Source organism: Moschus berezovskii, chromosome 9, assembly GCF_049115385.1.
Source record: "Moschus berezovskii isolate FMDL1 chromosome 9, NW_MosBer_1.0, whole genome shotgun sequence".
Taxonomy (NCBI): Eukaryota; Metazoa; Chordata; class Mammalia; order Artiodactyla; family Moschidae; genus Moschus; species Moschus berezovskii.
Window position 1 is genome coordinate 69,751,629 of NC_142468.1, and position 144,179 is coordinate 69,895,807.

The following is a 144,179-nucleotide window of genomic DNA, read 5'->3' on the forward strand; positions in this document are numbered from 1 at the left end:
GTTCCAGCAATTGAGCCTGATCCTTAGGAAAGTGGCTATGGACATGGGCTGATGGTGTCTTATTGGCGAGGCAGTGCCCTTTTTGTGAGAGGGACTCAGTAAAGGCAGGTGTCTGTCTTTATATTGCTGCACTGAGGGGGCTCCCCACATACTTGTCCATATCTGTGCCCCAGGACCTTTTTTGCACTCTATGAAGACAATCTTTCCATCAAAGTTCTCTACTTCCGAGCCTCCTCTAAGGCTCACCCAACATAGCACCTGTAGGCAGGAGAGAGTCACCTTCCTTTTTGAGCACAAATTTTGAGCTGCCTTTTAAAACTGTGTTCTGTGTATTGACTTGAGCATTGGTAATAATCTCTTTCCTTGCATATAAAAATCAAGTGTTATGTTTCTATAAAAAGCAGTTGTAATTTTAAGTGCAATTCTTCTCTGGCGTGAGATATATCAGGTTTCGATAAATAATCAGAGACTACTGTTTGAAAATAAGTTGTGTGAAACAGTTTTGGGCCACGGTTGGCAAACTATTACTGGAATCGGCCAGATAGTAAATGTTTGAGGCTTTGCTGGGCCAGTAGAATTTCTGTTGAAACTGTTCAACTCTGAAACCATTGCAGAGTGAAAACAGACACAGGCAATACATATTAATAGGTGCATGGCCAGGGTCCTGCGCCTGAGAAACTTTATTTACAAAAACACATAGCAGCCTGGATGAGGCCGGGGGACAAGAGTTTGCTAACCTTTACTTAGGGACTTTTAAAACTATTCCCTTTTAATGATTTTGCTGTTATATTAGTGTCGGTGTCTACCAACAGGCGAACTCCCCACAAAGGCCCTTTGCTATAGACACTTGCTGATACCAGCAAGAGAAGGGCCGAAGCTTGTACTAAGAGTCTTGGCTCCTGGGTGTTGTGGAAATATTTTGGAGGAAAGTAGGCTTACTTAGGACAACACAATCTGAATTATAAGTTTCTTTGTTTCTTATAGAATGCCATTTAAAAGTTTTAAATCTTACTTCTAGCAGCTCTGTGGAAGATGTGGAGCCTGAGTGTTTGAAGATTTGTACGTTGTCTTTGCATTCAGCATCATAATTTTAACATATGCCTTCCAAGGTGGGAACTCAAGGATTATTTTTTTGGCCCCTTTCCCCACAAGGGAAGAACCAGAGATGGTTTGGCATTTTTCTGCTTTCATTTTTATTTAGCAAATCCTGACAGGAAGTGGCACACCCACTGAGAATTTAGCAAAACCAGAGACCCGTGCCATAATATGGGGGGATTTATGGACGTGCTTTCTGAGGTATTTTTGTAGTACAGTGTCTCTGAGGTTTTGGAATGAGGAATGAGATGTTTATTTTCCTCTTGGCAATGTGTGCCCACACTTTGATTTCAGTTCCTTTAAATTCAACAAGTCTTCACTGAATACTTTCTATGTGTTCATTCCCTATAGGTTGAAAGGGGGAAAATGGGAGATGGATCCAGGCGTTTCCTGGTAAAAGGAGGCTCATGGGTTTTGGCTTGATGTCTTGCTTCCCACTGTTTGCATAGACATAGATCCTAATATAGAATAACCATCATGGGTTTTTTCCCTGTTGTTTTACTTCCACATGAAATGAGAAAGCATGCAACCCTATGTCCCTTCAATACATCCCAATTGGTTGGAACTCTGCAGGGCATACCTCTTCTTTCAGCTGTGCTTTGGGAGCATGTGGTTTTTTTTAAATTCAATTTTGTCTCAGGTCTCCTTAGAGGAACATTACTCTGTGCTAACAAAGGGATTCAGTATCACCACATCAAACTCCTGCTTCAGACCCAGAGAAAGCAGAGCATGTGGACACAAGATGACCCCCTCTACAAACAGGGCACCCTTGGAAAGCCAGCACAGCACACATTCGAGGTGCTTTCTTTCCTACCTTTCCTCTCCCAAGCCATATATGGTAGAGGAGCTGGGCTGCTTTCAATAAAAGGAATTTTTTGATGTAGGAGACTGAACTGGCCTGTTTTTGGCCTGTGGTAGGAGGGAGTTGGGGAAAGGGGAATGAAAGTTCATGGAGGAAGCTGTAGCCTTTAGGTCAAGCTGAGATGTGACCCGCAGAGCTTGCCAAGTCCATGAGGGAACGGCTTCTCCACGGCCCCTCTGTGGTACTGAGTTCCAGGCCTTAGTGAGACACTCTGTGATGTGAACGAGGAGGGTCAGCCCACACAGCAGGGACCTGCCCTATCCACACAGGAGGCTAACCAGTGGCATCTTCCAAGTAGAGACTTGGGGAGTGGAAACATGCGCGAAACTCATCCCAATGCCCTGGCTACCTAGATCTGATAATTTGCCTTATTTTTTTCTACCAGTAAAGAGGAATGCTGACTTATTTTTTGAAGTTCACACTCCTATGGAGTCCACTGGGGCAAATCAAACTATCTTTTCTTACTAATTTTCAAGCTTTCAGACCTCCCTGAATCCTGCTAAAATATCTCAAAATGTTTTTGACTGATCCTGAAACTCTGAACATGACCATTGCTTTCTCTGACCCAAACTCTTGTTTATTTAATCCTCTTAAAAGTCAGAATTATTGCCAAACCATAGTTTTTGTTTGATTTTATGTTTTGTATTCTCCAAGGGACACTAGCAACATCAGTTTTAAAAGGGGCCATGTTTATGGTTATTGTCCAGTCGGCTTACTTTTCTAGTTCTCAGGCAATGACCTAAGACTGTTGTGTTTGGGTTCCCAACACTACCGAGAATGTTGACATTTTAAAGTCCTTCTCAATATTCTCTCTCTCTCTTGCATACACAAACATGCTCACTCCATACTAAAGAAAAATGCTTTTGAGAAAGAGATTTAATTTTTATTTTCCTTTTGTATCACTAGTGCATTTTTAAGGAAATTTTCTCTTTTGAACTTTAAAATTAGTTTCTGGAACCTAGAAATTTGTGGTGACATATTGGTGGCCAGTCAGGATGTTTGGGAGAAGTTTTGGGTCAACAACCAGCATGCTGTTTCAATTTGGTTCTTTCCCAGGCCTCTTGAGTTTGGAACACAGGTTAAAAGTCTTTTGAGTCCTGGTCTCATTTTCTCAGGAAAGTTTCAGGGGGAAAAACAAAGACTTTGGTATCAGAAGGACTCAGGCTAAAATTCTCACTCACATTCTCTTTTGTAGACTTGGAAAAGTTGCTTGATTTCTTTACATCTCAATTTCCTCATGTACAAAATGTAGAAAAAACAAACAAACAAACAAACCTGCTTGAGATCCTGCTGAAGAGTCAATGTAGTCATATTTATGAAGTGCCTGGCCCAGTGTCTGACATTTAAGGGCATGAGAGGTGTTTTCCTTTCTCTTTCTTGCCTCCCTCCTGGTTCCTCTACTTGTTTCTCTGTGGACTGTGAACTGGCTAGTTCACACTCTGTAGTAGCTCATGTGAATGAAGAGAAGATGTTGAGACTTGGCATATGAGGCTGCATGCTCAACCAAGGTAGGGGACAGAATTCTTCCTGGACATGCTGAAGCTCAGGGTTACAGCAAGCATCCTAAGGCCTTTCCTTTGTATATTCATCCATGCCAGGGATCAATAGGGAGACTGTTGACTCATGCATCCAGGAATCAACAAGGAGACGCTACCACATGGGCTTGATTAGCTGGATGGGGCATGGCTGCTGCACACAGAACAAGAATGAAGGGCAATGCCCATCACTGCTGATGTGGTGAACACTATGGAAGGTACATAGCAGGTTACCTATCTGAGAGCCCACCTGTTCTCTTTGGATGTTCCTTACTTGAGGGATAGGAGAAATGCCAGCACAATGTTTTCTGGAGGCAGGAGGTCAGATTATAGCAGCTTTAGCAATTCCCTCAGACCATTTGCTTCCCAGGTGGCTCAGTGATAAAGAATCTGCCTGCCAATGCAAGAGACGCTGGAGACATGAGTTCGATGTCTGGGTCAGGAAGATCCCCTGGAGTAAGAAATGGCAACCCACTCCAGTATTCTTGACTGGAAAAGGAGCCTCGTGGGTGACAGTCCATGGAGTCTTAAAGAGATTTAGTGACTGGACAATAGCAACTAAATACTCAGTGTGGTGTGATCATACTTGAGGGCAGATTTGATGGGTGAGCAGCATTGGGTGTTTTTTTGTTTTCTTAATAGCACTGAACACATTTTTGGCTTTAAAAAGAGTTATGTTGAATGAAGCAAAGAAGATCTCTCTCCCCCAATGCTGGTATCCTCTTCTACCAAAGACCATTTACACCACGTATCTTTTCTTTTCATACTTTTTTCCACTCTTCATCCGTAGGAAGGTATCAGCTAGCAGGCCATCAACCACTGTACTGAGTAGTATTCTGAGAGGAGTTTATACATAGGATCTAGCCCGAATTTATGCAACAAGATGGTTTTTCACTAAGGTTCCATTCATACTTCTTGACCTTTGAACTATAACTCCAGTGGTTGTGACTACCAGCCTAGATTATCTTAACTTGCTTATTTATATGGAAGCATAATTGACAGTCCAACACACCACAGACCTGGCCTTAAAATTAATGGAGACATTCAAGAAAAATTAAGCTGGAATCAAGTGGAGACATTAAAAACTGAAGGCTCTCACCATAGCACCAGGAGCATATTAGTGAAGGTCTCCAATGCTCAAGGCTCTTGGCTACCTCATATTGATGTATAGACTAAGAATGTTGATTAAACTAACAGACTTAAAAATGCATCTTATAATGTAGGATCCTATTAACTAAACTGAGCTTGTGAAAAATCACCAGAGAACTGATTCTGCCCACCTATTCATGAAAATATACACATGAAGTGACTTGATTTCTGTGTATAGATGATTGCCCAAGAAGATGTTGGACATGTGGGACTCTTTGTAACCAAGAAAAGAATGTACTCTGAGAAGACTGTGGCAGAGGGCCCTGTATAGAAGGAGGTGGTGGTCCTCAAAGACACCTCTGAAGAGTCAGAAGGGAGAGGGAGGCTTGAGGAGGGTGGAGCAGGGCAGAGGAGACTTAATGAGCTGGTGCACATCATGGGAGGAAGGCAAGAAGATACCAAGCTGTAGTAAGGAGAATCCTTAAAAGCTATTTTTTCAGGCCCTGTGAGATGGACTAATGGGAGATACTTTCTGTTTAATGGAGAACATTTCAGTGACTTCTTGACTTGCTGCATCTATCTTTCACATCAGCAATTACACTGTGCCCAAGACACCATGATAGGTCCTGAGGTTGTGAAAGGTATGTATTAGACTATCCCTACCTTCATAGAGCCAGTGACATCTCTGAGGAGACCAGACCTACACAGAGACAGGCACAGTCTTATCATCTGCTGAGTGATGGAACATCACAGAAAGATGGTTTGTGCAGCAGCAGGCTATGGAGAAGATGAGTCAGCGTGGGAAAAACCATTGTCTGATTCACTGCTTGACAATCTTTTTCTCTAACAATGAGCAGTTTTTCAAATGTAAACTGCATTTCATGTTTCTATGAAATGACCAAAGACCACATTTTGCTTTCAGAAGGGAAACATACAGTACAGCAGGGAGTGACTTCTAGGTTTCCTTTTTTTCTCTGTTCATAAAGGCAATGGTGGAGTAAGAAAGAAGAGGGCTCTGTGTCCAGAGATGCCACATGATCTGGGTGGCAGAAGCCACACTGAACTCTTGGGCAGCAAAAGCGGAGATTGCCTGGACATTAACTGGTGTGAACACTTCTCTGGGTGCTTTTCCTCTTGAACTTTCCCTCTTGCTATCAAAACCTCTTATGGTCAGTCTTACGAATTTACACATTTTTTATTTATTCAGCACATATTTTGACCTCCAACTATGTGTCAGGGAGACCATAAAGTACTAAGTATCCAAGAATATACAGGCTCAGACAGTCTCTGCCCTCAAGGAACTTAAAATCTAGTGGAGGTATTATTTAAAGTGAAAAGTGAAAGTGAAAGTTGCTCAGTTGTATCCAACTCTTTGTGACCTTATGGACTATACAGTCCATGAAATTCTCCAGGCAAGAATACTGGAGTGAGTAGCTGTTCCCTTCTCCAGCGGATCTTGCCAACCTAAGGATCGAAACCTAGGGCAGATTCTTTACCAACTGAACCACCAGGAAAGCCGAAGAATACTGGAGTGGGAAGCCTATGCCTTCTCCAGCAGATATTTCCAACCCAGGAATCGAACTGGGGTCTCCTACATTGCAGGTGGATTCTTTACCAGTTAAGCGACCCATTAGTTTAAGAATTCACTTTCACTTTTCACTTTCACACATTGGAGAAGGAAATGGCAACCCACTCCAGTGTTCTTGCCTGGAGAATCCCAGGGAAGGGGGAGCCTGGTGGGCTTCCGTCTATGGGGTCACACAGAGTCGGACACGACTGAATTGACTTAGCAGCAGCAGCAGTTTAAGAATAATTACACACATTATTTTTATTGTGCAATATTGCTGCCTAAAAATTATAGCTAGGTCAATTATAAGCTCATTTACTACATCCACAGCTAATGAATCTGGGTAGTTATTTTCCAAGAGCCACAGATACACTGTAATTGTAGCGCTGAGATGACAGCTCCACTGGCCAAGTGCAGAGTGTGATGAGAGGATAACATGGTGACTGTCCTACCAGAGGGGGCTGGGAAAAGCTTTTCTGAGAGAGTGACTTTTAGTAGAAGACTTGAAGAGTGAATAGAAATTGTCCAGTGGGAGGGACTTCTCTGGTGGCCCAGTGGAAAGAATCCACTTTCCAATGCAAGGGGTGCAGGTTCGGTCCCTGGTCAGGGAACTAAGCTCCCACATGCCACAGAGCAACTGAGCCCATGAGCTGCAACTAGAGAATCCACGCCACGACTTGAAAGGAGCCAGTTCACCATAGTAAGAACCCATGTGCTGCAACTATGATGGACACAGCCAAAAATAAATAATAGATTTTTTTTTTTTTTTAGAAATTTGGTGAGGGGAAAGGGAAGTAGAGATGAAGAATAGAAAGTGGTCTAGGCAGAGGGGACAATATGAACAAAGGCCCTGGGGTCTTTGAAGCTAGTACCAGTGTGGATTTGTGAGCCCTTCCAGGGGTGTTCCAGAGTAGTCCCTTATCCCATTCAAACAGAGTTCAAAATGCCTGCAGTTGCCCACTCTATGTGCTGTCAAGCCATTCCCAGCCCTGCTTTTTCCCCATCCCCCATCCTCTCAGCCCTCTGCCTGGAATGTCCAGTCATCCAGGACAGCCTGCATGCAATACTGCCTCTTCCTTGACCTTGGTTAGCGAGCTTTGGTAGGAGACATGTGTGTCTAGACAAAAGATTGGTCTTTGTGAAAGTAAGTGCTCCAGGTCTGACTCAACCTGACCCAAAGCCAAGAAAGATAAGGTTGATGGAAAAGATCTCCTTCGTGAACTTCTGTAAAATAACAGCCCAGAGGCGAAGACGCACAACAGCTTCGGGGTTCCTGAGGCTGCTGCCCCAGACAGGCTCTTGAAAGCACTTGAGGATAAGAGGTAGGAAGGCTATGTCATTTCCTTTCTGCTACGTGTATTTTAATGTTTTCCTGCCTCTCACACTAATCATGATTCCCCACACCCACGCTCCAGCCACCCTATAGCTTTGGGGGATGAATACTATTCCTCTTACATGGGATAAATGTTGAAGTGATATTTATAGGACTGAAGATCAGCTTTCCTGGTGGTACCCTTTTTTAAAAATCCTTTCAATCTCAGAGTGTTCATTTATAAGATGGTTGGAAAGATGAGCCTATGATGTTACCGAGAGGACTTAGAGTATAAACAATGGAATATTAATTATATGGAATGTTATATATTAAAGAAGAAAATTCCCATGTTTCCAAGCATGACAGGTGGCCATTACCCACAGTGGAGGAGTTGTCTTCATATGTGCACTCACAGGATGTGACTTTGGGGGATCACCAATGTAATAGTAAAGAAGTAAATGTAATAGTAAAGAAGTTGGGCTTCCCAGGTGGTGCAGTGGTAAAGAATCCCCCTGCCAATGCGGGAAAGGCAGGAGACATGGCTTCCATCCCTGGGTCAGGAAGATCCCCTGGAGAAGGGAAAGGCTATCCACTCCAGTATTCTTGCCTGGAAAATTCCATGGACAGAGGCGCCTGGCGGGCTATAGTCCATGGGATTGCAAAGAGTCAGCCATGACTGAGCATGTAGGCATGCAATGTAATAGTAATCTTGCAGTTTTTAATTTTCTTCCCAGAAATAGAAGATATAAACAAGATTTAAGTTAGTAGCCAAGAGACATACTTTGGTTTTAATTTGAATGAGAAAAAAATTTTAAAGCAGCATCTAACCTTTTTGTAATGTTTGGAGCATTTTCAGTACATAAGCATACCTCAGAGATGCTGTGCATGCGGTTTCAGGTCACTGCAATAAAGTGAATATCCCGACTTCTTTATATTACATTTACTTCTTTGCTGTTACATTGGTGGTCCCCTAAAGTGAGGTCCTGTAAGTGCAAATATGATGACAACTCCTCCACTGTGGGTAATGGCCACCTGGGATGCTTGGAGAGAGTCACATGAATTTTTGGGGTTCCTAGGGCATCCCGGAGAAGGCAATGGCAAGCCACTCCAGTACTCTTGCCTAGAAAATCCCATGGACGGAGGAGCCTGGTAGGCTGCCGTCCATGGGGTCACTAAGTCAGACACGACTGAGCGACTTCACTTTCACTTTTCACTTTAACGCATTGGAGAAGGAAATGGCAACCCAGTCCAGTGTTCTTGCCTGGAGAATCCCAGGGATGGGGGAGCCTGGTGGGCTGCCCTCTATGGGATCGCACAGGGTTGGACACGACTGAAGTGACTTAGCAGCAGCAGCAGCAGGGCATATAAAAGTTGTGTTTGTATTATACTGTAGTCTATTAAGTGTGTAATAACATTTTATATTAAAAAAAGCAAAAACAGTGGCCACCTTAGTTGAAAAGTAATGGGCTTGGAAAATGGTACCTATAGACTTGCTAAATTCAGGGTTGCTACAAACCTTCACGTTGTGAAAAACAGCATTTGTGAAGTGCAGTAAAACATATCAGAGTTAGTGCTCAAATGTAATTGGTACCCACATCCTGCATACAGGACCACATGACAGACTCTTATTTTAGGGTTATTTGCTTATCTTACTGTCTGATGATTTATGATTTATCATCTGTCCCCTTCTTCCACACTTGAACGTAAGCTCCAGATGGGCATTTATGTTATCTCTGTTGCCTTCAACAGTTCCTGGAACATGGTAGATATAAAGAAATACAGAAATGCTTGTTTAATAAATAGTTTTAATCAAATAAATGTGTTTCTCATAAAGCAGTGAGAGAGAACACTTAGAAAACTAAAAGAAAATTTAGCCTCTCAAAATATGGCCTTTCTGGCCCTATTTTTCCCTATAGGATGTCACCCTGGCCTTGTTAGAGTGACCTAATATGAGAGTCCTTTATTCCTAGCAACAATATGGGAAGCACAGAATCAAGCCACCTGGGAAGAGGGACCTCCCTGGGTGTTGGGTTCAGGATTGTGCCTAGGCCTCTGATCCTCAACCTTAACCATCCCAGGTCTCGTGGCTTCAGTAAATGTGGTGCCAAGAAGCCCTAAAGGCAAGAGGGAAGCACAGAAGGCACTGTCTATCAAGGCCCCAGGCCAGCCAGCCAGGCCAAGAGTAACCTCCAGGCAGGATTGGTGATCCTGCAAGCATGTCCCCTTCAAGCCAGCAGAGTAAAGGCAGATAATATACTTGGTATTTAAAATGCAAAACACTAATGCCAGAATTTTAGGACATTTTGGTGGCACCTGTGAGGCTTCCCTGGTGGCTCAGCAGGTAAAGAATCTGCCTGCAATGTGGGAGTTCTGGGTTTGATCCCTGGGTTGGGAAGATCCCCTGGAGAAGGGAAAGGCTACCCACTCCAGTATTCTCGCCTGGAGAATTCCATGAACTATATAATCCATAGGGTTGCAACAAGTTGGACACGACTGAGCAACTTTCACTTCACTTCACTTGGTGGCACCTGTAACCATAACCCCTTTTTACCCTTATATTTAGAGTGCCATCAAAATTTTGCTTTCTCCACACCAAAGCAAAGCAAAAATATGGAGCATGTCAAAACTGTGAGTGACCCAGGGAAAGACAGGGTGGTCTTGGGTCTCAGTGTTCTGGTCTCTCTTGAAACCCAACCTCTCCACAGCTCCAGAGCTGATCTTGGAGCAGGGACCACAGGAGCTGGGCTGATCACAGAGCAAAGGAAAAGCAGCTTCTGATCCAATATATTGAGGATCTACCTTTTCTCCCCCTGGGTCTCAGAGTCCCGATCTGGATAAACTAGTTTTGATGGTGAAGATGGGTAGCTTCTCTAAGTCTCCCCTCAGCATGAGGTTGGAAACGTGCTTTGCCCCCAGAGCAGAAACTTATCAGAATCCTTAGTTTAGAGCCTGAAAATGTGGATCTGTGTATGTGTGTGTATCTATTCGCTTATGGGAAAGGCCAACTTTGTGTGAGCTTCCAAAATGCCTGCTGACACAGTCTTGTTTGGAGGATAAGCGTCAGTGAAGCAGGACTCACGGACAGCATTTCCCAGAAAACGTGCCACAGATTCATCGCCTTTGTCAAAGGTGGCGGCATGTGTGAAAGCCCTGATGACACATGGGGCAGGCTTTGGTATTTGCTTAAAAATAGCTGAGGGTTTGGTTAACCACAGCAGAGCTGGGGTAAGGGGTGGTCCCTCCCCTCTCATGTTCCCTCCCCAGATGATTCAGGGTGGTCCCAAACTCAGTGTCAGAAAGCCAGATCTCTGCAGGACACCTGTTGTCAAGCAACAAGAATCATTTGATGTCAGTCATGGACAGTGACCAGAGAGGGCAGGGCAGAAAGGTGGAGCTTAAGGCCTCAAGGAAGCTGCCACAGCCCCATGCACACAGCCTTAAGCTAGAGCTCTGTCCCCGATGATACAAAGAGGCGTGTGGTTGACAGATGCTGTTTACAGCCAGGACTGAACCAGCTCAAAGAAGCAAAATTCTGTGTAGCCCAGTCAGAAAGAAAACATTTGAAAACACCAGCAATCACCATGCTCATGCCATTTACATATTTGTGTTTGGGGTTCACTTCTGAAATTCACTTTTCTCTGTGGGCTGGCCTTTTGTTCAGTGTGGCCCAAAGCTTGGCATTAGAAGGCGATTTCAAGAGAGGAATTGTTGCCACCAGCCACGGAGAGGGACATGAACACAGACAGCGGGGCTGGGGTCCTGCTCTCGAGAATGGGGGTCCTGGTCTCCGTGTTGCAGTCCTTCAAGCAGAGGTTCTTCACCGTCGCTCCTCTGACTCCACCCAGGGCTCTGGTGGCCCGGTCAGCCTGCAGGAGTGGAAGGAGCAGGACTGGGACTGGGATACCCAGGGACCGGCTGGAACTCTGCTCTGTGACCACACGAGTCCTGTTACGTCTTTGTGTTTCAATTTCCTCAGCTAAGAAAGAATGGCAGGGGTTGATGACTATGATGGCGCTTGGTAGCTCAGGAAGGAGCCTACCATCCGCCCATCCAATACTTTGTCTCCTCTTTGTGTGAGTGTCTGCCTGCCCAAAGCCCTCTGGGCAGAATGCATGTGTGCCAAGTCCCTTCGTTGCGTCTCACTCTTTGTGACACTGTGGACCATAGCCCATCAGGCTCCTCTATCCATGGGATTCTCTAGGCAAGAATCCTGGAGTGGGTTGCTGTGCCCTCCTCCAGGGTTTCTTCCCAACCCAGGGGTTGAATCCATATATCTTACGTCTACCTGCATTGACAGGTGGGTTCTTTACCACTAGCACCACCTGGGAAGCCCAGGCACAATGACTCCCTGTAAAAACTGTGGTGACTTTTAGAATTGTCTAGCATATGACCTGATTCTCTTCTTCTTGGGTCTCTCGGGAAAGGTCCAAGTATACAAATGTAGGGGCTGGTGGTTGGGAGAGGATCGAGGAGTTGGAAAGAGAGTCTTATACAGCATAATGTGCTCTTCCTGTGGGAAGAGGTGTCGGCTGATTAACCAAAATTATGGAATTTTGCAAACTGATGTGTTTTGACTTTGGTAGATTTCTAGCATTTTGTGTAATGGAGCTGATATGAAGAAGCAAACTTATAATATTTCAGTTTCATAGACTTCCAAATTATCATCTAAACCCACTTACTAATTCCTCTCCATGGTTCTCAAACTTTGAAGGATGTACAAGTGATCTAGGAAACTTCTTTAAAAGTTTGATAAGCAGAACATTTTCCAGAATTCTCAGGGCTGCACTCTTTCACCTTCAGAATCTGGATGTACAGGATCTGACTGGTGCCTGTGGTCCGGCTTGAATCAGATGGAGGTACCTGATGCCAATTCATAGGAATAGTAACATAGCAACTTTGAATCCACATGTGTGTTTCCTCATGTTAGTCTTAGAAAAATAAGTCCAACGGGATGTAAAATAATATAACCTTGAAAATGCAGACTCTAATAATTCTTTGTGTGACCATGATTGGCAGTTTTATGTCAATATGTCCCTTAGAGTCCTCCGCAGTAGGTATTTCCCCAGGGGATTGTAAGTCCACCCCTTGCTCTCCTCCTTCATATCTCTGTATCTTCCTCCATCTGACACATGGAAATGCAGTTAAGGGTGAAGACCCAGAGACTACTAGCTTTCCTTTTTCCTGGACCTTATCCTATTCACCTGCAAATGGGGGTAAATAAAATTCCTTCCCTTCAAGATTCTTGTTGTGAGAAAGTTTATGCATAGCCTACAAGGAAACTGGCTTCAATCCAAGGCTTTAATCTGCCCATTTTGACTGTTAAGGACCATTGCCAAGAAGCATCCATGATTTGAATTATGTCAATGCCAGTGCAGAATGGCTCAACAGAGAGCCCATGTGGGAGGCTGGATCAGGTCCATGTGTGCAGAGAGGCTTAGTGCTCCTCCTCCTTCTCTAGCATCACTTCTGCCTCACCAAAATACAGAATGAGCCGCTGTCATTGAATTATGAGTTAGGGGATGAATGTGCAGTGGTGTTGGGATGGGGGAAGGAGGGCCCTATCCAAAGTGGGGATCATTCCAGGTACCACTTTCTGAATTAAGTACCGCAAATCTTGGCATTTGATTCGATAATTCTCTTTGTTCCATTGGGACACCTGGCAGGGACATAGTGAATGATCATCTTATTTTGAGTTGATTAATTCCACAAGCCTCAATTTATAAATGTCTGCACCAAAGAGCAAGCAGATAAAAGTGAGAATTGACAGATGGAGCATCAATCCTTTGATGTCAAGGACCAAACAGCCAAGTCCTTATAACTGATTTTCCAGTTGGCGCTGCCAGGCCTGGTGGAGCAGGGCGCTGGGACTTTGAGGAGGAAAACTGGCCTGTTTTGCAGGCCCCCACCCAGGCCCGACTCATACCCAATCTCTGGGGATCTGTTGGAAAGGTCAGACTTGGCAACCACTTAGACGTAAGGTTGGGGTCTGTTTTAGACCGTTCTGGATGTGAAGGTGGGTTCCTGGCTGGTTTATAATACGTTAACTTTTTAGAGAGATGAGAAGTTATGCAACTTTAATACACACACACAATCTGGAAACTATATCTAGGTTGGCAGAAGAAATTGCTGTCTCATCTTTGAGGGGTAGTCTGCCTGCACATCTGGAGGTTTTTAATTTCTTGCAAGGAATTCTTATTGGGTGCTTGAAAAAGCCATCTGTTCATTTTGTATGGGCCTTGTCTTCCCACCTAGACAAGAGCCTTCTTGAAGAACAGTGATTTTATCAGATATCAATTTACATCCTCCACTGTACCGAGCACAGTGCTTGCCAAAAATTGGTGCTCTGTGATGTTTGAATTGATGCACAATAAACCTGCTGTCTCTTAGTGTCCCAGTGGGTCCATGCAGATGCACAAAACAGAAGACTAGGAGATGTCTTTGACCCTCTGTGTGAGCTGAATTCCCTGTGAAGCAGGCACTGAGATGGGGTTAGAAGTGCAGGAGGCCTGTGGAGTGGAGGTATAATGCCTGTGAAAGATATAAGGGGGGAGGAACAGGATTGAGCAGGGAAGGAATTCTGAGACCAATGCAGAGCCCACACCTATGAAAGGAAAAGCTGGGGAGGCAGGATGGAGCAATACAATGCAGATGTGACAGTGTCTTGGAAAATCCAAAAAGGAGCTCCTGAGAAAGAGATGGCCATTGCAGGAGTCCTGCCTTGGGCAGAAAGGAGCAGGCGCTAAGATCCCTGCTGTGTGTGGTCAGGACTGAGCTCTGTCTGCGAGATCAGTGTTGCTTCACCACAAAAGCAGAGGAGCAGACCCAGAAGTGCCAATAGTTGGAGGCTGTTAGCTGCCTGCACTTATGGCTGAATCCTTCCTTGAAGAGAGGTCCAGGCATATAGACCTCCACAGCTGCACTTTCTTTCCCTTATTTCTCTATCTTGCCCCGTTCTACCCATCCAGACCAAATTCATCACCAACTGCCATTACATTTATCTTGAAGGTAGTTTTCAGTTTGGTTTATTTTGCTATGTCTCCTCCACTAGCCCAAGTAACATCCTCTCCTTTAAGCTCATGGCCAATTTCATAAGCATGTGACCAGTCACACAGGGACCCACACTCTAAAGGACCCTTCACTTAGGTTTTAATGCCCAACATTATCCATCTTGAAGTTCTTAGCTGTAATTTTACATTTGAATTTGTGTCTTGTAAGTGAAGTCAAATGGTACAGTGGGGCAGGTGCTGGCGGCTTAGAGTCTTGGCTCACACGTAAGCCCAACTCCTGCTGCCTCCCCCGCCTCCTCAAATAATTATTGGCTACTCACTCCCGTGTCCCTGGCACTCCAGACTCTGCCTAGTCTCTTCATCCCTTCTGCCTCTGATGGGGGCCTTTTGGGGAGGTTTGGGGCTGAATGTGAGACCTTGACACAGGAGATGGAGATGCTCATTCCTGTGCAGGACTGGCAGTGCCAAGGTGCATTTGGTAAGTGACTCAGTGATGAGTCCACTCACCCCCAATCCAGGACCTAGTATGTCCTGGCATGGAGGGTGGCGTATTTTTGAAGGTCATCTTTTGCTGAGTTGGGAGGCAGGCCCATGAACAGGGGAGATATCTGGCTCAATCCCCAACTCCTAGCTGGAGCTTAGCACTGTAGTCTAGAAGATGGCAGGACAGGACCCCTAGGTGCCTGTGAGGGTCACTTCATGCTATCCCCATGCCCAAGGGAACATGACAACAAATAAAAACCACCAGCACAGGTTAAGAGAGAGAGAGACTGCAGAAGAAAGGAAACAGCTTTATACCTTTGAAACCATTTTCTGTTGTTGCTGTGGTTGTTATTTAGTCGCTAAGTCACGTTTGACTGTGACCTCACAGACTAAAGCACCCCAGGCCTCCTTGTCTCTCACTGTCTCCTGAAGTTTGCCCAAGTTCATGTTCACTGAGTTGGTGATGTCATCCAACCATCTCATCCTCTGTCATCCCCTTCTCGTCCTGCCCTCAATCTTTCCCAGCATCAGGGTCTTTCCCAATGAGTCAGCTCTTCGCATCAGGTGGCCAAAGTATTGGAGCTTCAGCTTTAGCATCAGTCCTTCCAATGAGTATTCAGGGTTGATATCCCTTTGGATTGACTGGTTTGACCCCTATGCTGTCCAAGGGACTCTCAAGAATCTTCTCTACCACCACAGTTCGAAAGCATCAATTCTTTGGTGCTCAGCCTTCTTTATGGTCCAATTCTCACATCTGCATTTTAAAAAGAGCTCTTTATAAAAACTCTCATATTTTAAAAAGAACTTTTATCCTTCTTTGTGAACAAAGGGATTTACTGTCATTTTGCACTCCTGCCTGGACCACTGCAGTAACGTCCTAGCTGTCCTATGACATCCACCCAGGCTCCCTCCATCCTGTTCTCCACATCAGAGTCAGTGCCTCAAACCCAAATTTGATTAGGTTACCACCTCCCCCAGTCAGGGCCCTTGATTAGCTCCCCAGGGTCACAGGGTGGAGTCTTCTGGGGCCTGCAGTGGATACTAGCTCTGCTTGGCACACTTACTCACTGGGGCTGTTCCTCTCCCCACCAACTGTGCCCAGCTTGCTCCTTCCCAGGGGGTGCTGTTGGATTGCCAGGAGTGCCCTGAACCAGTGGGGGCGAAGAATCAATAGTTCAGCTCCACTCTTTTCCCTGGCAGTGGGGCAGATCTGAAGTATGCTGTATGTCGTCTCTCGGAGGTCCTGGTTGAACTGGGCTCACGTTATTGCTTTCCTTTCTTCCCTCTCTCTTTCCTCCTTCCTCACTGAGTGCTCTGGAATCATTAATTAAAATACCTGAACCCCATGTTTGTCTCAAAAATCAGCTTCTCAGGAACCCGAACTAGACCACTTCGATCTACCCTCTAGTCTCACAGCCCTGCTCTCCTTCTGCCCTTTGAGTTTGATGACCATGCTGTGTTCCTTCCCTCCATGGCCTCTCTGTGGGCTCTTCCTTTTGAAATGCTTGCTGCCCATTTTCTGTTCCAAGGTAGGTTTGATGCTCTGCTTCTTCTTCTTTTTTTTTTTTTTTGACAGCTTAGCTTGGTTTATTAATTTGTATCAATTATAATGATAATTTCATTAATACCTGTCTTTTTTCTTTAGTCTATAATCTTCCTAAGAGGAACGTTCGTGGCCGTTATTACTTTCCATTTTTTTCCTTCAAAGCCTGGCTTATTGTTGGTACCCTGTAAATATTTACTAAGAGCCACATGAGTTCAAAGATATCTTAAAACTGTGACAAGGCCACTCACCTCTGATAAGAATGCTGAATCATTTAAGCTGTGTGACCCTGAGCAAGTTCCTCATATTCCCTGAGCCTCAGTCTCCTCAAGTGAAATTGGAGGTAAGAATAGCCCATTAGGGTTCTTGTAAGAATTAGATGAGGTAATGCAGGTAAAGTGCTTAGGAAGGTGGCTGACACACAATAAGTGCTAAATACAATGTTTGTTTGTTTCTATTTGTACAATTTGTGAGGATTAAGGATTACCTAGAAGGATGGTTTGGAGAAGGCAATGGCAAGCCACTCCAGTACTCTTGCCTAGAAAATCCCATGGATGGAGGAGCCTGGTAGGCTGCAGTCCGTGGGGTCGCTAAGGGTCGGACACGACTGAGCGATTTCACTTTCACTTTTCACTTTCACGCATTGGAGAAGGAAATAGCAACCCACTCCAGTGTTCTTGCCTGGAGAATCCCAGGGATGGGGGAGCCTGGTGGGCTTCCGTCTATGAGGTCGCACAGAGTCGGACACGACTGAAGTGACACAGCAGCAGCAGCAGCAGAAGGATGGTTATGTGGCAGAGAACAGAATCTATGAGAAAAGGTAAAAAGGATGGAATCAGTGTAACTGGGGAAAAGAAAGATGAGGGCTTGTGAAGTACCACATCAAGAATAAATAGGAGTCCACAGGAAATTATGATGGGCTCTAGTTTGCCATCTTCACCCAATATGGGATATGAGGAAATTTTAATAAATAGCAACATGTTAAATATGTCAGTTGTCAGTGACCCAAGTTTCATGCTGTCTCCCACTCGCTTCCTAACTATCGCCTTGACGATTTGGTCATGGTTGCTCTACACATTAGTGTCTCTGTGTTGCAAGAGGTTTATAATGTGTCACTAAAAACTGAAATTGGTTTCTATTCTGGTACAGTCAGCCAATGACACACTCTGTCTTTGCGTGTTTTCTGTCTCATATGTTCTCCAGATGAGCAATTAACATTTCAATGTGCATTTCAGTACTTTTTTAAAGAGGAGGAAATGTAAGACATTGGAACATGCTTGTGACATGAATTTTCTGATATAATTAAAAGTTGAGGTGAGTGAACAGTTGACTAGGCTTAAATTTCTGCAGCCTGAATCTTATTTCGTTTTTACCTGTGTATTTCAGTTTTGCATTTATTTAATATATGTTGTATTTATTTTTTGCATTTGAACATTTAATATTTATATCCTACTATATGTGTACTTATTAATTATTCAGACATTTAGTGAATATTTATTAAGCATCTTCTAGGTGGAAGGAAATGGCAACCCACTCCAGTGTTCTTGCCTGGAGAATCCCAAGGACGGGGGAGCCAGGTGGGCTTCCGTCTATGGGGTCACACAGAGTCAGACATGACTGAAATGACTTAGCAGCAGCAGCAGCAGGTGGAAGGGGTGATGTAAAGATTCAGGGAAGAATTGGAGACGTTCATTCTGATCAGAGTGAAGAATTTAGAGCACAATTTCTCCTTTGATTAAGTGTTATTTAGCATTTGCTCTGTTGCAGATGTCTTCTAGGACTGGTGATATAGTCTTCAAAAAGTATGGTTTTTCTTGGTGCTTGCAGTATATAATTTTAGATTATATATGGGGTGTGTGTATATATGCTCAGTTGCTCAGTCATGTCCAACTCAACAGTTCCCATGGACTGTAACCTGTCAGGCTTCTCTGTCCGTTTGATTCTCCAGGCAGGAATACTGGAGTGGGTTGCCATTTCCTCCTCTGGGGGATCTTCCCTACTCAGGGATAGAACTTTCATCTACTGCATCAGCAGGCAGATTCTGTACCACTGGGGCCACCCACCTCGGAAGACCAGACTACACGTGGTAATTCCATGAAAGAGGATTGCAAAACACTCGTCAAATTTAGAAAGGAAAGAGTACATCCATCCAGGAAACTTTGAAGGAGGAGGTGGGTCTTAGAGAAAAGATAGGAGGCTGCCAGCAGACTGAAAGTCCTGCGCTTTCCAGGTGGAGGGAGAGCACAGAGGGGATAAGATTCTGACTCTCAATTCCACCATGCAATTCTCTAATGCTAGCTGAGGGTCCTACAATTCAATTCAGTGTTGACATTATCAACCCAGAGATAGCATCAGGCCCACAAGTTAAGGGCTCAGTACCACAAGACTGCTGCCACTGCAGATGCCAATAGCAAGTCCAGGCTCTTACCTGTGCTTCTGACCAACCAGCTATAAGTCAAGGGTTCCTCTGAGTTCCTCCTTGGGTTTGATTGCTTTGCTAAATAGGGTCACAGAGCTCAGGGAAGCCCTTGACCCACTAGATTACTGATTTATTACAAAGGATAGTAAAGGATATGAAAAAACAGCCAAATGAAAGGATACATAAATTAAAGTCCAAAGCAGAGGATCTTCTGTCCTGTGGGATTTAGGCCCAGGAAGGTAGCACATGGAGGTGTTCGGTTTCCCCATCTTGGAAGCTCTCTGAACCCCATCCTTTTTTGGGCTTTTATGAAAGCTTCATTACCCAGTCAGGACTGATTTAGTCATTGGCCATTGGCTATTGATTCCAACTCCAGCCAATCAATTCCTAACGTCTCTGCAGGTCACTGGAAAAAGACTGAAACTTCTAATCTTCTCATTGCAAGGTTGGGTCCCCAGGCAATCAGACCCCATCTTAGTTGTTTTCCAAAAGTCACCTCGTTAATATAACAAAAGACAGCTTGATCATTCTTTTCACTTGGAAAATTCCTAGAGTTTTTGGAGCCTGGTGCCAGGAGCAAGATCAAAAACCAAATACATACATACACACACACACACATATATATATATATAGTTATATATCACAGAAAGCTGGAGAGTTTGAACCCATGAGCCACCATCTAGGGCATTGTAAGTCATCTATTGAAGATCTGACTGTAAAAAAAAAAAAGAGAAAGAAAGCATAGTGCAGAGTTTCTCAACCTCTGCTCTATTGACATGGCCTGGATAATTTTTTGTTGTAGGGGGCATTGTAGAGTATTTAGCAGCAGATGCCAGTAAATAGCCTTCTCGCAGTAGTTAAATGTCTGCAGATATGTTCCACTGCCACCCCCGTGGCCCCCAGCTTGAGGATCACCAGAATAGACTGAGATCAGGTTGTGGGGGCCGTTAACTACCACAGTAAGGACTGATTTTAATTGGCTATAAAGGGCCTAACAATATCAACTAAAGAATTGAGTTGTTGGATTTGTGTATCAGATTGAAATTAGGAGACACTGAAAGGGTGATGGGGAGGTTATTGAGAAGAGCTGGTAGGAAGGGATTCACAAAGTCATAAAATAAAGAGAAAAAAAAAGAAGATGGTACAAATTATGTTACTTGTCTACTGTTCCTCCATTGTTTCCAAGTCTTTTGTATCTGTTGTTTATTCTTCTGATTTTTGAATGCTAAAATTTGCTTTTCGAGGAGAAATACTACACAATGTTGTAAAGGTAACCTGAAATCATTTCTTTATTTTAGGTGGAGCAGCTTTCTTTTTTTTTTGTTGTTGTTTTTAAAAAATTATTTATTTTAATTGGAGGCTAATTACTTTACAATATTGTGGTGGGTTTTGCCATACATCAAAATGAATCAGCTATGGTATACATGTGTCCCCTCATCCCGAAACCACCTCCCACTGCCCTTCCCACCCCATCCCTCTGGGTTGTCCCAGAGCATTGACTTTGAGTGCCTTGCTTCATGCATCAAACTTGCACTGGTCATCTGTTTTACATATGGTAACATATGGTGTTTCAATGCTATCCTCTCAAATCATTCCACCCTCTCCTTTTCTCACATAGTCCAAAAGTCTGTTTTTTTACATCTGTGTCTCTTTTGCTGTTTTGCATATAGGGTCGTAGGGACATTTCCTTGGGAAAGTGAGGGACAAAACCTATATAATCATCTGGCTTGTCTTGGGACACTAGGAAATTGAAAAGCAAGTGATTTAGTCCCTTCTGGGCTCCCTGGTGGTAATTTTAGGCTGGTAAGACCTGAAAAGATGTGCCTATCTCTTGAACTGTAAATTCATCCATCTTTATAGAAAACTCAGGAAGTGAAACTGTCCATCCATTCCATGGTATATGGTATCTGTGTGTGTGTTTGCGCAATTCCTTCCTCTAGCCTATACCACTAGGGCTTGAACTGGCTCTGTTTATCCCTGCAGAGTTCTCTCTCTCAGAGGGGTGGTAAGCAGGAAATATGGAAACCTGGTGGTTTCCAAGCCCAGTATTTCTGCTGATACACTGCAGGATATTGGGCAAAACATTTAACCTCTCTGTACCCCTGCTTTAGGTCATTGAGAATGAGGAAGCAAGATTCCATGAAGCATTTAACTTTTAAAATTGGTTGTGGTCAAAGTGATTGAGTATTCTGGCTACTTGACACTCCTTTGGTAGTTCTCCCATTTCTAAGTCATGATCAAACTTTGGATTGTGATGGTATCAACAGTCACGTAGTGCCTATCATCTGTGACTTGACTACAAGTCTGATCTTGAAGCTGGACATGAAGGCCCAAATCTTAGCCTTTCATGAGATTTCTCCAAGTCTTTCCTGAGGCTCTCCTATTGGGGAACAAGGTTCATGATGCCAGAAAAAAAGAAAACACTGAACAATCTGGAGGACAGAGTCAGCTTCTAGAACTTAAAAGCAGCTTGCTTTGTCTTACACTTTGGGGAGGAGTTCCCTGGTGGCTCAGACGGTAAAGCATCTGCCTACAATGTGGGAGACCCAGGTTCAATCCCTGGGTCGGGAAGATGCTCTGGAGAAGGAAATGGCAACCCACTCCAGTACTCTTGCCTGGAAAATTCCATGGATGGAGGAGCGTGGTAGGCTGCAGTCCATGGGGTCTCAAAGAGTTGGACATGACTGAGCAACTTCACTCACTTGGGGAGGGTGGTTAACTCAATATATGTGGGTTAACTCAATATCTGAGGGTGGTTAACTCACATATAATGTTTATGTGTTTCCTAAGTACTAACAACTGAGTAATCCGCAGAACAAAGAAAGCATGTGAAATTTCTATTGTCATGGAAGTTACTTCTAGTGGGAAGAGACAGATAATAAATATTTGTGGGGGTTTTTGGTGGCGATTAATTCAGTTCAGTTCAGTTCAGTCGCTCAGTCGTGTCCGACTCTTTGCGACCCCATGAATCACAGCACACCAGGCCTCCCTGTCCATCACCAACTCCCGGAGTTCACCCAAACTCATGTCAATCGAGTCGGTGATGCCATCCAGCCATCTCATTCTCTGTCGTCCCCTTCTCCTCCTGCCCCCAATACTTCCCAGCATCAGACTCTTTTCCAGTGAGTCAATTCTTTGCATGAGGTGGCCAAAGTATTGGAGTTTCAGCTTTAGCATCAGTCCTTCCAATGAATACCCAGGATCGATCTCCCCCAGAATGGACTGGTTGGATCTCCTTGCAGTCCAAGGGACTCTCAAGAGTCTTCTCCAGCACCACAGTCCAAAAGCATCAATTCTTCGGTGATCAGCATTCTTCACAGTCCAACTCTCACATCCATACATGACCACGGTGATAGATGACAATAAATAAATTATGGTAGAGGAGCAAGGATGATGAGAAGGCTCAATCTTTTAGAAAGGGTGGTCAGAGGAGGCATTTCTTTCTTTCATTTTTTAATGGGCTGTACTGGGTCTTAGTTGTGGCACTTGGGATCTTTGATCTTCATTGCATCATGAGGGCTGTTTTAGTTGTATCATGTGGGATCTAGCTCTCTGACTAGGGATGGAACCTAGACTCCCTGCATTGAGAGCTCAGAGTCTTAGCCTCTGGACCACCAGGACAGTCCCAGAAGAGGCATTTCTGATGAGGTGTTGGTTGAGCAGTGACCTGAAAGCAGTAGAGAAGGAATGCCACAGTCATGGGGGAAGAGCACCCAGGCAGAGAGGCAGAGAAAGCCTGGTGTGTTTACAGAGCACAGGGGGCCTTTGCTTGGGGCTCAGTGGCCATGAACAGGTTGAACAATATCCTGAGATGCTGGGATACAGGCAAAGGAGCCCAGTGATATAGCTGTGCCTTTTTGCTTTTTCCATTCCCTCCTCATAAATGCACAAAAACATCAGTTGTCCTATAGCCCACTGGAAAAAGTTAAGTGGTTCTCTTAGATAGATCAACCAATTTGAAATGAAAAATTAATGGAGGAAATTATGAATGATGTAGCTTTGTACCTACTAGAGTGGGAGCCACTACAAGTGGATTGGGGGTGAAGAACTGGTGATTGAAAGACCTTTGAGATTTGTGGTTACCATCTGTGAATATTAGTGCCAATACTCTGTGAGACTTCAGAGGGCCCACTAGGCCCACAGACTCCAGAGAAGGTTGACAATAGGTAACACGTGTCTCCAAGCCCATGATGTGTAATTTCCTCTTAGAGCAGGGGACCGTATCTTCATTTACTGGCACATCTCAATGCACAATACTAGACAGATCATCAGCACATATTCAGTGTTTATTGAATGAATGTGTTGTAGTAATTGCATCATAGACTCAGGAATCTGGGGAAGCGGGAAGAATCTTTGGGTAGCTTCAGGTTCTGGCTTTTGCTAATTAAAATATGACATTGCTTGAAGGCCAATATGAAAAATATCTTCTAAACTCATGTCAGGATGGACTCAGTAGTCATAAACCAAACATTTACTATAAACTGAGATTTTGTCCTGAAGAGGATTTGTTACCAGAGTTGCAGTAGTCACAGGATTCTGATCTCATATCAACAATGACTTTTTGATGATCACATTCATGGAGCATCTGTATCCTTGCCAAAATTGAGAAACACATTAGAGAAAGTGGTTTACTCCTGTGCTTGTATAGCCTGTAAGATCTCACTGTCTGGTGGAATATTCTAGCTGCCTTTCTTGGGAGATGACTGTGTATTTTACATTTATTAATCTCTCTTGGAAGATCTCAAGTGAAGGGCATTCCACAAAATCACTTGGAAAAAGTCTAAGAAAATAATGAAAAAATTGAAATCGTTAGTCGCTCAGTTGTGTCCAACTCTTTGTGACCCCATGGACTGTAGCCTGCCAGGCTCCTCCATCCATGGAATTTTCCAGGCAAGAATACTGGAGTGGGTTGCCATTCCCTTCTTCAGGGGATCTTCCCAACCTAGGGATCTAACCCAGGTTTCCTGCATTGCAGGCAGATTCTTTACCATCTGAGCCTTCAGAAGGTAAAGGCTTTCCTTTGCCAGGGAAGCCTTCTTTATTTATACTGGCTCTTCGTTATTGTCCTTAATTCCTCCTGCTGTAATTATCCTCTCATCATCATTATTATCACCACTACTATTGTTATTTTGATTTTTTGTTTATAGTAACCTTTAGTTATTTTTCTTCCAGATATATCATTAAATATCCTCTGTCTGGGTAAGTTAATGGATTGCTAGCTTTGTTTCAAGAATTCAAAATTTGAATCCTTGATTTAAATTTTGTCTATAGGAGTAATAGTCCATATGGTCATACAGAACTGATACTACAGTTCTCCACTGTTCTGCAAAAATTACATTGCACTTGCTTGTTATTGTCTGAAATCTCCTACGTGTTTTGTGAACTTGGGCATGTCACTTAGTTTCTCTGAACCTTATTTTTGTCATATGTAAAATGGGGAAAATAACAGTAACCATGTCAGAAATTGTCCTTAAAATTGGCTGAGATGGCATATGCATACCTCCTAGCCCTGTACCTGGCACAAGTAATCTGAGGTTCAGTGATCACGATCTGGAATCATTAACTATGAAAATAAATAGAACTGGAAAAAAGAAAGTAATATACAGTGTGCATATATTATTTACACTTCTTAAATGTGCATGAATTCAAAGAACTCCTAAGTAGATAAGGTCTCCAGAAACAGGATTAATTTACACATTATTCGACCAGGGCAGGAAACTTAGCTTTGTGAATTTTGAAGGCTTCTAAACACCTGCCAGAGAAGGCAATGGCACCCCACTCCAGTACTCTTGCCTGGAAAATTCCATGGATGGAGGAGCCTGGTGGGCTGCAGTCTATGGGGTCGCGACTGAGCGACTTCACTTTCACTTTTAACTCTAATGCATTGGAGAAGTAAATGGCAACCCACTCCAGTGTTCTTGCCTGGAGAATCCCAGGGACGGGGGAGCCTGGTGGGCTGCCATCTATGGGGTCGCACAGAGTTGGACGTGACTGAAGTGATTAGCAGCAGCAGCAGCAGCAAACACCTGCAATGGGGGAGACCTGGGTTCGATTCCTGTGTTGGGAAGATCCCCTGGAGGAGGGCATGGCAACCCACTCCAGTGTTCTTGCCTGGAGAATCCCCGTGGACAGAGGAGCCTGTCAGGCTATAGCCCATGGGGTCACAAAGAGTCGGATACGACTGAGTGACTAAGCACACACAGCACAAACACTCCTCATATCTAATATCCCAGTTACTCGGTTAGTCTTCCCTTAGCATTATCACCCAGGTTTCGGTTTCTAAAGTCTACATAAGACAATCTCTAGGTCCATCCATGTCACTGCAAATGGCATTCAGTTCAGTTCAGTTCAGTCGCTCAGTCATGTCCGACTCTTTACGACCCCATGAATCACAGCACGCCAGGCCTCCCTGTTTATCACCAACTCCCGGAGTTCACTCAAACTCATGTCCATCGAGTCGGTGATGCCATCCAGCCATCTCATTCTCTGTCGTCCCCTTCTCCTCCCAGCCCCAATCCCTCCCAGCATCAAACTCTTTTCCAGTGAGTCAACTCATCGCATGAGGTGGGCAAAGTATTGCAGTTTCAGCTTCAACATCAGTCCTTCCAATGAACACCCAGGATTAGTTTTTCTTTTTCATGGCTGAGTAATATTCCATTATATCATATAGAGTGAAGTTAAGTCAGACAGAGAAAGATAAATATCATATGATATTGCCTATATGTGGAATTCAAAAAATTGTACAAATGAACCTATTTACAAAACATAAATATTCACAGATGTAGAAAACAGACTTGTATTACCAAGGGGGAAAGAGGTGGAAGGATAAATTGGGAGACTGGGATTGACATATACACACTACTATATATAAAATAGGAAACTAATAAGGACCTACTTATAGCTCAGGGAACTCTACCCAATACTCTGTAATGACCTATATGGGAATAGAATCTAAAAAAGAGTGGTTATATGTGTATGTATAACTGACTCACTTTGCTGTACAGCAGAAAGCAACACAACATTGTAAATCAAATGTACTCCAATACAAAGTAATTTTAAGAAGTCATCATAAGGAGAAATCTCTGCAGCTATAATTAGATGGCTGTATTGGATAATTTAAAGACCTCACTTAACTCTGAGATTCCATGACCCTCAACCATTACATGGTACCATTAGTTGGTATAGTGAATCATACCTATCTTTGTAGTCATTTTATAGCAAAGCATATTAACATCCAGAGAGAAAATAGTCTTTCAGTTTAAGTTCACACACTTCATAGGTGGTATTCACACTCAGATTTGCCTGACAGTAATGATGATTTCTATAAATACTATGTTATATTGTCCATAACAGAATAAATTTTAACCCCTCAAAAATATGCAAATTTTATTTTAAACTATCACTCCAACTTAACCCCCAGACCAACAGGCCACTGAAAAGTTCATACAGGAAGTTTAGGTTTTAAGATCCGTTTTAGGGGCAGTAGTGTGAGAGGTATGAAGACCGCCCTGCCTTTCACTGAACCCTCCTGCCAAATATCCTCTCATCTGTTTTCTATTGTTTGAAATTCCTTTAACAGATGTCTTTGAGTGAACAATACGAGATTAAAGGCTTAAACTTGCAATTATGATAAATGATGAGTTTTGTGTTGAATTCGGGGAAGGGGTCAGTAAAGGGACTTTGGAAATACAGAAAAAATGCCTGACCTTCACAATTTTCTTGGGCCAGCCCTGTCTATTTTTATCTTGTTAAGAACCTCTGTGTAACAGTTCTTTTTTTTTAAAGAACAAAATGGTTCTTTAGTTTTTGAACCAAATCACAAGTCGTCACTGCCTATCTCAACAGTCTTTTCCACACACACTGTCATCAGTGGATAAGTCTGACACATTGGATTGTTCACAGATTTTTTTTCTAAAAGTTTTTGTTCAAAGACTTATGTTACCTCTTGTAGGTGGCAGTGATATCCAGTAAGGGTAATTTAGGGTCTCATCTAGAAAACTGAGATAAACACAAAATTTTAATCAAGGGAAAAGAGGGGTGTTTGCCCTGAATTATATGAACCAGAAGCATATTTTGCATTGAACTTAGCATTTTGTGTTCAGTCATTCAGAAAAAATACCCATTCGGCACCTGTCATATTTGAGAAAATACTCAGTGCAGGAGTTCAAGTGATGAACAAGGAAGATGTGGTTCCTTTTTGCACAAAGCCATCATCTAGTGGCTTGAAGTGGAGCCAAAGAAGTCTCTGAGATCATCTGGTCCAAACCTCATTTTACAGATTAGAAATGGAAGCACCAAGATGTCAAGGAAATTGCCCTTTGTCTCAGCTGGTTAGTGGCAGAGCCAGGACTGTAACTGACTCTTACAACTTCCAGACTGATTTTCTCGTGAAACTAACCTGGTGAGTTAGGACAGGCCCACAGGCTGTGGCAGCAATCTGCTCTCACTTCCCTGTGGCCTGAAAGGGACCCTGCACTTCCCTCAGTCTCATGGATGCCCAGAAAGTTGCTTAACTCTTGCGTTCACTTGTTTGTGACAGTAGAGCATGTTGTAGTGTGATGAGGGGGCAGAACCGTGGACCATCATTCATTTGTGGGGAAAGTTGTCTTCCCCCTAACCACTCCCTCCCCCAGTGCATTTCTGGGCCTGCCTGAACAGAGGATCTTGGCCAACTCCTGGATGTTATTAAAATTATAATTAAAGAGGTAACAGGAAAGGAGTATGCTCCAGTACCATACAGAAGAGTCAGCACTTTCACTGGATAATGAATTCTTTATACCTCACATTATTACTCAACTGAAGGGAAACTGTAATACTGTTGTGTCTGAAACCAATAAAAATACGTTGTAGGATGGGGACCACCTTCCAAGGCCCAGGAGTGGGCTCTTGTCTAACACTTGGAAATCAATTGTTAGAAGACACAAGTACTGACAAATCAAAAGACTTTATTGGGAAGGGGCGCCTGGGCAGAGAACAGCAAGGTAAGGGGACCCGGGAGAACTGCTCTGACATGTAGCTTGCAATCTCAGGTTTTATGGCAATATGATTAGTTTCTGTCTTGTCTCTGGCCAGTCATCTTGCTTGGCCCATGTTGGGTGACACAGGGTCATTCCTGGGGGTGTGTTCATCTCTCAGCCAAGATGGAGTTCAGCATGAGGGTTTCTGGGAGGTAGGCAGGACATATGCCTCCTTTTGGCCCCTCTCGAATTCTTCAGGGTTAGTTTTACAAGACATACTTTGGGCTAATGTATCCTCCCTCCTTTTGATCCCTCCTCAAGTCTCCTGGTTAGTTTTTCACTTGCAGCATCATGTTCTTTATCGACCCCCTGTTGTGAGACAACTCAGGCAAGCAGTTATCATCATATCTGGCCAAGGCCAGTGGTTTCAGTCAATGGCTCCCTAACAGATATTCTCATTTAATAACTCATTTGTTGCTTAATCTTAGAACAACAGGAAGGTAGGTGATGGTCTCGTATCATCATACAATACAATCATATTGTATCTGCTGCTGCTCTTTTTCAAGACTTTTGCAGGCAACTTTCAACTTTTTCTAAAAAAAAATTATCTTTCAGAGACATACATATTTCTGGAAAACTGCAGTTTGAAGAATTTATTGGGAATATTCAGACTTGTTTCATGTGGTCACAGGAAATGAATCTTCAAATGGAGGGTTAGGAGTTGTTCCTGTAGGCTACCCAAAGTCACCAGGAGGAAGAGTCCTTCCCTGAGAGGACCTGATGCATTTCACTGATAACCTTTGCCTGTGTGTGCTGCTGCTCCAGGGCTTGAGCCCAGAGTCCATGTTATCACCTGACCGTGGCTGACATTCCCTCCTTTCTCTCCTGCTCAAAGAGGCGTATTCAGACAACTTTCCCAAACTCACTTGACTTCTGAATCCTTGCTTTCAGGAATTTCCAATTAATAATTCATGGAACCACAATTCTTTAGGACAAAACTTGGGAAACCATGACAAATACACCTGAGCCTGGGTGAACGTGATGATGTTGCAGGATTAACTTTGCAATGGTTCAGTTTTTAAATGAAATATGGAATTCACGAAATTATGCACTAAAATGTTTACTGTCAGTCTAGCATTGGTGTTGGCACAGACCTCACAGGGGAATGAAGGTATGAGGTCTACACCCTTTAATTCTGAAGACGCAGAAGCAATGGTGAGCCCACTACTGAGGGCAGCATGTCCATTTCTGTCTCACAAGACTCACCCCAGGGAACATGTCCCTCATATTATCTGGGCTTCCTCAAGCCTGTGCATTTCTTGATGCCTCATTTCCCATCAGCATGTGGGGCAAAGCAGGCAGAAAGATAGTCACTCAATAAGTTAGTCATGTCGGGAAACTTATCTGTTTCAGGCACTAGTTCCTCTCAAGCAAGGGGTGATATATGTGTGGTCCAGCTTACAATCTAAAACTTTCCCAGTACTATCACGAATACTCAGTGTGTGCTATTTCCAGCTTGTCATCTGTCCATTGGCTTGCGAAATTACCATCTTAGAGAGCAAAAGCATTTCTACTCCCTTGGGCCATTTCCTCCTGACATTCTTTGCTGATTACCTCTGAAGCAGCTGTGATCAGTTCTTTGCTTGGTCAAAGCATAAGCTGATTGCTCTTTGTCTTACCAGAAACAGACCAGTCTTGTCTGGTCCCAACATGTCTGTGGGTGAAGTTCAGGGATATAGGGTCACAGTTTGTTAACTGTGCTTAACAAATCAAGTTTCGGCAGCATGATGACCTGGAGGTGTTATGATGGGGTAAACTGGTGAAACTATAAATATTTAATCAATTGCTCAACCTCTGGCAGGAATAAGTCTAAGCCAACCAAGACTTATAACAAGAAGTGAGGTTATTAAAGATTCATTGAGAAGGAAATTCTATAGTCACCCTGTTCACATTTTGGTAGCTACAAACTGATGTTCCCTGGTGATGAAAGGATAACAGTTCACCGTTTTCATAAAATTTTCCTCAGGGTCCACTAAAGTAGTCCACACACATTGTGTGTATGTATGTGTATATACATATGTGATCCACACAGTCAAAGGCTTTGGCATAGTCAATAAAGCAGAAGTAGATGTTTTTCTGGAACTCTCTCTTTGTCGATGATCCAGAGGATGTTGGCAATTTGATCTCTGGTTCCTCTGCCTTTTCTAAAACCAGCTTGAACATCTGGAATTTCCTGGTTCATGTATTGTTGAAGCCTGGCTTGGAAAATCTTGAGCATTACTTTACTAACGTGTGAGATGAGTGCAATTGTGCGGTAGTTTGAGTGTTCTTTGGCATTGTCTTTCTTTGGGATTAGAATGAAAACTGACATTTTCCAGTCCTATGGCCACTGCTGAGTTTTCTAAATTTGCTGGCATATTGAGTGCAGCACTTTCACAGCATCATCTTTCAGGATTTGAAATAGCTCAACTGGAATTATTTCACCTCCACTAGCTTTGTTCGTGGAGAAGGCAATGGCAAGCCACTCCAGTACTCTTGCCTAGAAAATCCCATGGATGGAGAAGCCTGGTAGGCTGCAGTCCATGGGGTCGCGAAGGGTCGGACACGACTGAGCGACTTCACTTTCACACATTGGAGAAGGAAATGGCAACCCACTCCAGTGTTCTTGCCTGGAGAATCCCAGGGACGGGGGAGCCTGGTGGGCTTCCGTCTATGGGGTCACACAGAGTCGGACACGACTGAAGTGACTAAGCAGCAGCAGCAGCAGCAGCAGCTTTGTTCGTAGTGATACTTTCTAAGGCCCACTTGACTTCACATTCCAGGATGTCTGGCTCTAGGTGAGTGATCACACCATCGTGAATATCTGGGTCATGAAGATCTTTTTTGTACAGTTCTTCTATGTATTCTCGCCACCTCTTCTTAATATCTTCTGCTTCTGTTAAGTCCATACCATTTCTGTCCTTTATTGAGCCCATCTTTGCATGAAATATTCCCTTGGTATCTCTAATTTTCTTGAAGAGATCTTTAGTCTTTCCCATTCTGTTATTTTCCTCTTTTTCTTTGCATTGATTGCTGAGGAGGGCTTTCTTATCTCTCCTTGCTATTCTTTGGAACTCTGCATTCAAATGGGAGTATCTTTCCTTTTCTCCTTTGCTTTTCACTTCTCTTCTTTTCACAGCTATTTGTAAAGCCTCCTCAGACAGCCATTTTGCTTTTCTGTATTTCTTTTCTATGGGGATGGTCTTGATCCCTGTCTCCTGTACAATGTCACAAATCTCCATCCATAGTTCATCAGGTACTCTGTCTATCAGATCTAGTCCCTTAAATCTATTTCTCACTTCCACTGTATAATCATAAGGGATTTGATTTAGATCAAAACTGAATGGTCTAGTGGTTTTCCCTACTTTCTTCAATTTAAGTCTGAATTTGGCAATAAGGAGTTCATGATCTGAGCCACAGTCAGCTCCTTGTCTTGTTTTTGCTGACTATATAGAGCTTCTCCATCTTTGGCTGCAAAGAATATAATCAATCTGATTTCAGTGTTGACCATCTGGTGATGTCCATGTGTAGAGTCTTCTCTTGTGTGTTTCTTGACTTCCTACTTCCAGTCCCCTGTAAAGAAAAGGACATCTTTTTTGGATGTTAGCTCTAAAAGGTCTTGTAGGTCTTCATAGAACTGTTCAACTTCAGCTTCTTCAGTGTAACTGGTTGGGGCATAGGCTTGGGTCACTGTGATATTGAATGGTTTGCCTTGGAAACGAACAGAAATCATTCTGTCATTTTTGAGATTGCATCCAAGTACTGTATTTCAGACTCTTTTGTTGACCATGAGGGCTACTCCATTTTTTTGAAGGGATTCCTGCCTGCAGTAGTAGATATAATGGTCATCTGAATTAAATTCACCCATTCCAGTCCCTCTTAGTTCTCTGATTCCTAGAATGTCAACGTTCACTCTTGCCAACTCCTGTTTGACCACTTCCAAATTGCCTTGATTTATGGACCTAACATTCCAGGTTCCTATGCAATATTGTTCTTTATAACCTATATGCAGGTCAGGAAGCAACAGAACTGGACATGGAGCAACAGACTGGTTCTAAATAGGAAAAGGAGTACGTCAAGGCTGTATATTGTCACCCTGCTTATTTAACTTATATGTAGAGTACATCATGAGAAATGCTGGGCTGGAAGAAGCACAAGCTGGAATCAAGATTACCGGGAGAAATATCAATAACCTCAGATATGCAGATGACACCACCCTTATGGCAGAAAGTGAAGAGGAACTCAAAAGCCTCTTGATGAAAGTGAAAGAGGAGAGTGAAAAGGTTGGCTTAAATCTCAACATTCAGAAAACGAAAATCATGGCATCTGGTCCCATCTATTTCATGGGAAATAGATGGGGAAACAGTGGAAACAGTGTCAGACTTTATTTTTTTGGGCTCCAAAATCACTGCAGATGGTGATTGCAGCCATGAAATTAAAAGACACTTACTCCTTGGAAGGAAAGTTATGACCAACCTAGATGGCATATTAAAAAGCTGAGATATTACTTTGCCAACAAAGGTCCGTCTGGTCAAGGCTATGGTTTTTCCAGTGGTCATATATGGATGTGAGATTTGGACTGTGAAGAAAGCTGAGTGGTGAAGAATTGATGCTTTTGAACTGTGGTGCTGGAGAAGACTCTTGAGAGTCCCTTGGACTGCAAAGAGATCCAACCAGTCCATCCTAAAGGAGATCAGTCCTGGGTGTTCTTTGGAAGAACTGATGCTGAGGCTGAAACTCCAATACTTTGGCCACCTCATGCAAAGAGTTGACTCATTGGAAAAGACCCTGATGCTGGGAGGGATTGGGGGCAGGAGGAGACGGGGACGACAGAGGATGAGATGGCTGGATGTCATCACCGACTCAATGCACATTTGTTTGGGTGAACTCCGGGAGTTGGTGATGGACAGGGAGGCCTGGCATGCTGTGATTCATGGGGTCACAAAGAGTTGGACACGACTAAGCAACTGAAATGAACTGACTGATACATATGTGTATACATATTAGATATGCCTGTATTATACACTTGTCTTCCCAAGTGTAAAGAACTCGCCTGTCAATACAGGAGACTTAAAAATCACAGGTTCAATCCCTGAGTCAGGAAGATCCCCTGAAGGAGGGCAAGGCAAACCACTCCAGTATCCTTGTCTAAAGAATCCCATGGACAGAGGATCCTGGTAGGCTACAGTCCATAGGGTCTTAAAGAGTTCGACATGACTGAAGTGACTTAGCATGCATGCACTTATTATATATTATACATATTATGCTGCTGCTGCTAAGTCACTTCAGTCGTGTCCGACTCTGCGTGACCCCATAGACAGAAGCCCACCAGGCTCCCCTGTCCCTGGGATTCTCCAGGCAAGAACACTGGAGTGGGTTGCCATTTCCTTCTCTAATGTGTGAAAGTGGAAAGTGAAAAGTGAAAGTGAAGTCGCTCAGTCGTGTCCGACCCTTAGCGACCACACGGACTGCAGCCTACCAGGCTCCTCCATCCATGGGATTTTCTAGGCAATAGTACTGGAGTGGCTTGCCATTGCCTTCTCCGTATACATATTATAATGTATTTTATATACATATATTTTATATCTATAGGTTATACATATTTATTTATAGATATTGTAGCAGTATAGGTAACATATATAATATGTATATATAGAATAAGTAATATAGGTAACATGGGTAAATATAGGTATATTAACAGATATGCACATAGTATATATCCACATTATAGATAGATGCTGCTGCTACTGCTGCTGCTAAGTCACTTCAGTCGTGTCTGACTCTGTGTGACCCCATAGGTGGAAGCCCACCAGGCTCCCCCGTCCCTGGGATTCTCCAGGCAAGAACACTGGAGTGGGTTGCCATTTCCTTCTCCAATGTGTGAAAGTGGAAAGTGAAAAGTGAAAGTGAAGTCGCTCAGTCGTGTCCGACCCTTAGCGACCCCACGGACTGCAGCCTACCAGGCTCCTCCATCCATGGGATTTTCCAGGCAAGAGTACTTGAGTGGCTTGCCATTGCCTTCTCCGTTATAGATAGATACGTACCTATTTATTCATATATAGATATTATGCATATATATATATATTCTATATATCTCAGTTACTGTTGGGCACTGTAGTACATGTGCTTGCGTGTGTTTGGAGAATATAAAAATGTAACAGTCTGCCTCTAAGGGGCATTCAATTTATTTAAAAATATAAGACATATGCAAGACTGCATTGGAGCCTTGGACATGAGCTGCAATGATCATGGAAAGCATTATAAAGGAGGTACATCTAGGGCTGAGCATTAAACTACTACTCCTGCTGCTACTTCCTTTGAACAGTGATTGAATACCTACCAAATTCCTGGTAGGTTCTAAATACCTTTAAATACCTGCATAGGTGCTTTTTACATGTGTTTGATCATCACAATATAACACTACAAGGATGAAAAAGGAGAAAACTGAGGCATAAAGAGTTTAAAAAATTTGTCCCAGTTCGCACAGCTAGTTTAGTGGTGGAGCTAGATTTAAATGGAAAGCATTTAAAAGCAAACGTGCAGCTTCTAGAGGGATTTTAGTCTGCACAGAGAGGAGCGAGGCATTCCTGCTGGAGGAGCCTGACCAACAGAGCTGCGGTGGCTGCAGTGTTTAACTGGAAAAGGCCTGGTGAGTGTGATGGTGGTGGTGTGACTCAGTGTAATGATTGGCATGATGCCTGGGAGAGAGTTAAGTGTTTGATAAATGTTTGTTGAGTTATTGACTGCATGGTTAGAGAGAGAATGCTGGAGAAAGTAGGCTGTTATCAGATTGTGTAGGGTTTTGAATTACAGTCTAAGTGGTTTAAACTTAGTACTATGGATAATAGCTTCTCTAGAATGCATAAATTTCTTGAAAGGCCAATATGTTAGTTCATAAACATTTTTTAGTGCTTTCTGCAGAATGTCTACAAAAGATAAATTGAAACTATGTTAATGAAACCTATTACAAAATCATGCTTTCTGTGTTTTGTTGAGACTTCACTGCAAAAGTAAGATGCTAGCTCGATTTTCCAGGTCAGTCTTTGCAGTTATGCCCTAAGTCCCTTCTAAATGCATGTCAATGGGCAAATCTTTAGGCAGTCAAATTATAGATATGCTCCCTCCCCCCAACTCCTGCCACTGCCTGTAGATGACTGGACTTCTGATGGGCATTGTGACGTGGCAGTGCATTGTCCTGGGAGATGTCACGAGTACAAAACATTTAGTAGAGGGTGTAGGAACTGAAAGATCATCCTGAAGAGAAGAACCAAAGAGGATGCAACAAATTTCATTGTACTAAAATGATGAGCGAGCAGGAATAAGACATAAGCAGAATGTATGATGCAGAAAGAAATTATTTTATGTGTGCCTTGAACCCAAGTCTTTGGATTTCAAATTCAGTTCTGGATACTTTCTAAAATTCTTTCAGTTCAGTCACTCAGTCCTGTCCGACTCTCCGCGACCTCATGAATCACAGCACGCCAGGCCTCCCTGTCCATCACCAACTCCCGGAGTTCACCCAAACTCATGTCCACAGAGTCGGTGATGCCATCCAGCCATCTCATTCTCGGTCGTCCCCTTCTCCTCCCGCCCCCAACCCTTCCCAGCATCAAAGTCTTTCCAGTGAGTCAACTCGTCGCATGAGGTGGCCAAAGTATTGCAGTTTCAGCTTTAGCATCAGTCCTTCCAAGAACACCTAGGATCGATCTCCCTTAGAATGGACTGGTTGGATCTCCTTGCGGCATAAGGGACTCTCAAGAGTCTTCTCCAACACCACAGTTCAAAAGCATTAATTCTTCGGCGATCAGCTTTCTTCACAGTCCAACTCTCACATCCATACATGACCACCTACCACCCTTTCCAGAATTCTTCCCCTTGGCTTCTCTGCTTCATTTTATGTACATACTCATTCACTTTTTTCTGAAACTCTTTCCACTGAAATGCAGTTCTCTCCTGATCTCTTTTTTCTTCTCCTATGACTCCTTTTCTTTTCTTAAGCTCCTCTTCCTCTATGCCCAAGACTTTTCTGAAGCATGTTTCTCTTCTGTTTTTCTGTCCATGTAATTTTATCCATTCTCAGGGAAGGTTTTAGGCCTTCCCTGGTGGCTCAGATGGTAGAGTCCACCTGCAATGAGGGAGACCTGGGTTCGATCCCTGGGTCAGAAAGTTTCCCTGGAGAAGGGCATGACAGCCCTCTCCAGTATTCTTACCTGGAGAATTCCATGGACAGAGGAGCCTGGTGGGCTCCAGTCCATGGGCTTGCAAAGAGTCAGACATGGCTGCGTGACTCTTTTACTTTCTTTCAGGTTTTAATCTTATATCATTTACATAGGGTGCCCCCACATACACACACAATCTGGACACCCTTTCTGAGCTCTCAGAGGGCTCTCATTTCCAATTGTTTGCCCCATACCTCCAACCAGATGATACTCCACCAATTAGAAAAGGTTCCATGAAATCCCATGGCCATGCCTTTCTTTCAGACTTTATTCCCTCTTCCCTGACATCTGCATGCCCAATGGATTTCACATGCTGCTGCAAAAATAATCCCTAAAGCACAGCTCTGCTTTTATTACTTCCTTGCCCCTAAATCTTAGTGATTCCTCATCTACCAGGAAAAATTCATATTCCTTAGCTTGGTACTTTCATGATTCCAGAATATTTACCTACCTTAGAGGCTTTTGCAAAGTAGAATTCTTTCTATATCTCTTCTAGTTTTCAAAATTGTATCCATTTCTCCTAGATTTCCCAAAGTGCTGCCTCTGTCATAAAGTATCAGAAATTCTAAATTATATTGATGTGTCTATTTATTTATTTTTGACTGTGCTGGGTCTTCACTGTTGCATGGGCTTTCCTCTAGTTGCTGTGAGCATGGGCTGATCTTCATTGCAATGGGTAGACTTCTCATTGAGGTGGCTTCTCTTGTTGTAGAGCATGGGATCTAGGGTGTGTGGGCTTCAGCAGTTGTGGTGTGCAGACTCCAGAATGCAGGCTCTGTAGTTGCAGTGCACGGGCTTAGGTGCTCCGAAGAATGTGTGGGATCTTTCTGGACCAGGGCTCGAACCTGTGTCTCCAGCATTGGCAGGTGGATTCTTTACCACTGAGCCACCAGGGAAGCCCCCCAATCGATACATGTTTTCTCTAAATTATCATTATTTTTTGTGACCATGTTAAGGAAAAATTATTGAACATTTCTTTTACTCTTTCTATATATTCCTGATATTGCTAATTTGAATTTGCTACCACACAGGTGTCAAAGTTTGCTGTATATGGTCTGCTTGCTCTCAGATTCATTCTTTACCTTTTCTTACTCTGACCTTTATCACAGAGGCTGAACCTGTGGGCTGTACAGCCCAGACTCCTGGGTCAACTGGGTGGGTTTCATACTTGGTAGTACTGGCATCAGAAACGGGTCTTCTCCCCACGCTCATGCCCTGGGAGATGCCTCCAGGAGAAATGTATCTTCTTTGAGGTTCCAACGGTCACTCATAGTTTCAGCTTTGATAGGTGGTCCTTACCCCTGAGTTCTGGAAACACAACCTTCTTGTTCTTCCTGCCTAGGGTTGGTGGTGCTACCATCTGTTTTCTATTTCAGTACTGTTTCACCATCCTCTGATGGGCTTCTGGTTCTTCCATCACCTGAGTAACCTAATCCCATATATTAAATTCATTTTATTTGAAATACAATGGTTTCTGTTTTTCCCAGGATGGTAGATAATAGATGGTTCTTCAAACTATTATCCTGGGATAATAGTTTCCCAGCAAACTGTGTCTCATCCTTACATCCTCCATAGTCTAGTTCAGTAACTTGCATACTGTAGGTGCCAAATAAATGTTTACTGAATAAATATGTATAAATTAAAAAAATTTTTGTTTAAAAGTGCCATAGTTAATTTTTAGAGAAATGACAGTACTCAGAAAAATTTAAGAGGCACTAACTGTTAATATCAACTCAACAGACATGAGTTTAAGCAAATCCCAAGAGATAGTGAAGGACAGGGAAGCCTGGCATGCTGCAGTCCACGGGGTCACAAAGAGTCAGACACAACTGAGTGACTGAACAACAACAAATTATTCGTATATTAGCCATCAAGACATACCCAAAATTAAAAGGTAAGGAAAGTATCCTTGTCACTAAGAATTAACAAGGCTACTGGGAGACTTAAAAAGGGGACTGAATTTTGTGTTAGAAAATTTAGTGGACTGGAAAATACCAACTTAAAATATTTCTTTTTTACTTCTGTACTTTGAAATGCTTATAAAGTGAAGGGGCTCAAATTGTTCTTAAAATTAGCTATCCAGTCTCTTTAAACTCCAATATTGGTATTCTCCAACTCAGCCCTCCGTTCCGTTCCGTTCCGTTCAGTCGCTCAGTCGTGTCCGACTCTTTGCGACCCCATGGACTGTAGCCTACCAGGCTTCTCCCTCCATGGGATTCTCCAGGCAAGAATACTGGAGTGGGTTGCCATTTCCTTCTCCAGGGGATCTTCCCGACCCAGGGATCGAACCCAGGTCTCCCTCACTGGAGGCAGACGCTTTAACCTCTGAGCCACCAGGGAAGCCAACTCAGCCCTAGGAGATGTTAAGAAGAAGATATTAAAATAGTTAACATGTTAATTGGAGAAGGCAATGGCTGCCCACTCCAGTACTCTTGCCTGGAAAATCCCATGGACAGAGGAGCCTGGTGGGCTGCAGTCCATGGGGTCACGAAGAGTCGGACACGACTGAGCAACTTCACTTTCGCTTTTCACTTTCACGCATTGGAGAAGGAAATGGTGACCCACTCCAGTGTTCTTGCCTGGAGAATCCCAGGGATGGGGGAGCCTGGTGGGCTGCCATCTATGGGGTCGCACAGAGTCAGACACAACTGAAGTGACTTAGCAGGAGTAGCAGCAGCAGCGTGTTAATTGTTGTGTTGACTTTGAATATTTTCTTCTTTGAGGTCCTTAGACCCAGAAGAACTCATAGGTTCTCTGAGTCACAGTCTCTGTCCTTGTTTGTTAGGGTTCCCTTTCCTGAGTGATACAATTATATGAATGAATATGAAGGAATATAGAGGATACAGCTGGAAGGATGATGATGACCCAGTGCTTCTGGAAGCATGCCCACTGCCAAGGAAAAGTGAACTTGTGGTTTAAATTCTTAATAGAATTCCCTGCTCTGCCTTTGGATTGACCCAGGGGCTTGAACTCTCTCTCCCAGCCTTCATTTCGTCATTCATCAGAAAGCTCAAGTGATAGAATTCTGTTTGAAAATGACTGGATAAAGTAAAGGATGAGTTGGAAGGGCGAGATAATTTAACCACTGCCACACAAAATTGTGAAAACTAACGAATTTCCTTCAATGTATTTTTTATTGGCAATTTTTATTGAAAACATATTATGTTACTGGCACTGTGATCAGCACAATAAGTTGAAAGAATTTGCTGTCAGTCTTTTGCATTTCTTATAGGAAAATAGTACCAAAAATAGTTTCTGAAAAGATACATAAAACAAAGATCGGAATAACCAATTTGTTCATATTCTTGGAGTTGAAAGCAAGGGGAGAAAGCACATATTTTGCCTCCTGAAATTATTATTTCTTATTGCTTTGCCTGCAGAGATGGCCAAATTTTGTCCCTGTAACAATGCATATTGTTTAAGTCTTTTCAAAATGTCTCCCTGAATCAACAGGGAACATAGACATTTACTGGGAAAACTGGACAGCATTGGTGATGGACAGGGAGGCCTGGTGTGCTGTGATTCATGGGGTCTCAAAGAGTTGGACACGACTGAGTGACTGAACAGACAGACTGACTGACTGACAGGTGAAAGAATGAAATTAGAACACTTCCTAACACCATACACAAATATAAACTCAAAATGGATTAAAGGCCTAAATGGAAGACCAGAAACTATAAAACTTTTAGAGGAAAATGTAGGCAGAACACTCGACGTAAATCAAAGCAAGATCCTTTATGACCCACCTCCTAGAGTAATGGAAATAAAAACAAAAGTAAACAAGTGGGACCTGATTAAACTTAAAAGCTTTTGCACAGCAAAGGAAACTATAAGCAAGGTAAAAAGACAACTCTCAGAGTGGGAGAAAATAATGGCAAATGAAACAACTGACAAAGGATTAATTTCCAAAATATACAAGCAGCTCATGCAACTCAACACCAGAAAAACAAACAACCTACTCAAAAAGTGGGAAAAAGACCTAAACAGACATTTCTCCAAAGAAAACATACAGATGGCTAACAAAAAATGAAAAGATGCTCAACATTGTTTATTATTAGAAAAATGCAAATCAAAACCACAATGAGTATCACCTCACACCGGTCAGAATGGGCATCATCAAAAAGTAAATGCTGCAGAGGGTGTGGAGAAAAGAGAATGCTCTTTCACCGTTGGTGGGAATGTAAGTTGATACAGTCACTATGGAAGACAGTATGGAGATTCCTTAAAAAACTAGGAATAAAACCACTGTATGACCCAGCAATCCCACTCCTAGGCATATACCCTGAGGAAACCAAAATCGAAAAAGACATATATATCCCATTATTCTTTGCAGCACTGTTTACAATAGCTAGAACATGGAAGCAACCTAGATGTCCATTGACAGATGAATGGATAAAGAAGTTGTGGTATATATACACAATGGGATATAACTCAGCCCATAAAAGGGAACGCCTTTGAGTCAGTTCTGATGAGGTGGATGAACCTAGAACCTATTATACAGAGTGAAAGTGAAGTGAGTCAGAAAGAGAAAGATGAATATCATATTCTCAGGCTTCAGCAATACGTGAACCGTGAACTTCCAGATGTTCAAGCTGGTTTTAGGAAAGGGAGAGGAACCAGAGATCAAATTGCCAACATCCACTGGATCATGGAAAAAGCAAGAGAGTTCCAGAAAAACATCTATTTCTGCTTTATTGACTATGCCAAAACCTTTGACTGTGTGGATCACAATAAACTGTGGAAAATTCTGAAAGAGAGGAGAATACCAGACCACCTGACCTGCCTCTTGAGAAACCTGTATGCAGGTCAGGAAGCAACAGTTAGAACTGGACATGGAACAACAGACTGGTTCCAAATAGGAAAAGGAGTATGTCAAGGCTGTGTATTGTCACCCTGCTTATTTAATTTATATGCAGAGTACATCATGAGGAACACTGGGCTGGAGGAAGCACAAACTGAAATCAAGATTGCTGGGAGAAATATCAATAACCTCAGATATGCAGATGACACCACCCTTATGGCAGAAAGTAAAGAGGAACTAAAAAGCCTCTTGGTGAAAGTGAAAGAGAAGAGTGAAAAAGTTGGCTTAAAGCTCAACATTCAGAAAACTAAAATCATGGCATCTGATCCATCACTTCGTGGGAAATAGATGGGGAAACAGTGTCATACTTTATTTTTCTGGGCTACAAAATCACTGCAGATGGTGATTGCAGCCATGAAATTAAAAGATGCTTACTGGTGGCTCAGACGTTAAAGAGTCTGCCTGCAATGCGGGAGACCTGGTTTCGATCCCTAGGTCTGGAAGATCCCCTGGAGAAGGAAATGGCAACCCACTCCATTATTCTTGCCTGGAGAATCCCATGGACAGAGAGCCTGGTGGGCTACAGTTCACAGGGTCGCAAAGAGTTGGACAAGACTGAGTGACTTCACTTTCAATTTTTCTTTCACTTTCTACTCCTTGGAAGAAAAATTATGACCAACCTACATAGCATATTAAAAAGCAGAAATATTACTTTGCCAACAAAGGTCTGCCTAGTCAAGGCTATGGTTTTTCCAGTGGTCATGTGTAGATGTGAGAGTTGGACTGTGAAGAAAGCTGAGTGCCGAAGAATTGATTCTTTTGAACTGTGGTGTTGGAGAAGACTCTTGCGAGTCCCTTGGACTGCAAAGAGATTCAACCAGTCCATCCTAAAGGAGGCCAGTCCTGGGTGTTCATTGGAAGGATTGATGTTGAGGCTGAAACTCCAATACTTTGGCCACATCATGTGAAGTGTTGACTCCTAAGAAAAGACCCTGATGCTGGGAGGGATTGGGGGTGGGAGGAGAAGGGGATGACAGAGGATGAGATAGCTGGATGGCACCACTGACTCAATGCACATGAGTTTGGGTGAACCCTGGGAGTTGGTGATGGACAGGGAGGCCTGGCGTGCTGTGATTCATGGGGTTGCAAATGGTCGGACATGACTGAGCAACTGAACTGAACGCATATGTACGGAATCTAGAAAAATGGTACTGAAGAATTCACTTACAGGGCAGCAGTGGAGAAACAGACTAGAGAATAGACTTATGGACACGGGGAGAGGGGAGGAGGGGGTGAGATGTATGGAAAGAGTGACATGGAAACTTACATTGCCATGTGTAAAATAGATAGCCAATGGGAATTTTCTGTATGGCTCAGGAAACTCATGGTCTCTGTGTCAGTCTGGAAAGGTAGGATGGAGGGAATATAGGAGGGGGGTTCAGGAAGTAGGGCATATATGTATACCTATGGCTGCTTCATGTTGAGGTTTGACAGAAAACAGCAAAATTCTGTAGAGAAATTGTCCTTCAATAAAAATATAAATTAGTTTAAAAAAGTGTTTGTTTCATCTGGAGAGACGGTATCTTGGGAGGGAAGTCAAAGTCTCTGCCTAGAGGGCTGGCCCAGGAATAATTTGTTCATTGTTGAGTGCATCTGGAAATCTGCTGAAGCTTCAGCTTTAATAGGATTTTTTTTTTCTTTTTCTCCCTAAAGGAGACTGTGTCCATGGATGTTCACCTAAAAGGCACATGATTTTGATATTAGATATTTGGGGAGGCTTGCTTTCTTTCCTCGAAACTGAGGAACCTCACTGCCTTCATCAAAATGATAACAGTAGGCTCAACCCAGCAGCCTGAGACCACACACCTTGCTTGGCGTCTCTAGTTTCTCCCTAGTGACTTTGGGATGCATCTGATTTCACATCTACAGCATGATACAGCTTGCACACGCTTATGCAGAATTGCTTATATTGAGGTCACTGGATCTTCATGGCACTGAGCTCAAGGGAGAAGACAAAAGGACTCCAGGACACCCAGGCAGGACTTGGCTTTTCCTCTGCCAGATCATGCATTTAATGAACATCTCCTGAGAATCTTCTATATACTAGGCCAGTGCTGCTGTTAAAGACAAATAAGTCAGGGGAGTTAGACTTAAGGAATTGTGACTATAATATTAAATTGTCTTTGAAAGTGAAAGTGGCTCAGTTCAGTTCAGTTCAGTCGCTCAGTTGTGTCCGACTCTTTGCAACCCCATGAATCACAGCACGCCAGGCCTCCCTGTCCATCACCAACTCCCGGAGTTCACTCAAACTCATGCCCATCGAGTCTGTGATGCCATCCATCCATCTTATTCTTTGTCATCCCCATCTCCTCCCACCCTCAATCCCTCCTAGCATCAGACTCTTTTCCAGTGAGTCAACTCATCGCATGAGGTGGCCAAAGTATTGCAGTTTCAGCTTTAGCATCAGTCCTTCCAATGAACACCCAGGATTGATCTCCTCTAGAATGGACTGGTTGGATCTCCTTGCAGTCCAAGGGACTCTCAAGAGTCTTCTCCAACACCACAGTTCAAAAGCATCAATCCTTCGGCGATCAGCTTTCTTCACAGTCCAACTCTCACATCCATGCATGACCACGGGAAAAACCATAGCCTTGACTAGATGGACCTTGGTTGGCAAAGTAACGTCTCTGCTTTTTAATATGTTATCTAGGTTGGTCATAACTTTCCTTCCAAGGAGTAAGCATCTTTTAATTTCCTGACTGAAATCAGCATCTGCAGTGATTTTGGAGCCCCCCAAAATAAAGTCTGACACTGTTTCTACTGTTTCCCCATCTATTTCCCATGAAGTGATGGGACCAGATGCCATGATCTTCGTTTTCTGAATGTTGAACTTCAAGCCAACCTTTTCACTCTCCTCTTTCACTTTCATCAAGAGGCTTTTGAGTTCCTCTTCACTTTCTGCCATAAGGGTGGTGTCATCTGCATATCTGAGGTTATTGATATTTCTCCTGGCAATCTTGATTCCAGCTCATGTTTCTTTCAGCCCAGCATTCCTCATGATGTACTCTGCATATAAGTTAAATAAGCAGGGTGACAATATACAGCCTTGACGTACTCCTTTTCCTATTTGGAACCAGTCTGTTGTTCCATGACCAGTTCTGACTGTTGCTTCCTGACCTGCATACAGGTTACTCAAGAGGCAGGTCAGGTGGTCTGGTATTCCCATGTCTTTCAGAATGTTGCACAGTTTATTGTGATCCACACAGTCAGAGGCTTTGGCATAGTCAATGAAGCAGAAATAGATGTTTTTCTGGAACTCTCTTGCTTTTCCATGATCCAGCAGATGTTGGCTATTTGATCTCTGGTTCCTCTGCCGTTTCTAAAACCAGCTTGAACATCTGGAAGCTCACGGTTCACATATTGCTGAAGCCTTGCTTGGAGAATTTTGAGCATGACTTTACTAGCGTGTGAGATGAGTGCAATTGTGTGGTAGTTAGAGCATTCTTTGGCATTCCCTTTCTTTGGGATTGGAATGAAGACTGAGCTTTTCCAGACTGTGGCCACTGCTGAGTGAGTTTTCCAAATTTGCTGGCATATTGAGTGCAGCACTTTCACAGCATCATCTTTCAGGATTTGAAATAGCTCAATTGGAATTCCATCACCTCCACTAGCTTTGTTCGTAGTGATGCTCTCTAAGGCCCACTTGACTTCATATTCCAAGATGTCTGGCTCCAGGTGAGTGATCATCGTGATTATCTTCATCGTGAAGATCTTTTTTTTTACAGTTCTTCTGTGTATTCTCGCTACCTCTTCTTAATATCTTCTGCTTTTGTTATGTCCATACCATTTCTGTCCTTTATTGAGCCCATCTTTGCATGAAATGTTCCCTTGGTATCTCTAATTTTATTGAAGAGATCTCTTATCTTTCCTGTTCTGTTGTTTTCCTCTATTTCTTTGCATAGTCCCAGAGTGGAGTGGTGGGTGTACAGGAATGGTTGTCAAGTGGGGAGGACCAAGGAGTCTAAGTTTTCCCTGGTAGTGTGGGGAGTGGAGGGTTATATGCAGGATCTGGGCATAATTAACTTTTTGGCTTATTTATGTGTGTTAGTGTGCATAAGCATGTGTGGGCTTTGTCTTTCTTTCAATATTTTAAATGGTCTTTTGCATTAATTCTGCACTTTAGACCATCAGATGCTAGAAAAGGATGAAGATTGGGACATTAGTATCTCTCATCTGCCTAGCTGGGTTACTGTCTTAACTGCTTCACAGGCTTGTCCTTCATGTTCTTGCATTTTTATCCTGTCATTTTACGTCATTTCTTGAACATCTGGCAGTTAACTGCAGTACTTGGAAATACTTCATGATATATACCAAGAAACTGGTAACTTTGCTCTTAATTGCTGTTTTCTTATGTCAGTGCTGTCTCTCCATTGCTATACTGCAATCATCTATATGTGGACTCTGCCATGGTTACCACAAGGTACATGGACTGTGAAGAGGTCTGTGGGCCAGGAGCTTATTTGTAGCACTGCCCATACCTTATAGCGTTCTCTGGGTCTCCAGATTCCTGGGATAGAAATAGACTTTTTGTCCCATACAAAGAGGTTAAACCTCTCAGTGTGCTGTTCTTTTTTTTTTATTTTGGAGAGTATAAGTAGTTCATGGTATTTTCTATTTTCATTGTTATACTTTGCATTTTATTTTTTAAATATTTTCATGGCATTTTCTTAATCAACAAATGAAAAATACTTTTTAAATATACATACCCCTATATGAACAATAGATTTCAAGATTTGAAATCATAAACTAAGCTTTTTAGATATAAAATGTGGGGCTTTTTCATAGGATTTCAGATTCCAATGCAACAAATATTTGTTAAAAGGCTAATTTTGTGTAAAGCAGGGAATTTGCCTCTTATGGTCTGGTGTCATATGCTGAGGACATGAGTTTGGTGCTTACAACCCAGACTGTGGATAGTGCCAGGAGAAGCGTCTTGCAGGTGAGATGCCATGACACCAAACTGGCAGTAGTAAGGAGCATCCACTTGAGTGCAATGTGTCATCCTCTGACCCAGGAGAGGTAATTTGACATGCAGGGACAGACCCTCAGTTTGGAAGGAAATGTGTTTGGTATTGTCCCTAGCTTATTAGAAAACAAAATCTTTCAGGGAAAGGATAACCATGTTCACTCATTCATTTATTCAACAAATATTGAATGAACAACTTAATGAATCAATATAGAAGTCACTTTTTGTTCAGTTGCTAAGTCATGTCCCACTCTTTGCGACCCCATGGACTGCTGAACACCAGGCTCCCCTATCCTTTCACTATCTCCCTTTGCTCAAAATCATGCCCATTGAGTCAGTGATGCTATCTAACCACCTCATCCTAAGAGCCAGCTCACTGGAAAAGACCCCCATGCTGGGAAAGATTTAAGGCAAAAGGGGCAGCAGAGGATGAGAAGGCACTTAGAAGTAGAGAACTGAGTGAGTTATTTTCCTATGCTCTCATGAAGTTTACCTTCTAGTAAGAAAAACAGACTTTAACAAAGACTTTCATACTTAAATGTTACATTCAAATTGTGATTGTTTGGAAAGCAGAAAGTGGGGTGCTATGAGAAAATATGAGGAGACACCTAACTTGGATATTTTGAATATGTGACATTTAGGCAGAAATATGAGGGATGAGATTAGCCTGGTTAAGGTGGTGGGCTGGGGTGGGAAGAAAGTCATGATTCTGGTCAGATCTTGGCATGTGATAAGGTCCTGAAGCAGGCAGGTGTGGTTAGGAAACTAAAAAAAGGACAAAATAGACCTTGGTGAGTGTGAATTAAGTAGCTTTATGCTAAGAACAATGGAAAGATTTTTAGCTGAAACTCAACACAGATAGATCTATGTGTTTCAAGAAGAGGGTCTGTCTGCTAGTGGGAAGTGGGTTGACATGTGTTGAGGAATGTGAGGATAGCAGGAACGAGGCAGTTCTGTGGTTCAAGATATTTTTGTCAAAGGCCTCTTTGCAATGAATATCTTTGCCACAAGAATTTTTGCCTGAATATACTCGCTGCATAATTAATTGGCCAGAAGGCAATATTGCCATAAAAGATAAAATAATAAAACAAAAAAGGGACGAATGAAAAGGACATAAGCATAAAAAATGAATAACAAACATAAAGTCATCGTTGCAAAATACAAACTATTTGAATACATTTAAAATGTGTGTAGATCCATTGCAATACTACACAAATACCTGATTTCATTTTATGATTGTATCTAAACACTTGTCTTCAAAGATTTTCATTCATAATATTATACTTTTTTTTTGCTTGTTAATTTGTCTCTTTGGTATTGCACATTTTATTTTTCACTAAAATTTCTCTTATCATTAACAGAGGTAACAACTCCAAAGAAGACATACAGATGGCCAACAGCCACATGAAAAGATGTTCGATATCACTGATTATTAGAGAAATGCAAATCAAAATTACAATGAGGTATTGCCTCACACCAATCAGAATGGCCCTTATTAAAAAGTCTACAAATAATAAATATTTGAGACCCTCAGGTTTTTTTCAGATTCATGCAGTATAAACATGGGAGTACTGAATCAATCAAGAAATGGAACCAAACTGTCAAACAGTTATTTTTTGCAGCAACAGTGCCTTATGGCCAATGAAGTTACACAGCAAAAATGTTTGCAGCAGAGTTCTCAGCAAAGAGGCTTATGGCAAAGTTACCATCCATACATTTCATTAGTATAAGCTAGGGATGATGCTGATGCTTTATGTGCCTACTGTGTTTGGCATGCTCCATCAGGATTAATTGGTACTAACCAAGATGTATGTTTCATGGATGGCTTCTCAATAAGTGAGAATAAATTCTGGCACCTAGTCCTTTGAATCATCTACTTATCTCTCATTTGGGTTGTATTTAAGGATGGGATGTATAATTCTATATGTTTCCTTAGCACTTGTGTGTGCTAATGTGCTTTAGTCGTGTCCAAGTCTTTGTGACCCCAAGGACTACAGCTCTCCAGGCTTCTCTGGCATGGGATTCTCCACTGGAGTGGAGTGGGTTGCCATGCCCTCCTCTAGGGGACCTTCTCCACCCAGGATGGAGCTTGTGTCTCTTATGTCTCCTGCATTGGCAGGCAGATTCTTTAGCACTAGCACCACCTGGGAAGCCCCTCCTTAGAGCTTGTGCTGTGCTGTGCTTAGTTGCTCAGTTGTGTCCAATTCTGTGCAACCCCACCAGGCTCCTCTGTCCATGGGGATTCTCCAGGCAAGAATACTGGAGTGGGTTGCCATGCTCTCTTCCAGAGGATCTTCCCAACCCAGGGATCCTACATTGCAGGTGGATTATTTACCTTCTGAGCCACCAGCGAAGTCCAAGAATACTGGAGTGGGTAGCCTATCCCTTCTCCAGGGGATCTTCCCAACCCAGGAATCAAACTAGGGTCTCCTGCATTAAAGGCGGAGTCTCTACCAGCTGAGCTACCAGGGAAGCCCGCTTAAAGCTTAGGACTCTGCAAAATTTAAGGCAGCAGCTTCTATGAGCGCCAGCTTTTGTAATAGGCAGTGAAATTTTAATTATTTAACAGCCATCCGACTGCCAACATTTTTGCTCTTACAATTTTTTTTTTTTGACAGTTAGCGTGCCATGCTTTGGAAATGCCATATCTGTTATGCAACATCAGAGTGACTATTTGAATCAGGACTCCCCACACAGGGTAACACCCCTAGTTTGGATGAACACATGAGGGTAAAGATCAGATGCCCCCTGACGCTGCAGGGTCGGGTGTCCTGTCTTTCTGCCTGTGCTCTGAGTGCTGCTGCCAATGATGTAAGCCACACAGCTCTGCAGTCACTCAGGTGCCCGCCGTAAAGACAGAGGCATCTAATTATGTTACACCAGGTTTTCTTGTACTTGGATTGGCTGAGAAAAACATAATATAGTGGAAAGACTACAAGCTTTGGAGGTAGATATAGCTCAGTTCTGCTGTGTGGAGCTCTGTAACATTAAGCGTGTTATTGAACTTCTCTGAGCCTGACCACCCTGACCTGGGGAAAGGGCCTAATGATACCACTATCCTTTGGGGATTCCCATGAGGACCAATTGTGATGGCGCAGGCAGTGTCTCCCACAGGGTTTTCCTACTGCAGGCATCCGATAACTGTGAGTTTCCTTCCCCATATTAGTCATGTAATAACTAGCTTGCCTGATGTCACCAGGGGCCCCAGGCCTTTTGTGGTAATGGGGCCATCACCACATCCTCATTTTTTTGTAGCTGATTTGTGTGAATTTTACTTATCTGTGCTGTTCCTTCCCTTTGAGGGCACAGATAATCAAATTTTCAGTAGAAGGTTGAGGTGGATAAGACTGTAAGCTCTGAGAATATCTAACTATAATTTGTAGACTGTTGGTAACATTAATGCAACCAGCTTGGCCTTTAGACTTTGACAAATGTGTAAGAGTATTGCTCTCAAATAGTTAAAAGAGTGTGCTGTGCTGTGCTGTGCTGTGCTGTGCTAAGTCCCTTCAGTTGTGTCTGACTCTTCAAACCCCATGGACTGTAGTCCACCAGGCTCCTCTGTCCGTGGGATCCTCCAGGCAAGAATACTGAAGTGGGTTGCCATGTCCTCCTCCAGGGTATCTTCCCGACCCAGGGATCAAACCCAAATCTATTAAATCTCCTGCATTTGCAGGTGGGTTCTTTACCACTAGCACCCCCTGGGAAGCCCAAAAGAGTGTATCCTTCATCTATCAATGTATTGAAATCTCCTCCAAACAACCATCACCTTGCATGTCTTCAGGTTAATAGGTCCATGAATGTGTCAACTACATTCAAAGAATCACCTTTTCATTGAACTTAAATGTACCCTTTGCTACCCTCAAGTCATGCTTTTTGGTTCCCATATTTTCTTGTATTAGGGGAGAAATTCCTACTCATTTATCCCTGTTTTCATTTTAGGTGACTGAGCTACAATAAAAGAGCACAAAACCTGGGTTCAGCCGATTGGCTTAGAGTCTCAATTCTCCTACTCATCATTTGGATAAAGGTGATTTCTTTGAGACTCTATTTTTGCCCATGTGAAATGGTGATAATTCTGTTTACTCTGCTCCTTATCTATGCTGGCTGTGAGGATGAAAGGATAACATTGAAAGGTGTGTGAATTGTCAAGCATTACACACATGATTTTCATCACACACCTGAATCACCACAGAGATTAAAAAAAAAAATTCTGATGTCTACTGAGTCAGAGTCTCTGGCTGGGGTGGGGGCTGGTGGGCAGCAGGCACTTCTATTTGAAAAAAACGTATCAGTATGTGCACCAAGGAATGATATTCACTGCCCTTTTAACATATAGGATGACATCACTATTCACAATGTTATAGACTTCATTGGTCTTAACAGATGAGCTGGCATCCTTCAGGCTCATTTTCAGCAGCAGCTCTTTACCTCTCTCACTTTAAGTGATTATTCTCAGACCCTGGCTCATCCGTTTCCTCCATGTACATCACCTGCATCTTCTTCCTATAGCCCAGTTCTCCAGTCACATCAGACTAGCTGCTGAACACTCCATTCACTTTCCTGGCTTTGATTCTGCTCAGTGATTCCCGGAGAGGATGTCTTACTGGGTGTGGGGACCTGGTCTTCTTGTAGCACTAATGGAGACATACATGCTTCAAATAGGAAATGATATTGTAAGTTTTCTATTTATCTTCTGCTTTATAGAGGAATACTTTATGACCAAAGAAGCTAAGTGACACATCTAGTTAATGAGAGGGTCAGGATTAGAATTCAGGTCTCCAGACCAGTACTCTTTATATGACTTGCTGTTAGTTGCTCAGTTGTGTCTGACTCTTTGCAAACCGCCACAGACTGTAGCCCTCCAGGCTTCTCTGTCCATGGGATTCTGCAGGCAAGAATACTGCAGTGGGTAGCCACTCCCTTCTCCAGGGGATCTTCCTGATCCAGGATTCAAACCCAGGTCTTCTGCACTGCAGGCAGATTTTTTTTTTTTTTTAACCATCTGAGCCACCAGGAAAGACCCTTCTAAAAATATTAACTGAACACCTATTAGGTTCCAGGCACTAGCTTGGAGTTGTACTATAAATATTTATCAACCATGCCAAATACTGAGCATTTGTCTCTTGCACTTATAATTTAAGCACAACCATTTTTAGTATACATAAATACACAGTCAATCTTTAAGTCTTTTCAGGATGCTGTCTCCTATACTATATTCTTCTCCTTCCCATAGCCCAATCACATCTGCCTTGTATTACACATTTGACCTGAGTTCCTTGAGGTCACAGTCTCTCTTCAGGGATTTCAATTAACTCTTCTCTGCCAAATTCAGATTATTAACAGAGGTGGGGCTGCTTCTGGCCCCTTTTCCTCAATCTCAGTACTCATGAACTGCTGCCTAACTTCCATTCACTTAAACAGCTGGAAATAGTAGTTTCTAGCTACATCTTTGGGCTTCAAGTATTGTGTCCTGACCCCATAACTACAGGATTCACTTACCTAAAGTTTGTTCTCAGTATTTCACTTTGGGAGAAATTTGTCAAATATATCAAAAGAAGAATTTGTTTAAGGATTTTATTAGGATTTAGAGAGCCTTGTTTGGACCAGTACATACTCAATCTAATCTCCAAAGGTATCCTATTTACAGCTATGGAGTCATGCAGTTAATCTGACTCTCAGTTCAGGTTCCAGCAGAAAACTACTAAGTGTATGGATTAAAGGGGTAGAGGAGTAAGTGTAGGAAACTGATTTCTCTTCTTGGCCCTCCTGATTCAGTTTGGTTTAGGAACAGAGGTGCAGGGGTAGGAATTGCTAATCACTAGAGTTCTTCCTGAAAACTGAAAAAGTGGCCCACACTTTCCTGTTTGACAACCCAGTATTTGAAGGACTCCGTTGAATAATGTGTGCCAAGTTCATTCTTTTCAGCATTTTCTCTGTGTCTTTGCCTTTATGAGGCCCCTTTACTTCCAGCAAGTCAGCAACATCACTTAGAAGATGAGCAATAGTGATGGATCAGTAGTACTACATGTTACAGGATCATATGTTGATTAATGTTTATGGTAGTGAAGATAAATGAGGAAATTCATGGTCTCTGTGTTTCTAATGCCAGAACCTATCAATTGTTGTATAAAACAGGCCTGCTTTCATTAAAACCACTGGAACTAGATTGTGAGTTTTAAATCTTGAAAGATCTGTAATTCCATCTAAGGGTTCAAAATGAGGCAAATACTGAAAAACAGTGGACATACTAACTTTTAAGCTGTTATTTATTTTTTCTTCTTGAGAGAAAGATCTGTGTATTTGTTGCTATTGTTTTCTGCCTTGGAAGTTAGTTAAATCTTGATCTATAGCCACATTGTTTCATGCTTTTCCCATGCATTTTTAAAACTCAGCCAGTACTTATTGGATACTTTGAGTGCTCTAAGCATAATTCTAGGTGCTGAGGAAACCACAGTGGACAAGTGGGTTCTAGCCAGTGCAGGAGGGTTATATAGAAGACTTCATTCAGTTCAGTTCAGTTCAGTTCATTTGCTCAGTCGTGTCCAACTCTTTGCGACCACATGAATCACAGCACACCAAGCCTCCCTGTCTATCACCAACTCCCGGAGTTCACTCAAACCCACCACAACAAGTCGGTGATGCCATCCGGCCATCTATTCTCTGTCGTCCCGTTCTCCTCCTGCCCGCAATTCCTCCCAGCATCAGAGTCTTTCCAGTGAGTCAACTCTTTGCACGAGGTGGCCAAAGTATTGGAGCTTCAGCTTCAGCATTAGTCCTTCCAATGAACACCCAGGACTGATCTCCTTTAGAATGGACTGGTTGGATCTCCTTGCAGTCCAAGGGACTCTCAAGAGTCTTCTCCAACACCACAGTTCAAAAGCATCAATTCTTCGGCGATCAACTTTCTTCACAGTCCAACTCTCACATCCATACATGACCACGGGAAATAGCTTTGACTAGACGGACCTGGGTTGGCAAAGTAATGTCTCTGCTTTTATTTTTTATTGGAGCCTAATTATTTTACAATATTATATTGGTTGGTTTTGCCATACATTGACATGAATCCGCCCTGGGTGTACATAAGTTCCCCCTCCTGAACCCCCCTCCCACCTCCCTCCTTCCCTTATCCTCCCTCTGGGTCATCCCTGCATACCTGCCCTGAGCAGGTAACATGCATCGACCCTGAACTGGTGATTTGTTTCACATATGATAATATACATGTTTCAATGCCATTCTCCCAAAACATCCCACCCTCACCCTCCCCCACAGAGTCCCAAAGACTGTTCTATACATCTGCTTTTTAATATGCTATCTAGGTTGGTCATAACTTTCCTTCCAAGGAGTAAGTGTCTTTTAATTTCATGGCTGCAATCAGCATCTGCAGTGATTTTGGAGACCAAAAAAATAAAGTCTGACACTGTTTCCACTGTTTCCCCATCTATTTCCCATGAAGTGATGGGACCGGATGCCATGATCTTTGTTTTCTGAATGTTGAACTTCAGCCAACATTTTCACTCTGCTCTTTCACTTTCATCAAGAGGCTTTTGAGTTCCTCTTCACTTTCTGCCATAAGGGTGGTGTCATCTGCATATCTGAGGTTATTGATATTTCTCCTGGCAATCTTGATTCCAGCTTGTGCTTCTTCCAGCCCAGCGTTCCTCATGATGTACTCTGCATAAAAGTTAAATAAGCAGGGTGACAATCTACAGCCTTGATGTACTCCTTTTCCTATTTGGAACCAGTGTGTTGTTCCATGTCCAGTTCTAACTGTTGCTTCCTGACCTGCATACAGGTTTCTCAAGAGGCAGATCAGGTGGTCTGGTATTCCCATCTCTTTAAGAATTTTCCACAGTTTGTTGTGATCCACACAGTCGAAGGCTTTGATAATCAATGAAGCAGAAATAGATGTTTTTCTGGAACTCTCTTGCTTTTTCCATGCTCCAGCAGATGTTGGCAATTTGATCTCTGGTTCCTCTGCCTTTCCTAAAACCAGCTTGAACATCTAGAAGTTCACGGTTCACATACTTTACTAGCGTGTGAGATGAGTGCAATTGTGCGGTAGTTTGAGCATTCTTTAGCATTGCCTTTCTTTGGGATTGGAACGAAGACTGACCTTTTCCAGTCCTGTGGCCACTGCTGAGTTTTCCAAATTTGCTGGCATATTGAGTGCAGCACTTTCACAGCATCATCTTTTAGGATTTGAAATAGCTCAACTGGAATTCCATCACCTCCACTAGCTTTGTTTGTAGTGATGCTTTCGAAGGCCCACTTGACTTCACATTCCAGGATGTCTGTCTCTAGGTGAGTGATCACACCATCGTGATTATCTGGTTTGTGAAGATATTTTTTGTACAGTTCTTCTGTGTATTCTTGCCACCTCTTCTTAATATCTTCTGCTTCTGTTAGGTCCATACCATTTCTGTCCTTTATTGAGCCCATCTTTGAATGAAATGTTCCCTTGGTATCTCTAATTTTATTGAAGAGATCTCTAGTCTTTCCTATTCTGTTTTCCTCTATTACTTTGCATTGATTGCTGAGGAAGGCTTTCTTATCTCTCTTTGTTCTTCTTTGGAACTCTGCATTCAGATGCTTATGTCTTTCCTTTTCTCCTTGTTAGTAACCTTGAAAAACTCATGACAGAATTGATGAGTGGAAAACAGAGAGAAAGAAAAAAATGGAATGAAAGGGAAATATAACCACAGATTGTGTATTTATTAAAAAGATAATATGACATTTTATAGACCTTTATGCCATCAGATTAGGAAAAACTAGATGGGTATATGATATTTCAGAGAAAAGTATATGAAAGTTGACTTCAGAAGAGATTTAAAAGTCTAAATGATTCTATAACTAGTAAAGGAATGTAACCAATTATTTAAAGTCTTCCTGCAAAGAAAATACTAGCCCCAATAATTTTAAAGGTGAGTTCTAATAATCTGAGGAACAGGTAATTCTAAACTTTGAGATAATAAAAAAGAGGAAATATTTTCTCCGTTGATCTCATGAGGTGACTAAAAACTTGGTTCTAAAACTAGACAAAGACATACAAGAAGGGAAAATTACATGGCAATTTCAATCATCAACATAGATAAATGAATGAAAGTGCTAAATGAAAATATTAGCAAACTGAATATGGTGACATATTAATAAAATAAAATAAAGCAAATTAGCTGTTTTTCAAAATGCAAAGTGAATTAAACGTTAGAAATTATATTATTGTGATCACCATCTTAAAGTTTGAAGTGAATAAAAATATGGTAACCTTAATAAATGCAGGAAAAGCATTTGATAAAATTCAACAACCATTCATTATAAAAATGTATAGCTAACTAAGAAAGCAACATTTCTGAAGCTATTTAAAAGTAGTCACAAAAAGACTTCCAGCAAACTTAATACATATTGCAAAATGTTAAAAATGTCATTCTTTTTAAAATCAGGAACAAGACAAACAATGCTAAGTATCACTTTTTCAAACAAATAGTAAAGCATGAAAAATAAAAACATGTAAAAAGATTAGGAAAGAGACAAAGTGTGTCAGTAATTGTAGATGAAGGAAATTTTTGAATAAAAATATGAAGACTCTATAGGCACACTTCAGAGGTATTGAGGATTCAATTCCAGATCAACACAGTAAAGCAAATATTGCAATAAAATGAGTTGCACAATTTTTTTGTTTTTCCAGTGCCTATAAAAGTTATGTTTACACTATACTTCTGTTAACTATGCAATAGCATTTTCTCTAAAAATATAATTTATATAATACAATTAAAAATACTTTATTGTACTAGTTTGCATTCCCACCAACAGTGTAAGAGGGTTCCTTTCTCTCCACACCCTCTCCAGCATTTATTGCATGTGGACTTTTGAATAGCAGCCATTCTGACTGGTGTGAAATGGTATCTCATTGTGGTTTTGATTTGCATTTCTATGATTATGAGGGATGTTGAGCATTTTTTCATGTGTTTGTTAGCCATCTTTATGTCTTCTTTGGAGAAATGTCTGTTTAGTTCTTTGGCCCATTTTTTGATTGGGTCACTTACTTTTCTGGAATTGAGCTGCAGGAGCTGCTTGTATATTTTGGAGATTAATCCTTTATCAGTTGCTTCATTTGCTATTATTTTCTCCCATTCTGAAGGCTGTCTTTTCACCTTACTTATAGTTTCCTTTGCTGTGCAGAAGCTTTTGATTTTAATTAGGTCCCATTTGTTTATTTTTGCTTTACTTCCAATATTCTGGGAGGTGGGTCTTGGAGGATCCTGCTGTGATTTATGTCAGAGAGTGTTTTGCCTATGTTCTCCTCTAGGAGTTTTATAGAATCTGGTCTTACATTTAGCTCTCTAATCCATTTTGAGTTTATTTTGTTGTATGGTGTTAGGAAGTGTTCTAGTTTCATTCTTTTACAAGTGGCTGACCAGTTTTCCCAGCACCACTTGTTAAAGAGACTGTCTTTTCTCCATTTTATATTCTTGCCTCCTTTGTCAAAGATAAGGTGTCCATAGGTGCATGGATTTACCTCTGGGCTTTCTATTTTGTTCCATTGATCTATATTTCTGTCTTTATGCCAGTACCATACTGTCTTGATGACTGTGGCTTTGTAGTAGAGCCTGAAGTCCGGCAGTTTAATTCCCCCAGTTCCATTCTTCTTCCTCAAGATTGCTTTGGCTATTCGAGATTTCTTGTATTTCCATACAAATTGTGAGATTATATGTTCTAGTTCTGTGAAAAATATCGTTGGTAGCTTGATAGGGATTGCATTGAATGTATAAATTACTTTGGGTAGTATACTCATTTTTACAATATTTATTCTTCCAATCCACGAGCACGGTATATTTCTCCATCTATTAGTGTCCTCTTTGATTACTTTCACTAATGTTTTATAGTTTTCTATGTACAAGTCTTTTGTTTCCTTAGGTAGATATATTCCTAAGTATTTAATTCTTTTCGTTGCAACAGTGAATGGAATAGTTTCCTTAATTTCTCTTTCTATTTTCTCATTATTAGTGTATAGGAATGCAAGGGATTTCTGTGTGTTGATTTTATATCCTGCAACTTTACTGTAATCATTGATTAGCTCTAGTAGTTTTCTGGTAGAGTCTTTATGGTTTTCTGTGTAGAGGATCATGTCGTCAGCGAACAGTGAAAGTTTTACTTCTTCTTTTCCAATTTGTATTCCTTTTATGTCTTTTTCTGCTCTGATTGCTGTAGCCAAAACTTCCAGAACTATGTTGAATAGTAGTGGTGAGAGTGGGCACCCTTGTCTTGTTCCTGACTTTAAGGGAAATGCTTTCAGTTTTTCATCATTGAGGATAATGTTTGCTGTGGGTTTGTCATATATAGCTTTTATTATGTTGAGATATGTCCCTTCTTTTTATTTATTTATTTATTTATTTTTGCATTACAATAGTTTAATATGAACAATCACAACTAATTAACAGTATAACAATATTTTACAACTGAAATAATTAAAATAAACTATGAAATTACTACATAAAACAGGTCTGATCTAGCTTATTTACTTTCTATAATCTCTTCAGTGCTGCAAAACCATTTATTTATTTATTTATTTTCATGTTTTAATAAACACTTCGTCTTTTTGTATTGCTTTCTTTTTCATCACAATAATAGAAATATAACACCATATATCACTGTAAAACACATTTCCACATAAATGTTGATAAGCACAAAATATTTTTCATCATTTACATTTTAACTGTAATAATATATGGCAGGATTAAAGCTGCATCCATCATGTGTCTAACTAACCTTGCTGTAATGAATTTTTAAATGTAATGGTTTCTGTCGCAAAGTAAAATCGTACAAAATGTCTAGTGACACAGTACGCTGGTGGATGGGTGGTTTTGGAAAATGGAAATGCAACTTCATTTTTAATCAGATTTATAAACTTCACCACCTCCACCTCCAGCCAGCTTCCCAACCCTCCCTCCCACCACCATTATTTATTTATTTATTTATTAAATGAGGCTTTTAATTAATGTTTGACAGAGCTGATTCAGGTTGAATAGACTAAATTTCTTTAAACAAACTTACTTATACTCCAGAGTCCTTTAAAAACTTAATAGCATTTATACATTGAAGGTATTTGATTTTCTTGTAACTAGCACTTCAAATGCAACAAGCATTTGAAGCAACAAGCATTTGACCCAACAAGTAAAACTTTCTACAGTTCATAACTTTTATAAATAAAATAAATTAAATGTACAGAGAATAAGTTCTCTGAAATATTTCAATATTTCTGCAGGTTTAGTAACATCATAAAATACATTTCAACTAAAATGCACAAATCTAAAAACTTGTTAGGCATTTTTAGGCGTTTTAAGTTGGAAATGAAGACCAATGTTACATTGTAATATGCCAATTACAAATAGTACTTCAAATAGCAAATACTACAGTTTGTCCCAAACTTTAAAAACTATTCATGAACTCAACACTGAACTATTGATGGCTATGAGAATTGTTTCCTAGCCTTTTTGAAAATTTCAACCCATTTACGTTTAAGGTAATTATTGATAAGTACGATCTCGTAGCCATTTTCTTTATTGCTTTGGGTTCAAGTTTATACACTCTTTCTGTGTTTCCTGTCTATAGAAGATCCTTTAGCATTTGTTGGAGAGCTGGTTTGGTGATGCTGAATTCCCTCAGCTTTTGCTTATCTGTAAAGCTTTTGATTTCTCCTTCATATTTGAATGAGATCCTTGCTGGGTATAGTAATCTGGGCTGTAGGGTATTTTCTTTCATCACTTTAAGAATGTCTTGCCACTCCCTTCTGGCCTGAAGAGTTTCTGTTGAAAGATCAGCTGTTATCCTTATGGGAATCCCCTTGTGTGTTATTTGCTGCTTTTTCCTTGCTGCTTTTAAGATTTGTTCTTTGTGTTTGATCTTTGTTAATTTGATTAATATGTGTCTTGGAGTATTTCGCCTTGGGTTTATCCTGTTGGGGACTCTCTGGGTTTCTTGGACTTGGGTGATTATTTCTTTCCCCATTTTAGGGAAGTTTTCAACTATTATCTCCTCAAGTATTCTCTCATGGTCTTTCTTTTTGTCTTCTTCTTCTGGGACTCCTATGATTCGAATGTTGGAGCGTTTAACATTGTCCCAGAGGGCTCTAATATTGTCCTCATTTCTTTTAATTTGTTTTTCTTTTTTCCTCTCTGTTTCATTTATTTCTACAATTCTATCTTCTAGTTCGCTAATCCTGTCTTCTGCCTCTGTTATTCTATTGTTTGTTCCCTCCAGAGTGTTTCTGATCTCATCTATTGCATTATTCATTGTATATTGACTCTTTTTTATTTCCTCTAAGTCCTTATTAAATCTTTCTTCCATCTTCTCAATCCTTTTCTCCAGGTTATTTATCTGTAACTCCATTTTGCTTTCAAGATTTTGAATCATTTTCACCATCAAAATTTGAAATTCTTTATCAGGTAAATTCCCTATATCTTCTTCTTTTGTTTGTGTTGGTGGGCAATTATCTTGTTCCTTTACTTGCTGGGTATTTCTCTGCCTCCTCATCTTGCTTATATTGCTTTGCTTGGGGTGGCCTTTCCCTCTTCTTGCAGTTTGTGGAGTTCTCTTTATTATGTAGTTTCTTCGCTGTGTGTGGGGTTGGACGGGTGACTTGTCCGGGTTCCCTGGTTAGGGAAGCATGTGTCGATGTTCTGGTGGGTGAAGCTGGATTTCTTCTCTCTCCTTTAGAAGACAATGGGCTGCTTTTCTGGGAGCCTGATGTCCTCTGCCAGTATTCAGAAGTTGTTTTGTGGACTTTACTCCGCGTTCAAATGTTCTTTTGATGAATTTGTGGGGGAGAAAGTGGTCTCGCCGTCTTACCCCTCCGCCATCTTGTTCCTTCCTCCCCAGAACACTGGATTCTTATATTCCACTTGGTCGTGGAGTATTTCTTCCCAGCTGCTCCAGCAAGGTGCAGCCGCTGTACCTTACCTTGGACGAGGGGTATCTCCTCAAGGCCGCCCCTCCTGCTTTGAATGTGGATCAGCTCCTCTCAGCCCTCCGGTGCCCAAGCAGCCACCGCCTCCTGGACGTGGTACAGCTCCTCTCGGCCACCGCCCTAACCCTGGGCGCGGGGTAGCTCATCTCAGCCACGATTCTGCACGTGGTCGGTTGCGCCGGAGCCGGGCGTCTCCCCGAGATATGTCCCTTCTATTCCCACTTTCTGGAGGGTTTTTATCATAAATGGATGTTGAATTTTGTTGAAGGCTTTCTCTGCATCTATTGAGATAATCATATGATTTTTATTTTTCAGTTTGTTAATGTGGTGTATTACATTGATTGATTTGCGGATATTGAAGAATCCTTGCATTCCTGGGATAACGCCCACTTGGTCTATGGAGAACAGTGTGGAGATTCCTCAAAAAACTGGAAATAGAACTGCCATATGATCCAGCAATCGCACTCCTGGGCATACACACCGAGGAAACCAGAATTGAAAGAGACACATGTACTCCAATGTTCATTGCTGCACTGTTTATAAAGCCAGGACATGGAAACAACCTAGATGTCCATCTGCAGATGAATGGATAAGAAAGCTTTGGTACATATACACAATGGAGTATTACTCAGCCATTAAAAAGAATGCATTTGAACCAGTTCTAATGAGGTGGATGAAACTAGAGCCTATTAACCAAAGTTACTCCATGTTAAGATAAGTTTGTTTTTAAGTAAGGATTCCTGAAATTGTTTTTGAGAAAATAAAAAAAAATTAAAAAAAATATATATTATACATATTTATATATGTATACAAAAGTTGTGTAGTACAAAAGGTAAGTTTAAATGAAAAATTATTACTTAACAAAATTCATGGAATAAGAGATAAAAATGGCAGGCCAAGAAAGTAGGTCTTTGAAAAGACTACTACAATAGGAATATGTGTAACAAACATAACACCAAGAAAGAGATAAGACACGAATAATAAAAAGATAAAGAGATGCAATCATGTGACGGGGTTATTTTTATAAGAGAGTATTGTGTTTCAACTTCTTAACCAATAAAACTGAAACTATAAGAAGTGAAAGTGGAAAAAAAATACTTTATTGTTAAAAATTGCTAGCCATCATCTGAGCCTCCAGCAATTTGTAATCTTTTTGTTCTGGTGGAGAGGCTTGCCTTGATATTGATAACTACTGACTGATCTGGGTGGTAGCATGCAACATTGTTTGATAGCTGCTGCTGCTAAGTCGTTTCAGTCATGTCGGACCCTGTGCAACCCCATAGAAGGCAGCCCAGCAGGCTCCCCTGTCCCTGGGATTCTCCAGGCAAGAACGCTGGAGTGGGTTGCCATTTCTGTCTCCAATGCATGAAAGTGAAAAGTGAAAGTGAAGTTGCTCAGTTGTGTCTGACTCTTCACGACCCAATGGACTGCAGCCTACCAGGCTCCTCCATCCATGGGAGTTTCCAGGCAAGAGTACTGGAGTGGGTTGCCATTGCCTTCTCCATGTGGGTTTCCTACTCATTGTTTGATAGCATTTTTACTCCAAGAACTTTTTTCAAAACTGAATTCAATCCTCTCAAACCCTGCCATTGCCTTACTAAGTTTATGACGTATTCTAAATCTTTTGTTGTCCTTTCTACAATATTCCCAGCATCTTCACCAGGAGTAGATTCGATCTTAAGAAATTAGTATCATCATTGCTCATCCTAAAGAAGCATCTCCTCATACGTTTTGATCATGAGATTGCAATAATTCAGTAACATCTCTGGGTTTCACTTCTAACTCTTGTTCTCTTGCTCTTTCCATCACATCTGCAGTTATTTCTTCCACTGAAGTCATGAACCCCTCGAAGTTACACAGGGTTACTGGATATTTGAGGGTTGGAATCAACTTCTCCCAAACTCATATTAATGTTGATAGTTTGACCTCTTCTCATGAATCATAAGTGTTTTTAATGGCATCAGAATAATGAATCTTTTCCAGAAAGTTTTCAATTGACTTTTCCCAAATCCATCAGAAGAATCACTGACTAGAGCAGCTGTAGCCTTACAAAATGTATTTCTCAAATAATAAGACTCAAAAGTGAGAATTACTCTTTGATTCATGGCCTGCAGAATGGATGTTGTGTTAACAGTCATGTTTTCAACATGAATCTTGTACATCTTCATCAGAGCTCTTGGGTGACCAAGTACATTGCCAGTGAATAGTAATTCTAAACAGTGGGCTTAAAATACTCAGTAAACCATGTTGTAAACAGATGTAAACAACATCCAGACACTTTTGTTCCATTTGTAGAGCACCGGTAGAATAGAGTTACAATAATTATTGAGAGCCCTAGGATTTTCAGAATGGTAAGTATGCGTTAGTTTCAACTTCAAGTCATCAGCTGCACTGGCTCCTAACAAGAAATTCAGCCTATCATTTGAAGCTTTAAAGCCAGGCCTTGACTTCTCTCCAGCCATGGAAATCCTGGATGGCATCTTCTTGCAGTGTTTTGTCTACATTGAAAATCTCTTGATTAGAGTAGCCATCTTCATTATCTTAGCTAGACATTGCACTTTTATCTTATAGAGATGGCTTTTTTCCTTAAACCTCATGAGTCAACCTCTGCTAGCTTCACACTTTTTCCTTTTTTTGTTTTTTTTCACTGCCTTTCTGCATTTTATCTTTATTTTAAAATGTATTTATTTTAATTGGAGGCTAATTGCTTTATAATATTGTGGTGGTTTTTCCCATACATTCACATGAATCAACCATGGGTCTACATGTGTTCCCCATCCTGAACCTCCCTCCCACCTCCTTCTCTATTCCATCCCTCAGGGTCATCCCAGTACACCAGCCCTGAGCACCCTGTCTCATGCATCGAACCTGGACTGGCAATCTATTTAACATATGATAATATACATATTTCAATGCTATTCTCTCATCATCCCACCCTCACCTTCTCCCACAGAGTCCAAAAGTCTGTTCTTTACATCTGTGTCTCTTTCGCTGTCTTGCACATAGGGTCATTGTTACCATCTTTCTAAATTCCATATATATACAATAATATACTGTATTGGTGTTTTACTTTCTGATTTACTTCACTCTGTATAATAGGCTCCAGTTTCATCCACCTCATTAGAGCTAATTCAAATGCATTCTTTTTAATAGCTGAGTAATATTCCATTGTGTATATGTACCACAGCTTTCTTATCCATTCATCTGTCGATGGACATCTAGGTTGCTTCCGTGTCCTGGCTATTAAACAGTGCTGTGATGAACATTGGGGTACATGTGTCTCTTTCAATTCTGGTTTCTTCGCTGTGTATGCCCAGCAGTGGGCTTGCTGGGTTGTATGGCAGTTCTATTTCCAGTTTTTTAAGGAATCTCCACACTGTTCTCCATAGTGGCTGTACTAGTTCGCATTCCCACCAACAGTGTAAGAGGGTTCCCTTTTCTCCACACCCTCTCCAGCATTTATTGTTTGTAGACATTTTGATAGCAGTCATTCTGACCATCGTGAGATGGTACCTCATTGTGGTTTTGATTTGCATTTCTCTGATAATGAGTGATGTTGAGCATCTTTTCATGTGTTTGTTAGCCATCTGTATGTCTTCTTTGGAGAAATGTCTGTTTAGTTCTTTGGCCCATTTTTTGATTGGGTTGTTTATTTTTCTGGAATTGAGCTGCAGGAGTTGCTTGTATATTTTTGAGATTAATTCTCAGTTGCTTCATTTGCTGTTATTTTCTCCCATTCTGAAGGCTGTCTTTTCACCTTTCTTATAGTTTCCTTCGTTGTGGAAAAGCTTTTAATTTTAATTAGGTCCCATCTGGGAGGTGGGTCATAGAGGATCCTGCTATGATTTATGTCAGAGAGTGTTTCGCCTATGTTTTCCTCTAGGAGTTTTATAGTTTCTGGTCTTATGTGTAGATTTTTAATCCATTTTGAGTTTATTTTTGTGTATGGTGCTAGAAAGTGTTCTAGTTTCATTCTTTTACAAGTGGTTGACAGGTTTTTCCAGCACCACTTGTTAAAGAGATTGTCCTTTCTCCATTGTATATTCTTGCCTCCTTTGTCAAAGGTAAGTTGTCCATAGGTGTGTGGGTTTATCTCTGGGCTTTCTATTTTGTTCCATTGATCTATGTTTCTGTCTTTGTGTCAGTACCATACTGTCTTGATGATTGCAGCTTTGTAGTATAACCTGAAGTCAGGTTGATTCCTCCAGTTCCATTCTTCTTTCTTAAGGTTGTTTTGGCTATTTGAGTTTTTTTGTATTTCCATGCAAACTGTGAAATTATTTGTTCTAGTTCTGTGAAAAATACTGTTGGTAGCTTGATAGGGATTGCATTGAATCTATAGATTGCTTTGGGTAGTATACTCATTTTCACTATATTGATTCTTCCAATCCATGAACATGGTATATTTCTCCATCTATTTGTGTCATCTTCGATTTCTTTCATCAGTGTTTTATAGTTTTCTATATATATATCTTTTGTTTCTTTTGGTAGATTTATTCCTAAGTATTTTATTCTTTTTGTTACGATGGTGAATGGAATTGTTTCCTTAATTTCTCTTTCTGTTTTCTCATTGTTAGTGTATAGGAATGCGAGGGATTTCTGTGTGTTAATTTTATATCCTGCAACTTTACTATATTCATTGATTCAGTCAGTTCAGTTCAGTCGCTCAGTCGTGTCCGACTCTCCGCGACCCCATGAATCACAGCACGCCAGGCCTCCCTGTCCATCACCAACTCCCGGAGTTCACTCAAACTCATGTCCACAGAGTCGGTGATGCCATCCAGCCATCTCATTCTCCGTCGTCCCCTTCTCCTCCCGCCCCCAACCTTTCCCAGCATCAGAGTCTTTTCCAGTGAGTCAACTCGTCTCATGAGGTGGCCAAAGTATTGGAGTTTCAGCTTTAGCATCAGTCCCTCCAATGAACATCCAGGATTGATCTCCTTTAGAATGGACTGGTTGGATCTCCTTGCAGTATAAGGGACTCTCAAGAGTCTTCTCCAACACCACAGTTCAAAAGCATCGATTCTTCGGCGATCAGCCTTCTTCACAGTCCAACTCTCACATCCATACATGACCACGGGAAAAACCATTGCCTTGACTAGACGGACCTTGGTCGGCAAAGTAATGTCTCTGCTTTTTAATATACTATCAAGGTTGGTCATAACTTTCCTTCCAAGGAGCAAGCGTCTTTTAATTTCATGGCTGCAATCAGCATCTGCAGTGATTTTGGAGCCCAAAAAAACAAAGTCTGACACTGTTTCCACTGTTTTTCCATCTATTTCCCATGAAGTGATGGGACCAGATGCCATGATCTTTGTTTTCTGAATGTTGAGCTTCAAGCCAACCTTTTCACTCTCCTCTTTCACTTTCATCAAGAGGCTTTTGAGTTCCTCTTCACTTTCTGCCATAAGGGTAGTGTCATCTGCATATCTGAGGTTATTGATATTTCTCCCAGCAATCTTGATTCCAGCTTGTGCTTCTTCCAGCCCAGCGTTCCTCATGATGTACTCTGCATATAAGTTAAATAAGCAAGGTGACAATATACAACCTTGACGCACTCCTTTTCCTATTTGGAACCAGTCTGTTGTTCCATGACCGGTTCTAACTGTTGCTTCCTGACCTGCATACAGGTTTCTCAAGAGGCAGGTCAGGTGGTCTGGGATTCCCATCTCTTTCAGAATGTTCCACAGTTTATTGTGATCCACACAGTCAAAGGCTTTGGCATAGTCAATGAAGCAGAAATAGATGTTTTTCTGAAACTCTCTTGCTTTCTCCATGATCCAGCGGATGTTGGCAATTTGATCTCTGGTGCCTCTGCCTTTTCTAAAACCTGCTTGAACATCTGGGAGTTCACGGTTTACATACTGCTGAAGCCTGGCTTGGAGAATTTTGAGCATGACTTTACTAGCGTGTGAGATGAGTGCAATTGTGCGGTAGTTTGAGCATTCTTTGGCATTGCCTTTCTTTGGGATTGGAATGAAGACTGACCTCTTCCAGTCCTGTGGCCACTGCTGAGTTTTCCAAATCTGCTGGCATATTGAGTGCAGCACTTTCACAGCATCATCTTTCAAGACTTGAAATAGCTCAACTGGAATTCCATCACCACCACTAGCTTTGTTCGTAGTGATGCTTTCTAAGGCCCACTTGACTTCACATTCCAAGATGTCTGGCTCTAGGTCAGTGATCACATTATCGTGACTATCTTGGTCGTGAAGATCTTTTTTGTACAGTTCTTCTGTGTATTCCTGCCACCTCTTCTTAATATCTTCTGCTTCTGTTAGGTCCATACCATTTCTGTCCTTTATCGAGCCCATCTTTGCATGAAAAGTTCCCTTGGAATCTCTAATTTTCTTGAAGAGGTCTCTTGTTTTTCCTATTCTGTTGTTTTCCTCTATTTCTTTGCATTGATCACTGAGGAAGGCTTTCTTATCTCTCCTTGCTATTCTTTGGAACTCTGCATTCAGATGCTTATATCTTTCCTTTTCTCCTTTGCTTTTCGCCTCTCTTCTTTTTACAGCTATTTGTAAGGCCTCCTCAGACAGCCATTTCGCTCTTTTGCATTTCTTTTCCATGGGGATGGTCTTGGTCCCTGTCTCCTGTACAATGTCACGAACCTCCGTCCAGAGTTCATCAGGCACTCGATCAATCAGATCTAGTCCCTTAAATCTATTTCTCACTTCCACTGCATAATCATAAGGGATTTGATTGAGGTCATATCTGAATGGTCTAGTGGTTTTCCCTACTTTCTTCAATTTAAGTCTGAACTTCGCAATAAGGAGTTCATGATCTGAGCCACAGTCAGCTCCTGGTCTTGTTTTCGCTAACTGTATACAGCTTCTCCATCTTTAGCTCTAGTAATTTGCTGGTGGAGTCTTTAGGGTTTTCTCTGTAGAGGATCATGTCATCTGCAAACAGTGAGAGTTTTACTTCTTCTTTTCCAATTTGGATTCCTTTTATTTCTTTTTCTTCTCTGAGTGCTGTGTCTAAAACTTCCAAAACTGTTCAATAGTAGTGGTGAGAGGGGACACCCTTGTCTTGCTCCTGACTTTAGGGGAAATGCTTTCAATTTTTCATCATTGACGATAATGTTTGTTGTGGGTTTATCATATATGGCTTTTATTATGTTGAGGTATATTCCTTCTATGCCTGCTTTCTGGAGGTTTTTTTTTTTTATCATAAATGGATGTTGAATTTTGTCAAAGACTTTCTTTGCATCTATAGAGATAATTATGTGGTTTTTATCTTTCAATTTGTTAATGTGATGTATCACACTGATTGATTTGCGAATATTGAAGAATCCTTGCATCCCTGGGATAAAGCCCATTTGGTCATGATGTATGATCTTTTTAATATATCGTTGGATTCTGTTTGCTAGAATTTTGTTAAGGATTTTTGCATCTATGTTCATCAATGATATTGGCCTGTAGTTTTCTTTTTTGGTGGCATCTTTGTCTGGTTTTGGTATTAGGTGATGGTATGAAGAAAGCTGATTGCTGAAGAATTGATGCTTTTGAACTGTGGTGCTAGAGAAGACTCTTAAGAGTCCTTTGGACTGCAAGGAGATCCAACCAGTCCATCCTAAAGGAGATCGGTCCTGGGTGTTCTTTGGAAGAACTGATGCTGAGGCTGAAACTCCAATACTTTGGCCACCTCATGCGACGAGTTGACTCACTGGAAAAGACTCTGATGCTGGGAGGGATTGGGGGCGGGAGGAGAAGGGGACAACAGAGAATGAGATGGCTGGATGGCATCACCAACTCGATGGACATGAGTTTGAGTGAACTCCGGGAGTTGGTGATGGACAGGGAGGCCCGGCGTGCTGTGATTCATGGGGTCGCAAAGAGTCGGTCACGACTGAGTGACTGAACTGAACCGAACTGAACTGATGGTGGCCTCATAGAATGAGTTTGGAAGTTTACCTTCCTCTGCAATTTTCTGGAAGAGTTTGTGCAGGATAGGTGTTAGCTCTTCTCTAAATTTTTGGTAGAATTCAGCTGTGAAGCCATCTGTTCCTGGGCTTTTGTTTGTTGGAAGATTTCTGATTACAGTTTCAATTTTTGCGCTTTTGATGGGTCTGTTAAGATTTTCTTTTTCTTCCTGGTCCAGTTTTGGAAAGTTATACTTTTCTAAGAATTTTTCCATTTCTTCCATGTTGTCCATTTTATTGGCATATAGTTGCTGATAGTAGTCTCTTATGATCCTTTGTATTTCTGTGTTGTCTGTTGTGATTTCTCCATTTTCATTTCTAATTTTGTTGATTTGATTCTTCTCCCTTTTTTTCTTGATGAGTCTGGCTAATTGTTTGTCTATTTTATTTATCTTCTCAAAGAACCAGCTTTTAGCTTTGTTGATTTTGGCTATGGTCTCTTTTGTTTCTTTTGCATTTATTTCTGCCCTAATTTTTATGATTTCTTTCCTTCTACTAACCCTGGGGTGCTTCATTTCTTCTTTTTCTAGTTGTTTACATGTAATGTTAGGTTATTTATTTGATTTTTCTCCTGTTTCTTGAGGTAGTGTTGTATTGCTATGAACCTTCCCCTTAGCACTGCTTTTACTGTATCTCATAGGTTTTTGGGTTGTTGTGTTTTCATTTTCATTCATTTCTATGCATATTTTGATTTCTTTTTTGATATCTTCTGTGATTTTTTGGTTATTCAGAAGTGTGTTGTTTAGCCTCCATATGTTTGTATTTTTAATAGTTTTTTCTGTAGTTGACATCTAACCTCACCACATTGTAATCAGAAAAGATGCCTGAGATGATTCAATTTTTTTGAATTTACTAAGGCTAGATTTATGGCCCAGGATGTGATCTATCCTGGAGAAGGTTCCTTGTCTCCTGCAGCTTCCCCACCTCTCTTAGCCTTCATGGAATTGAAGAGAGGTAAGGCTTTGCTCTGTATTAGGCTTTGGCTTAAGGGAATGTTGCGGCTGGTTTGATCTTCTTTTCAAACCACTAAAACTTTCTCCATATCAGCAATAAGGCTGTTTTGGTTTCTTATCATTCATATGTTCACTGGAATAGCACTTTTAATTTCTTTCACATTCATAACTGACTGGTGAAAGAGGCTTGGCTTTTAGCCTATCTTGGTTTTTGGCATGCCTTCCTCGCCAAACTTAATCATTTCTAGGTTTTGATTTAAAGTGAGAGACATGCAACTTTTCCTTTCACTTGAATGTGCAGAGGCCATTGTAGGGTTATTAATTAGCCTAATTTCAATATTGTGTCTTAGGGAATAGGGAGACTTAAAGAGAGGGGAGAAATGGGAATGTAGTTGGTAGAGCAGTCAGGACACACACATGTTAAGTTCACTGTCTTATATGGGTGTTGTTTATTTCTCTCCCTCCATCTCCAATGACAATATCAAAGATCACTGATCACCACAATAAATATAATAACAAAGAAAAAGCTTGAAATACTGTGGGAATTACCAAAATGTGATGTAGAAACATGAAGTAAGGAAATGCTGTTGAAAAAGGGTGTCGATAGACTTGTTCCATGCTGGGTTGCCACAAACCTTTAATTTGTAAAAAATGCAGTATCTGTGAAATGCCATAAAGTAAAGCACAATAAGATGAGATATGTGCAATGTTTATGGTTGTATCTCTGGTATGTTAAGGTCCTTGGACTCTGAAATGTAGCTTACTTTAAGGGAAAGAGAAGTTTCAGGGTTCATATATGTTGGATCTTAGCAGTTGTCAGGCTCAGGGCTATATTGTTTATTTACAATTAATTAATATTAATAAATATTATTATTGTTATTATTGTAGCCACCATTTATTGAGCACTAATTCTCCAGCCAAGAACAGACTAAATTTTCATGGTTAATACTTCTAATTCTGATACAAACTGCAAAGTATTATTCAAGGTATGCGTATCCTTATTTTACAGATGAGAAAACAAATTCTGAGAAATAAGGTAACTTACTTAAGTTCACACAGCTAGAAATTTGCAGAACTGACATTTCAGAAAGGATCTTTTGGACTTTGAGCCTGTGTGCAATAAAACAGGCAGCTTCCCCAAGGTACTGAGCTTGTGTCCTTGATGCTCAAGAAAATAAATTTCATTTGGAGCCCAGGTCAAATACTTGTCTCACAAAAGGATCAACTCTTCTTTTTTCATTTTTTCACTTTCTTAGGTACCTGTTGGGCTTCCCTAGAGGCTCAGATGGTAAAGAATCTGCCTGCAATACAGGAGACCGAGGTTTGATCCCTGGGTCAGGAAGATCCCCTGGAAAAGGGAAAGGCTACCCACTCCAGTATTCTTTCCTGGAGGATTCCATGGACAGAGGAGTCTGGTGGACTACAGTCCATGGGGGTGCAAAGAGTCAGGCATGACTGAGCTACTAACACCACACACATACACAGTACCTGTTTATTTATTTGGCTGAGCTGGGTCTTAGTTGTGGCATGTGGGATCTTTGATCCTTGTTGCGGCATGTGAACTCTTAGTTGTGGCATGTGGGATCTAGTTCCCTGACCAGGGATCAAACCCAGGCCTCCTGCATTGGAAGTGGAGAGTCTTAGCCAATGGACCATCAGGGAGTACCAAGGATCAACTCTCGTTGAAAATCAGGAATATTGGCATGATTAAAGTAGCTATCACTTTCCAGGGTTTTGGGTTTATTATGCTCGTCCTTCTGCGACCATAAGGAACTTTCTAGGGAGTTTATGCTGTCTGGGTGTTAGAAAGCATAGAGGACATCAGTAGTAGTTTTCTAGGACTTCCATAACAAAATAGACAGACTAACGATTTAAAGAACGGAAACTTATTTTCTCATCATTCAGGGGCCAAAAAATCCAAGATCAAGGAATTTGTAGGTTTAGTTTCTTTTGAGGTCTCCCTTGGTTTGTAGAGCGTTGCCTTCTCATTGTACCTCTCACGTGGTAGTTTCTCTGTGTTGTCAGTCTCCTGAACTCCTCTTCTTAGAAGGACACCAGGCGTACTGGATTAGGGCCCACCATACCAACCCAGTTTAACTTAGGTATCTCTTTGAAGGCCCTGTATCCAGATACAGTCACATTCTGTTGTGGTACTAGAGTTTAGGATTTTCACATAAAGAATTTTGGGTAGGACAAAATTCAGCCTATACCACCATCTAAGGGGAATAGTAGGGTGGATTTGCAGTCTTAGACTGGATGCTTTTAGGGTACATGTGGTAATGAGTCCTTAAGGACATTCCTCTCTGGACAAAGAACAACAGCAGGCAGCCCTCCAGGTTCCTGGGCAGTTAACAAGAGCATGGTGGCTCACACTTCAGGCCCAGAAAACTACTCTCACTGGAGTCACTGATGAAAAGGCAAATGCAAGGTCAGCTCCCCACTGAGAACAGAAGCCATCAACAGGATATCCTTTCCTTCTTGTTTTCCCTTCATCTTTTAGGAACCTGCCAAAACTTGGTGAGTGGGAGCTTCAAAACACCCACCCAGTCAGCCATGCATTCATCAATTCACCAACTCCAATAGGACAACAGGAACTTAAAAGCAGTCCCAAATTCCCAGATGGGTTTAGAAAATAATAAATCTTTGACATTTCATGAAGCCTTCTTTAAGGTCATGTTTTGGCATCAGAAGCCATACAGGGGCCAGGCAGAGGAGCGCCTGGGAAGAAACCTGCATAATAGTTACACTTGACATCACTGATTCTGCCTCTCCCCTATTCTTAGCTTCTCCCCATGTTGCTTATAAAACAGAAACAGAAACTTCTCTTTGGAAGATAAATCTGGAGGCATCCTTGAACCCAACCCAAGTGGAATTTCCATCAGAGCCAGGACAATTTAACTATTGCTCAGCCTTCAGTTTGCTCAGGAAATATAGAAACTGTCTTTTCCTGCTCAATGGAGACCATGGGTATCTAGGGAACTGTAGTCACCATTTGAGTTGATATTGATCATCAGTCTCAAATTGATTAACTTATATATGGTTGTATATATATATATATAGATTGATTGATTACAGTTTTTTTAATTGAAGCATAGTTGATTTACAATGTTGTATTAGTTTCAAGTGTAAAGTGATTCACTTGTACATATACATATATATTCTTTCTTACATGTTCTTCTGTTATAGATTATTGTAAGATATTGAATATATTTCCATATGTTATACATATGGTTTATATTTTATTTTGTTGTCATTGTTATTTATTTCACTGTGCTGGGTCTTCAATGTGTCATGCTGGATCTTGAGTTGTGGCGTGAGAACCCTTAGTTGTGGCATGTGGAATCTAGTTCCTTGAGTGTTTTATGAAGCAGCATTTTCATTATAATTTAGTTTTATGTTTTGTCTCCAAACTTTCACACTGTTTTCTTTGACATATGGATTATTTAAACATTTTTTTTCCAAAGTAGAGTTATCCTTTGGTTTTGATTTCTAACTTTATCATATAGTAGTAAAATATGTTGTCTAACATTGATTTTTTTGACCTGAGACTTGCTTTATGAAGCAGTATTTTCGTTATAATTTAGTTTTATGCTTCATCCCCAAAGTTTCATTCTGTGTTCTTTGACATATGGATTATTTAAACATTTTTTTTAATAGTGCTATCCTTTGGTTTTGATGTCTAACTTTATCATATAGTAGTAAAGTTCAGTTCAGTTCAGTTGCTCAGTCATGTCACTCTTTGAGACCCCATGGACTGCAGCACGCCAGGCCTTGTCCATCACCAACTCCTGGCATTTACTCAAACTCACGGCCATTGAGTGGATGGTTCCATCCAGCCATCTCATCCTCTGTCATCCCCTTCTCCTCCTGCCCGCAATCTTTCCCAGCATCAGGGTCTTTTCAAATGAGTTAGTTCTGTGCATCAGGTGGCCAAAGTATTGGAGTTTCCGCTTCAACATCACTCCTTCCAATGAACACTCAGGACTGATTTCCTTTAGGGTTGACTGGTTGGATCTCCTTGTAGTCCAAGGGACTCTCAAGAGTCTTCTCTAACATCACAGTTCAAATATATCAATTCTTCAGCGCTCAGCTTTCTTTATAGTCCAACTCTCACATCCATACATGACCACTGGAAAAACAATAGCCTTGACTAGATGGACCTTTTTTGGCAAAGTAATGTCTCTGCTTTTTAATAAGCTGTCTAGATTGGTCATAACTTTTCTGCCATGGAGCAAGTGTCTTTTAATTTCATGGCTGTAGTCACCATCTGCAGTGATTTTGGAGCCCAAAATATAAAGTCTGTCACTGTTTCCACTGTTTCCCCATCTATTTCCCATGAAGTGATGGGACCAAATGCCATGATCTTCGTTTTCTGAATGTTGAGTTTTAAACCGACTCTTTCACTCTCCTCTTTCACTTTCATCAAGAGGCTCTTTAGTTCTTATCCACTTTCTGCCATAAGAGTGGTGTCATCTGAATAGCTGAGGTTATTGATATTTCTCCTGGCAATCTTGATTCCAGCTTGTGCTTCCTCCAGCCCAGCGTTCCTCATGATGTACTCTGCATATAAGTTAAATGAGCAGAGTGACAATATACAGCCTTGATGTACTCCTTTCCCTATTTGGAACCAGTCTATTGTCCCATGTCCAGTTCTAACTGTTGCTTCTTGACCTGAATACAGATTGCTCAGGAGACAGGTGAGGTGGTCTGGTATTCCCATCTCTTTAAATATTTTCCACAGTTTATTGTGATCCACACAGTCAAAGGCTTTGGCATAGTCAATAAAGCAGAAGTAGGTGTTTTCCTGGAGCTCTCTTGCTTTTTCAATGATCTGATGGATGTTGGCAATTTGATCTCTGGTTCCTCGGCCTTTTCCAAAACGAGCTTGAACATCTGAAAGTGCACGGCTCACGTACTGTTGAAGCCTGGTTTGGAGAATTGTGAGCATTACTTTGCTAGTGTGTGAGATGAATGCAATTGTGTGGTAGTTTGAGCATTCTTTGGCATTGCCTTTCTTTAGGATTGGAATGAAAACTGACCATTTCCAGTCCTGTGGCCACTGCTGAGTTTTCCAAATTGTTGGCATATTGTGGCACTTTCACAGCATCATCTTTTAGGATTTGAAATAGTTCAACTAGAATTCCATCGCCTCCACTAGCTTTGTTCTTAGTAATGCTTCCTAAGGTCCACTTGACTTCACATTCCAGGATGTCTGATTCTAGGTGACTGATTACACCATAGTGGTTATCTGGGTCATGAAGATCATTTTTGTATAGTTCTTCTGTGTATTCTTGCCACCCCTTCTTATTATCTGTTGTGTCTTATCAACTTCTGTCAGGTCCATACCATTTCTATCTGTTATTGTGCCCATCTTTGCATGAAATGTTCCTTTGGTATCTCTAATTTTCTTGAAGAGATCTCTTGTCTTTCCCATTCTATTGTTTTTTTCTTTTTCTTTGTACTGATCACAGAGGAAAGCTTTCTAGTCTCTCCTTGCTATTCTTTGTCACTCTGTATTCAAATAGGTATATCTTTCCTTTTCTCCTTTGCCTTTCACTTTTCTTTTTTTCACAGCTGTTTGTAAGTCCTCCTCAGACAACCATTTTGCCTTTTTGTATTTCTTTTTCTTTGGGATGGCCTTGATTGCTGCCTCCTGTACAGTGTCATAAACCTCAGTCCATAGTTCATCAGGCACTCTGTCTATCAGATCTAACACCTTAAATCTATTTGTCACTTCCAGTGTATAGTCGTAAGGGATTTGATTTAGGTCATAACTGAATGATCAAGTGGTTTTCCCTACTTTCTTCAATTTAAGTCTGAATTTAGCAATAAGTTCATGATCTGAGTCACAGTCAGTTCCCTGTCTTGTTTTTGCTGAGTGTATAGAGCTTCTCCATCTTTGACTGCAAAGAATATAATCAATCTGATTTTGGTATTGACCATCTGGTGATGTCCATGTGTAGTCTTCTCTTGTGTTTTTGGAAGAGGGTGTTTGCTATGACCAGTGCGTTCTCTCGGCAAAACTTTGTTCACCTTTACTCTGCTTCATTCTGTACTCCAAGGCCAAATTTGCCCATTACTCCAGGTATTTCTTGACTTCCTACTTTTGCATTCCAGTCCCCTATAATGAAAAGGACATCTTTTTGGGGTGTTAGTTCTAGAAGATCTTGTAAGTCTTCATAGAACCATTCAACCTCAGCTTCCTCAGCATTACTGGTCAGGGCATAGACTTGGATTACTGTGATATTGAATGGTTTGCCTTGGAAATGAGCAGAGATCATTCTGTCGTTTTTGAGACTGCATCCATGTACTGCATTTCAGACTCTTTTGTTGACTATGTTGGCTACTCCATTTCTTCTAAGGGATTCTTGCCCACAGTAGTAGATACTATCATCATCTGAGTTAAATTCACCCATTCCATTCCATTTTAGTTCACTGATTCCTAGAATGTCGACGTTCACTCTTGCCATCTCCTGTTTGACCACTTCCAATTTGTCTTGGTTCATGGACCTAACATTCCAGGTTCCTATGCAAAATTGCTCTTTACAGCATCAAACTTTACTTCCATCACCAGTCATATCCACAGCTGGGTATTGTTTTTGCTTTGTCTCCATCTCTTCATTCTTTCTTGAGTTAGTTCTCCACTATTGGCACCTGCCGACCTGGGGAGTTTATCTTTCAGCGTCCTATCTTTTTACCTTTTCACACTGTTCTTGGGATTCCAAGGCAAGAATACTGAAGTGGTTTGCCATTTCCTTTCCTAAAGGAAATGGAGGTTTCCATTCCTGCAATGGTCCACGTTTTGTCAGAACTCTCCCTCGTGACCTGTCTATCTAGGGTGGCCCTACATAGTGTGGCTCATAGTTTCATTGATTTATTTATTTTTTTATTGGAGGCTAATTACTTTACAATATTATATTGGTTGGTTTTGCCATACATTGACATGAATCCGCCCCAGGTGTACATGTGTTCCCCTTCTTGAACCCCCCTCCCACCTCCCTCCTCCCTATTTGGGAGTTTCATTGATTTAGACAATGCTTTGGTCCACGTGATCAGATTGGTTAGTTTTCTGTGATTGTTGTTTTCAGTAGTAAAACATGTGGTCTAACACTGATTTTTTTTTAACCTTAAATTTGCTTTCAAGAAGCACTGTTTTCATTATAATTTAGTTTTTGCTTTGTTCCCCCAATTTCACTCTGTGTTCTTTGACATATGGATTATTTTTTATATGGATTATTTAGATATCTTTTTCCAAAATAGAGTTATCCTTTGGTTTTGATTTCTAACTTTATTGTATAGTAGAAAATATGTGGTCTAACACTGATTTTTTTGACCTGAGACTTGTTTTGTGATCTAGAATATATTTGATTTTTATAAACATTTTATGCATACACGAAAGCCTATATATTTTCCAAATATTGGGTGCCTATTCTAAATATCTGCACTAATTTAACTTTTTAATTTTGTTACTTGATTCTTTTCTATCCTTACTGTAATGGTAAGACGGGTTAGGTTGTAATGAACTGCCCTGCAGTTAAAGTTTACTTCTGACTCATACTCACATGATCTTTATTGAGGAATCAGGCTGACAGGATCCAACTCTGTGCTTCCATGATTGACACAGCAGGGAAGAGGCTTCTGTAGTGTCACATTGACCACTAAATGCTTTTGCGTAGAAGTAATGCACATAATTCTGTACACATATTTCTGGCCAAAGCAAGTCATCTGACCAAAAAGGCCACACCTTACTTTAAGGGGTGGAAGTATATTCCTACCCTGTAGCATGAGGGAGGAGAATTGGAATTTTGGTGAAACAGCACTAATGATTGCCACACTTTTTGATTTATTTTGTCTGTTTTATTGACTACTGGAGAATAGGGTTTAAATCGCCTGTCACAATGCTGAAGTAATGAAGATATCCTTGTATATTCTGCTCATTTTTTCTTCATATGGTATAATCCTATCTTCTGAGATGGCTATATGTTAACTTTCTAATGTCAAGAGAATTGTGCAGTGATAATTTTTGCCTTTAAATTTTTTTTTGTCTTAATCCCATACTCTTTTTTATTAAAAGAGATTCACAACCTAGTGTATTTAGAGAGCCTTATAGATAATCTCCCTCTTTATATTGTCAACATTTTAAATTCCTTTTGTCTTAGGCATGTCTCTTATGAAAAAAATTAATATGTATACATATGAATATTTATGGAATATATATTGATATATATTCAATTATATACATGTATATAAAAGACATTAACCCTAAGGTTCAAGAAGCTTAATAAACTGTGTGCTGATTACATATTAGTTAGGATTCTTGATCCTAGGCTTTGGTATCTTTCATCAGTTCTGAAAAGCTATTAGTCATTATATCTTTGAACACTTTTTTGCCTCCATTTTTCTCTTTTTTTTCTGAAACTCTCATTATGTGTATATTGAATCTTATACTCTACCGTATCTCTTAAACTTTTATATTTCCCATCTCTTTGTTTGTGTGCACATGCCTTCTAGGTTTTTTCTCATATCCTTCTTCTAATTCACTAATACTCTCATCACCTGTATCTCCTGAAAGGAATCTGTGATTCATTCAGATATACAGATACTCTCAGAGAAAATATTAGCTAAAGCACTGGCTTATTCTTCTGTAATCATGTTTTCATATTATTTCTGGGCTATATTTCTATTTTATGTGCCAATTAGCTATAATTAGAAATATTTTTAACTTTTATCCAGTATTTTTACATATTCTATCCCAGGATGTATTCTGGATATAAAATAACACTGCATAAAATTCTAAAAATCTGTTTCACCATATTGCCAGAAATGGAATCTGAATTTCTCTTAAACTTATACTGTTTTGCCTAGCAATTTGGTTATGTTTATAATGTGATCTATTATTGTTAGATTTCATTCTTTGTCAGCAGAAGTTCACGATCTGATTCATTTGGAAGTCCCCAGATTAACTAGTGTACTTGAACCATATTTGTTGAATGTATGATTTCAGTAGTTAATGGAACCTTCTCACATTACCCAAGACCTGATTGTGGGGAAATACCCAGAAGAGGCACTGCCACAGATTTAACCATTAAGAACTCAAACACACAGCTAGTTAATTGGGAGAAAATACCTGTAAAATTCACAGTCTTTCTTTCATCTTCTCGTAGACAGCATCTTAGGGTTGAAGAAAGCAAAATATTTTCTCTAGATGCTGACGGAGTTGTACAAAAATTTGTTTTCCATGAGTTGTTTAACATTTAAAATGATTTTTAAAAGACTATTAAGATTGTTTTCAAGAACCAGACCAAAAAATTTAAAATGCAAATAAATCATACAGTAAAGGAAGACACTGAAAGTGAGATGGCAAACAATCTTAGAAAATTGTCCTCCCTCTCCTCTTCTATCTCATCTCATCACAAGGCAGCTGTTTCTTGGTCATATAAATTCCAGTTGAATGTGGGCTTTCCAATTTTTCCAGATTTAGTCAATTAAAGAGTGAAATTCCAACATCTACATAATATTTGTTCCAAATATGAAGATTTATTATGGTTAAGAAAGGGCAACATATTAGCAGCAACTTCTAAAGATGGCCAAGATACTCAGAGACTAGATTAGATGTACTCAGTTCAGTTCAGTTCAGTTCAGTTGCTCAGTTGTGTCCGACTCTTTGTGACCCCATGAATCACAGCACACCAGGCCTCCCTGTCCATCACCAACTCCCGGAGTCCACTCAAACTCATGTCCATCGAGTCGGTGATGCCATCCAGCCATCTCATTCTCTGTCGTCCATGTTTCCTCCCGCCCCCAATCCCTCCCAGCATCAGAGTCTTTTCCAGTGAGTCAACTCGTTGCATGAGGTGGCCAAAGTATTGGAGTTTCAGCTTTAGCATCAGTCTAGTTCCCTCATTATATGATTTTCAGACCTAGAATAAGGTTTACCTCAAAATGACTGTCCCCTCACTTTCATAAAACTGCCAAACTTGGAGCTCTTTTCCATGTATGACAGAGCAAAAAATGTTCAAGACTACAGGTATGGCAAAAAGATAAACTTTCCCTGAGTGGGAAATGTTGCTGCCCAGTTTAAGGATCAGTTTTTGACCTGAATGAACCCAGAGTAAGATATTCATTAGGACTTCAGTTCAGTTGCTCAGTCATGTCTGACTCTTTGCAACCACATGGACTGTAGCATGCCACGCCTCCCTGTCCATCACCAACTCCTGGAGTTTACACAAACTCATGCCCATTGAGTTGGTGATGTCATCCAACCATCTCATCCTCTGTTGTCCCCTTCTCCTCCTGCCCCCAATCCCTCCCAGCATCAGAGTCTTTTCCAGTGAGTCAACTCTTCTCATGAGGTGACCAGAGTATTGGAGTTTTAGCTTCAACATCAGTCCTTCCAATGAACACCCAGGACTGATCTCCTTTAGGATGAACTGGTTGGATCTCCTTGCAGTCCAAGGGACTCTTAAGAGTCTTTTCCAACACCACAGTTCAAAAGCATCAATTCTTTTTCACTAAGCTTTCTTTATAGTCCAATTCTCACATCCATACACGAGTACTGGAAAAACAATAGCCTTGACTAGACGGACCTTTGTTGTCAAAGTAATGTCTCTGCTTTTTAATATGCTGTTTAGGTTGGTCATAACTTTTCTTCCAAGGAGTAAGTATCTTTTAATTTCATGGCTGCAATCACCAGCTGCAGTGATTTTAGAGACCCCCGAAACAAAATCTGTCACTGTTCCCACTGTTTCCTCATCTATTTGCCATGAAGTGATGGGACCGGATGCCATGATCTTAGTTTTCTGAATGTTGAGTTTTAAGCCGACTCTTTCACTCTCCTCTTTCACTTTCATCAAGAGACTCTTTAGTTCTTCTTCACTTTCTGCCATAAGGGTGATGTCATTTGCATATCTGAGGTTATTGATATTTCTCCCGGCAATCTTGATTCCAGCTTGTGCTTCATCCAGCTCAGCGTTTCTCATGATGTACTCTGTATATGAGTTAAATAAGCAGGGTGACAATATAAAGCCTTGACGTACTCCTTTTCCTATTTGGAACAAGTCTGTTGTTCCATGTCCAATTCTAACTGTTGCTTCCTGACCTGCATGCAGATTTCTCAAGAGGCAGGTCAGGTGGTCTGGTATTCCCATCTCTTTCAGAATGTTGCACAGTTTATTGTGATCCACACAGTCAAAGGCTTTGGCATAGTCAGTAAAGCAGAAGTAGGTGTTTTCCTGGAACTCTCTTGCTTTCTCCATGATCCAGTGGATGTTGGCAATTTGATCTCTTGTTTCTCTGCCTTTTCTAAAACCAGCTTGAACATCTGGAAGTTCATGGTTCACATATTGTTGAAGCCTTTAATGGCTTGTAAAAGAGTCCTCAGGGTTTCTTCTAGGATGTTTGTTCTCTTTGCAAGAACTAATGAGCTAATTTCTATCAGATAAAGATTTATTTGTTTCAACTTGTCCTTGTATGCCTGGCTCCCAACGTCAGTCACAGGAATCCATCCTTGAGGTGAAGCACTCCTATTTTACCAATTCTCATGCTTAGCTTTTTCTCTTTTATGATGTGATATCATCTTTCTTCTAAATAGGTAATTTTTCTAAAGTTCTATCTTTTAATATCAAATTTAATATTTCAGTAAGTTCCCATCAACAATGTTTGAACTTTTGGCCTTGTGCTCATGATCTGCAAATCTGAGCCTAAACTTCTGGTCATTCTTCCTCATACTATCCCTCATGTTCTCTGTTTTCCAATTATTTACTCTTCCCAATAGATGCCCCATATTTTCTTTTCTTTGTGCCTATGTTTATGCTGCTATCACTATTTGGAGGATTTGGAGAAAGTTTATTAATGTCTATGGGGAGGAGTGGAGTAAGGAGTTAATGGAGGGAGAATAAAAGATTGTCCGCCTGTTGGAAGAGAAGTTGTGCAAAATCCTGAGCCCTTCTTCAGTGCTTATGCCCTGGCCTGATACCATTATTCTTTCCATACAGGAAGCCTCTTGTCCTGTAAATTCACCTCATGAGTGAACAGAGACTCATTTTTAATGTTTTTCCCTTGGTTTGGGGAAAAGTGAGTGGCATGGAGATGACACAGATCATGTACTGGCACAGGCCTGTTAAAGCCATCTGCTTCTCTTTGGATAGTCATTCAAACCTCTTAGGCATTTGCCATTCCACCCTCCATCCCTAAAGTCAGAAGCCAGGGCATAGGCCCCAAGGAATAGGAGCACAGGAATTTGCCCCATGTTTATAATCTTATAATCTTCTTGGGTGGGAGGAGAGAATGGGAGGCCCTTGGGGTCATTCCTGCATATAACTGTGTGTTCAGGGTCTAGAGATTTTTATAAAGATGTAAAAAGAAAGTGTGATGTATAGGCAATATTCACAAGCCCTATTTTTTCCCTATGGCTGCTGATTTACTTATTTCCTACATTTTTTTTTTTTTTTCCTTCTTCTTCATATTGTAGGATGGGTTCTTGGCTGTAGTTCAAGCACATTGCAGAGGAATGGTGGAGAGGGATTGTGGTTAGCTAGGTTTTACTGAAAGACAACAAAGAAATCAAATCCCTAACTTGGCACTGGCCCAGACCCCTTCCATCGGATACTGGTTTCCTAGTAGCACAAAAGACCCATGCACAGGGGCTTGAAAATGTGGTCAAACCTATTTACTTTTCAGCAGAGAAGGAAATTGGAAACAGAAGTCTGGCTTGCCATTGAGAGGCAATTTTGAGTTAATTAATCAAGTGAGGGAATCCACTGGCCAGAAAATGGCAGCAATGGAGCCAATTTTGCATGGGGCTAACACACAGGGCCTCAGGAAAGCTTAGTAATTTGACTTTTGTGGGGTCCCAGAGGGAGCTGTTTACCATCTCAGCATACCTGGTTGAAAGGCTGTAGAATGAGGATTTTTTTTTTAAACTTGTTTTTATCCTGTGCTATCACTAGTGGTTAAAAAATATGCAAAGGTAGCTGTATAGTGACAGCGGTACTAGGATAGAAATACATGTGTATTAATGATAACGACAACAATTAGGACAGCAATTAGGATGATAATGACATGTTAGGAAAACATTGTAAAGCCTGAGAATGTGAAATAAGGTGCTAAGGTTTTATTATAATGAGAAATGATAATCGTAAACTAATCTTTCTACCAGTCGGCATGTTCTTTAAAGGCAGAGGGCATGCTTTACTCAAGTTTGAGGGCATGCTGAGAGCATCAATAAATGAATGAAAGGCTCTTCTAATACATCTTCTTGCCCTTTGTTATGCTCTGAATTTGTCCCCCCAATACTGATTCCTAAAATGAAAGTGTTGGGAGGTGGGAACTTAAGAGGTATTTAGATCATGAGGGTGAGCCCATTATAAAGGACTCCAGAGGTTCAGCTTATCTCTCTACCTGTGAGGACACAATGAAAAGTTACCACTGATGAACTAGGAGGTGGGTGCTCACTAGACACTGAACTGGTTGTCACCTTGATCTTGGCCTTCCCAGACTCTAGGACTGTGAGGAGTAAATTTCTGTGTTTTAAACCCCCTAGCCTATGTATTTTGGAGAAGGTAATGGCAAGCCACTCCAGTACTCTTGCCTGGAAAATCCCATGGATGGAGGAGCCTGGTAGGCTACATTCCGTGGGGTCGCTAAGGGTCGGACACGACTTCACTTTCACTTTCACTTTTCACTTTCCACTTTCACACATTGGAGAAGGAAATGGCAACCCACTCCAGTGTTCTTGCCTGGAGAATCCCAGGGACGGGGGAGCCTGGTGGGCTTCCATCTATGGAGTCACACAGAGTTGGACACGACTGAAGTGACTTAGCAGCAGCAGCAGTAGCAGCAGTAGTAGCAGCAGCCTATGTATTTTGTTATAGCAGCTTGAATGGACTAAGTCATCCTTGAGCTGTCCTTTAACAGATGTGTGCCTGATAATATTCTTAAATATTACTCATCTTTTAAAGGTCTTTGTGAGAGAATATTCCATAACCAACTCAGTAATTTGTATTCCCAACTATTTTATTTTTAAAGCTTTTTTCTCATTCTAACCTAGATCTTATCTGCTATTTTTAAAAACCTTTGTTTTGTGCTGTCCTTCATGAAGCTGGAACATGTCACCTTCTGTCACATAGAATGCTCTCCTTAAAAAGTGAATGGCCCTACTGAGCCAGTACTGTCCTCAGGCAGGGAGATGACTAGACCACCATCCATAAAATAGTCAAGCGTGCCAACATGAATATCATGTATGCAGCGGGTGGTAGAGAAGCAGCAATAAAAGCCATTCAAGTGACTATGTACATGGATCTTTCCTTGGACCAGAGTGCTATTTCTACTGTTGTTGATGCTTTACCTCTAAATATGTATGTTTTATTCTTGCAACTTTTTAATTTGAAAATTTTCACACTTAAAGACCAAGACCAAGAAAGGCATGCATGCATGCCTAGTTGCTTAGTCGTGTCCAACTCTTTGTGACCCCGTGGACTGTAGCCTGCCGGGTTCCTTTGATCCTGGGATTTCACAGGCAAGAATACTAGGAAATTTCTTTCTCCAGGGGATCTTCCTGACCCAGGGATTGAATCCTGTGTCTCCTATATTGCAAGTGGATTCTTTACCTGCTGAGCCATTGGGGAAGACACAGGCTAAACGTAAAGAGGGTTCCTATATTTTCTTTCTTTACATGAGTTCAGTTTGATTTTGTTTTCTTCCTCCCTCACCTCTCTTTTTCTTTTTCAATTTTTTTCATTACTTATTCTTTCAGGAGACATTTTAAACAATTATTGAAGTCATTTACTCCATGAAAATTTAATACCACAGCTAAACAAACTGTGCACCTGTTTGTACCGTTGTAATATCTAAGAACTTTCTGGCCCCACCCAGTGCTTACCTCTTGTTTTTCTGTACTGTTGGCAAATAAGTTGGACACATTGCACACTTACCCCTAAATATTTCAATACTTTTTTTCCTAAGAAGGGCTTCCTTTTACATAATCAAAATATAAATATCAAGATCTGAATTTATCATGGACACAATATTATAATCTAAAATCTGCAGCCCATATTCAGGTTTGTCAATCATTTTTTTTTTCCTGCCAGGTGTATGTATGGTGATTTATGTTTCACTGTATTAGAAGCAATGTATTATGGTGATTTATATTTCAGTGTATTAGAAGCAATGTATTATTGAAACAATGTTTCAGTGTGTTATTATTCCAATGATCTTCTTTGTAGCTTTTTTTTCCCCAGCCTGGCCAGTGTTCAAACCAGGAGTCCACGTGGCATTTGATTGTTATGTCCCTTTAGTCACTCTGACTCTGGAACATTTCCTCAGCCATTTTTGACCTTGACATTTAAAACAGTACAGACTATTTTGTAGAATGCCATTCAATTTGGGTTTTCTGATGTTTTGTCCAGATTAGTTCAGACCGCCATCCATAAAATAGTCACAAGTTTTACACTTTTGACCAAAATGCCAGAAAAGTGATGTTATGTCTTCCTCAGTAGAACCATAAGGAGACACATGATGTCAGCGACTCCTAGCACTTGGTGTTTCAGGGAATGCCTGCCAGTTTCTCCACTGTAAAGCTACTATTTTCCTCTTGTATTCAATCCTAAATAATTAATGGGGAAATACTTTGATACTATGTAAATACTTTGTTTCTCATAAGACTTTCACCGGATAGACTGAACTGAACTGAACTGAATTGAACTGAATGCTATTTTAACCATGCCATCTCTTCTATAGTTTTTACTTGGAATTCTACTGTCAAGAGTTACTTTCTCTTCATCTTTGTTTATCCATTTTATTTATTTATATTAGCATAGACTTATAGGTTCTAATTTTATTCACTAAGTCCATTTCTATCCTTGCTTATTTCAGTGCTCAAACTGTGCCAACTTTGGCCTGTGGGAACCAGTTCAAGCTGGCTCCTGTGGTCTCTGACTCTTGATTTTGAATAGTAGCCATTCTTTTCAGTACTTGAGATAGCTCTTCCACATCTTTCCCCCTTTGTGGAATTTTCCCACAGTGGTAGACTAACAGAAAGGGGACACTGAGTCTGTAACTGGACTTCCCTGATAGCTCAGTTGGTGAAGAATCTGCTTGCAATGCAGGAGACCCCAGTTCAATTCCTGGGTCAGGAAGATCTGCTGGAGAAGGGGTAGGCTACCTACTCCAGTATCCTTGGGCTTCCCTTGTGGCTCAGCAGGTAAAGAATCCACCCACAATTCAGGAGACCTGAGTACGATCCCTGGGTCGGGAAGATCCCCTGGAGGAGGGAAAGGCTACCCACTCTAGGATTCTGGCCTGGAGAATTCCATGGTAGGTCAGGTTCTGTCATTGACACATAGGTGGCCTTCAGTTTTTGAGCCTCAGTTTACTCATTTGCAAAATGCAGCTAATGATAGTGTCCTGGGTGGTTGGGTGGTATCAAATAAAATATTGAATAAGAAACGCCAGAGAAGCTTCAAAACTTCAATTTTATGTGAGATTTATAATTGTTCTTGTTATGCTTTTCTGATGAACATTATATAAACCTTATGTTAGCAATAAAACACTTTGCATGATATTCTAGGCAGTGGCCCAGAAACAGGCATACTTTTGATAGATACTGAGAGTCTGGATATTATAATGAAGTCTTTCAGATCAGTTCCATATTTGAGAGGACTTCATATGCACTATTTTCATTCCTTTGATGAAATTTCACATCTTGAGGCATGGAATAGACTTTGTAGACTATTACTCTCTTAATAGATCCCTGCCTTTCATTTAAGCATTGGCTCTGCCTGGTGTACAGTTCACTAGAAAGGCATCCACACACACACACACACAAACACAGTACATTAGTCTTGTTTATCCTGTCCTGTCTGGAAGCCCAAGAGATTGCAGTGCGTGTGGGGCTGCTTGGAGTAGCCTCATCTCCTGAGAGAAGAACCATTTTTGTTGCTTTTCTGTTTGTTTGTTTGCTTGTTTTCAGTGTGGCCCTTATCTTGTAGTCTCAGAAAACCCTTGGGAAATTTGCTACACTGGGGAAGAGGCCTTTGTGTCTTAGAAGTTAAGCTTTTCCTTGAAGAATTTTGGACTAACTTACTATCCAGTGAATAAAACTGTCTATTACTTGGGTGCAAACATATACACCATTATGAGGAAAGGGGGATTAGATTTGATAAGTGTGCATCACAACCAGAAACTTTTCTCTACTTGGGGAGTCCTAGTAGGACTGAGAGTTTGTTCCACATCACCTGAGTTGTACTTTGAGTTCTGGCAAAAACCTAAGAACCCAAGGGCGAGTGCTCCTCGGTATCTCCAGGGCTTATTGGCTGTCAGATTAGTCTCTTGCCAGATCTCTAGCTTCTGGGCTCAAGTTGGAGAGGTCTGAGCAAAATTTAGGTCAGGTCCTTCACTTTCACAATTTGCCTAAGCCTAGTAATTATTTTTGCAACTACTTTGAAAGTGTATGTGTTAGAGAAGTTTAAATTAGGAAAAGCCTAAACATTTCCAACCTGGAAAAGATTCCTAATTTTCAACCTACCTACCTACAAATTCCATGCACTAATTAATCTGTTAGAGGGTCAGTGATAATCAGGCCAGGTCTGTGGTGAAGTTTCTACATTTAATAACCATATTGACTGATCATGAACTGTGTATGTAGTGCTTGTGAGGGATACACCAATAGATGTCAGATGTAGTCCAATCCCCGAGGGAGCTTTGTGTTTAATCTCTTACTCTTCCACATAATCACTTTGATTAGGCTTGAGCAAGACAATTCTAATCTTTGGACCTTTTGAATCTATTGGTCAAGTCCCTGAGGATGGGAAATTTTCTGCTACCATCTTTGCATGCTTTAAGAAAATATTTCTTTTTATTTATTTATTTTAACTAGAAGAAAACTACTTTACAATATTGTGATGGTTTTAGCCATACACCAGTATGAATGGCCATAGGTATACATGTGTCCCCTCTATCCTGAACTGCCCTCCCACCTCCCTCTGCATCTATCCTTCCAGGTTGTCACAGAGCATGGCTTTGGGTGCCCTGCTTCATACATCAAACTTGTACCACTTATACATTTTACATATGGTAATACATATGTTTCATTGCTTTTCTCTCAAATTGTCCCACTGAGTCCAAAAGTCTGTTCTTTACCTCTGTGGCTCCTTTGCTGCCCAGTACATAGGATCATTGGTACCATCTTTCTATATTCCATATATATGCATGAATATACAGTATTAGTCTTTCTCTTTCTGACTAATTTCACCATGTATGATAGGCTCTAGGTTCATCCGCCTCAATAGGACTGACTCAAATGTGTTCCCTTTTGTAGCTGAGTCATATTCTACTGTGTATATGTACCACAACTTCATTATCCATTCATCTTCTGATGTACATCCAGGTTGCTTCTGTGTCCTACTTATTGTAAAGAGTGTTACAATGAACACTGGGGTACATGTATCTTTTTCAGTCTGCCCAGTAGTGGGAGTGCTAGGGCATAAGGTAGTTTTACTTCTAAGAAAACATTTCTGTTCCCTTCTTTTCTCCATGTACTTACTGTCATTCAGGACAGGGAATGTATGAGAAACGATCACTAGCAAATTAGAGAAAATGTAATCTTGAACTTCCAAATCAGTTTCTTTCTCCATTACCCAGAAGTGCACTGACTGTGATAGGTTGAAAAACAATAGCCACACATTTTGCAGCTCCTCCCACCGTAGCTGAGTCTATTTCCCCACCCTTGGAATTTAGGTTGGATTTGTTTTGCAGAGTAGGACTCTTAGCAACTTGATACAAAGAGAGATTTATGATGAGCTTGTGCACTGGACCTTACTCTCTTGCTGCCTTTGGAACCCTGTAGCTGCCACCTACAGGGTGGTGGGGCTAGTCTGCTGAACAGGAGAGATGTGTGGCCTAGCAGTCCTCATCATCCCAACCAGCAAAGTCCCAGAAGCAGAGACAACTTAGCAGACTAGTGAAAGTGTTAGTTACTCAGTCGTATCCGATTCTTTGTGACCCCATGGACTGTAGCCCACCAGGCTCCTGTGTCCATGGAATTCTCCAGGCAAGAACACTGGACTGGGTTGTCATTTCCTACTCCAGGGGAACTTCCCAACTCAAGGATCGAACCTGCATCTCCATGTCTGGTTGCAAAGGCATGAGTTATCCATACTGAGACTGGCTGAAGAACTGCTCGGTTGATCCCAGCCAGAAGTGCCAACTCTTAAGAGTGGTAGCTTCTTAGGTGGTGCTAGTGGTAAAGAATCCACCTGCCAATGCAGAAGACAGAAGACATGCGGGTTTGATCCCTGGTTTGGGAAGATCCGACTGCAGTATTCTTCCCTGAGAAATCCCATGGATGGAGGAGCCTGGCAGGCTACAGTTCATGGGGTCGCATAGAGTTGGACATGACTGAAGTGACTTAGCACGCAGGCAGAGAGTGGTGTGCTATTTAAACAATTGTTGCTTTAAGCCACAATTGTCTTAAACTTTTTATTTTGACTTGAAAAAACTGAAGAGTCTGGTATATTCTTCACCCAACTTTCCATAATGATGGCATCTTTTATAGTTGTAGTATAATATCAAAAGCAGGAAATCCACCTAAGTACAGTGCTGTGAAGTAGAGTAAGCTTAGTTTTCACCATGTGTTTAAAATATCAGCATTCATTTCTGTGTGTGTGTGTAATTCAGTGCAGTTTTCTTCCACATATAGATTTGTATAACTGTCAGCATCTCCACAAAAGCTCTTTTTCCTGCTTTCTCTTTGTACTGGTATATACCCCCACCACACTCCTACCTGTGTCCCTGGGCAACCACTCATGTGTTTATCATTTCTATTGTTCTGTTATTTCAAGCATGTTATATAAATTGAATCATATAGTATGTGTACCCTTTTGAGGTCCATCCAAGTTATTGTATGAATCAGAAGTTCATTCTTTTTTAACTGATGAGTGGTAGTTCATTGTATGAATGTACCAAGTTTCTTCTAGGAACTTGTTCTTTGATAGATCTATGGTTTACAAATATGTTCTTCCAGTCTTGAGCTTATCTTTCCATTCACTTAACAGGATCTTTTGTGGTACAACTGTTTTTAAAGTTGATAGCATCCAATTCATTAATTTTTCTTATATGTATTGTGCTTTTAGTATCATATCTAAGAACTTCTCACCTAGCCCAAGGTCCTGAAGACTTCATTGTTTTCCTCAAAAGCTCTTATAGTTTTACATTTTACACTTAAGTCTAGGATCCATTTGAATTAAGTTTTAAATGTGGTGTGAGTTTTAGGTTGATGTTCATTCTTAGTTTACATTTGTCTCAACACAGTTTATTGGGAAAACAATATGGCATCCATTGAACTGCTTTTACACAATTGTAAAAAGAATCCAAATTATTATAAATGAAATTATTCAAATTTCTTGGTTCTCTATATTGTTCTATTGATCTGTCTGCTAATTTACCAATACCACACAGTTATTATGTGACTGTTATTATTGTTAAGATGACTATGTGCTAAGTCACTTCAGTCATGTCCAACTATTTGCAACTCTACAGACTGTAGTCCACCAGGCTCCTCTGTCCACAGAATTCTCCAGGCAAGAATATTGCAGTGGGTTGCGACGCCCTCCTCCAGGCGATCTTCCCGACTCAGGAATGGGACCCAAGTCTCCTACATTGGCAAGCGGGTTCTTTACCACTAGCACCACCTGGGAAGCTCACAATATGGTAAGTCAGATGGTAAAGAATCTGCTGCTCCTCTACCCATGGGATCACAAAGAGTCCTATACAACTGAGTAACTAACACTTTCATTTTCAATGATTTTTCTTACTCAATTCTTTTTTTTCCAAAATTGGTTTAGCCATTCTAGTTCCTTTTCCTTCCCATATAAATTTTGGAATGTGTTTTTCTTGCTTACATGGGATTTTGATAGGAATTGCTTTAAATCTAAGGAACAATTTGGGGAGAATTGACCTCTTTACTACACTGAGACTTCTAACCTGTGATCACAGTACAGTAGTCATTCTGTATCCATGGGGTTTGATTATAGGACTCCCACAGGTAGCAGAATCTGTAGATGCTCAAGTCCTTTATATAAAATGGTATAGTATTTGCATATGTCCTGTGCACATCATCCTGGTTATTTTAAATAAGTAATCTCTAGATTACTTACAGGGCTTCCCCAATAGCTCAGCAAATAAAGAATATGCCTACAATGCAGGAGACACAGGTTCAATTTTTGGGTCAGGGAGGATCCCTTGGAGGAGGGCATGGCAACCCACTCCAGTATTCTTGCCTGGAGAATCCCATGGATAGAGGAGCCTGGAGGGCTACGGTCCAAAGTGTTGCAAAGAGTCAGACATGACAGTGACTAAGTCCACACACAGATTACTTACAATACCTAATACAAGATAGATGTTACTTAAATAGTATAAATACGATGAAAATAGTTTGTGTAAATAGTGGCAAATTCAATTTTTGCTCTTTTAATTTCCTGCCTTACTTTTTTTGAATATTTTCAATCTGCAGTTGGTTTAATCCATGGGTGTGGAACTGATGGAGGGGTAACTATATATATCTGTCTAGTTGTTTATAGTTTTGCTTTCAGCAGAATTTTATACATTTTAGTTTATGGAAACTGTACATGTTTTGTTAGATAAGCTACTAATTTTTACAATAGTTTTCATACAAAAATAGATGACTGACAGTAAAAGTAGGAAATTAGCATAGGCATATTGTGGCTTTGACAAGATAGATTGTTTAAGTCAAATATCTTTTAGCTCTGTGGGCCATTATACCACTCATATAAGTAATTAAAAAGTTAACACGTGATAAATTATGTTTTTCCTGATCATGTTGATATAGCTGATTTATCCCCTGCTTTCACCTTGTATCTATCTCATTTTTTAAAAAGAGAGGGGAAAAACAAGCAAAAAATGCTTAATTATTTTTAAAATACAATCAAACTCAAAAAAAGAGGCTAAGATCCAATGATCTGGAGCTAACAGAAACCTATATTGGGAAACAGAGGGTAAAGGTGATTGGTTCATAGGCAGCAGATTCTTTACACAAACAGTGGAGGCTGAGCTTCAAAGGCCATTTGGTGATGAAGGCATTGCTCATTCCACAAAAGGCAGAAAGAAACTTGAGTTGGGCTTCCCAGATGAAGCTGAGATCAGTGTTTATAGCATCTGGCAGTCAGTAGACATGAAAAAATTCCACTAACTACCCATCATTGAATCCTGCTTTCCTGTGGTTCTGGGATGGAGAAGAGACATCTGGGTTAGAATGGGAACCAGGCCCTGTTGCACATAGCCATGATGTTGATGTGACATTACTGGTGGTGGCTGGTAATGAGATACATTTCAACTTGGTGATGCATATCTGGAGTGCCAGGGTGATATTACCAACCATAAAACCACTTGACAGGGAGGGGAGTTAACCAGAAGCAAATCTCCCAAGCAAGATGAGTTTTCAGACAAAAATGACAAAATACACAAGGATGCTTTCTGTCATGATGCTAGTTAGCAGACTCAATAATCTACAGACGCTACACATAAGAAACCAGAAACCTATAAATTTGCCTATAGATTTTATGGTGAAGAACTAGAAATAATGGTGCAATATGAAAATATGTTAACAATCATCAAATAAGTCAGAGAGGGAGTGAGAATGAAGGATTATTAATCAAAAACAGTAAGGAATTTAAAAATTCATCTAGAAACCTTAGGAGTGGAAAGTGTATTCATTGAAATAAACATTGTGGCTGATAAGGTAAACTAGAGTCTAGTCACCTGGGTCAAGACCAGCGTTGAGACAAGGGAGGCAGCCAGGATGCATAATTTAAGGAGGCCAACACTGACAGGTGAAAGCCTTGAACTTGCAAGACTCTGCAAGTGAGTGCTTCTTTTAAAGGTGCACTGTGGGACCAAGGTTTCTTCACCCTTGTCCCATGTCTGGTAGATTTGGTTGAAGAGAAAGTTAAGAGTGAGATGGTAAAACTAAAGGAATGACCTGGAAGGCAGATGAAGAGGTTTAACATATGAAAAGAGAAATTGAGAGACATAGAGGAAAGCTCCAAAGGTGTCTTTAAGTGTTTCAGAACTAGAGAATAGAAAGATCAGCAAAGAAGAAATCCTACAAGAGATAACCCAAACTTTCCCCATAACTAAAGATATTAATCCTTCAATTGAAATAACTTTGTCTTTATAAATGAGACTTTAAACTATTTATTATTCATTGATGAAACTAAGAAGAGCCCAGACTTCTGACTGTCCCCTGATCCAGTTTAGTTGGACTGAGAAAATTCTATTTAATCTCGAGGTATTGCCCATTGAAGAGGATTGTGGATGGCTCTGAGGGATTATGCCCTGAGTTTCACTTGTCTGACTGGTAAACATTCCACAGATTCTAGTATTCAGTTGCTTCTGAGCAGCAGTGGCTCAGCAGTGAGTTGACTGTCTCATCACTCCTTGGGGAGATTCAAGTCTAGTTTGCAGCTAGTAGTTTGAAGTTAGGCTGAAGCATGTTTGGGAACCATTCCATCTATAGGTCTTTCTTACTTAGAATTGTATACAAATGTATTTAGCCCCGTGTCCCTCCTTGCTGTCATCTGCCTCCTATGACAAGGGAAATCTGTGTTTCTCATTAGACTACAACACTAAATAGCATAAATTGCTCAATAAGGAGAATAACACTCTAGTCCTTAAAACTCTATGCTTTTCTTTGCTTCTTATCTCATCTAAATATGTAACTAGAGGCAGGAAGTCTGACCATTTTGGTCCAATGCACAATTAAAGAGATGGGTCACTGATAACTTCTGTGCTCACATTAGCTCTCATGCAAATTTAGGACTAAATTACTTCCCTTGTTTAATGGGTTCGTTACCACTGCAGGGGTAGAATAAACAAAGGTTCAAGCCATGAACTACACTGGGGCAGGTAGAAATCCTTAGCATATAGGAGACAGGGAATTTTGAAAAAATGGTATGATTAACCTGGCCAAGGCTCTTTGTTTATTTCAAGGTAATTAAAATGTTCTGAGTTTGAAGGAGAAATAATGCTTTGGGACTTACTCATTTGGTATTTATTTTTAAATTAAGGGTTTGGCATCTCTTTCCAGGAGTAAGTAATTTCTTTTGTGGTGTCTGTATACAGATAACTGTAAAGTCGGACCTCGGTGGCCATTGTGGCCTCTTCTCCTTCCTCCCCTTCCTTTTTCCCGCTGGCAGAAAAAAACGCTGACTGTTGTGCTCTGTTCCCTCATTCCCTCCCCCACTGCTAGAGTGTCCTTGATACAGCGGTTCCTGGTAGAAATCAACCCTCTCCTAACCTCCGCCTCCTAACCTCCGCCTCCTAACCTCCTGTCCAGAAACAGCATTCTGCCCAGAAACAGCAAGAACTATTCCACTGCATCAGCATAACCTTGAGCAGACCGGGCAACCAACCCAATCTTGCCCCCTGGCTAACTGACCTATGAGGGACCACCACTCCAAATCTTGCCTTATTTGGGAAAAATTTCGCTGTTTTTTACTGTAAAGCTATATAAGCTGCCTCTTGCCTTTGTTCGGGCGTGGACTTCCTCGACCTCACTTGCTTGGGTCCGGGAACCCCGCCCAGGAGTGCTGAGCCATTAAAGCTTGTTATATCACCTATTTGGTGTCTGAGTTATTTTATCTAACATCATTGGGCCATTTTGACCTTACAATAACAACAATCAAAATAATCCAGAGTCTTCCATAGATATGTGCCTGAGAAGAACTGAAGACTGTCACTCTGTACCCTGGGGCTCAGCAGATGCTCAGTGAAACATCTTACATGGAAAACAGAGTCTAAATTAGGACACTGTAGGATTGGGTGTGTGCACATGTGTGTGTGTGTGTGTGTGTTTGCAGGAAAGACGGAGATACAGAGGGACAAAGTAACAGAGGCAAAGGGTAGGGAGACCAAAAGACCAAGAGAAAGAGACAAAAGCAGATAATTCATGAGAATTCACTTAAAAATCAGGAAGCTGAACTAGGTGAGAGAAAAATTGCCTGGTGATCATTAAAGTTCAAATATAAGACATAAAATAAAGATTGTTTGCCAGGTACCAAACATAGTGTATGTGTATGTTAGTCGCTCAGTTGTGTCTGACTATAATCCCATGGATGTTAGCCAGCCAGGCTCCTCTGTCCATGGGATTCTCCAAGCAAGAATACTGGAGTGGGTTGCCATTCCCTTCTCCAGGGACTCTTCCTGACCCAGGGATCAAACCCAGGTTTCCTTCATTGCAGGCAGATTCTTTACTGTCTGAGCCACCAGGGAAGCCCACTGAACAGTAGCCTACCCAGGCTCCTCTGTCCATGGGATTTTCCAGGCAAGAGTACTGGAGTGGGGTTGCCATTTCCTTCTCCAGAATATAGTACAGAGTTTGTAAAAAGTATACAAATGCATGTCTCCTTTCTAAGTAGCAAGAGTGGGAAATGGAGAGAAGTAAGTTTGGTTGTGGTCATGTAATATGATTATACAGGATTAAAGGACAGCACATTGCAAGGTCAACCAAGATCAACTAATTTTTCCCCATTATATCCCAAGACCTTTCTTTGGCTGCCTAGGATGCTTGCCATTCTGGGTTGCAGCAGGAATCACCAGCGGAGCCTCACACAAACTTAAAGATAAACATCTATCTAAAAGTTCATCTTCCCAATTCACGCCATCTCTAATAGAAATAGATTGTGGGCCAACTAAAGAGTATACTCATTTTGGACTCAGTTAATAGGATAATATTTATATTAGGATCAAGTTTTATATCTCACAAATCGCTTTCAGTTATAGCATCTAGTTACATCTTTGGCATGTCTGTGTGTTTGGCATGTTTGACAAGCAAGGAGACTGAAACACAGACATATTGAAGTATTTGCCCAAGGTCACAGAGCTAGGAAATGGCCAAGCAGGGCTTGAAGTTCAAGATTCCTCCACTGTGCCATGTGTCTGATTGCCTGACATATGAAAAGCTATTTATGATTCTGCATTGTGTTTAATTTCTGATTACAACCGGGTTAAGAAAGCTGTGCCAGAGACCAGGTTTATAGAAAATTACCATATCCACACTCTGTTGGAAAGTAATTGTTCAGTTGTGTCTGACCCTTTGCGACCCCATGGACTGTACCCCGCCAGGCTTCTCTGTCCAAGGAATTCTCCAGCTAAGAATACTGGAGTGTGTTGCCAGTCCCTTCATTTTCCCCACCCAGGGATCGAACCCAGATTTCCTATATTGCAGGTAGATTCTTTACCATCTGAGCCGTCGGGGAAGCCCACTCATAGCAACACATAGTAAGTGGTTTTCTGTGTTCTTTTTCCCAGTCACAACTTATTCAGAGGGCCAAGAGGTTTTGTGACCTTATGCTGCAGTCCATGGGGTTGCAGCGAGTCACACATGACTTAGCAACTGAACAACAATGTGTTAAAAATCATTGCTGCATAATCGTTTCAACGTAACAACTTTCAGGGAGGCTGTTCTGAGTTCCATTTAAGATTCTTTCAGTGCTGAGTGAAGTCCATGGGTTGCCGTCCTGTCACACTTTGTACAACCAGAAGCAGAATGAGTTCCCTGGCCAAACGTAGAGCAGTGAGGCTGGGCTGGGCTTGGCTTTTCTGTGCCTTGTTTCTATGTTTGGAGGAAAATGACTCAGAAGACAATACAAGAGTGTGATGCATGTTTTCACCTCAACAGGGTGGTTTGGGAATTAGAACCTCACTCTATTTGAAACTTTCAGCTCCATAACTTCAAATTTTCTGTTTGAGACCCAGTAGCTGATCGCCGAAGAATTGATGCTTTTGAACTGTGGTGCTGGAGAAGACTCTTAAGAGTCCCTTGGACTGCAAGGAGATCCAACCAGTCCATTCTAGAGGAGATCAATCCTGGTGTTCATTGGAAGGACTGATGCTAAAGCTGAAACTCCAATATTTTGGCCACCTCATGCGACGAGTTGACTCACTGGAAAAGACTCTGATGCTAGGAGGGATTGGGGGTGGGAGGAGACGGGGACGACAGAGAATGAGATGGCTGGATGGCATCACCGACTCGATGGACATGACTTTGAGTGAACTCCAGGCGTTGGTGATGGACAGGGAGGCCTGGCGTGCTGTGATTCATGGGGTCGTGGAGAGTCGGACGCGACTGAGTGACTGAACTGAACTGAATAGACTCAGAGGGTTTCCCTGATAGCTTAGTTGGTAAAGAATCTGCCTGCAATTCAGGAGACCCCAGTTTGATTCCAGGGTAGGGAAGATCTTCTGGAGAAGGGAAAGGCTACCCACTCCAGTGTTCTTGGGCTTGCCTGGTGGCTCAGCTGGCAAAGAATCCACGGGCAATGTGGGAGACCTGGGTTCGATCCCTGTGTTGGGAAGGTCCCCTGGAGAAGGGAATGGCTACCTACTCCAGTATTCTAGCCTGGAGAATTCCATGGACTGTATAGTCCATGCAGTCGCAAAGAGTCTGACATGACTGAGACACTTTCATTTTTACTTTCAATAAACTCAGAAGCTTTAAGAGCCAGAGAAAATTTAAGGGAGGCATAGTCACTTTAACTTGGACTTATATTTCACATATTAAAGATGGAAATAATGACTGAATAAGTGATTAAAGATAACATTTGGTCTCTTTCTTGACATTGCAAATTAAATTGCCTGTGTGTTAGTATTTATCCCATGGTTGTTTCTTTCATTTCGATGGACATTTATGATAAAGAAGATTGGACAGTTGGTTTTCTCTTTGATTCAGGTGTATATTCTTGGATAAATGACTTTCAAATAAATAATTTTACCTATTTGAATCTCCTATGGGTAAGGCTTTGGCAGAGCTATCACTAACCCTGGCACTTAAGTCCTTCTAAACCACTGTGCTTGCTGCTGGATACTTCTTAGATCAGATTTCAGAAGGGCGGCAAGTTACCTATGTCTGAGGAGTCTGAATCCATTTTCTTAAGAGGGCTACATGAATGCTAAGGCATCTCAGGTTTGTCTTGCCAGAAATCTGAATCAGAAGAAACAAGTTCATGCTTTTCAATTCTGTTGTCAGTTGTGTATCTAGATCTCCACTAAGTGATTTAACATTACCGTAAAGGCAATGTAAGGAGATCAAACCAGTCAATCCTAAAGGAAATCAACCCTGAATATTCCCTGGAAGCACAAATGCTGAAGCTGAAAGTTCCAATACTTTGGCCACCTGATGTGAAGAGCTGACTCATTGGAAAAGACCCTGATGCTAGGAAAAATTGAGGGCAAAATGAGAAGAAGCTGGCAGAGGATGAGATGATTGGATGGCATCACTGACTCAATGGACAAGAATTTGAGCAAACTATGGGAGATAGTGAAGGTAAGGGAAGCCTAGTATGCTGCAGTACATGGGGTTGCAAAGAGTCGGATATGACTTAGTGACTGAACAACAAAATATGTGTTATTGCCTGCATTGCCCAGACTGAGGCTAAGGACACTCAAAAACATGTCCTCTGTGTCAGCTTACAGGCAACAGAGGCCCGATTCCTTCAGACATGAAGACTTCACTCTCTGCTTCCCCTGTGGTGTCAGGGAAGCTGCATGTGGTCTGTGGACAAATGAGCTCTAAGACACTAGAGAAACTTTGGTTCTTCCAACATTATTTTTCTAGAAGGCTGGAGAAAAATTATCCCTAGAACTTGAGCATCACACCATTGGTTTTTCTGAAAAGCAGGCTTCTGATGCAGGAGCTGGGGGAGAGGTTCACAGGGCCTTACCTTTCTTACCAGAGAGGAATTTAAGTCATTATAAAGTGTGATGGAAAATATTCCCCAAGGGATGCCTCTGGAGGGGAAATGGAATTGGTAGTTTATCTGACTGACTTACCGAAGCAGACAACTGAACCGAGAAGCATTTTACAGAGCTGTTTCAGGGTACAAAAAGGTTTTCTTAGCTGGTCAACTGAATAGCCAAAGAGGAAGGGGAAAAAAGAGTCAACTCTGGGGGGAAATGTTCAAGAAACAACAAAAGCAATCACAACATGCTACTGGGCTTGGCAATGAACTACATTTCCATAGTCATAATAATAATCATGATAAAACCACAGGGAGGCTAGGGGGAGGAAGAAAGGTGTAGTCATGGAGAGGAGATGGTGATGTTTTGGTCTCTGACACCCTCACTCTTATCCAAAATTTCTTTACTGTGAATACAGTTTCTGGGTAAAATGTCACCCCTAGAGAGCAAACAGCCCAATTTCTAGATGATTCAGGAAAGTTGTTCTATTTTGATTTTTAAAACTTGAGGCCATTCAGTCCTTATAAAGGAAACTGTAATTTTCAGCATATATTCTGAAACTAGAAAAATGCTTCTAATACAGTTTCTCCACAGCTTTAATTTAGAAAACTAACCAAAGGACTCTTACTATAAAATTTTTTGCTTCTCTGTCAAAGAATATTAAGTCTTTAGTTTTTAATTGTAGTATAGTTGATCACAATGTTGTGTTAGTCAGGTATATATATATATATATAAAACAATATAGAACAGAATATATATGTATATATACCTTTTCAAATTATTTCCCCTTAAAAATTATTATAAAATATTGAATACAGCTCCCTATACTTTGCAGGAGTTCCTTGTTGCTTTTCTATTTTCCGTGAAGTAGCATGAATCTATCAATTCCGTTCTCCTAATTTATCCCTTTTCCTCTTCCCCTTTGTTAATAAGTTTGTTTTCTGTGTCTCTGAGTCTATTTCTGTTTTGCAAGTTAGTTCATTTGTATCATTATTTTAGATTCTGCATAAAAGTGATATCATAGGATATTTGTCTTTCTCTGATCAACATAATTTGGATCTCTAATTATTGACATGGATAAAAACAAATCTGCTTTTACAAATGCATAGGTTGCGGTAAACTTTTTCGGATGGAAATTTGAGTCAAGAAGTGATCAGCTATGAAACAAGTTGGCTGTATACTGGCAGGTCACTTTCTCTCCCTGGCTCAGTTTCCTCTTTGGTGGGATGAAGTGATTGACCTCTAAAATCCTGACAGTTTCTTCCAGCCCTACAGTAAACGGTGGCAAACATGGAGACCTCCACGTGTCTATAGGCCTGGACCCCTGACCTCAGTTCGGATGGGGTCTCCGGGACTCCTGGTCCCCTGGGGTAGCCCCTCTGGCCCAGCCCTGTGGTAGTACCTTCCAGAGCTGGTTGTTACCAGCCAGAGGACAGGGACTCCACAGCAGGCTTCTGAAGGAGAACAAGAGGCTCCAAGAAGCTGAAGCCGGGTCTCTACCACAGACATGAGTGTTGTGTAAGGGATGCTTGCGTCCCAGCAGGCTGACTTCCAGCAGCACTTTTCTGGGGAAGCAGTCTTTGTTGTTATCAGGAAAAACAGGCCAACGATATTCTTGCATGTTCACACTTGGCCCTCCATCTGGACAAGGGAGCAATTTGAACTTGCAGAGGGAGTGTTTATAGAAAACAGCCAATGAGGAGGGTCCTTGGAACCAGAGATAAACACAAAATGGCAAAAGGCAAAGCTTTTCAGAATTCCACTGTCAAGCTACGGGCCAACTGAAGCTTCTGGGAATGCTTTCACCTACCAAACCGAGTGCCTGCTGGTTTCTCAGCCAGACTTTTTAACTGCCTGCATTCCCCTCGGGGCCTGAAGAAGCAGTGTGGTCAATGGGTGTCTACAGCCTATGCTGTGCTGATAGAAGCCTGCTAGTTGCTCATCATTTGAGCACCATGGCTAATTGTAGTGCTGCTTCCACACTGTTTAACACAGGGGAGGGCTCCTCTAGCCCTGGAACTTGAGGTCTTGGAGGGCCAAGTCCCTCTAAGTGGGTGGCATTGCCATGATGCAGATGCTTGCGGGCTGATGGTTTGGTGTGTACAGTCATCCATGGTGATGGTAGGAGACAGGTGAGGGGCTGAGAGACAGGGGGTGGAATATTCCTACCCACTGTTCTAGGACCAACCGCCCTGGCTCAAGATTTTGAAAGAAGCCTCTATTTATACTTTTCCCTTTTACCTTTCATACTGAGCCTCATTTTCCTGCATTATCCTCTCTGTACTTCACCAAAACAGACCACTTCCCATCGCCAAAGGCCCCCAGGGTTTCCTCATGTCTGTACCTTAGCTTAGGATTTTTTATTTCCCCTGAAATACCTGTTTTTTCCTTCTTCAGTCATGAGTCTCTGATTCCCTCCAAATATTAACTTTATGTTTTTGTTTTTAAACAACTTATCTTTCCCCCCATTCAGAAGACATTGCCTCCGTCCTCTGAATGTCTTTGAATAGCCTTTAGTTTTAGGGCTTCTAGCAGTTGGAGCTTATGTGAGGCAACTAGCCTCTCTCCCCTCACTGCCTACACTGGCTTCTGGCAGACCTTCAAAGGGATCATGTCCCTGTTGATCTTTTGGTAGAAGTCTTGCGTTACTCCTATGGTTCCCCCACTTAGAATGTTCTGCCCCCTAACCATCCCATCACACCCCTTTGCCTGGGTAAAGTCTACTCATCTTGTAAGTGTCATCTTTAACATCACTGTATCAGAGAAGCCTTCTAGAACCCCCAGGCCAGCTCATATCTGCCTGTTAGGTACTCTCAGAAGACCCTGCAGATCCCTTCATAGTGTTTATCATTGTCTTAATGAATTTTTTAATTCTATGGCTATTTGCTTGATGACTATTCCCAAGGCTAAATTAAAACCTTTATAAAGATAGTATGGTCTTTGAATTCTTAGTTCTCAGTGCAGGGTTTAGCATGTAGTAGATTGTTTACTGAATTAATGTTTGTGTGGATTGTGTCTCCTCTACTTGACTCTGAGTTTCATCACAACAGATGACTGATCTTTGTTTCCAGGGTCAGAACTGGGGGCTTATGGTTGGACCTGGGATTTTTTTCATGGTGGTAAAATATGCATAGCATTTATCATTTTAACTATTTTAAAGTGAACAATTCAGTGGCATTCAAGACATTTAGATCTGAAGCCATCACCAGTCTTGGGATTTTTGTAACCAGAGCTGAGTGTGAGAAAAGCTGGAGGCAAAGGAGAATCAGAATGCAAGGTCAAAGAGAGCTTTGGAAGTTAAGGGAAAAAAGAGAAATGCAATAGGTCAAGTCTATGAGGCAGGTCTTACATAGGAAAATCTAGATGCCTGGGGAAGGGATTTGAAGTGAGGTCAGGGTGCTAGTGGGTGCCAAAGAGACCCACGAGGCACATGTGGCTTGTTGTGGAGGTATTGGGATACTGAAGTGGTGGGACACCAGAAACCATGTCTCACTCATCCCTCTGTACCTAGAATCTCCCATAGTGTTTGGCATATAGTGAACATTTTAATTTGCAATGAACTTGGGCTTGATGGTAATGGGGCGGGATAGTCAGGATAGAATGGATGTTAGGATGTGACTGCTGTCTTCTTGGTCCATAGGTAAAGGATGTTTAGAATCATCTGTTGCCTCTAGCATATCCTTTCAATCACCTCAAAAACTTTGGCTCTGCCATTCTTGAAGGGCTGTTTCAGATTCTTTGTTTTTCAGATAATAACAACACAGAGGGAAGTAGAAGGGTATTGAGATGAGAAATCAGGTTTGCAAAGTGCCCGATTTTTACCCAAGCAGTGGGTGAGCTACGGAAACAGGAGGCAGATGAGCACCTGTGTCTTGCTGCTGACCTCTGGCAAACCTGACAGGCTGTGACCTGCCAGGCCCCCTTCCTCTAACCACCCTGCTGAACTTGGTTTTGCAGGAGTGGTGCTAAACTAAGCATCTCTTGTGGCCTCTGACAGATTTTACTTTCTGCCCTTTGACTCCACTCACATCAACTTGGACTCAACTTGCCAAAACCTTAGGATGGAAAGAACATGTCCTTTCACTGACACTGGAAGTGCAGAGGGGCCAGAGAATACTTCCTGGGGAAGGAACAGAGAGGAATGGCCATCGTTCCTCAGCCTCCTCCCCTCTGGAGTTGGAACACTGCCACAGCTGCGTGCTGAGTCAAGATCCCCTGAATGAGAGAGGAAAAGGGGATATTCCAGGCAAGAAACACTAGAGATAAATGTGTGAAGGTGATATTAGCACAAGAATTATAGGGGTAGGAGGAAATGGGCTTGAGGTGTGCAGAGGAAACAGTTAGTGGGGAATAGGGTTAAGTATTAATAACAAATTTTGACCAGACACTGAAGGACTTTGAAAGCTAAGCAAAGACATAGAGGTTTGATGCAACCAGTTGTAAGGGGCCTTGGAAAGCCTTTGAGAATTTATTTTTAAAAATTTAAATTTATTTAAAAATTTTCTTGGATACTATTATATTTCAGACACTAATGTAGGCTTTGAGGATACAACTAGAGGTGAACCTACCCTTAAAGAGTTTATTGTCTAGAGAGAGGGAGACTGTTAAACACTGGATAATTATAATTCAGGGCCTACTTGAAAGTGATAGGTTAAAATTAGTCTAGGGACTAATGGTTAGGACTGTGCTTTCAATGCAGTGGGCACGAGTTTGATCCCTGATCAGGGAACAAAGATCCCACACGCCAAAAGGCATGGCAAAAAAATAAAAGTAAATAACAATAAGAATTAAAACATAATTTAGAAAATTAATCTAAAGATGTGAATGGATTAGAAGGAGTAAAGTCAGAATCATGAAGGCCTTTTATGAAGCTTTTGAAGTACCTGAATACCTAAGTTAGGTTATCTTAGATGCGTGGTGGTGGAAAACAGGAGAGAATGTGAGATTCTTACAAGAAATATATACAAGGGAGAAAATATACAGGAGAGAAACTGTATTTTGAAGGAGGGTTGACAGTACCTGCAGCATAGTTTAGCACTAGTTTGCATTCAGTATTATATTTAAATGAACAAATGCAGATGTTTGTAATTCTGGATTTCTAAGGAGGTGGCAGAGGAAAATAGCTAAAATTTGAACTCAAGTGGTACAGAGGATGTGGATACCAATGACTGAACAAAGAAGTTGGGGACAAGGGAAAGATGGGGGATGATGGAAAGGAAGGGAAAGGAAGAGGTTGCATTTGGCTTATGAAGATGTGTTGAGTTTATAATGATGGTGAGGCATCCCATAGGAAATGTCTAGTTTGTAGATAGAGAATAAAGTGAGCAAGCAAGGAGACAAACAACCCTAGAGGGAAGTCTTGGAGATGCATGTTAGAACAGGCATGTAGATCCTCATTTGGAGTAATTAGTCTAGTAATAATAATGGAATATATCAAATTGAATTCTCTGAGAGAGAAAAATAAAACTATAAAAAAGGAGTGAGAGCTAAGGACCATGACTTGGAAATTACTCACACTTCTTTCCTAATGACTGATGTCTGTCTTGCTGCTGGACTTCTTGGTTTGATGAAGCAGGAGTGGATTTTTCCCCTGGTTGCTCCCAAGATCATCCTTCTCCCCTGTACCTGCTAAGGTTGCCTGCTCTGTTGCTGGGGCTGCGTCTCAACCCAGATTTGTACCCAAGTGTCTGAACCTCAGTGATTTCCAGCCTCTTCTTTCCAGCATCTGGACCCTGTTCCAGGGTCACTGAGCTATTGGTAGGATCCTAATTTACATTCAGTTGAAACCCTCTGCTCAAAAATGGCCTCTGACCATACCCCTTCCAGAAACCTGTATTTCACCACTCCTTAGAGATTTCTGCTGCTATTCTTTGCACATCAGGCCAGATGGCCTGGACCCAAAGGCTGGGACACAGAGACATGCTCTGCCTGCCTTGGAACCCTGTCCCTCACGCCACTCATGTTCACATCTCAAACTCTGACCTGCCCTGCGATTGTCTTCTGCCTCTTTCCCCACTGGCCTCCAACTAAAATGCTGGCATACCTCCAAGGCTGGGGCAAAAGTGAGGGTATGTAATTCTTGCCATGACCTTCCTCTGGGTCCAAGAGAGAACTGAGTCTTAACCAAGGATGACATAAGTTCATCTAAATTATTTTACCTCATTTTGTTTTCTGTAGTCATCTCAGCAGACTTTAAGGAGAGCAACCTTTACTGTGATGTCCCCACCCAGCCTGGAACTAGTGCAGGCCTTTGTGAAATATTGTCCACTTCTTTTTGACTCTTTATGACTATTGGAAAATTCATGACGGCCTGTCACAAATGAGGTGACAATCTAATTTGAAGCTTAACTGTTCAAAAGAAGTCAGCATTCCAGAATGGAAACAAAGGAGATCATCATGGAAACTAAGAACTGTTTTAGATTTTCTGAAAGAGAAAATGTAATAGCATTTTTTATTAGTTGTGAAATTTTCCAAGTGTTCTGATTATTCACGGTCTGTAAGGTAACCTGAAATTGTAATAGGAAAACATTTGCCAATTTTGTTTGCATAAAATTATTTTTTTTGTAATATATATTTCTGAACCAAAATTCAGAATGAATAAAAGAATATATAGTAAAATACAATCTTCTCACATCCCATCCCCCAGTTTCCCAGTTTCCTGACTCATGCTAACCATCTCATAGCTATATAATTATATATATATATATTTGCCTCATATAATTTTTCCAGAGGTGGTCTGAATGTGAAAGCACATACATGTGCACAAATAAATGTACACTTATCATCTCTTTTTACCACAAATAGTGGTACATTGTGCAATCTGCATTGTGCAATGTTCTGTATTGCTATTTATTTATTAAATTTTAATTGATGTATAGTTGATTTACAATATTAGTTTCAGAGCCAGTTCAGTTCAGTTCAGTCGCTTAGTCGTGTCCGACTCTCCACGACCCCATGAATCACAGCACGCCAGGCCTCCCTGTCCATCACCAGCTCCCGGAGTTCACTCAACCTCATGTCCATCGAGTCGGTGATGCCATCCAGCCATCTCATTCTCTGTCGTGCCCTTCTCCTCCCACCCCCAATGTGATTTAATATTTACTCCATTTAAAGTTGCTAAAAAATAATCACTACATTTCCCTCAGCTGTGTAAGATATGCATGTTGCTTATTTATTTTATACATAGTAGTTAGTATATCTTGCCTGGAAAATCCCAAGGACGGAGGAGCCTGGTGGGCTGCAGTCCATGGGGTCGCTAAGAGTCAGACACGACTGAGTGACTTCACTTTCACTTTTCACTTTCATGCATTGGAGAAGGAAATGGCAACCCACTCCAGTATTCTTGCCTGGAGAATCCCAGGGACTGGGGAGCCTGGTGGGCTGCCGTCTATGGGGTCGCACAAAGTCGGACACGACTGAAGTGACTTAGCAGCAGCAGCAGTAGTTAGTATCTCTTAATCTTCTACCCCTAACTTGGTTCTTTCCCTTCTCTCTGCCCACTGGTAACCAATAGGTTTCTCTATATCTGTGAGTCTGTTTCTATTTTGTTATATTCATTCTTTTTTTGAAACAGTTTTTAGATTCCACAAATAAGTAATAACGTACAGTATTTGTCTTTCTCCATCAGACTTAAGCATAATATCCTCCAAGTCCATCCATTTGTTGCAAATGGAATAATTTCATTATTTTTAATGGATGGCTTTTATTTTATATATTCATATGTGTGTGTTGTGCTGTCTTCAGTTGCTCAGTCATGTTAGACTCTTTGTGACCCCATGGACTGTAGCCCGCCAGGCTCCTCTGTCCATGGGGATTCTCCAGGCAAGAATACTGGAGTGGGTTGCCATGCCCTCCTCCAGGGAATCTTCCCAACCCAGGGATTGAACCCAGGTCTCCCGCATTGCGTGGATTCTTTACTGTCTGAGCTACCGGGGAAGCGCATACATACACACATGCATATATATATACATATACATAACCTATTTCTTCTTTATCACTCATCAGTTGATGGACACTTCCATATCTTGGCTATTGTAAATAATGCAGCTTTAAGCATTTCATGTGTCTTTTCAAATTAGCATTTTCATTTTTTTTCTGAGTATATATCCAAGGGTAGTATTTCTAGATCATATGGTAGTTCTAGTTTTAGTTTTTAAAGGATGCTTTCCATCCTGGCTCTGTCAATTTACATTCCCATCAACAATGTACTACAGCTACCTTTATTCCACATCCAAAATTTGTTATCTGTAGACTTTTTGATGGTAGCCTTTCTGATAGATGGTTGATAATACCTCATTGTGGTTTTTATTTGCATTTCTCTGATGATTAGTGATGCTGAGTATCTTTTCATGTGCCTGTTGGTGAACTGTGTGTCTTCTTGAGAAAAGTATCTATTCAGGTCTTCTACCCATTTTTAAAATCAGATTGTTTGTTGTTTTTAAATATTGAGTTGTGTGAGCTCATTATTTATTTTGGCTATTAACCCCTTATTAGTCATATCATTTGAAAATATTTTCTCCATTCCATACGTTGTCTTTCTTTTTTCATCAATGGTTTCCTTTGCTGTGTAAAATGCTTCTAAGTTTGTTTCCCATTTGTTTATTTTTGCTTTTGTTTCTTATGCCTTAGGAGATAGATCCAAAAAAAATATTGCTATGATTTATGTCAAAGAGTGTTTTTATATTGTCCTCTAGGAGATTTATGGTTTCACATCTTACATTCAGGGCTTTAATCCATTTTGAATTTATTTTTGAAAATAAACTTGTGTGAGAAAATGTTCAAATTTTATTCTTTTACATGTAGCCATTCAGTTTCCCCAATATCACTTATTGGAGAGACTGTCTTTTTTATCCTGTAAATTCTTGCTTCTTTTGTGGTAGATGAGTGGTGGCTCAGACAATAAAGCATCTGCCTGCAATGCTGGAGACCCGGGTTCTATCCCTGGGTGGGAAAGAGCCCCCGGAGAAGTAAATGACAACCCACTCCAGTACTCTTGCCTGGGAAATCCCATGGACAGAAGAGCCTGGTAGGCTACAGCCCAAGGGATCGCAGAGAGTTGGATATGACTTTACAGGCTTGGAGCCATAAGTGCGGCTTATGCAGTGGCGGCTTCGTGGTGCTGGAGCGGCTGTGTGGAGATACACCACTTCCAAGGGCAAAGGAGAAGCCCTGGCAAGACAGACAGTAGGAGGGGCGAACTCGCGTTTAGAATCAAACCCTGTTCCCGCGACGCTCAGAGACGCTCAGAGGGCTCAAACAGACCTTGTGTGCACAGGACTCGGGGACCCCACAGAGACTGACACAGAAGTGTGTTTGAGCATCTCCTGTGGAGGTATGGATGGGCTGTGGTCTGCCTTAGGGACAGGGGCTCTGGGTGTGGGTATGGTATAAGTCCTTTTGGAGGAGGTTGCCATTAACCCCGCTATAGAGCTGCCAGAACTTACAGAGGACTGGGAAATAGACTCTTGGAGGCCACAACAGAACCTTGTACCCCAGGACCCAGGAGAAAGAAACAGTGACCCCACAGGAGATTTGCTTGTGGTGTCCGGGAGTCTCCAGCAAAGGAGTGGGTCGGTGGTGGCCTGCTGCAGGATTGGAGGCATGGACTGTAGCAGTACATGCCTGGGATCTTTTGAGGGAGGTCACCATTATCTTCATTACCTCCACCATAGTTTGGCCCCAGGTAAATAGTAGGGAGGGAACACAGCTCCACCCATCAACAGAAAATTGGATTAAAGATTTACTGAGCGTGGCCCCGCCCATCACAACAAGACCCAGTATCCTCCTCAGTCTGTCTATCCTTTCAGGAAGCTTTCATAAGCCTTTTATTCTTCTCTATCAGAGGGCAGACAGACTGAAAACCACCATCACAGAAAACTAACCAATCTAATCACATGGACCACAGCCTTGTCTAATGCAGTGAAACTATGAGCCATGCCGTGTAGGGCCACTGAGATGGACAGGTCATGGTGTAGAGTTCTGACAAAACGTGGTCCACTGAACAGTTCAGTTCAGTTCAGTTCAGTCGCTCAGTCGTGTCCGACTCTCCGCGACCCCATGAATCACAGCACGCCAGGCCTCCCTGTCCATCACCAACTCCCGGAGTACACTCAAACTCATGTCCACAGAGTCGGTGATGCCATCCAGCCATCTCATTCTCTGTCGTCCCCTTCTCCTCCCGCCCCCAACCTTTCCCAGCATCAGAGTCTTTTCCAGTGAGTCAACTCGTCTCATGAGGTGGCCAAAGTATTGGAGTTTCAGCTTTAGCATCAGTCCCTCCAATGAACATCCAGGATTGATCTCCTTTAGAATGGACTGGTTGGATCTCCTTGCAGTATAAGGGACTCTCAAGAGTCTTCTCCAACACCACAGTTCAAAAGCATCGATTCTTCGGCGATCAGCCTTCTTCACAGTCCAACTCTCACATCCATACATGACCACGGGAAAAACCATTGCCTTGACTAGACGGACCTTGGTCGGCAAAGTAATGTCTCTGCTTTTTAATATACTATCAAGGTTGGTCATAACTTTCCTTCCAAGGAGCAAGCGTCTTTTAATTTCATGGCTGCAATCAGCATCTGCAGTGATTTTGGAGCCCAAAAAAACAAAGTCTGACACTGTTTCCACTGTTTTTCCATCTATTTCCCATGAAGTGATGGGACCAGATGCCATGATCTTTGTTTTCTGAATGTTGAGCTTCAAGCCAACCTTTTCACTCTCCTCTTTCACTTTCATCAAGAGGCTTTTGAGTTCCTCTTCACTTTCTGCCATAAGGGTAGTGTCATCTGCATATCTGAGGTTATTGATATTTCTCCCAGCAATCTTGATTCCAGCTTGTGCTTCTTCCAGCCCAGCGTTCCTCATGATGTACTCTGCATATAAGTTAAATAAGCAAGGTGACAATATACAACCTTGACGTACACCTTTTCCTATTTGGAACCAGTCTGTTGTTCCATGACCGGTTCTAACTGTTGCTTCCTGACCTGCATACAGGTTTCTCAAGAGGCAGGTCAGGTGGTCTGGGATTCCCATCTCTTTCAGAATGTTCCACAGTTTATTGTGATCCACACAGTCAAAGGCTTTGGCATAGTCAATGAAGCAGAAATAGATGTTTTTCTGAAACTCTCTTGCTTTCTCCATGATCCAGCGGATGTTGGCAATTTGATCTCTGGTGCCTCTGCCTTTTCTAAAACCTGCTTGAACATCTGGGAGTTCACGGTTTACATACTGCTGAAGCCTGGCTTGGAGAATTTTGAGCATGACTTTACTAGCGTGTGAGATGAGTGCAATTGTGCGGTAGTTTGAGCATTCTTTGGCATTGCCTTTCTTTGGGATTGACAAGGGAATGGCAAACCACTTCAGTATTCTTGCCTTGAGAACCTCATGAACAGTATGAAAAAGCAAAAAGATAGGACACTGAAAGATGAACTCCCCAGGTTGGTAGGTGCCCAAAATGCTACTGGAGAAGGGTGGAGAAATAAATCCAGAAAGAATGAAGAGACGGAGCTAAAGCAAAAACAACACCCAGTTGTGGATGTGACTGGTGATGGATGTAAGGTCTGATGCTATGAAGAGCAATATTGCATAGGAACTGGGAATGTTAGGTCCATGAATCAAGGCAAATTGGAAGTGATCAAACAGGAGATGGCAAGAGTGAACGCTGACATTTTAGGAATCAGTGAACTAAAATGGACAGGAATGGGTGAATTTAACTCAGATGACCACTATATCTACTACTGTGGGCAAGAATCCCTTAGAAGAAATGGAGTAGCCAAGTAGTCAACAAAAGAGTCTGAAATGCAGTACTTGGACGCAGTCTCAAAAACAACAAAATGATCTCTGTTCATTTCCAAGGCAAACCATTCAATATCATGGTAATTCGAGTCTATGCCCAGACCAGTAATGCTGAAGAAGCAGAATTTGAATGGCTCAATGAAGACCTACAAGACCTTCTAGAATTAACACCCTCAAATAATGTCCTTTTCATTATAGGGCACTGGAATGCAAAAGTAGGAAGTCAAGAAACACCTGGAGTAACAGGCAAATTTGGCCTTGGAGTACAGAATGAAGCAGGGCAAAGGCTAGTAGAGTTCTGCCAAGAGAATGCACTGGAAATAGCAAACACCCTCTTCCAAAACAACAAGAGAAGACTGCACATGGACGTTACCAGAGGGTCAACAACAAAATCAGATTGATTACATTCTTTGCAGCCAAAGATGGAAAAGCTCTATACAGTCAGCAAAAATAAGACCAGGAGCTGACTGTGACTCAGAACATGAACTCCTTATTGCCAAAATCAGACTTGAATTGAAGAAAGCAGGGAAAACCATTTGACCATTCAGGTATGACCTAAATTAAATCCCTAATGATTATACAGTGGAAGTGAGAAATAGATTCATGGGACTAGATCTGATAGATAGAGTGCCTGATGAGCTATGGACAGAGGTTCGTAACATTGTACAGGAGACAGTGAGCAAGACCATCCCCAAGAAAAAGAGATGCAAAAAAACAAAATGGCTGTCTGAGGAGGCCTTACAAATAGCTGTGAAAAGAAGAGAAGCAAAAAGCAAAGAAGAAAAAGAAAGATATACCCATTTGAATGCAGAGTTCCAAAGAATAACAAGGAGAGAGAAGAAAGCCTTCCTCAGTGATCAGTGCAAAGAAATAGAGGAAAACGTTAGAATGGGAAAGACTAGGGATCTCTTCAAGAAAATTAGAGATACCAAGGGAACATTTCATGCAAAGATGGGCTCGATAAAGGACAGAAATGGTATGGACCTGACAGAAGCAGAAGATATTAAGAAGAGGTGGCAAGAATACACAGAAGAACTGTACAAAAAATATCTTCACAACCCAGATAATCACAATGGTGTGATCACTCACTTAGAGTCAGACATCCTGGAATGTGAAGTCAAGTGGGCCTTAGGAAGTATCACGACGAACAAAGCTAGTGGAGGTGATGGAATTCTGGTTGAGATCTTTCAAATCCTAAAAGATGATGCTGTAAAAGTGCTGCACTCAATATGCCAGCAAATTTGGAAAACTCAGCAGTGGCCACAGGACTGGAAAAGGTCAGTTTTCTTTCCAATCCCTAAGAAAGGCAATGCGAAAGAATGCTCAAACTACTGCACAATTGCATTCATTTCACACGCTAGCAAAGTCATGCTCAAAATTCTCCAAGCCAGGTTTTAGCAATACGTGAACTGTGAACTTCCAGATGTTCAAGCTGGTTTCAGAAAAGGCAGAGAAACCAGAGATCAAATTGCCAACATCCGTTGGATCATTGAAAAAGCAAGAGTTCCAGAAAAATATCTATTTCTGCTTTATTGACTATGCCAAAGCCTTTGACTGTGTGGATCGCAATAAACTGTGGAAAATTCTGAAAGAGATGCGAAAACCAGACCACCTGACCTGCCTCTTGAGAAATCTGTATGCAGGTCAGGAAGCAACAGTTAGAACTGGACATGGAAAAACAGAATGGTTCCAAATAGGGAAAGGAATACATCAAGGCTGCATATTTTCACCATGCTTATTTAACTTATATGCAGAGTACATCATGAGAAATGCTTTTCTGGATGAAGCACAAGTTGGAATCAACATTGCCAGGAGAAATATCAATAACCTCATATATGCTTATGACATCATCCTTATGGCAGAAAGTGAAGAAGAACTAAAGAGGCTCTTGATGAAAGTGAAAGAGGAGAGTGGAAAAGTTGGCTTAAAACTCAGCATTCAGAAAACAAAGATCATGGCATCCAGTCCCATCACTTCATGGGAAATAGATGGAGAAACAGTGGATACAGTGGCAGACTATTTTTTGGGCTTCAGAATCACTACAGATGGTGACTTCAGCCTTGAAATAAAAAGACATTTATTCTTTGGAAGAAAAGTTATGACCAGCCTAGACAACATATTAAAAAGCCGAGACATTACTTTGCCAACAAAGGTCCATCTAATCAAGGCTATGGTTTTTCCAGTAGTCATGTATGGATGTAAAAGTTGGACTATAAGGAAAGCTGAGCACCGAAGAATTTATGCTTTTGAACTGTGGTGCTGGAGAAGACTCTTGAGAGTCCCTTGGACTGCAAGGAGATCCAACCAGTCCATCCTAAAGGAAATCAGTCCTGAATGTTCATTGGAAGGACTGATGTTGAAGCTGAAACTCCAATACTTTGGCCACCTGATGCGAAGAGACCCCAGTGCTGGGAAAGATTGAAGTCAGGAGGGGAAGGGGATGACAGAGGATGAGATGGTTGGATGGCATCACCAACTCAATGGACATGAGTTTGAGTAAACTCCAGGAGTTGGTGTTGGACAGGGAGGCCTGGCATGCCACAGTCCATGGGGTCACAAATAGTGGGACCTGACTTAGAGACTGAACTGAGCCATAAATGCATGGGTTTATTTCTGGGCTCTCTATTCTCTTCCATGGATCTATGTATCTGGTTGTGTGTCTGTGTGTGTGTGTGTGTGTGCCAGTGCCATACTATTTTGATTGGTAAACTTTGTCATATAGTCTGAAGCCAGCAGTATGATATCACTGGCTTTGTTCTTTTTTTTCCCCTCAAGACTTTTTTTCTCAAGGAAATTTGGTATTTTTGTTCTCATTATGTGAAAAACATCATTGGTGTTTTGATAGGGATTGCATTGAATCTATAGATTGCTTAGGGTAATATAGTCATATTGACAATATTTTAAAGTACACTTTTCTTGATGCATAAAATATTCTAAAAAGTCAACAATAAAAGCTTACTGAATGGAGTCAAAAAGTAATGTAGTAGGATAGGTCTTTTTTAAAAACAATGGCAAGGAATATATTAAATCCTCCAAAAAAATGCTTTTTGAAGAAAAAATAAAGCTTGCTATTTTATCTGTAGTAACATCTGAATTATGATACATATTTGCTTAAAATGAAATAAGCTGGCTAGTCTTTGTGCTTTTTTCCCTAACATCACCAATATAGCATTCAGAAAGCAACAGTTACTTAGTATGTAATACTATCTGACTCTGTGTATTACTTTATGGTGGATTATTCTCTATTCATTTGCCTAATAGTTTTCTGTCCCTGTGCTCATACATATAGTTGGATTTGGGGACAATATAGTGCATTACTAAAAATCTGTTATTCAGTTTAACAGGATGACTAGGAAAACATCACATGAACAATCCAGGAAAAAAGCCAAACAACCCACACCATTTGCCACAAAAAATAGGATTAATTAATTGCTTAGCTTTCTGGCTACCAGAAAACTGATATGGAATCACTTGTGATGCCATATCTTGATTTTTATTTTCCAGAATAGATTCTGATTTTACCATTTGTTTCTTGTGATATCTTGATACTTTATGTGTACCATGTCATGTGCTGAGAATGAATATCATTATTTCACTTTTATGTTTAAATAGTAAGTTTTGGGTTCCTGCAAGTTACTTTATATTTTATGAAAACATAGACACTAGAATTCTTATTCAAAGGGTTTGCTTCTTAATGGAGAAGAAGGGGTAATGGAAATTGAAAACAAATGTTACTTAGGCATTTTACTGCATTGTAGAATTTCCATTTGGCTACATGTTGAATTGTTGACCAATTTGGCTCATGAGTCAGGGATTCTTCATTTTAATAAGAAAGACTTATATGAGAAGCTCTTTCTTATAGTGCAGACATCTGCTGAATTGCCACAGTCATCTTAGCATTCCACATTCCTTGCCTGGGTCACTGTTTTATTTTAGTTCAGTGAAATCCTGTTATTTAAAAAATAGGCAATGAAAATCCTGAAATTCAGAAAAAAACAAAAACTTAACCAAAGTCTCTGAGAAGGAGAAAAGCTGGACAACAATGTGATACAGAAATGAGTGTTGGTTAAAGGGATGAAGCCCTCACATTGTGACCTTTGACAAATACACTTGACCATCCTGCCTCAAGAAAAAATTCAGAATCTTTATTTGTCACTAGCATCTTCACCTCTGATATTCTCCTTTATTCTTTTAACAATAAACTGGAAGATTATATTTGCATAGACCTCCCTGTGGTAGATGCATTCTGGCCATTCTCCTATTATGTAGAGAATACTGTTTTAGAGCAGAGGTTGGAACACTTTTTCTGTAAGACCAGATAGTAAATATTTTGCATTGTTTACTATTATAGATAGTAAATATTTAGACCATATTTAGGAGCCATGTGGTCTCTGTTGCAACTATTCAAGTCTAAAAAGAGAAGAAATTCAATTCCAAAAGAGAATGTATATAAAAAATTAATGGGGCTGTGTCTAATCCACATTTTTTTTTTTAACAGTCAGAGAGCGAGTGAACTTGGTTCACAAACTGGTTTTCTAACTCTTGACTTTTAAGGATGGGGAACTTTCTAGTCATTCATTATTGCTGTTGTTCAGTCACTCATTTGTGCCTGATTCTTTGCGACCCCACGGACTCAGCATGCCAGGCTTCCCTGTCCTTCACCATATCATGGAGCTTTCTCAAACTCATGTCCATTGAGTCAGTGATGCCATCCAAGCATTTCATCCTCTGTTGTTTCCTTCTCCTCCTGCCTTCAATCTTCCCCAGCATCAGGGTCTTTTCCAGTGAGTCAGTTCTTGGTATCAGGTGGCCAAAGTATTGGAGTTTCAACTTCAGCATCAGTCTTTCCAATGAATATCCAGGGTTGATTTCCTTTAGGATTGACTGGTTTGAACTCCTTGCAGTCATTCATTATTAATTCATTAATCAATTCAATAAGAAAGAGTCTGTTGATTACTATTTCATTGCCAGGGACTATGAATAACTGTATTCTAAAATTTTACTTTGCACTAACAGAAGAGAAGCAGCAAAGCATACTTACCAAGCAAATAGCAATGGCAACAATATCTGAAAGAATTAATGTTCATTAAAAACTAAGTATTAGTCTGCATTTATACTGAAATCAGTTGATTCAAAGCATAAAGTAATTCTATATATGGTCAGAACACCATTAGCCTATATTGAAGGTCTGCTTGAATATAGTAGAGCAGGATTAAATATTGTGTGTCCATCTCACGTTACTCAAGGGTTTGTGTACTTGTCAAAAGTGATAATGAGTATGATGACTTGATGTAAGAATATTTATAATAAAATATAGTGATAGATTTGAAGTCTATTTACACATTATATTAAGGATAAAGTCCATTCTAAAGGAGATCAGTCCTGGGTGTTCACTGGAAGGACTGATGCTAAAGCTGAAGCTCCAATACTTTGGCCACCTCATGTGAAGAGTTGACTCACTGGAAAAGACTCTGATGCTGGGAGGGATTGGGGGCAGGAGGAGAAGGGGATGACAGAGAATGAGACGGCTGGATGGCGTCACCGACTCGATGGAGGTGAGTTTGAGTGAACTCTGGGAGTTGGTGATGGACAGGGAGGCCTGGCGTGCTGTGATTCATGGGGTCGCAAACTTTAGAATACTGAACTGAACTGAACTGAATACTTATGGAAATAATTTGTGTAGATTACAGTGCAGAGGTGGTACTGAGTCAAGTTTTTAAGAGTGTTCCAGGTCCTTGAAGTTGGTATTATTTAAGCCAACTTACCTTTTTATCGTTCAATATGTTTTCCCCTCAAAGATAGTGTTTGTAGAAAAAAAGGGGAGAAATTTCCATTTCTGGTTAAAATGAAGAGGGCTGGATCACAGACTTTCCAGAGAAGAAAAGGCAGAACATTTATGAACCTTTTCCATGAGTCCAGAAAAATTTGGTATCAAATCTTGACAAAGATACTATAAGAAAATCAATTTCACAGGCTAACTCTCTCATGCCCATGGATATAAAAATGATAAGTAGTAGAATGAATCTGGTGATCTATGAAAATAATTTTGTATCATGACCAACTTAAGTTTATTTTAGGAGTGGCTTAATACTTGAAATTGACATATTTACCACGTAAACATTACAAAGGAGAAAAAACTATATAATAATATCAGTGGATACAGATAAAATTATATAAAATTCAACCCCCATTCATGGCTAACATAAGTTTAAAAAGACTCAGGTTTTTCATAGTGATGGGAAATATTATTATAATTATGAAATATTAAGGCATAGTCTACGTAGCACGGGGAATAAAATAATGATATCAGTGATCACCGTTTTGGTTCAACATTGTACTAGAAGTCAGTGCAATGAATCAAGAAAAATAAAAGTATAAGAACTGGAAAAGAAATAAACTGGTATTCATGGGGTCGCGGAGAGTCAGACACGACTCAGCAACTGAACTGAACTGAAATGAACTGAATTTTGTATATACAGGATTTAATAAATCTACAGAAAAGCTATTAAAACTAATATTAAAATTCAGTGACTGAATACAAGGGCAATATACAAAAATTAGTTCATTTCTGTATGTCTTAAAATATAAAAAACAGTTAAAAAATATCAAAAACGTTGAATACCTAAAAGTGGATGTAAGAAAAGAGATACAAAACCTCTAACCAGAGTATTTAAAATCTTGCTGAGAGAAATTAAAGAAGACTTAAGTAGGTGGAGTTAAATAAATTCTTTGCTCATGGATGGGAAGATTTAGTTCCATATGACTTCCTCAGAGGGGAGAGGAAGAAGTAAATGTTTTTTTAAAAGTTAGCTATGTGTAAGGAAAGATGTTACATGTTTCATCTGTAAAATTTGAATAGGCTCAGTTCAATATAATATTTTTTGAGCAGTTAAGTGTTGGGCACTTGGAATTTAGAGATGGATAAGGAACGGTCCATACCTCCCAAAACCTCAAGAAGTAAATGCACGTGGGTATATGAACAGGGAGAGCAGCCGCTTGACACAAATTCAATAGTACAATACATGGGATTAGTGAAGGAAAACAGAAAGCGTATGGTGCTGTGGAAACACAGTAAGACAACAGTGCATTTTACAAGAAGTTGAAGGGGTCCATAAGATAACAAGATAGTGATATTCTGGTTTTTAAATATTTACTTATTTATTTGTCTGTGCTGGATCTTAGTTGCAGCATGTGGGATCCTTGATCTTCACCAAGGCATGCAGGATCTTTAGTTGTGACATCTTTGAACTTTTAGTTGCAGCATGTGGGATCCTGTTCCCAAAGCAAGACTCGAAACCAGGCCCCCTGCACTGAAAGCACAGAGTCTTAGCCACTGGACCACCAGAAGTTCCTGTTCTTGTTTTTAATTGGTGAATAAGAGTTTTCTAAGTGGAATGTGTGTGTGTATGTGTGTGTATGTGCATGCACGCGTACGCACCCATGCACACAGACTAATAGGGATTTGACTGGGAGAGGAGGGTTGGGAATTCCAGGCAGAAGGATTTGCATGAAAATGGCACAGCAGAAGGAAAATTTCTAGCTTGTTCAGGGAGTATATCTATGTTACTATGACATAAAGCATGGGGTATTATAATGGCCTCAAATGAAATTGGAAAGGTAGGCTAGGATCCTTTATGAAGGGCATCCAGCCCCGTCAATCAACTTTTCTATCCATGGGCTAGCTTTCAAACTGGAAATTAGAATTACTAATGGATAAGTGTGAATGAGAATTATTCTAATATGTGTTTAATGTGCAGTGTCCAAGGCCCTACGTATAGAAATCCTGATTTGGTAAATATGGAGGCTCAGAATGACCTCCAGGTCTCTTGAATGGTAGTTTGAGAACTACCTTTGCAGGCAGTTTTCCAGGGAGGTGTTTTATAAATAATCCTATCCAGGATGTGGAGAATGAATTAGAGTTGGGGGAGGCCAGAGTGGGCAGCAAGGGGGATCTGAGGCAAGAAGGGAAATGAGAAAATTATTGCAGTGAGTCAAGTGAGATGACTTTAATGAATCACTTGTTCTGTAATTCAAATTTTCGTGCATCTGTGGCTCCCTTTGTGGTAAGTGGCCTGAGGGTGGGAAACTAACCTTTGGGTGTTTTGTAGCCTCTGGTACCCAGCATGATACCGTATCATTCCACAGCTGGTGCTTTTGAGTGAGTGAGGATGTGGCCTACCCATTACAGCAGAGTTTGGTGGGGCATTTGTGTTTTATTTTCTGGGTTTCTGTTTTCTCATCTTGGGTCTGTTGACACCACCTTCCAGGTGACAGTACCCCCAGGAGTCCCTGAGTCTTCCCAGGCTTGCTTTTCTGCAAGAATTCTGCCCCCAAAAAACTGGACAGCCAGTGAGTGTTTCCAGGGCACTGATACAGCAATCGGTGCTGATGTAATGATGTATTCTAATCAGTCTTCTGCTGGGCAGCATGTCAAGATGCAATCATGATGAAAAGTTGAATAAATCTGAAGGCTAAAATTCTGGTGACTGCTTGCTCGTTGATGTACTATCAGTGTGTCTAGCTCCATGCCTGGCACATAAGCATTCGAAGAATAGCTGATAAATTCACAGTGAGATATATGAATGAATAAATTAATTCAAAGGTAGGCAAGCCTTTGAGCATATTGAGAATGTTGAGCATTCACCCAGGAAACCAGCAGAAAGTCTGCTCTGAAGGCAGTGAATAAGAGGGTGAATTTCAGCTGTGAGGCTACCAGTACCTCTAGTGCAAAGAAGTGGAAAGAGCTCCAATGAGCAACATAGATCTGAAAGCCAGAGCAGAGGGTGTTCATTCTAGACTGTTCCTTGACATACACACCCTCTAGGCTTTTGGAAATGACAGCTTATATTTGAGGCTGGACATTATTTAATTTATGGATATCTGCTGGGTTGGGTTTCAGATATTTCCTAGGATTTGGGAGCCCAACATTTGTTCTTTACACTTAAGGGTAAAATAATGAAGATATAATCCAGGGCAAAGCTATGCCTCTGGGAAAAGATATATGCATAGGATCCCTAAGTAACTGCTGGAGACAGCCAGGGTTGGTGTACTGACAGTTGGCAAAGCTGGCTTGGCTCTGGTTAGGTGAACAGATAGCCAGGGAGACCTGTGTAGGGTCTCATTATCCATGGACCCCAGCTTCTACAGGAGGGGCTTGAAACCTCCTTGGGTCACTGCTGAGCATTCTCTGTGGCCAATTCAGGAAAGGGATTAAATAAGAGTTTCTTCCTCTTCTCCCTGCTCCCCAATTTAGACATCGATATGGTAAAACAATCATTTGAAATGAAAACCCCTTAATGAATGTTTAACTTTGTCTGTTTTGCCACAAATTATTTTAACATTCCTTGGAGTCTCTACCCTCCACCTTATTTTAAGAACTTTCACATTTTAATGTCAAAACAACTCCAAGAAGTAGGAACAGTTTGCCCATAGAGCCTGGCTCTGGGAAGCTAACCTGTTTTGCAGTCAGACTCCTGTGGTTGGGGTGTTTAGGGTCAGTTTTAATGCTCTGGGTCTTACATCAGCACAGAGTTTGGTTTTCCATTTTAGAATCTATCTCCAGTTTCCTGTAGATTGAAAGCCAGCCATCATCAGTATTAGTTTACTCTCCCTTCTCAAGTTATTTATTCTGGTGATTCTTACTTGTGATCCTGGGGATTCTTTTTTTTTTCTGACTGAGATAAGCCCCACTTTCTCCATCTGCAAAATGTAGACAATAGTGTTGCCTTCCTGGTGAACTTGCTATGAGGATTTCATTGAGTTAACATGCTGACAGCACTTAGCTCAATACCTGGCACACAACTGTCACTCAGTAAAGTTGGCTTTCAACTTGGTTCATTCCTTCTTCATAGAGATGCTGAGCCAAATGCAATACTACTAAATATAGACAGTCATCACTCTTTCATGAGGAACATTCCGTATGATTTTAATTGTGTTATATTTAGTTGCCTAAATGTATGTATGTGCTTGTGATCCCCTTCCATCAGACTGCACTTTTTATGGGGAAGATAGTATCTTTCGAAGCATAGCACACATCATGGAACCAACCATATATTCACAGTTAATAGCCAATATTAGGTTAAAAACAAAAGAGCAAGAATCAGAAAGACCTGAGTGTTGACTCCTTGGCAAATTAACTCCCTGAGTGTGAATGCCCACCTTGTAAAATGGAGTTGATAATGCCTATCTTGCTGGATCAGCCTGAACATTCAGAAGGCAATGGGCAGCAATGATTAGTCAGGCACTTGGCCCTTGGGGTGTGGGCTAAATAAATGATAGTTTATAACAATTAAGGAAAAGGTTGAGAGCATATCATTCTTTAAATTGCTATATGTTTTGGCTCTGTTTTCACTGATAGGAGGAAGCTATCAGAGACTCGTCTTATGAAGGGAGCTCTTCCCTCCCAGGATGAGATCAGAGCCCTGAGGAACACACTGCATATGTATTGATAGGATCTTAGGGGGTCCCTGGTGTTGGCCAGTGAAGTGTCCACCCTCAGCCTCCTACTCCAGGCACAGCCATTTCCAAGGTGACTAGGAAAACAGGCTTTTCACAATGTTAATCTGATAATGCCACTCAACTGCTTTTTAAGAAGTACTTATTTATTTATTTGACTGCACTGGGCCTTATTTGCAGCATGTGGGATCTTTGTGGCGTGTGAGCTCTTAGTTGCATCATGTGGGATCTGGTTCCCTGAACAAGGATTGAATCTGGAGCCCCTGCATTGGGAGCGTGGAGTCTTAGTCATTGGATCACCAGAGAAGTCCCTGCCCCAGTGCTTTGAAGCATTTAGTGCTAGGTCATTGTTCTTAGGATAGACAGAACTCAAGGCCCACTACTGGTCCCTGTACACTTCCTTCCTTCCTCTTAGCTTTCTCTTCTCCTCTCTCAGTGCTCTGTGCCCCAGGACTTTTGAACGTGCTGTTCCCTCTGTTTTGAATGCTCCTCTGTCCCCTCATTGACTTGCTAACTCCTGTTCTTCCTTCAGATCTTAACTGAAAACTTGCTTCCTTGGGAGGCCTCCTGTATCCATCTGAAATGGTCAGATCCCAGCGTCGTAGCATTCCAGCTTTGTTCTTCTCGCCTTAGATTCCGATCTTTGTAACAGTGTTCACAGACACTGTTTTTATATGGTAGTCTCTAACCAACAGGGCCGTCTAGTCAAGGCTATGGCTTTTCCCGTGGTCATGTATGGATGTGAGAGTTGGACTGTGAAGAAAGCTGATTGCCGAAGAATCGATGCTTTTGAACTGTGGTGTTGGAGAAGACTCTTGAGAGTCCCTTATACTGCAAGGAGATCCAACCAGTCCATTCTAAAGGAGATCAATCCTGGATGTTCATTGGAGGGACTGATGCTAAAGCTGAAACTGCAATACTTTGGCCACCTCATGCGACGAGCTGACTCACTGGAAAAGACTCTGATGCTGGGAAAGGTTGGGGGCGGGAGGAGAAGGGGACGACGGAGAATGAGATGGCTGGATGGCATCACCGACTCTGTGGACATGAGTTTGAGTGTACTCCGGGAGTTGGTGATGGACAGGGAGGCCTGGCGTGCTGTGATTCATGGGGTCGCGGAGAGTCGGACACGACTGAGCGACTGAACTGAACTGAACTGAACCAACAGGAGATCAGTCCTGGGTGTTCATTGGAAGGACTGATGGTAAAGCTGAAACTCCAATACTTTGGCCACCTCATGCGACGAGTTGACTCACTGGAAAAGAGTCTGATGCTGGAAAAGGTTGGGGGCGGGAGGAGAAGGGGACGACAGAGAATGAGATGGCTGGATGACATCACCGACTCTGTGGACATGAGTTTGAGTGAACTCCGGGAGTTGGTGATGGACAGGGAGGCCTGGCATGCTGTGATTCATGGGGTCCCGGAGAGTCGGAAACGACTGAGTGACTGAACTGAACTGAACTGAACTGAACCCTACTGGGGTCTTATATTTGTTTGTATGATTATCTGCTTGCTGTCTGTTTTAGTCCATTCAGCTACTATAACTAAATATCACAGACTGTGTTTTTATAAACAACAAACATGTATTACTCACAGTTGTGAAGCCTGGAGGTCCAAGGTCAGAGTGCCAGGACAATCAGGTTGTAAAAAAGATGAGAAAAGATCCTCTCTAGTTGAACACGTCTCACATTGTTCTCACATGGTGGAAAGGACTAGGGAACTCAGTGGCTTCTCTTTTATATGAGCACCAACTCTATCCAGAAAAGCCCTACCCTAATCACCTCCCCAAAGTCCCACCTACTAATACCAGTACCATCACCTTTGGGGGTTAGTATCTATCACAGGATATGTTCAGAGCATGCCACTGTGTATCTCCTACATTGAACTGTGGGATCCATGGGTGGAAGACCCCTTTGTCTATTGCACATTATTGTATCAAATGCTCCTGTCCAGTGGGCTAGCCCTGATATGGCCCTGTCAGTTACTAAACTGCTATCTGTGTACTGGCATGAAAGCAATTCCTTCCATACCAGCAGGCAAGTATCTGACCTCTGAAGGCCCTGGGTGTCCCTTCTGCTATCCAGCTGCTCTGTTCATTCATCTGAAAACCCTGGACCTCCCTACAGTCTGGCAATAAAAGCAGTGAATCCTGGCACAGTGAAGCCCTTCAAATCCTGCCCCAGGATGCTGACGGTCATTCACATCATGTCTGTGTCATGTTCATTCTCTACTATCTGTAATGACGCTGTGTATCGCTCCTAGTAACCATAGAGCAGCTACATGCGAAGTGCTTGATGAACATTTATTGCATGAAGTGGATGGTTGCTGAGAGGAGACACAGACAAGGCTACAGAGTGGGACTCAGCTTGTCCTGCAGCTGTGGCTTGAGCTGCACCGACTTGCTCCTTTGTTTCAAAGGGTCCCGGTGCTTCCCCACCAGAGGCCTTTCTTCTGACTGTGTTCACCATTTCCATAATGACTGGGTTTTGAGCTTGGTATTGGTACAGCTGTGAAGAATCTACTTGCAGTGAAACAGATGCAGGAGACACGGGTTCGATCCCTCGATCAGGAAGATCCCATGGAGGAGGAAATGGCATCCCCCTCCAATATCCTTATGTGGGAAATTCCATGCACAAAGGAGCCTGGTGGGCTATAGTCCATAGGGTTGCAAAGTCAGACACAACTGAGTGACTAGCACAGCACAACATTCAAACCAGGAAATGCTACAATTGTGGAGGGGGGAAACAAAGAGGAACTGAGAAAAGAACAACTTAAGACAAGTTCAAATTCTCTTCTTCTGTAAACTCTTGAATGTTTGCTCCATGATGGAAGAGTTGACAGGGATAAGGAGAAATGCCTCCTCCAGACATCTCTGCTTTAAGTCAGCCCTTTTATTTCCATATATTAAAATAATTAAATGCTGAAACAGTTTAATACATTTCTTTATTTCTTGGGTCAGGAAGCAGGACAAACTCAGAGCTATAGTGTCCTGGGGGATGTGGAGGAGAGGACAAAGTGAAGTATAGTTTTGTGCCTGTGTCAGCAAAGTGCACTAATTATGAAGGTGAAGACAGAGGACAGGGAAAAAATTCAGGCTCTACCTCAAAGGAATCTCTATTTCACAGTTCTATAGGACAAAGTCCCTTTAGTTGAGCCCTGCTGGCCTGCCATGGCATCTGGGAATCCTACAGCAACAAGACTTGCATCAAGGCAAGGGAGTGGCTGCTCCCAAATCAGGTTTTGACTGTGGTTGACCAAGATGGGGAGGAAGGGTTGGAAGACATAGGGATATAGAAAAAACTTTCAAAAGTCAAGCAACAGCATCCATGCAAGGGAGTATGCCTCAGGTTAAACCTTACTTGAATTTTATTCATTGATTTTTTTATTATTTTCAGTGGTGGTAAAAAGGTGGATGACATACCATTCTTGCTCTCAAGGACTTTGGTTTATAAAGAAAGATAAAACACAAATAATAACATTAAGTAAAGTAGGGGAGAGTCAAGGACCCAAGGCATTTAGAAGAAGGGATTATTGAATATAGAAAAAGACAATGCTTCATGGGGAAGGTACCATTTGGGGTATGAAGGGTATGTAGGACTTGGATATAGTACAATGGAGAAGTGACTATTGTGAGTGTTTTTAGCAAACAAGTGATCTGACCAGAGCTATGACAGTGGAATACTGGAGGGGTTTAGGTGGAATGAGAGAGAAAGGGTAGGCAAGAGGAGACAATGCTATTGATCAGGGCCAAGATCAATATTGCGTGGGAACTTGGAATTTTAGGTCCATGAATCAAGGTAAATTGGAAGTGGTCAAACAGGAGATGGCAAGAGTGAACATCAACATTTTAGGAATCAGTGAACTAAAATGGACTGGAATGAGTGAATTTCACTCAGATGACTGTTATATCTACTACTATAGGCAAGAATCCCTTAGAAGAATTGGAGTAGCCATCATAATCAACAAAAGAGTCTGAAATGCAGTACTTGGATGCAGTCTCAAAAATGACAGAATGATCTCTGTTCGTTTCCAAGGAAAACCATTCAATATCACAGTAATCCAAGTCTATGCCCCCAACCAAAATGCTGAAGAAGTGAAAGTTGAATGGTTCTATGAAGATCTACAAGGGCTTCTAGAACTAACACCCCCAAAAGATGTCCTTTTCATTATAGGGTACTGGAATGCAAAAGCAGGAAGTCAAGAGATACCTGGAGTAACAAGCAAATTTGGCCTTGGAGTACAAAATGAAGCAGGTCAAAGGCTAACAGAGTTTTGCCAAGAGAAAGCACTGGTCACTTCAAACACCCCTCTTCCAACAACACAAGATTCTAAACATGGACATCACCAGATGGTCAATACTGAAATCAGCTTGATTATATTCTTTGCAGCCAGTGATGGAGAAGCTCCATACCGTCAGCAAAAACAAGACTGGGAGCTGACGGTGGCTCAGGTCATGAACCCCTTATTGCAAAATTCAGACTTAAATTGAAGAAGTAGGGAAAACCACTAGAACATTCGGGGATGATCTAAATCAAATCCCTTATGATTATACAGTGGAAGCGACAAATAGATTCATGGGATTAGATCTGATAGAGTGCCTGAAGAACTGCGGACAGAAGTTCGTGACATTGTACAGGAGGCAGTGATCAAGACCATCCCCAAGAAAAAGAAGTGAAAAAAGGCAAAATGGTTGTCTGAGGAGGCCTTACAAATAGCTGTGAAAAGAAGGAAAATGAAAGGCAAAGGAGAAAAGGAAAGATATACCCATCTGAATGCAGAGTTCCAAAGAATAGCAAGAAAGGAAAAGAAAGCCTTCCTCGGTGATCAATGCAAAGAAATAGAGGAAAACAATAGAATGGGAAAGACAAGAGATCCCTTCAAGAAAATCAGAGATACCAAGGGAACACTTCATTCAAAGATGAGCACAATATAGGACAGAAATGGTTTGGACCTAACAGAAGCAGAAGATATTAAGAAGAGGTGGCAAGAATACACAGAACTACACACACACACACACAAAAATCATGACCCAGATAACCACAGTGGTGTGATCACTCACCTAGAGCCAGACATACTGGAATGTGAAGTCAAGTGGGCTTTAGGAAGCATCATTATGAACAAAGTTAGTGGAGGTGATGGAATTCCAGTTGAGCTATTTCAAATCCTAAAAGATGATGCTGTGAAAACCTGCACTCAATAGGCCAGCAAATATGGAAAACTCAGCAGTGACCACAGGCCTGGAAAAGGTCAGTTTTCTTTCCAATCCCAAAGAAAGGCAATGCCAAAGAATGCTCAAACAACTGCACAATTGCACTCATCTCACACGCTAGCAAAGTAATGCTCAAAATTCTCCAAGCCAGGCTTCAACAGTACGTGAACCATGAACTTCCAGATATTCAAGCTGTATTTAGAAAAGGCAGAGGAACCGGAGATCAAATTGTGATCATTCTTTGGATTATAGAAAAAGCAAGAGAATTCCAGAAAAACATCTACTTCTGCTTTATTGACTACGCCAAAGCCTTTGACTATGTGGATCATGACAAACTGTGGAAAATTCTAAAAGACATGGGAATACCAGACCACCTGACCTGTCTCCTGAGAAATCTATATGCAGGTCAAGAAGCAACAGATAGAAGTGCACGTGGAACAACACTGTTTCCAAATTAGGAAAGGAGTAGGTCAAGGCAGGAAATGGCAGCCCACTCTAGTGTTCTTGCCTGGAGAATCCCAGGGATGGGGGAGCCTGGTGGGCTGCCCTCTATGGGGTTGCACAGAGTCGGACACGACTAAAACAACTTAGCAGCAGCAGCAGCAGGTCAAGGCTGTATATTGTCACCCTCCTTATTTAACTTCTATGCATAGTACATTATGTGGAACACTGGGCTGGATGAAGCACAAGCTGGAATCAAGATTCCCAGGAGGAATATTAATAACCTCAGATATGCCATAACCACCCTTATGGCAGAAAGTGAAGAAGAACTAAAGAGCCTCTTGATGAAAGTGAAAGAGGAGAGTGAAAAATCTGGCTTAAAACTCAACATTCAGAAAACTAAGATCATGGCATCTCATCCCATCCCTCCATTGCAAACAGATGGGAAAGCAATGAAAACAGTGAGAGGCTTTATTTTCTTGGGTTCAAAATCACTGCACCCATGAAATAAAAAGACACTCCTTGGATGAAAAGCTATGACCAACTTAGACAGCATATTAAAAATCAGAGACATTCAGTTCAGTTCAGTTCAGTCTCTCAGTTGTGTCCGACTCTTTGCGACCCCATGAATCACAGCATGCCAGGCCTCCCTGTCCATCACCAACTCCCGGAGTTCACTCAAACCCACCTCCATAGAGTTGGTGATGCCATCCAGCCATCTCATTCTCTGTCGTCCCCTTCTCCTCCTGCCCCCAATCCTTCCCAGCATCAGTCTTTTCCAGTGAGTCAACTCTTCGCATGAGGTGGCCAAAGTATTGGAGCTTCAGCGTTAGCATCACTTAGACAGCATATTAAAAATCAGAGACATTACTGTGCCATAAAAGGTCCATCTAGTCAAAGCTATGACTAGACAGACCAAAAGCCATAACTAATGGTTTTTCCAGTAGTCAAGTATGGATGTGATCGTTGGACTATAAAGGAAGCTGAGAACTTGATGCTTTTGAACTGTGGTGTTGGCAAAGACTCTTGAGAGTCCCTTGGACAGCAAGGAGATCCAACCAGTCAATTCTAAAGGAAATCAACCCTGTATATTCATTGGAAAGGCTGCTGCTGAAGCTGAAACTCCAATAGTTTGGCCACCTGATGCAAAGTGCTGACTCACTGGAAAGACTGTGATGCTGGGAAAGACTGAGGGCAAGAGGAGAAGGGGGTGGAAGAGGATGAGCTGGTTGGATGGCCTCACTGATTCAATGGGCATGAGTTGTAGCAAACTCCAGGAGATAGTGAAGGACAGAGAAGCCTGGCATGCTGCAGTTCATGGGGTTGCAAAAAGTCGGATACAACTTAGCGACTGAACAACAACATGCTCTGCTGAAGGTCTGAAGGCTGACTCTCGGAATCAAGGACATGACTGGTCCCAGTTTGTCAAGAACTTTTCTGGTTTTAGCATTAAAAGTCTCATGTCTCAGGACACCACATCAGTCCTAGTGAATTAGGACAGTTGCTCATTCTGCATATGTCAAACCTCACTGATTAGAACGCCTTCCATAAACTTTTTGCATATATAACTTTTCTTGCCTTTTTTTTAACTAAAGGATCAAACTTTTCAGCTGAGGCAAATGTGTGTGAGAAAAGCAACATTATCCACAGTCCAGAGGATGAAATTCTATTTGGATGCGGCTGATCAAATTTGCCACCCTCTGCATCCCTCCACTTGAGGGCCAATGTTCATACCTGAAAGGAGCAAAGTGGGCTCCAGCTTTGATTAAAAAATGAACAAAGCATTCATGTCCGGATGTTTGCAGCTATTAGCTTGTCACTATTAGGTGTTCTTTGACTGTGTTGTTCCCCTGCTCAGAATATGGGCCTTGGTTATGGGTGACTAACAGAAGAAACCCCAAGGAATGCCAGGTCTGATGTGTTATTCAAAACTTCAACTTGAAAGTTAATGACAAACAGGTGGCCCACAGTCCAAGTGAACGTGCTCAACCAAGTTGTCCCCCCCGCCCCCCACCCCCCGCTGCTGCTGCTAAGTCGCTTCAGTTGTGTCTGACTCTGTGTGACCCCATAGATGGCAGTCCACTAGGCTCCTTTGTCCCTGGGATTCTCCAGGCAAGAATACTGGAGTGGGTTGCCATTTCCTTTTCCAATGCATGAAAGTGAAGTCACTCAGTCATGCATGACTCTTAGCAAACCCATGGACCAGGCTCCTCCGTCCATGGGATTTTCCAGGCAAGAGTACTGGAGTGGGTTGCCACTGCCTTCTCCAAGTCCCCCCCTAAGTTAATATAATTAGGCTGTCAATTCTCCTTGTTCTTCCATGGGTGGTGACTCTTAGGAAAACTTGTCAGAATCATCTAGAGAGATACACATTAGAGGCTTTTGATACGTTCAGTTCCAAACCAGGCTGTGTAGGAGAGCCAAAAGAAAAATAAAAGAATAAAACTAAGCTCTTATTCCAAGAGAATCAGAATTCAGTCACGAGATTAGAGGTGAAAACACGTGAATCAACTAGAGAACAAAGTCAAGGAAAATCTGAAAAATCTCCGTATTGCAAAGCATGAAAGTAGCTGCTCCAGGAGGGTGAGATGAACTAGGAGAGCAGCACTGACATATACACATTTCCGTGTGTGAAATAGATAGCTAGTAGAAAGCTGCTGTATAGCACAGGAGCTCAGTTCTGTGCTCTGTGATGGCCTAGGCATGGTGGGGTAGGAGGGAGTCTCAACAGGGAGGGGATCTATGTATACATATAGCTGATTCCCACTGTTGTAGAGCAGGAACTAACACAACATCGTAAAGCAATTATACTATTATTTAAAAATTAAAGAGTAGCTGCTCCAGGAATTCATAAGACAGGGTGCGTATATGTGCAGATGAAACCCATGAAGTCTTCAAGGGGGAGGTGGACTTTTGCTGGACCTTAGAGAAGAGAGAGAAAGTAGTGCCTTGGCAGAGTCAGCATCAGTGAGGGCTCAAACCTCATTCTCTGCTGGAGCCTAGCTTCATTGCTATCACTGTGCTTTGCTTTATCACTAACAACTTTGTTTAAAACATGATCGCTCCCAAGCTAAGCAGAACAGAAGATTCAGTTTGCTTCTCTCCCTGCAGTCACTCCTAGACTGATAGCACCTCCAGTTTGTTTCTCTCTCGATTTCCAAGCTTTCAGTCCAGCCATATGCCATTGGGAAGATATTCATGTCATGAGTTTTTGTGTTGTGTTAAAGATGACAAGAGTTGTGAATGTTTATCTTTGTTTCTTTTCTCTCTCTCTTGTATGTTTGCTGAAGCAGAGGAGTTGGAATAATTTCTCTAACAATTGTTTACTTTCCAACTACACTCAAATGAAACACAATAGACATTACTCTTCACCCTGTCAGTATTCATTTTCTCAGATTATAACAACAAGAAACATGGGATTCAGGCTGACCCTGTTTGGCTATTTCTTCATAATCTGCTGTTTAGGGAGTGACGCTCTTAGGCCTCAGCTGAGCCAAATGGACTTGCATGGGGAGCCTTATGGCTTGCATTTTACAGCCTGAAAAGCAGAAGCAAAGAGTCCTGAGTGAGTCACTCTGATTTCGTTGTGGGGGCCAAGTTTGCAGCACTTTCTTGGTAAAGCAAACCTCTTTAGATCATGTCACAATCACTACATACATAATTTTTTCAGAAAGGGGGAAATGCAATTGGAAATGTAGCTAATTGGAGAAGGGCTTGGAAACAGGGAATGTCTTTGCCAAGGTGAGTCGTAAGAGCTTGCTTAGAGAGAGGGGGCTGGAGATGCAACTCTGAGGGAAACAGGTAGGCCAGGCAGCATCCCTCTTTCAAGGAACTGGAAAGAGGCAAGCTGAAGACTCCAGGACACTTTGAGTGTAGTGATGAAATGCCATCTGCTACTTGTGTGTATCTTTCACTAAACTTGCACAGTTGGGTGTCTATTGTAGGTTCCTCCCTGAAGCCAGATGTTGCAACTTTTGTGTTGGTTTAGTTTGACTGACATGGAAAAATATCAGAGGTAAAAGATCTCTGAAGGGTCTGGACTCTTGCTTTTGTGTTGGTTTAGTTTGACTGACATGGAAAAAGATCAGAGGTAAAAGATCTCTGAAGGGTCTGGACTCTTGCTTGGAAATCACCAGGGCTGATGTCCCTAGTTTTCACTTAGGGTATCTCTTCCTATTCATGCTCAGCACCTGGTGTGTAATGAATGTTTGCTGATCGAATGAATGACTGCATGGGATTCAGTAAAGAAATGTTCCTTGAGGGAAAGGAGATGAATAACAGACTTGCTCTGGTCTTGATAGTTCTTGCCATGAAACATTTCAAACAAAAAAGTCAAATCCTTTAGCTGCCAGTTACTACCTTCCCCATACCCCCTTTCTCGGTCTCCAATGTTAAGCATGGTTGGGTAACTGAGGATAATTTGCAATGTCTCAAAACATGACAGAGTGGGTCGGTCATCAGTGTAAATGTTTTTGCTGAGCCACTTTTTTTTTTTTAGTGAGTTCAGTGAATGTAGCTCCGGCCACAATGCATGGAGTCAAGCCTCGCCTTCTCTTTCAATTATCATTAATTAATTAATTTTTAATTGGAGGATAATTACTTTAAAATATTGTGTTGGTTTCTTCCATGCATCAACATGAATCAGTCACAGGTATACGAGGGAGGTCCAAGCTGCTCCTTCTCCATCTGATTTCTGTATTGCCGCCTGCTGAGGAAGGAGGGCATTAAACATTCACTGCCCCCTTGTTTACTGCAGGCGCCATCCTGCTGCTTCATTATACTCCTGTCTAGAACTGCAGAGAGGAGATGCTGGGACTTGAAAAGTTGCATATGCTGACGTGTTTGGAGTAATGTTATTGCTTTGTAGACAGTCTTGTGCTGCTCTGTAAGTTTGTGAAAAATCCAAGAAAAACATTTGGTAACTTTCTGCCTGAGTCTGGAGGCTTCTTAAGAATGAAAGATGCATGCTTCTCAAAAGCATTACTGCTAAACCTGGGTGGTAAGGTTTTCTTTAGCTTAAACATAGGCAGACAGACAGACACACACATGTGAGGAAAGTTGGGGGAACCCCTGACTGAGATATAAAAATATGGTCAAAATGGGTTTTCTTATTGAAAAAGTGATGCTTTCTAACTGTAATGCTAGAGAAGACTCTTGAGAGTCCCTTGGACTGCAAGGAGATCAAAGCAATCAATCCTAAAAGAAATCAGCCCTGGATATTCATTGGAAGGACTGGTGCTGAAGCTGAAACTCCAATACTTTGGCCACCTGATGCAAAGAGCTGACTCATTTTAAAAGACTGTGATGCTGGGAAAGATTGAGGGCAAGAGGAGAAAAGGGTGGCAGAGGATGAGATGGTTGGATGGCATCACTGACTCAATGAACATGAATTTGAGCGAACTCTGAGAGATAGTGAAGGACAGAGAAGCCTGGTGTGCTGCAGTTCATTGGGTTGCAAGGATTCATACATGACTTAACTGACTGAACAGAAACATCGAGATGTAACTCCTAAAAATAATGAAAGAAAGAAATATGTAGCTTCAAGCCAGTTGGGGATGTAACCTTGAACAAGTCAGTTCTGACCTATTTATCAAGGGCTTCCATTTAATCCTGGCTGGATTTAACTCACCTTTGTGATGACATGGAGTGGATGTAAGTATGTAGCCTGGCTCAAGGTAGGAACCTTATCTTCTGCATCAAAAACTGAACGGGAAGAATTGAAAGCTCACGGCCAAAGTTTAATGCTTGGGCTCAGGCTCAATCTATGAATAACGCTGAATTTGTGTCCACATTTTGCCAGAGAAAGTCAATGCTTTTTCAGTAATTGCCAAACAAAACCAGCTTACGATTTAGGGTTTGTCAAGGTGCCCCTGCCCCGCTCTACCTCTTCAGAAAGATCTTCCTAGGTACTTGTTTGAACTAGGTCCCATCTTGTTCGCCTGAAGTTATCACATAGGTATTATGGCAAGATTATATTATCCTTCAGGAAATTTATTTACTTCTAAAGAATAAAATGAAGCATACATCCAGTGCCTGAAGGCATCCACTTAGCAAGTAACCACTGCAATGAAAATTAATCTTTACCTTTAGCAACCTTGGACTATAAAGGAAATGGCAAGAACAATGCCTCTGAAGGCTGCCAGACCAAAAGGATGAGTCTTGTTCATTGTGAAAAGAACATCCTCCCTGTCTGGATGTCTGTTTTGATTAGGAATCATAGATTTTTCTTCTGTGAACTGTGATCTGGCTATTAAATCATTTCTGTCCTGAACCTTTGGCCTAGGTCAGCTGTCAGGAGGCATACCTCTGCCAGGGGCTAAGCCTGCTCCTACTCTGGCCATGAGCGCCTGTTCTAGAGCACTGCAAGCACCCTTCTGATGCCATTTCTGAACCTGTGTGGCTGTTTGGCATGTGGATGGTAAAGAACAGAGAAAACTCTCCTCTAAGCTGCTTCTAGCAGGGCTTGTTCTGTCCCATGTTTAATCTTTGGCTCATGGAGGAAGGATGCTTCATGAGTCTAGCAGAGCCTTTCCGTGGATCCTGGTTTGCTCTGTGCCATTCACTGGATGGGTTTCCTGTGTTGTGAGAGTCACAGAAGCCCATGTGGACCCTAACACATGGGAGCTACAAAAAGGGTGCACATGCATTATCTTTCTATATATTTCTTTCAGACCAGTCTGTGAACCTCTTAGCGGCACACATGTGACCCAGAATCCCGGTAACCTCCTGTTGGCCTCTCAGAGACCTGAGGGTTTCTCATGCTGTTTCCTCTACCCGAAGCAGTCTTTGCTAGCTACTTTTCTCTTGGTTGGATCCTTCTTTTCCTTCAGGTCTCAGTTTCTTCTGAAAGACTTTCTCTTCAAAGTCACCACCACAATGTTTGTAATTTTCCTATCAGGGCACTATGCTTATTTTCTTTGAAACTTTTATCATGGTTAGTTATGATGCTTGTGTTTACTGGTTCAGTGCCTTTCTCTCCAGATAGAAAATATACTACCAAATCTCTATTTATTCATTGCTTTCCATCTAGCACTTAGTATATGGTAGGCTGTCAATAACAAAAAAAAACGTTGATTGGATGGGCCAGTGTTGGCCCATGGCTACTTTAGTTTTCCCAGAAAAGATTAGGAAACAGCTTTGCTTTTTTTCCCCTTGGCAAATTAGGAGAGTAGAGAGTAGAGTTAGCAAAAGAGGGAATAGAAAGATACTTCCATCAAGACTTTCATTGTTGTCCAAGAAAAATATTAGGAGGCTAAGCTAACACTTTTGTGCCCAGACATGCCTGCCCCCACCAGTCACCTTGCCAACATTTCTCACTCTGCCTGGCTGTGCTGATGCCAGAGCCCCTGTCTCCCTGTATGTGTAACTCTCAGAGTTGACTAGAGAATTGTTGGTGCCTCACTTACCCCCTGGCCTCTTCACAGCAAGGATTAATCATTCCTGAGAGACTTGTTTATGTGCTTGATTGGTTTTGATAATTCTTGGTGCCTTCAGCAGGGGCAGGCCCTTTGCACAGAGCTCATGGAGGGTCAAGTTGCTTTCCTGTCATGTAACCTAAGTTGTTCTCAGTAACATCAATTCAGGTCCTTTAAGTTCCATTCAGCCCAATCCAATCTTTTCTGAGCTCCTACTGTGGTGATAAATGGTGGTTGATGGTAGTTGTTCCCTGAGCCATGTTAAGGTTATCTTCCAACAGGTGGCAGTGAGCTTGGCTGGTCTCCCTGGGAACCTCTGGTTGCTACTGCACAGCTCTGTAGATCCCAGGGTGTTCCAGGCAGGGATAGTGATGCTCAGATAGCTTGTTCACCTGCAACTTCCAGAGGGGCCAATTAGGACACCACCCAAGTAATCATCTGAGCCAAATAGACTCGTGAATTATTTTTCTGTATTTTTAAATTTATTTTTTAATTGGAAGAAAATTGCTTTACAATGTTGTGCTGGTTTCTGCAGTAGAGTAACACAAATGAGCCATAATTATACAGATATCACCTCCTTCTTGACTCTCCCTCCCCTCCTGCTATCCCACCTCTCTAGTTATCACACAGCTCCATGTTGGGCTCCATGTGTTACCTAGCAACTTCTCAGTCAGTTCAGTTCAGTTGCTCAGTCATGTCCAATTCTTTGCGACCCCATAGACTGCAGCACGCCAGGCCTCCCTGTCTATCACTATATCCTGGAGCTTGCTCAAAATCATGTCCATCGAGTCATTGATGCCATCCAACCATCTCATCCTCTGTCGTCCCCTTCTCCTGCCTTCAATCTTTCCCAGCATCAAAGTCTTTACCAATGAGTCAGTTCTTCACATCAAGTGGCCAAAGTATTGGAGCTTCAGTTTCAGCATCAGTCCTTTCAGTGAATATTCAGGACTGATGTCCTTTAGAATGGACTGTTTGGATCTCCTTGCAGTCCAAGGGGCTCTCAAGAGTCTTCTCCAGCACCACAGTTCAAAAACATCAATTCTTTGGTGCTCAGCTTTTTTTATGGTCCAGCTTTCACATCCAAACATGACTACTGGAAAAACCATAGCTTTGAATATACAGACCTTTGTTGGCAAAGTAATATCTTTGCTTTTTAATATGCTCTCTAAGTTGGTCATAGCTTTTATCCATGGAGCAAGTGTCTTTTAATTTCATGGCTTCAGGCACCATCTGCAGTGATTTTGGAGCCCAAGAAAATAGTCAGTCACTATTTCCATTTTTTCCCCATCTATATGTCATGAAGTGATGGGACTGATACCATGAGTTTAGTTTTTTGAATGTCGAGTTTTAAGCCAGATTTCTCACTCTCCTCTTTCACATTCATCAAGAGGATCTTTAGTTCTTCTTCACTTTCTGCCATAAGGGTGATGTCATCTGCATATCTGGATATCTCTCCTGGGAATCTTGATTCCGTCTTGTGCTTTATCCAGCCCAGCATTTTGCATGATGTACTATACACAGAAGTTAAATAAGCAGAGTGACAGTATACAGCCTTGACGTACTCCTTTCTGAATTTGGAACCAGTATTGTTCCATGTCCAGTTCTAACTGTCGCTTCTTGACCTGTGCATAGATTTCTCAGGAGGCAGTAAGGTGGTCTGGTATTCATATCTCTTCAAGACTTTTCCATCGAATTATAATCCACACAGTCAAAAGCTTTGGCATAGCCAGTAAACCAGAAGAAGGTGTTTTTTCAGGAATTCTCTTGCTTTTTCTATGATCCAACAGCTGTTGGCAATTTGATCTCTGGTTCCCCTGCCTTTTCTAAATCCAGCTTGAACATCTGGAAGTTCATAGTTCACGTACTGTTGAAGTCTGGCTTGGAGAATTTTGAGCATTATTTTGCTAGCGTGTGAGATGAGTGCAATTGTGCAGTAGTTTGAGCATTCTTTGGCATAGCCTTTCTTTGGGATTGGAATGAAGACTGACCTTTTCCAGTCCTGTGGCCACTGCTGAATTTTCCAAATTCGCTGGCATATTGAGTGCAGCACTTTCACAGCATCATCTTTCAGGACTTGAAATAACTCAGCTGGAATTCCATCACCTCCACTAGCTTTGTTCATAGTGATGCTTCCTAAGGCCCACTTGACTTTGCACTCCAATGTATCTGGCTCTAGGTGAGTGATCACACCATCATGGTTATCTGGGTCGTTAAGATCTTTTTTGCATAGTTCTTCTGTGTATTCTTGACACCTCTTCTTAATATCTTCTGCGTCTACTTGGTCCATACCATTTCTGTCTTTTATTGTGCCCATCTCTGCGTGAAATATTCCCCTGGTATCTCTAATTTTCTTGAAGAGATCACTCATCTTTCCCATTCTATTGTTTTCCTCTATTTCTTTGCACTGATCACTGAGGAAGGCTTTCTTATCTCTCTTTGCTATTCTTTGGAACTCTGCAGTCAGATGGGTGTATCTTTCCTTTTCTCCTTTGCTTTTAGCTTCCCTCTCCCTCTCTTTTTTTTCTCAGCTATTTGTAAGGTCTCCTCAGACAACCATTTGCCTTTTGGCATTTCTTTTTCTTGCAGATGGTCTTGATCACCGTCCCCTGTACAGTGTCACAATCCTCTGTCCATAGTTCTTCAGGCACTCTGTCTCTCAGATCTGTTTTACACATGAAAATGTATATATGTCGATGCTGCTTTCTTTGTTCATCCCACTCTTTCCTTCCCACACTGTGTCCACAGGTCCGTTCTCTACATCTGCATCTCCATTCCTTCCCTGTTGAAACTTTTTAATATACCTTTCTTCCTCCCTTCTCTCAATTCTTGTCTCCAGTTCAGATTTTTTTTCTTCTTCTCTGCCTTCTTTGTAAGGGTGCACATCTGCACATTCAGGATTATCAGTCCCCCATGGCCTTTGGGTTTCCTGGTGGGATCTGTTCCAAGTCAGTGATGCTGCTCAGTGCCTGACTCATATTTTCTTTATTTCAGTTCATTTTCAAGGGATTATTTGTTATAAGTTCACTGTGATTTCTTTCAAAAGACTTAACTGATACCTTATATGGGCCAGCTATTCTGAGCCTTGCCTTCAAAATTATTCATACCGAATTGAAGAAGATAGATGCTTAAATAAGTAGATATAGAGCAAAGTCTCATTGTTGCTGCTTTTCATATATGTATATATATGTGTCTATGTGCATACAGCAATGATCTATGGGGGCTGCTGTCAGACCCTGAAAATAACCAAGATCTTGAGTTACATGGTTCTTTCTATTATAGTTATAACTGGTAAAAAAAAATTTTTTTTATTTGGCTACACTGGGTCTCAGTTGTGGCTTGTGGTAGCTTTGTTGTGGCATGTGAGATCTAGTTTCCTGACCAGGGTTCAAACCTGGGCCACTTGGATTGGGAGTATGGAGTCTTAGCCGCTGGACCTCTGGAGAAATCCCTGACTTGTAAGAATTTAACTATTTACATTAGAGCTTACAAATTGTCTACACAACTCAGGTAGAATATGTAAATGAAATATGCTATAGGGCTTTGGTGTGTTGGAGAGAGCAGGCCCAGTTGAAGGAGGTCAGTGGCAATTCTGAATGACTGGATTATTGCCACTCAGGAATGAGGAATCACTCTTACTGGATCTTTTGATTGTTCAAGAGACCATGGAAAGTCAGATTTCTCATGTGACATTTCCCAAAATTTATATCATGCTAGTGGCTCATCCAAACCACACCCCTGCCACATCTTAATGAATATAGTCACCAATTCATAAAACTGATTTGTTCCAGGCATGCAGACTTCTTTATGAACAATTTTAGCTCAACTGGAAACCACATGGGCTGCTGTTACGGGCTTTCAGCCACCACATCTCCTGTGATCCTGATGGCCTTTGGTCCTTAGCTGTCACATGTCACTGTCTATGCTCTGATGATCCATTATCCTCTGGAAGATTCATCTGAGATGTTACTGTTCACATGATGGTGGCCTCACAGTATGCCTCCTAATGTCATTCAGAGTCCTGTTGTTGTTTGTACACCCTGGGTTGCTTTGGTTTCCATTTTCTCTTCTGTTCCTTATGTTGAATTCTGCCTTCCATGAATTCTGCTGTAGGAGCTCCTTTTTCCCATTTCTTCACTCTCCTGACCTCCTGGCAGAGGCTGGTTAGTTGTTTACGAAAACCGTTTCTTCTTCTTCCTGGGCACTTGGTGAGATTGTACCTCCCAGCCTTTCTTGTGACTGCCAGTGGAGTTTTTATGGACTGACCCCAAGTACGCCCTGTGTACAGCATTCTCCCCATTCCACCCCCTGCCCCTCCCTTTCCTCATCCAGAGGCTCGATGCAGATAACCATGGCACCCTTAAAAGCCAAGTGTTGAATATAGCAGGGCCACAAAATAGAAGAATCTTGGATCCTTGTACCAGTACTTGGGTGGTAGGGGTGTGGGAGGCTTCCTGCTGCTCAAGAACTTCTGTTTTCTACTTTAGATGAGTGAGAAATTAGCTGCTCCTGCATTTGAGTCATTATCTGTTTAGGGGGACATTATCTGCTTGGGGTGTTTTAGTGACTCTCAGGTGTCTGCTAGATTATAAGCAGTATAAATTTAAAGATACTGCTCTGTTTATCTTTTCCTAGCTGGACTCCTAGAACCTGCACATAGATGCAGACATAGCAGAGGTGCTCAGGCTATGCTTCAGGAATGGAAAAAAGGGAAGGGGAGGAGAGGGGAGAGACTGGTGCCAGGCAAGCAATCATACATGGTTGCTTTAGTCCTCAGACTAAATCAGTGCTGGGCACCACGTTGAGCATCTGAATTAAGGGAACCCTTTCTGTCCCCTTCCTTGGAGGACTGCTGTCATAGATCACCCAAACGATAATGTTGTTGAATTAAGTGCATTAAAAAGTAGCTTGCCAGATCCTTAGAATATGTAGAACTTTCCTAGGAGAAGCACCTGAAGAGGTAAACATGGTGAAACTGGGGCGAGAAATACAAAAAGAAAAGCAGATCTATTCGAAGTTGTGGAAGTATTTCCAGCAGCCAGTTGCTCTGTGCTTATCTGTATCAGGTCACGTGCCCACAGGGAAAGTTACCTGCCCTGGGGATGTTTGTCTTGCCTTGTTTTACTGGGAAGGTGAGGTGAGGTGGGAGGTGAGAGGAGTAGAGGATCTTAGAAGCCACCTATCAGAGAGAGTTTTAAAGTCATATTTGATTTTTAATAAATTGTATAGAAAGTTAACAGATTGCATAGAGAGTGAGTAGATTGCGTAGAAGGAAAGGGGAAACCCCTCTTGTCCGAACTGTGTCATTGTGGTGTTGAGCAAATTCGTATTTCTGCAATCTCAAGCGGGTGTTGACAAAACCCTTCTAACTGGGGGACAAAAACTGCTTCTTCTGTGCCTTTTCGAGTTGCCCCATAGTTTTTATGCACCCCCCATCATTACACACAAGTTGCAGAGCTGCAAGGTTGGGCAGTGACCTTGTCACCCTTTCAAGTCCTGCTCAGCATTTCACTATTACAGTGTAATAGAGAGCATCTGTGTCAGGGTCTGCTGGGAGCCTTCCTGTTTGGTTGAGCTTCAAACAGCTCTTTAGATGTCCATTTCAACTAGTAACATTTAAAGTGCACAAACAAGCATCTGAAGTTATTTTCACTTGAATTACTTTTAGGGACTGTTTTTTGTTGCTGTTTTTAAGAATCAAGTTTTTTTTAAAAAAGTACCTATTCCCACCATTACTTCATGCCAAAACACTTCAGACTTGTCAGAGTAATCTACAGTTGGGCACAGACCAAGCTTAGAAATGTTGAGTCCAAAGGGAAAAAAAGGGTTTGTGAGAGTTATGAGCAGATGGAGAGAGGCTTTATTTTTAATTAGGGGCTGATTGAGGATGGAAATCTGCATGTAATCTGAACTGCTGTGTGCCTCCTGGTGGATACTCCATGGGGAAACAATGTGAATCTCTGTTGGAGGTTTATCTGAACTGCAACTCTGTTTTCCATACCTCAGTTGTCCAGGTAACCATAAAGTCGGAGGCAAGGACTTAACTTTAAGGGAGTTCTTAGCTCAAGGGCAGGGAAACTGTCTCCAACTCCCTGTGGGGATAGAGGTGGGGAGGAAGAGAGAGAATGAATGTTGCAAACTGGAATGCCTTTTTCCCTCAGAACTAAATGCTTGTTTCTAGACCTGGAGCGAGTACCCAGAATTCTTCTTTCTCTTCCTTCTGCCTAAATGGATGAATCTTTGCTCTGAGTGCTCTCCTAGTTCCCTGGTCATCTTACAGCTTCTCAGAGGACCAGTTAGGCATTTACACTAAAAAAGGCTGCTCCAAGCAACAAGCTACACTTGGTAGCTATTGTCATAAATGTGTACAAACTTATTTGCTTTTATGTCTTGAAAGTTCACATCATTTTCTTAACCCACTTTGTATTTATAAGACCAGAGCCAAAAACGTACTTTGCTCATCAGATACGGGCTTTGCCTGCCTGGTCCTGACTCTTCTGTATATCAATATTTCTTGGCAAAGGTACTTCCATTACACACTGCAGCCTGGGACTGAAGATAAAAGTGCCCCGACACTTAGCAATTATGAATGAACTAAGTCTCACAGAGGAGAATAACTCAGTGATTTAGGGGTTGGGATGAGGATGATAAATGTACAGTTGTGCTTTGCTCAAATCTGATCCTCCTGTTTACACTTTTCTCTTTTCGAAATGAGTTCTCTCTAAATAACATGGGATGTGGGAAGAGAGAATAAGACATCATCTGAGAGAAATCCATCCGTGTGCAGACAAACCTTGAGAAGGATTAAAAAGGATAATTTCTGGCTCATTGTAAATTAATTAAACAGTTTTCTTCTTTCAAGAGTTTGGGAAACATTTGTAACTGAATGGAATCTAATTCTTTCTCGAAGATCTGAGAAGAAATTCAGTCTGAATTCTGGAAAGAGGGTGTCCTTTCTGTTGCGGAAGGAGGTGAGTAGGAAGACAGCCTTGGATGTAGTGCAGGGAAGGAGAAGGGGAGAGGTGTGAAGTCTCCAAAAGAAAATCAAGACTCAACCTACTTTTAAAAATGACTTGGAGGATAAAGGGAGGAGGGAGGTGAGAGGGGGGTTCAGGAGGGGGAACTCATGTACACCTGGGGCGAATTCATGTCAATGTATGGCAAAACCAACCAATATAATATTGTAAAATAAAAAAAATAAATTAAAAAAAATTTCTTATTTTGTTACTTACTGTCAGTGGACTGAGGCCAATTAACTTATGGTAGGTAGCATTAAAACAAAACAAAAAAAATGGTAGGTTTAAAAAAGGTATAATGGGGGGAGGGGAAACCTTGGGAAGGAGAGGAAAACTGTGATCACATTCATCCATTAAACATTTTTTTGTTTATGAAATTGAAACCAATTCTCATATTGTTGTTCTCCTTGCCCAACTTAAAAACAATGATCAGTCCTTGTGGTATCTGGGAAAGGTGAGTCTAAAAGATATAATCCAGATGTAAAATTCAGATTGTCTTGGCAGGTAATTCAGCCAAAGGCATTTATTCTCCCTGGTTTTCCAAGCCACTCTCCTGGAAGGACACACCTGAGAGCAGGCAGATGCAAAGCAGGCAGTCAGAGGAATAAGAAAACCCAGGCTGCCCTTTTGAAAGAGAGGGGAAAAAAAGAGTCTTGTTTGGGCATCTCTAAGGGCAGCTGTACCCAGGGAATTTCAGGAAGACTGAGGTGAGAAGTGATGAGAGTATTTTCATGTGGGATTGCACCCTCAGGAGCAAAGCGGATGTATCTTGTTGGATTTGGGGTTATAACATGGGTGATATTCAAATATCAAACAGAATTTTATGGATCAAAGCCACATTCTGATGCATTAACCAAGTAATCAAACATTTTAAACAGTGAAAGTAAGGGCTATTCTTTTCACCTATTAGTCAGTCCACAGTGTTTACTAACCTAGTAATGTTTAGAGACTGGGCAGCCAGTGGGCTAGAGAAATTTAGATTTCAGTTTTGAATACCACGTTCTGCTTTTTTATAATCTAGTCAAGTCAAGGCTTCTTTGAATGTTCCCTTCATAATCTGGACACTTTTGTATACTGCTCCTTGCATTTATTATGCTTACTAAGAGCAACTCACTTTAGTAAAAGTTTGTCCTAACGCTTAGAGGAAAAAAAAATGAATGAGATCAAAGAAGAAATCCTCGTCCACAGGCTGGCACCTGGGACTCTTGTAACCAACAAACTGAACCTAAGTTTGGAAGTTGTGGCTGACAATGGTTGTAAGAATGAGAGTCATATTAATTGAGTATTTATTATGTCATTAGTGCTAAGTGTGTTACCTATTGTGATAGTTAGTTTTATGTGCCAGCTTGACTGGGCTAAGGGATATTCGCATAGCTGATAAAACATCGTTCCTGGGTTTTTCAGTGGTGGTGTTTCTGGAAATGATGAGTATTTGAGTCAGTGGATTGAGTAAATGTGATTCACCCTCACCAGTGTGGGTGGGTATCATTCCATCCACTGAGATGCAAAAGAACCAAAAAGTGGAGGAAGGACAGATTCTCCCTTCTTGAGCTGGGTAGTCCATCTCCTCCTGCCCTTGGACACGGGAGCTCCTGGTTCTTGAGCTTTTGCCTGTTAAAAGCTGGTTATCAGGCCTTCAGGCTGGGCCTGAATTATACCACCTGCTTTCCTAGTTTACCAGCTTGCAGACAGTGTATTGTGGCACATCTTGGTTTGCATAATCACATGAGCCAATTCCCATAATAAATCCCCTTCATCAGTTCAGTTCTGTTCCTCTGGAAATACACATGTCAGTTCAGTTCAGTCGCTCAGTCATGTCCGACTCTTTGTGACCCCATGAATCGCAGCACTCCAGGCCTTCCTGTTCGTCACCAACTCCCAGAGTTCAACCAAACTCATGTGCATCGAATCGGTGATGCCATCCAGCCATCTCATCCTCTGTCGACCCTGTCTCCTCCCGCCCCCAATCCTTCCCAGCATCAGGGTCTTTTCCAATGAGTCAACTCTTCGCATGAGGTGGCCAAAGTATTGGAGTTTCAGCTTCAGCATCAGTCCTTACAATGAACACCCAGGACTGATCTCCTTTAGGATGGACTGATTGGATCTCCCTGAAGTCCAAGGAACTCTCAAGAGTCTTCTCTCCAACCCCACAGTTCAAAAGCATCAATTCTTCGGCGCTCAGCTTTCTTTATAGTCAAACTCTCCCATCCATATATGACCACTGGAAAAACCATAGTCTTGACTAGATGGACCTTGGTTGGCAAAGTAATGTCTCTGCTTTTTAAGATGCTGTCTAGATTGGGCATAACTTTCCTTCCAAGGAGTGTCTTTTAATTTCATGGCTGCAATCAGCATCTGCAGTGATTTTGGAGCCCAGAAAAATAAAGTCTGACACTGTTTCCACTGTTTTCCCATCTATTTCCCATGAGGTGATGGGACCAGATGCCATGATCTTATTTTTCTGAATGTTGAGTTTTAAGCCAACTTTTTCACTCTCCTCTTTCACTTTCATCAAGAGGCTTTTGAGTTCCTCTTCACTTTCGGCCATAAGGGTGGGGTCATATGCATATCTGAGGTTATTGATATTTCTCCTGGCAATCTTGATTCCAGCTTGTGCTTCTTCCAGCCCAGCGTTCCTCATGATGTACTCTGCATATAAGTTAAATAAGCAGGGTGACAATATACAGCCTTGACATACTCCTTTTCCTATTTGGAACCAGTTTGTTGTTCCATGTCCAGTTCTAACTGTTGCTTCCTGACCTGCATATAGGTTTCTCAAGAGGCAGTCAGGTGGTCTGGTATTCCCATCTCTTGAAGAATTTTCCACAGTTTATTGTGTTCCACACAGTCAAAGGCTTTGGCATAGTCAATGAAGCAGAAATAGATGTTTTTCTGGAACTCTCTCGCTTTTTTGATGTTCCAACGGATGTTGGCAATTTGATCTCTGGTTCCACTGCCTTTCCTAGAGTTTTGCCAAAAGAACACACTGGTCATAGCAAACACCCTCTTCTAAGAACACAAGAGAATACTCTACACATGGACATTACCAGATGGTCAACAGCGAAATCAGATTGATTATATTCTTTGCAACCAAAGATGAAGAAGCTCTATACAGTCAGCAACAACAAGACCGGGAGCTGACTGTGGCTCAGATCATGAACTCCTTATTGCCAAATTCAGACTTAAATTGAAGAAAGTAGGGAAAACTACTAGACCATTCAGGTATGACCTAAATCAAATCCCTTATGATATACAGTGGAAGTGAGAAATAGATTTAAGGGACTAGATCTGATAGATAGAGTGCCTGATGAACTATGGATGGAGGTTCGTGACATTGTACAGGAGACAGGGATCAAGACCATCCCCATGTAAAAGAAATGCAAAAAAGCAAAATGGCTGTCTGGGGAGGCCTTACAAATAGCTGTGAAAAGAAGGGACGCGAAAAGCAAAGGAGAAAAGGAAAGATATAAGCATCTGAATGCAGAGTTCTGAAGAATAGCAAGGAGAGATAAGAAAGCCTTCCTCAGTGATCAATGCAAAGAAATAGAGGAAAGCAACAGAATGGGAAAGACTAGAGATCTCTTCAAGAAAATTAGAGAATACCAAGGGAACATTTCATGCAAAGATGGGCTCGATTTAGGACAGAAATGGTATGGACCAGCAGAAGCAGAAGATATTAAGAAGAGGTGGCAAGAATACACAGAAGAACTGTACAAAAAAGATCTTCATAACCCAGATAATCACAATGGGATGATCACTCACCTAGAACCAGACATCATGGAATGTGAAGTCAAGTGGGCCTTAGAAAGCATCACTACCAACAAGGCCAGTTTAGGTGATGGAATTCCATCATCAGCTATTTCAAATCCTGAAAGATGATGCTGTGAAAGTGCTGCACTCAATATGCCAGCAAATTTCTAAAACTCAGCAGTGGCCACAGGATTGGAAAAGGTCAGTTTTCATTCCTATCAAAAGAAAGACAATGCCAAAGCATGCTCAAACTACCTCACAATTGCACTCATCTCACACGCTAGTAAAGCAATGCTCAAAAATATACACGTACTCTCTATTAATTCTCAAAGCAGCTCCATAGATAGAACTGTTATTCTTTCTCGTTTACATATGGGAAAATTGAGCCCTAAAGGGCTTGGCAGTTTGCATGTAGATATACTGTTGACAAGTAGCAGGGCTGGGATTAGAATCTTCTGTCTCACTTTAGAACTTAAACTGGACTCTGGCTTGTGAAATTACTTCTACTTTTATGATGACTGATTTAGAAGACGCCATTTGCCCATAAGACATATTCAGAT

General features: G+C 41.4%; 1 long non-coding RNA gene across 1 annotated transcript; it reads left to right on the forward strand.

The window, feature by feature from the left end:
* The first annotated feature begins 7,245 nt into the window (after positions 1 to 7,245).
* LOC148776481 (uncharacterized) lies at positions 7,246 to 93,359 on the forward strand. The gene is made up of 4 exons (XR_016038356.1): positions 7,246 to 7,470; positions 49,894 to 49,981; positions 89,327 to 89,497; positions 93,141 to 93,359. It is a non-coding gene; the product is annotated as an uncharacterized LOC148776481 (long non-coding RNA).
* The last annotated feature ends 50,820 nt before the right edge of the window (positions 93,360 to 144,179 follow it).